A 116887-nucleotide genomic window follows, 5' to 3' on the forward strand; every position below is an offset into this window, starting at 1 on the left:
ATTGTTATTATTCTTAACGTTACATATATAGAAGGAAATATTTTGTATATTAAGATACGCAATTATAAAGCAAATTAACTTATGCAGGAACAGTTTAAGTGAAGCAAACATGGTTGCCAACATTGTAACATTTAATTAAATTTTAACTTGGACACATTCGCCTTTGTATATATACTGAAATATATCAGACTTAAGTAGTGATGGCTGCTAAGCAATTATTGCTCTATGGTCGTGTGGTAGAACCCTGGCTTTGCAACAGTTTATTATAGTTTAGTCTGTACTCAGTTTCCGCACTCAGATACCCATTTGACTCGTTGTAAAGTGCCTAAGTAAGCGAGCTCCTTCCAGTAGCTCAAAAGTTTTCTGGGCACTTCATAGAGCAACCTCACTGCTCCGAAGATTTCTGTTCTGACTATGTAGGTGACTGATTACTCTGAGCTCGAACAGCTTCTGCGCAAGGGACTATCTTTCGCGCCGAGGACAAAGAGATGTCCATGCGTCGGGTTGTGTCTCTCCCTGAAATATGGTGAGGGCGCCGATGGCTGGCCATTCGTGATACTTGTGAACGGGTGCTACTTGTGGTGACTGGTCGTACTTGAATTCGTGTATGCGGTGAAGTTAGTTATTTTTGACTATGTATTTGCATGTTGTTCCCACGAGAATGTAAGTGCGTGCGCCTATTTCACCATGCCTCCTGCTGATGTCATGTGGAAACTGGTGTGATGGTTGCAGCTCCTTACAAACATTGTGTAATACAAAAAAAATTGTTCATTAAAAACAGTGGCGGAGAGTTTATTTCCAGATTATCTCTTCCGTTCTACTTCGCCCTTGATTTGAGAACTGGCAGTAAATGTAAAATTAGAAGCATTTAATGTATACTTCTTTTTTATTGACGTTCATAAGTGTACATTGTGTTAACTATATGAATAAATGATTTTTGACTTTGACGTTTATTAAAAAGACAGTGGGAAGTAATTGTCCCTATCATTATTTTCAGACTATTTCTGTTCAGGCTTCGAAGTCGATTTACTTGCTGGTAATGCCATTTTGGACTGTCTGCGTTTTGCGACCAACGGTGAGGTTGGAGTTCTGTAAACCTTTGGCGAATCCAGGATCGCACTTGCGAGAAGGGTAAGCAAGCGAAGGGTATTGGCCCGTCGGCACCGTTTCGGATCCTCTGTTTGCAAGCTCGGCATCATCATTGCCGAACAGACTATCTAAAGGAATTGATTCATCGATAAAAGAAATTTCAAAGATTGGACCCTAAACGCTGGCTGTATAATTCATACTTTTATAAGTATATTGCACTTACGTAAACGAGATAGTTACCCGAAATTAACTTAACGGCCCCGTTACTAGAACAGAGTGATTAGGATATAGTTATTAAAATATATTCTAATTAAGAAAACCAAAGTCCTTTAAGGTTTTTTTAAAATATTAATTATGTAATTACAATAGACAAATCTAATTCATACAAAAATGCTCTTTATCGTCTGATACATATATATATTTAGGCACTTTCCATTTGTTTTAGTGTGACTTAGTATAGGCTATAAATATAGCATCTTATTAATATAAGAATGAATTGTATTTATGACTCGTATATAGACGGTTTCTACGCGGACCTCAAATCTGAGGTATGTTTACTGTTAAAAGTCTCATGTGTTTCCAGTATAATACTGTATCTTAACAATAACTTGAGTTATGTAACCTAATGTAAGTAAATTTACATTTCTATTATAGTGGTATAAATTCTCAAATGTTAGTTTTGGTTTGTAATAAGTAAGTCGTTTAGTTTTTCTTACACTTATAAATTATCATTCTCGTTTCCGATGTAAAGGTCGACATCACTTATACTAATAGGTAACTGATGTGTACATATATATACTTTTATGAAACTTTAAATAAATTAAGATTCAGTTATTTGTTAGTCCAGCGCAACACAACCCCTATTTTCTGTTAGTTATAAGCACTTGTTTTAAAGATAAGACAGTTGAAATTAGCTTCGAATAAAATGATTCATATAATTGAATTCACCTTTCACTTAATTCTTGTCACAACCTTAAAACTAAAGAATAATACTGAATTTACCAACGTAACTGAAGGTAGAATCCACAAAAACTAGTGCCGTTCAAACCAAAGATTCAATAATATCGAGAAGATCTTTTAAATAAAATAAACCAACACAGATCCTCTGTGATCCCAAACGAGGCTACCGCTCGGTCAATGTTTGCTCAAGAACGAACTAATTTCTGGACTAAAACTGAACTTTGAGACTGAATTCCTAGTATAAAGTTGCTCTGTTAATCCAAGAGCAAATTTTTGGCGCTAATGAATTTGCTTTTTTCGGCTTCTTTTATTAATAAGGAGGTGCTTAACGAAGACTTCATTAATATGTTAGCTTGAATTTAATTGAATATTTTTATTAAAATAGTAATCATAAAGTTTCATCCTTTATTATGTCTTTCTGAACTGGTAACATTACAATTTAAATGTGATAAAAAAACGTTTTTAAGATATCTGAAAGGCATACAAGATAGATTATATAAATAATTCGTATACATATTCCACTGTATATGTATATAGAAAATAATATTGAGCAGTGTTAGCCTAGTGGCTTCAGAGTGCGACTCTCATCCCTGAGGTCGAACCCCGGCTGTGGATTTTCTTTCTATGAGCGCATTTAACATTAGCTCGATCGGTGAAGGAAAACATTGTGAGGAAACCGGCTTGCCTTAGACCCAAAAAAGTCGACGGCGTGCGTCAGGCACAGAATCAGATCACCTACTTGCCTATTAAATTAACCAACGATCATGAAACAGATACAGAAATCCGAGACCCAGGGGCGCTACAACCTTTTTAGGTTGTAGCGCCATTGATTTATTTTTATTTTATACATATAAAAGTATTTGTTGAAATGCCTACTAACTGTAAATAGTCGTTTTATGTTTATTTAATATTGATCGTTTATAGCAAATTAGGTTAGACTTAAATTAATAAGACTAATAAGTCTTAAGTTAGGCACGTAATAAACAATATTTTACACACATGTAAAAAAAATATTTAAATAAACTTTCCTTTTCAACAACTGATACATATTGGGATTTCTGCCCCAATGCTTGTACGTAACTTGTGTTGTAAATTTTTAAAATATTGTTTTGGAGATCTAGTTTACCATATCTAAACATGGCAATTAGCCACCATAATAAAACTCAAAGTCAAAGTCAAAAATCATTTATTCATCTAGATAACACAATGCACACTTATGAACGTCAAAAAAAGAAATATACATTTAATGCTTCTAATATTAAATTTACTGCCAGTTCTCAAATCAAGGGCGTAGAACGGAAGAGGAGAACTGGCAGTAATCTCTGCGCCACTCTTTTTATTATTAATAATTGTTTTATCCAAGATCAACGGCGTCACACAGTCTGATAATTATTATGAACTTATTAACTGAATACTTGATCAAAGTACTTTTATTGCTGATCGTTCTCGTTCATGACGGCTCATTTCGAATCGGCAGAAAACTTAACAACCCAATATTCAAATTTTATCACTTGTCCTCGGTTTTACGATTACAGTAGCTAAATTTTTACGACATTTTAATGTTTATGGACGAAGCGGTTACCGCATTAAGAAATAGTATATTATTATACTTAAATAATTCTTTTCCATATTATATAAATAGGCTTTTTAAAATTAATCTTTAGGTTTTTTATATGATTAATATAAACTATTTTTGAGGATTATAAGGGTATTTCATTTAGAAAACAAATCAATAGAAGAGGATCTATTAAACGCCCGTCACGTCTGTTAAGCCAAATGGAAAAGAACGCGTCAGTCAGCGCGCAACACTCCTTTAACACGGCCGTTCTTCTTCAGCTTCTTGGCTTTTCTGCTAGATTATCCTATTTTCGCTTCAATTTTTCTCTACGGGAAGATCATCAGAGCCTTGGTTCTCATCAGTATCGTACTTAGAACTAAGCTGTAAAGTTAATCTAAATAAATAAATCTGAAAAACGCACTCTAGCGATTTAAACTCATAAAGTTATTTATCATGTGTATCAAATAGAATATATACATATATATATATTTATTTTAATTGCATTGCACAGGATTTCAAAAATAAACCTATATTATTACCATGCTAACCAGAACAATAATCACCATTATAGACACGAGTTTGAACTTCTAAATGGTTCTACTAGAATCTAAAGATATTCAAACGTTTATTTACATTTTACATCATTGGAGTTGTGATTCAAAGTGGGAATAATGAGAAAAAATCCCCAACGACTCTTAATAGGGTTCACTGAACTAAAAATAGTAAGGATATTCTTTTTAACTGTCGTCTGTCACCATTTGAAACATCGAATGACTGGCTCAGAGCACAATATACTTTTTAGTTATAAAAAGAAAATTGTTCAGTTCTGTAAACAAAAGAAAATATTTTATGAATAACAAAGTAATCTACCGGTTACAATTCTTAATGGATCTGGGCTTTCGAATTTCTGTGAAACCTTTTTATTGATAGTTGATCTTATAAGGTCGTTGGAGGGTTTTGGGTCAATGCATTCTTTAGAATTTTCATGAGTTGTCGTAAAACCCGGGGTACGAACTATCCTATATATAATGTTCTCTATGGTATAAGACCACTATGTCAATGCTGAAAGTCGCTCTCACCGCTCCACTAACACTTCCTCCACTCTTAATGGAATTTCATAAATATTTATTTATTTATATCTTAATAAATGTTTGTATTAATTTCTGCTATTATTTAAGTACATCATTTTACAATTATTTTTTTGTATAATATACCCCTATTGATTTAGGCAGTAATTATTTCAATTAGTAATTATTTCTATATGTCATGTGTAAATTCGATGTCCGGTACCTTAAATACTAAATACGTCCTTACAACACTGCCTTTAAGTAATCATGAAACTATTTTAGGAAACTATTAACCATTTAAGTTTAAAAAATTATATTTAAATAAAACAGACACTCATTGTCTATTTTATTGCGAGACGTGTTAACATCAAAATCCACATCACCATATCAGATCAATCTCCCCTTTAATAGAAATATTTATGAATCCAGTCAAGCTTTAAAGGATCGTATGCAAATTTTTTCTAACCGTTATGTCGAAGGGTGTTCCCGAAAAGTAATAATGCAATAAAAACGATTTACTGCATCCTTCCCCTTGCATTACTAAGGTGTAGACGTACTAGAATGTTTTTAGCAAAAATATTGTTCATTAATGATGATCTTGTGGCGATTAATCCCTTTACTCTTTATTTAAATACGAAAAACGGTTTTAATATAAATTCAAATTCAAAATCATTTATATTTATAGGTAACACAATGTAGACTTATGAACGTATTTTTTTTTACATTTACTGCCAGTTCTCAAATCAAGGGTGTAGAACGGAAGAAAAGAACTGGCAATAAACTCTTTCGCCACTCTTTTTAATCGCTAAGTTTTTTGTTTTTACACAACGTTTGTAAGGAGCTGCAAACATTACACCATGTTCCACGTGACATCTTAAGATTTTAATATTAAAATAAAATAAATGAAAAACAATGATTTGTCTTCTATCAGCAGGAGACATAGTGAAATAGGAGCATGCACTTACGTTCTCGAGGGAACAACACGCAAATACGTACACATAAAGATACACCGGAATATACAATAATTATATTTATATTCCAGTGTATCTTTATGGTTTGTATATGAAGAGAAGCGTTAGCAGAAAGCGAATGGAGAAAGAAAGCCACAGATATTTGAAAAAATATAGAGGCGGCCTTTACCCGTAAAGGCCTCCGATCACCGCTATTGAAGGAAGATAGTGATTTAGAATAATCTAAGCTGTATATTCTACTTATGTAATTGGAAATTAAACGGACTTTCATTATTCATTTTATTTATAATTAGGTATGAAGTTGGTGTGTATTTAAAACAATCTAATTATGGTAAGGTTCAAGAGCTACTTTTTTGATAACCCGATATGAATGAGAAGTTATTAAAATAACTGAATATTATTTATGTGTAAAATAAACCATATCCACATAGGTTTTTTTTTATAAAATATGATAATAGAAAGCACTAGTGCATACACGGCATTACATCTCGCAATATATTTGAAAGTTGTCGTCACAAATGCCGATGGCCCCGGGATTAAAAGCCACCAGCTAAAGGGCTTCGGGAATTCTCAAAGTGATTTCACCCTCTACGCTTTAAGTACCTAGTATATTTATTTGAAGGCATTTGTGGTACAATTAGCACTATTCAAAGCAAGTCTTTATAAAAATAATGAAGGAATTAAACTACCGTTTAATACAACTCTTGCTCTTCGACAAGTGACTTGTTCTTTTCATTGGGTAACATTGTGTTACATTATTATAATATACTAGCTTAATATACGAACTTAATGTAATCTTACTTACCGACGTGGAACATTTTGCTATTTTGTTCGGTTTTCCGGAATGCTTTTTTTTTTCCTTTTTCTGTAAATATTACTCTATATAAACCTTAGATTGTATGTATTTTTGTATGATGTATCATAAAAAAATTAAAATAAATATTTTTGTCTTAAAAATATAAAAAATAAAATAAAATAAATAAAACCTAAAATCCGATTCTCAGACTTACTGAATATGCATTAAAAAAAACATAAGAATCGCTCGAGCCGTTTCGGAGGAGTATGGGAACGAATACTGTGACACGATATAAATAAAAGGTGTTAATTGTTTAAGTTTTTTCATAATAGTGAATTAGTAGTACTAGGTAAACATAAATATATTTTTTTATATAAAGCAAACATATAAATTATGTATGTATATTAATATATATATATATATAAGGCAAACGGGCAGGAGGCTCATCTGATAATAAGTGATACCATCACCCATGGACACACATTGCCAGAAGGCTCGCAAGTGCGTTGACAGCCTTTCAAGAATTGGTACGCTCTTTTTTTGAAGGACCTAAAGTCGAATTGGTTCGGAAATACTTCAGATTGTTGTAATAAAAATGAGAATTAATTGTTTAAAGGTAGTGTTGATGTAGTGGAAAAACGTGCGACCTGAGGTCGAGTGTTCGAGTCACGGCTTATTTAATTACCACTTGCTCCTGCGGCGAAACTCATGAAGTAACTGGCATGACTCAAACTTAAAATCGATGTTTTCTGTCAGATACAGAAAACTGAGCATTTACTAGTCTATAAAATAAAAATGATCAAAGAAGCGGATGCAATCTGAGTCTAAGGTCCAAGCTGTTTTACTGTATTATTATTATTGGTAACTATTTTACTGCATTATTAATATTATTATTGGTAACTGTTTTACTGTATTATTATTATTATCGGTAACTGATTTACTGCATTATTAATATTATTGGTAACTAAAGCTCAGGAAAGATTAAGTATACACCTGGTACACTGTTGCAGACGGGCCTAAGCCAAGTCAACACAAATTTTAGTATGGGTTATTATCTAAAAATTTGCGATTTATTCTTGCTGTATTAACTACTTTTTGAATGATGATGTAACGTAAATGGATATCGGGAGGTCTAACAATTTCATAGATTCATGTAGAAATCTCATAAAATCACAATAGAAAAAAAAATCTCATAAAATCATGTTTATGAGATTTTTTTCTGTTATAATTATTAGATTGTTACGTTCAAAATAATAAATTCCCTCACAAAATTGTGATTTCAATAGCCAATGTAACAATTATTATTACGCTTATGAGGCTGACAAGCAAATGCGTTTAAGAATAAACAATGATGAATGAAACAAGCCACAATTTATGCCCAATTAGGAATATGGAATTGCGGGGACTGCAATGATAATAAAAAATGCGTAAAAAAAGAATCTGTATCATTTACTTACCGAAAGTTTTCAAATATAACCCCTGACACGTCAGATCTTCAAATAGTCGGTAAGTGATTCCGATGATCTTTCTGAGACACAATATATGGAAATTTATTCATATGATGCACTATACGCCGAATCGTTTCGCCGTATACCTGAAATCCTGGGCCACTCGAAAATAATGACACAAAATAGGATTTCCGTGCACTGACGAAACTGAAAATATGAAATACTCATGCATCGCCTGCAGCGTCCACTTTTAATATTGCGAGAGAAAATTTAAGAAATTTTCAGGCATTTTTCGCTAAGACGAACGAGTTTATAGAGTGGGCAAAGTAGATGTTTAATATTATATGAATTGAAAATACTTACAGCGTTCTGTTTAATCTATGTTCTTTACAGAACCTTAATTAAATTAGTGATTAGTAATTAATATTTATTATAATCATATATAGACGCAGTTTTGTTTTTTAATGGGTGTGGTTCGTGTACGATACTTTCGTAATATATTTGAATCATTCGCCAAAAATGTATTGTCTACCAACAGTAGGTTTGCGACATTATTAACTACTATTAGTAGTATATTCGGATTTAATATAACCATTTTCGGATAAATTTTTGCCATCTTCACTGATGCTATCTAAAATGGTTTTCATTATGTTGCCCACCCACATTGAGTAAGATGTGGGTGTTCTGTAGGTTCCATTTTTAAATTTAGATCTATCAATACCTTGTTTTATGAATAATGTAAATGGCATTATAAATTTCTCTTCATTTTTAATCATCATAATACTGTTGTGCCTAATTTGAATAACCGTTCAAATGCAACTGTAACATGTGAATATTTTATTATATTTATTATTTAAAGCCAAGCGGCGAGCGTGCAGGACTCAAAACGAGATGTAAACCACAAACAATGTGTTATATCGAATACACTACTTTAACAACCCAAAAAAATATATAAATGCTATATTATGAATAACAATTAAATCGCAATGTTATCATTATACGAATTATTGTGAATTAACTTCGAAAATTATTTATTGTCATAAGAAAAATTGTCGTTATTTTGCTTCTCAATCAATCTTTAGTTAAATCGTTTCGTCTGTATTAAAGTTCTTTTTTGTATACATAATAACATATTTTTAAAATAAGTCTTGACAGACAAGGCAGCCTGCAATTATCTTGCTGAAACTTATTATATATTTTACTTAAATCTAAAATGAGAAATTTAGTATTCGACGGTGCGGTATTGCCAATTTTAGTTTTAGTATTGAGCTATGAAAGCAGACTGGAGAAAATACTTCACAACGAGCAGCCTTTGTGTCTGCTAACAAAATGTTTTTGTCGTTAAGCTACGCGATTATACTGGGAACGTTTACCATTTTTGGTATTAATCACTGGTATATTAAGGAAACAAAAGCTTTGAAAGGTATATGCTTTAGAAAATCATCACAAAAGAGATTTGGAAATGTACTATAAAAACTAATTTATCATCATTTAAGTGATTTGAGTTTATGTGATGATCTTGTAACAAATACAGAAAACAATCTCACATATTTAATAATTATTACACAAAATCTATATCAATAGCCATTAATAATGATGTCACAACTAAATAGTATTTAAAGAAAACACTTTTTTAACGGATTGAAGCTATGTATTATTATATATAATTTTAAATATTTTTTCCGACGTTTCGTGCGGTTTACAGCGTGCGTGGTCACGGTGACTGAAAAAGGTGTGAATGTCAAAAAGTATCATAGCTGTAGAGAAAGTTAATTTATTATATTAACTGTATTTATTTCTTGCGAAACGTCGGAAATGTAAAATTATGAGTTTATAATAATACATAGCTTCAATCCGTTAAAAAAACTGTTTTCTTTAAATGTGTAAAAGTTATATTTATAAAAGACAAAACTAGATAGAAGCAGTAGGTACAAGTGCAGTGCTTGATAGATACTCCAAATAATTTCTTAATTACTTAAAGTATATTATTATTATGCATCTAAAATATATTACAAAAAAAGTTACCATCACATAATGTTTGATTTTATCTTCATAACAGCTGTTCATATTAATCAAACTAATTTATAATTTTGTGTAAATGTCTCAAATTGTATTCTTATGAAAGATGTGCTTTAGAGCAGCTGTGCATGAATTTGGGTCTACGGCGTAGCATGTGCTACGATGCGGCAAGCTGAATTCAAGTAGACTACTGTGAGTCGTATTTAATATGTACGCATATTATTAATCTTCTTTAAGACATTTTCATACAATAAAGATAATTAAATTCTTACATTTTTACTAAAGTACTCGTGTATCTCTTCATCACAGCGTTACCAAATTAAAGAAGGTGATTAAGGTTATACTAGTTAGTTTTTATAAATACAGAGATACTGAAGTATTTCCGAACCAATTAAATTTTGAGTCCTTCAAAAAAGTGTTCTTAGTGAGGCCGGCAATGTACTTGCGAGCCTTCTGGCAATGTGTGTGTACATGTGCGTCGACGTCACGCTTGCCCATTGACATTCAAAAAAACAAATGAATTTTGAAATAAATAATTCAAACTAGTTACTATCAATAGTTTAACATAAGTTTGAAAAACCCCCAGTTTAGTATACATTTTGTAAAATGTTGTTAATAATAATAATTTATTTGTCTGTATTCAGTTATATTGACGATTAGAAGACATATTCTTATTTTATCAAGTACTAAACGATCCCTCGCTTAGCTTAGCGTCATTGAAAGGCTAACCCATAAACTAGGTCACGCGGCTGGCTGAGGGTGACCAGCGACGACATTTCGGGATAAGTTTTTAGAATTAAGCCAACAATAACTTTTCCGATTTATCGTGTAGGGATTAGTACTGTAAGGATAATGTGTTTTTCTTAATGAATAAATACGATTAAATCCTGTAGATAACGTCATATTGTTTACTCAGGAGATATTTCAAGAATTTACAATTTAAAACTTTGTTATAATTATGCATAAGTTAAGTATATAAGCGATTGTAATATTTTATTTTGTTAATGAATAATATAGATATGAATAGATAAACCTTGTTAATATCTTATGTCCCCAAGTGGCAAACATACAAAAACACTGTCTTTATGTTGGATCTGAAGATTTTAAGCTTATTTAGAGATGCCGGGCCACTATGTGGAACCAGCTATCCAACATAGGATTTCCGACTAAAAACAAAACCGTACCAATTCTTAAAAGGGCGGCAATGCACTTGCGAGCCATTTGGAAAAGTGAGTCTTCGGAGGCGTACATAACATCAGCATCCTGCCCGTTTGCCTCCTATTACATAACAAAATCCTTTGATAATATAGAGATAAATAGATTACTTGGAAAAGTCCTATGTCCCCCAAGTGGAGCAGAACCGGCCCGATCGATCCCTCTTTTGAAGTCGACAAAAAATAAATGTCGAACAGTTATTAGAAACACGATTGCGATACGGTTATTACTAATGTAACATTCGATACGAAAACATTTATAAAGGATATATATATAAAGCCTAACTGCATGCATCCTACTTGAACTAGGTTGAATTATATATTCGCGTAGGAAGCTGGCGTGACCACGTCGTTTATCTTTGGCAATGGCTTTACTGGGAAATATTCTATAAGTTTACACACTTTACACATAATAAAGTGAAAATAAATATTTGAATTTGTACACATTCATGAATAGTTTTATATTGCGTTCGTTCACGTTTACTTTGGTCTGTAAAAGCTCGAATAGTCGCGTAAAAATTCAGCCGCCTTTTTTACATTCGAGCTGTTATATTTTTACGTACATTCCATACATTTTTTTACATTACAATTTGATAACTTTTGCTTTATGCATGCCTTTTTTGTGGCTTTTTTATATCTTTTCTTTAAAACTTAGGAGCTTTCTTTGTGTATTGATTATTTAGTTCTACTATAGGTCAGTTTTCCAATGATATAGTCCTTCACCATATAATGTAGTGTTCATAGCGAAACTAATAAACGTTTTCCTTGTCCTATAAAAAAATAAGCAAATTTACACGATATTCTCTTATATATGGTATAATAATTGTTTGATAGAATCATCATCTTTCTCGTATACTAAAATCTCAGTTTTGTATCGGTCAGCCTTGACATACAACGGTCAATATAATGACTATACTGAATGCCTTGACTTGTTTAAGCTATCGCGGAATATTGTTAAATTAAATATTAAGAATATCCATAGCACAAAATCACCTGCATCATGAGCATACTCCACATCCACACCTTCACGTACACACCCTCACTTTACACCATCATACATCACAGCCATCATACAGCAGCATTAGGTTTTACGTAGTGTTAATGTATACAATGTTTCAACCTTTTTGTAAATATTACGGCATACATCTTTGGCTATATTTTTAGTGTAATTATTTGTTCGTATATATAATTTTATTCGCTGTAGGATTACGAAATAAACATTGATATTTATTTCTATACTTTATAGTTATTTAGCTTTTCGAAATATATTCAATGCTATGAAACCTAAGGCTTATCTTACCATTAAAAATTTAAAGCAAGCGTAAATCTGTTACAAAGTCACGGACTTAATTTTACTAAACGCAACCCTTTTGCTTTTATTGCCTTGAAGTTAAGTACTTAAAATGTCTTGCTAGATTTTCTCTTTAAAATTTTCCACTCAAAGCGTTAAATAATCCTCAATCTGCTTAAGGTTTTAAGAAATTCGCCGAACAATGCATGGAACATATTGGTTCGTTTTCATAGATCAGCATTAAATAAATAATATTACTCGACCGCTACTCAACTCTGAAGTCGTGCGCTCAAACCTCGTGTGTGTCAGTAATTACTCATTCTAAGAGAACTTTATACTTATTCGTACGAAGATGTTGTGTGAAAAACTACATATCAGATGTCGAATCTGTTATATTTATTTGTTAAAGGGCCTTGATTCCTTTTAGAAAATTTGTTATTTATAGCGTTTTAATGTAGACTTTAAATTATATTATTTCACACACGTTTAATGTTCACATCCATCACCACACATGTTTTAGTTTTATTTTATTTATTACTTTGGTTTAGTAACAGTAAGTAATCATGTCTTTGTATATTTTCTGTTCGCGATGAAAGGCTGGTGACCACAGGACTTTTACAATCCTATTATAGGTGCCAGGCTCTCACAAAGATAGTCTATACCTGTAGCATGTAAACCCGCTAAATGCAATATTGTGAAGACGAATATTCATAAGTATTATTTTACAAATGTCATTAATGCTTAGCCAAGGATTAAGAACACGATCTCAGTTTCGTCAGACCCAATAAGCCAACACAGCATTGTTCATATACACATTTCACAGTATATTTAGTACATTAATTTCTATTAAAGGGAAACGTAAGCTTTGTCAAAAATCCTAATAACTGTAGATGATGGGAGCGAAATATTTGTATTTATTTTTACTTATATGTATGATCTTCTTAACGAATACAAAAGTAATACATACTTTTACGATTTACCTTGTACAAACATAAAAATAGATAAATAAACGTAAGTTGATTTAAAACTGTTTTTATTTAGTATTATACTAGCGTATATAAAATACCTTATATTAAGGTTTAAGTGAACAATGTAAACATTTTATATACAATAATTACATTTGCTCCATATTCATACATTAACCAATCACATTTCTTAATAATTATTAATATATGTAGCAAAACTAGGAATTAATCACAAATCGATTTATATATTTAGATTAAGAAAGATCAGAAAATCTTAGCGTTTTATGTCTTTTTTGTTTACAAGTGCACCCGGTAATGTAAATCGTTGACTGTGTTTAATAGAAGATTAAAATTATTTGTGTATATTGTTACTAACTAACTGTTTACGTTCTAATAAAAATACTAAACTGAGTTTCGGTCTTATGAATACATATTGAAAATTAATTAAATCAAAGTCTAATTACGTCAGCAATGGCTACACGTCGGCCTAAAGTTTTAGGTTCCAAACCAAGAATCCAATAGAGGCGGAGAAAATCTAAAGGAAAAAGTTAACAAATCTATAGAAACGACTTTCAACAGCGAATTTGAAAGATAAATTTGAAATCGAAGTCTATTGAAAGCCGGCTGAGAAGCGAATATTTCCTGTAAGTGATCGATTCAGCAGACAAATTAAATTATGATGTATGTTCGAGACGACGTTGAATTCAATCTACTGGAGAGTGTATGTGTGAATGTTGAATATTAGAAAGTGTTAAATTTAAATTCAAGATTGGTTTTATTGCAATAAAATATTTATTTAGTAATTTTCCTTTTTAAGCAGATATATTTGTATTGTATCTTTACTAAGAGATGCTCATTTGTTAATTCATTCATCAAATTAATCTTTTTAGGATAACTATATATGCTGTAGTTAAGTTATACATAATGTCATATATAATAAGTTTATAGAGTTCATTTGTTACTTACATTAGTATCGCAAGGTACAGAAAGAGGTATTTGTTCCATTCTTATTGGTAATTTGACTTGAATATCATTTTCAACTACTTCCATGAATTTAGATCACCTCTAATGGTTAGCAATTAATTTACAAATATTTGATTAGCACGTGATAATTTCTCAAAGGTACTATTTAAAGAAAATAAAGCTGCTTAAGACATTAGCTAGTATTGTTTTTATACGAACGTCGGTAAGAGCAAATTTACGTTGTAACTTGTAAACTATGTTAGTTTTGCCGGTAATGTTTATAACCTCTGACATTTTAGGTCTACAGGATGAATATCTCGGTAATAAACCTCTCTATACATTATGCACATATGACATTTTTTTTCAATTCATGAAAACATTAAGACCAGTTTTTCCCAACGAGGTCAATCGAAATCAGCTGGATATAACACAACGTGGTGTTGTGTTAGTTAAGACTGAAGCTGCCAAATTGGAGCCCAATATAAAATCTCTGTACAGCAAGCATCAAGCGCAAGGATCTCACTAAATTTGAAATTTTCATTCTGTTTTGAAAATTTACTTATTGTTTCGTTAACAATTTCCTCGTAAATTCTTTCTAAAGCCTATGATATAAAATGCCTTAAATGAACAATACAATTTTTTTATATAAAAGTTATGTAAGTTACATAGGGAGAACATAAGAATTTTAGGTAGGCTAAGGCACAAAAAAGTTAAGAAACACTGATTTAGACTATTTGAAAACAGTTTCTTATATTATCCGATCCTAAATGTATTAACGTAATAACTTTTTCCTTCGTGTATTGATTGGTCTTGTGTTACCAAAATAATTAAAATGTATATAACGATTAATTATAATCCTATGACATGTCAAAAATCAATGTAATTACTACAATTTTCAATCAGTTTACATAATATAATCAGTTTTGATACACATTCGGAAATATAAAGATTGTCTACTTGGGTGGATACATACGAGTACTTGACATCCACATATTAACCTAGGATCTTCATACAAGCGTCAATACCGCGAACTAAATAAAATCGATAGTTTGTTCTCTGTTGAGATCTTTTCCTCTATTTTACAAACCATGGACCCAATTTCCATAGAACATTGACAAGTGTTTTTAAGTATATATCTGAATATTTTATGTTAATTATGAATTAGTAGTCAACAGAGACCGGCTATTTTTTTGAGTTTTTTACATGAAAAAAAATTACTGTCACATTTTCCGGATACGCGTCACATTTTTCCGTTACGCGCCATCCTTTTCTCGTCCCTACTACGGTTGATTCGAAGAGATTCGCAGCCATTAATAACAAAAATATATAATAACGATAACAATGCTAGTAATAATTCTATTACAATTAATGAAATTCTGTAATAATCTTAGTTGTAATAAGGTTAAATGAAATAATTGTATTATTTGTATTCATGTCTATGATAATAAAAGCCTTTTGTTAAACTTTTCGAAAAATAAGGTCATAAAGAAGTTTCACTTCTTACGTGTGCACACTAGTACGCGCACACATTTTTGTTCTTAAGATAATCGTCAATATCATTAGACTGGTTAATAACATATAAAAACGTATAATTTATTAATACTTCATAAGTTCATAAATCACCATTTTATAAGAGAATTACTACGACTCGCCACCGCGATTTTCAACGATGTCAAAAGTATGATCATATAAAAGGCAAAAAAATGAAATTAATAATGAATTAATAGTACGATAAATTATCTAATAATGAATAAAATCATTTTAAAGTTTTATTAAAGGTCAGAATAACGAATACGTCCGGTAAAGTCAAACTAAGGGTTGACCGGATATCCTGCCAAAACGTTTTTGGTATGCCAAACCGTAAACCCAATTTAATTTTGTATTTTCTTCATTAAAAATTAAGCCGTTCAAAATATGGGTTTATAACAGTTTTTAGCAAAATTTAAATGAAATATTGTATTTTTGTATAAAATAAGACATCAAAAATACGTCTCTAGTAAATAAATAATGACATTTCCTGTCATAGACAACTCGTGTTGGTGATAAATTTAATAAAATAAAATCTAAAATAAGTTCGAACCTGTTCATACAATTACTATATTAATTAGAGGCAATTGTTAAAAAAAATCTTTACTATAAAGTTTCACAGAAATTATATTTGATTTAAACATTTTGCATAAACAATTTCGGCATTGAATTAGTCGTCATTTGTCACAAATTAAATTTTCGTTGGAATGGCCATTGTTTAGTATTTATTACTTTTAATTGCTTTCAAATTAAACGCATACAGATACCTATTATATTTTCATAAATGATTTTAAATGGAAAACGGAGATTAATTAAACAACCGTTATTTCTTGCTTTGTTTTTTTCTCGGCAACTTATCAATAGAATGTGGTATATCTTCTGCCCATTAAGGAAATTTTTGAGCATATGCTTAGTCTGGACAAAGGACTTCTCAGTCGTATTTTCTTAATTGCTGAATGTCAAGGCACCTTCTGCTTTGCTCCACTCTGTACGGTCGGCGATTCCCCTCAGCGCAGCTCTTTTAGGGAGACCCGTAAGAATTGTGACTTGGTTCCACCGGCGAGTTGGTGATCCGTGGTCTATTGTGTTCCACCTTCCCGACGACAACCAGCTTGTCCAGATTATTTGATTCGCCGAAGGCGATATAACCAAACTAAGCACCCTTACGTCATGTAATACTCGTAAAATGTTACAAATTTTTGAATTTATTGAAGATTCTCACCACCATTTCCCAATCCTTCGAAATAGATTGCGATGGCGAAATAGACTTGACAAGGCTACGCCCCAGAAGAAGACATTGATGATGATATTTTTATACAAAGCGACCATTTCAGCGACGATTTTCAAACAATTTATTTTCAGAGAAACGATCCTAAGATCTTCACACCGAAGCAATAAGCAAACGTAATAAAGTAAGACACAGCAAACCTAAAGTAACTTATATTATCTCAGAAAACACATTTCTCATGATCATAATAGCGAACAATAATAATTTGTAAAATGACGTGTTATCGTCAGTATCCCACAGGTTATTCTTGTTTCGCGTGTAAATAAGCAATTACTTAGAAGCCTATAACTTGCACACTTTGTATAAGTTTCTTTTACCCTCATAACGAGTTTCTTATGAGAGTCCCAATGGTGTATGTATGGTGTATGGCTTGTAAATACGTTCATATAACTTGATTTCCCTTATGTCTTTATACTACATATATAATATTACGTAATACTAGTTTTGATAGTCTTAAATAAAGATAGGTGAGCGAGATGTTTAACGCCATTTTAAATTAGTTTTCTGTCTTAAATTAGACAATAAATATTTGTAATATACATTTGATTTAAATTATACTTGCTTAATAAACAAAAGAGTTATGCGGAAAGCAATTGCTATTTCGTATATATTGTTTACATAATAGGAGAATACTGGTGATAATTTCTTAATATTATTTCTAAGTATTATAGCGACGAATGAATGACGTACACCTTCTGCATTTGATAGATCTCGAGTATATTATCGGTTTAAGACACCCAACGTGTCTTATACGTATGCAGTAGGAATATTGGTACTTTAATAGTAGTAGAAAAGTAGTAGAAATATTGGCGATTAAAAAGAGTGGCGGAGAGTTTATTGCCAGTTCTTAAGTGTACATTGTATTACCTATATAAATAAATGATTTTTGACTTTGATATAATAAAATTGCTCTTTGTACTGGTATAACACTGTATTATTTCATAGGAGAAATATATTTGACGGTTACAGATCGTTTCTCTCGCCTAACCTTCATAAATTTCAGCTTTGTTTTCCTCTACCAAAGCAACGCAAGGACGTAATTAGGTCATCAGTTCCCCTGCAAATTTCGGCCAACTTCTTTGAGTGTTCTTGACGACTTTATCTCACCCTCGCAATTGTTTGTGGAGGAGAAAAAATTAACTTATCAAGTACGTTTTTTATTCAAAGCTTTTACGCGCATTGTTTTCAATGAATTGAAAATGTTTAAACAATGCGAATCCTAGTTTTCTATTGACTTCAACTGGGAATGAAATGGTTTTGTAAAAGTTTTTTTTTAAATTAACTTCAGAATAGATGCATGCAACTTGAGCATAGAACGATAGCACAAAATTTAAAATCTTATATCCGCCTCCAAAATGCACTAATATGATTAAAATAAACATGTAAGAGCGAGTTTAAATATTTGACATAAAAAAACAAAGTTAATATATAACCAATTACTGATAAGATTACTCAGAAGTGGCTTCAGAACGAGCAGGGGCAGTTCGGTCTATGAGGCCTGCTAAAACCCAGGAAACTTATAAAGGGAAAGAGCTAGGCTGGCTAAATTAGCCAAGACTTAAAGCACAACGCACCAAATGTCTAAATGCATAAACTGAGGTCTACCAGTATAGTGAATACTATTTTACACCGAAGGAAAAATATAACCAGTTAATCAGGACGAGGATAGAAGAAAATAAATATACTTAGATAACACCAAGATCAATGATACCGCAAATAAGCGAACAAAAAAAATCTAAATTTTTATTCTATGTAAGCTCACAGAGTCGACCAATATTATGTCAGTGTTGAGATTGGCGAAATGCCAAGGCGTCGAATTTCACGGCTTCAACTTCGCCGTCAACTGAGGGCCTTTGTTATATAATGTAATTTTCACTTGAAGGATTTCCACCAAGTGATTGCTATTGTTTTAATACAAGTTTATTATCATCCCTTTTTTTATAACGGGACAAATAGACAGGAGGCTTATCTGAAGTTAGGCGATAGTGCCACCTATGCCACTGATACCAGAAGGCTCTCAAGTGCGTTACCAACCTTTCAAGAATTCTTCTTCTTATAGTGCCATCTCCTCTCCTTTCGGAGGCTGGCGATCATTATGGCTACTTTAATTTTGGTTGCCGCACTTCTGAACAATCGCTTGGTGCTTTGATTCTTCAACCAAGGCGTGCGTCTGTGGCTAGGTCTCGTTCTACCTGCCTCTTTGCCTTGTATGATTAGTTAGGAGCTCGTAATTTTTGGTGTATTTTTTAATTGGTACGCTCTTTTCTTGAAGGAACCTAAGTCGAAATGGTTAAATAATGATTCAGAGGGCACCTAGTACCGCATAGTCGTGGTGGCGGCAAAAACTACGCCTAGTTGAGTAAGCAGGTTATATGAGTGGAATTTCGTATTCTGCCTCGACGTCTGATGATGAAACTCAGCTGTATATATTAATCCCATCACTCTCTATGGTAAATGCGGTAGGATATACAGAGATATACAATCTTGACTTCATACAGGGATCAAACCGCTCGGAAAGTGATTTGTCGTCGACGATTCGAATCGCTCTCCGTTAAAAACGATCAAGAACTGGTACTGGGGAGCCTCCGGGGCCCGAATTTACGAATTATAGAGTTGCAGGTGGTCCAGAAGTTTAATGAACTCGAAATATTTGTTGTAGGTATTTTTTTTTTCAATCATATATGATATACTGGCGCTTAATTTACATTTCTCCATATAGACAGTCGCGCATACCGTGTCTTATGGACATCTTATCCTGGAAATCCTTTTTTATACAATGATGCTTTTATATGCTTTTTTAGGCGAAATTGTAAACTTTAGTTATTAGGAATAATACTTACTATAATATGAGTCAGTCATGTGACCGTTTTAGTTATCATACAAAAACTCCCTTATATTATATATATATATATATATATATATATATATATATATATATATATATATATAAAAAGTTAAAGATAATTATTGCGGTACTTCTGGATCTTGCTAATTTATTAATATTTACTCATTAGACTTCATGTTACTATTTGCACTAAACATTACTTGCAATTACCTGTGGAAGTGTCGTTTTCGTCAGCAATTAATATTATGGATATAATAAAACAAAATATAATTATGAAATATTCTTTATTATTATCAGTTCAATTATATTTACACCATTCAAACTATTAAAAGCATGGTATATGGGTAGTAAAAAAATTGTGAATTTTATACGTAACATAAAAATAATCTTATTATAATAGAAATTATAAAATAAGTCTCATAATACGGCTATTAATGTTAGGGTCCAATTATCGCCGTCATTTTTCTTAGAATCTTTCATCAGCAGTGATACCCTTACATAAATCCAATCATAGACATAAGATAAAGCGAAAATCCGACTAAAGAAATGGCAACATTATAGGGTCGTTTCTAAATAATATGAATAAACTTAAAACTATATACATTAGTTAGGGTCAGTTCATTATACAAATGCATTATGTTGGGAATATTATACTCGACTTAACATATGTAAATTTTAAAGCCCAAAGACAATTTTTATAAATGAACCGCTAATAGTCACGCCAAGTGTCAAGTAACTAGTAACAATAGATCTTTGTATAGTTAACGTGAGCAACGTTCCATGCAATCAACAAGGCTTTAACTTTTTACCGGCCTTAATATCGACAATACTATCAAACAATTCGTGGTAGTTGTACAATATTATTGAGATCCCTTTTATTCCCTTATCTTTATTAGCAATACAGACAACCGCAAATTTGCATATCTGTTATCTGTCACTGCCATTTCATAGGTTTTATTATATTCCATAGATCAGGTCATATGCCTTTAAGAGGATGTCCATGTCAACGCATACTACAGTATTCAATGTAAAATACAATAACACAGACCAAAAATATGTATTAGAACAGTCGTCAAGGACTGAAAACACACGAAATATGGATTTGATAATTGTATAATATTTATTGTAACAATGACATATTTACGAAGCAATGTTGTTAAATCGAGTATTTATTCCACCAGTCCCATTCAAATTTATATTATACAGTATACAACGCATGTGCGTTTGTGCCTCACTCAACGGGTGACTACTAAATGATACAAAAAAAATACACAAACATATACAGTATTGCGTTTTTACATTACATACTAGTTGGTGTTTGGAACCAATTTTTCCCCCTCCGGGAGCGGTTTTGTGAGTGTATAGGCACTTCGTAATTAGTACCTAACCTAGCTTCATTAATCTAATTGCTAATGACTGAAGCTAAAATGGGCATAAATTGGCCAAAGTATTGGAAATATGAACAACTTCTATTTGTCTTCCCCAGCGAAACAAAATTAAAAATGGATTACTACATAAATATCTCGACGTTTTGAATACTGCTAGCCGACGGCCAGGAGGTGTGTAAGATAAAGCACACGAATTTAAAATTTATGCTTCCTGATTTTAATACACAATTCTATAGTAAAAGTCATACGACATAGTGATTATGTGCAACGCAAGTTTTTCATATATCCAGACAATTTTAATAAAGAAATAAATTGAAAATCTGGAATAAATGCGTTAAAACTGCTTTGCAGTTGAGTACCGCTCCCTAACCCCAATGTAAACGTATCTAAAGCTCGTTACTACGCTACACTACGTTCCTACACCCGCGCAATCACAACTCAACTATATATTTTTCATTAACAGCACATTGCGGGTAGCACCGCAAGCGATAAACGCGAACCCGCAAAGTATAATTAAACACAATTTCTATTTGAAGTAAATCGTTTATCACCAAAGTTGTCTTGTATTAAAGTCCTACAACATCCTAAGCTCCAAATCTAAGTAAATATTTAATAAGATTTAATATTCACAATCACTAAAAGGGACCTAAGCTGAAAAAGAAATTTCATTCACGATTTTCAATTACGTCATTATCAACTTTGTAAGCTCCTTAAACTTATTGCTTCCAAGCGCGTATTCAAATGAAAATACCAGCGCTTTGATAAAAACAAATTAAATTATAAATATGAAATAGTGAACAAAATTTTCATGACCAATTAAAGAATATATGATAGATAGGTGGTGGTATATATTTATCTAAATATTTGACTACAGATTTAAGTTGTAACTGCGCCGGTAGCTAAGTCCTATAGTCGTGAGGGACCTATTCTTAGAGTAAATTTTGCTAGTAATGCGACGGCACTAGTACGAACCTATCCAGTTAATTTCCTATCAATACAGGACGGTCCCACACCTTGAGATCTGTCTATTTCGGTCACACCAAATAATTTTAATATCTAAAAAAAGACCTCAGTCTCGGCCTCCGAATTTCGGAACCTGTTTCATGATCATTTCAATCTAATAAGCAAGTAGATGATCAGCCTCCTCTGCGGACACACACCTTCGTCTTTTTGGGTCTAAGGTTTCCACACGATATTTTCCTTCAACGTTCAAGCGAATGTTAAATACGCACATACAAAGAAAGTGCATTGGTGCACAGCCGGTGATCGAACCTACGACCTCAGGAAGAGAGTCGCACGCTGAAACCACTAGCCCAACACGGCTTTAATAATTTTTTTATGTATACTTGAATTCTATTCCCACAAATTTTGTAGTTCAATATAAATAAATACACCTCATAGTCAAGGCATAACTTTCAGAGCCAAAAGTCTCATGTAACAGCGCTAGTCTCGACTCATAATCTTACCCTTACGAAAATTACGGATTATGTTTATTTGATGTGACCAACACTACATGTCATTCAATTCACATGGTATCACTGGCAGTCCATCGCTCGATAATAAATGAAGAAGGCCATTCAAAAGACGGTTAATAATGTGCACGATCGCACTATGCCTACCGGTTTTAAATTAAACGTTAGCCAAGACTACCCACATTTTTGTAAGTGCAAAATTTCCATTAACGAACTTCAAAAGTTTTAATGGAAAACATTTTTTTTATTAGCTCTATGGTTTTCCCCCATCCCCAAGACATAAATTGTGTAATTATTTTAAATCCGATAAGCAAAGTGTGACGATAGTTTGGAAGGAATGTGCATGTCCAATGAAAAAGGGTGCATCTAGCTCTCATAAGACTGCGTTACTTATCGCTTATAATATAAATAAACATCTTCAAAATTTCTCCCAAAATTATGAGCATATATCCAGCGTAAAAATTCTTTTAAAATAAATCGATCTCAATTATACAATACATGGCACACTGCTCTGCGGGCTTGCTAGCAGACTTCGCATATATCATCAATATATCAAAGAATCACTTCATCATTGTACGGTTATATTTAACAAAAACAAAGCGTAATCTGTTCTAAACTTTCGAATAAAGTCCTGAAAATACGAGTGAAATAGAACAACTATTTGCTATTTAATTCAAAATTAAAGAAAGACATCTCATAGGTACAAGTTTACGAAAAGTATATTAATTTTATGTGTTTGCAATTAAGTCTGTTAACAAGCCAGCTATTCAATATAATACAATCGACACCTAACGATTACCTTGTCACCATAGAGTAATTGAATCATATGGATGGATATTGAAGCTTAAAAAGCGTTGACACCATGACATCTTATAAATCGACATGTACCGCGGTATTTCCGATATAAATTCAATTAATTATAAGGCTTTCGCTAAGAAATTATATTGATGGTGAACGTTCACACAAGACATTATTTGTAATGAATTGGGTTAAATTAAGATTGAATGAGCAAAGACATATCGTGGTACAAATCGATAGATAGGTGTTATCAACAGAACCACATCCCTGAAACTGCTATTACATTGTTTCTGTAGTACAGTAGTTATAATCTTAATCGAATTTTAATTCTGGCAGACTGGTTGCAAATAGCAGAATCAAAGGATGACAATCGATGTCCGTCTTAATTGGGAGAATATCACTTTTTGGTCCTTCGACAAAATGTCAACCGGAAATGTTGCATTAAAACTATAGGAATTGGAACGTACTAACTAATGAACGTTATCGACACTAGATAAACGTAATGTCGACTGCCGAAACGCGATGTCGACAGAAGGAACAAAGATTCAACTAAAAGTTCGCTTCGGTGGGCTTTTATTCTTCTGGGTGGAGACTTACGCCTTCCACTGTGAATATTGACACCTCTGAAACAAAAATTATAGGTTTGTACGGTGGGCAAAAACAAGCGTTTAAAATAATAAGACGATGCAGTAAGCCCACTCATTTATATTAAAAGTGGACTTATACCATCTACTTAAATATAAGTTCGAATTTAAAATGTTTATCTTAAATTCAATAGAGATAAGTCTGTATATAATTGTATTAGATGTTCATAAAAAATGCACCTAAAGCTGACCTTAGTAGTAAAACCCTATACTGAACACAGTAAACATATGATCGGATATATTATGAAAATATTTGAATTACGACAATTCTCTTGCCAAAATTGCGTATGCATACATTTGGCAACGTATCCAAAATATGGGCTCGGCAACTAGGGCGTGCTTCAAACGAAACTGTTAAAAATGAGTTGCAAAAGTTGTCTTTTAAGCGTATGCCACATTGCAGAAAAACCGAGTGATTTTTTTAATATAGTAATTAAAAATTACATAAAATTTGGTTTGGTTTGAAAGTGACAGGTTGTTGAAATCTGATACATTAGTGTATTCAATTATAGAAACTGATATTATAAATAACTTCTGAAATAAAACTGACATACGACGATTGTATAAAGCGTAGAAAATTTAGAATTAAGGGGCCAAAGTAACGTGGATAAACGTCAGAGAAACGGTCTAGGGTAGAGTAAGTTGTTTACTCGAGAGGAGGCGCACATAAAATCCATATTACGTCTGTGACTCGAGTTTATCAGGATTAAAGGGAACAAATTGACCGCGAACATTACTTCAGCTGATGTTTTTTACGTTCTTTACAGTCGGAGCTTTCGTGTCTAGCTTTTTGCAAGGATTTACTTGCACATAATAAATGGTCATTTATTATTCAGTAGCTAACTTCCACCTTGGTATAAACTCATTAATGTACATAAATTATTTATACAAATAGAAGGTATCGACAATTTGATTAAAATAAAAGTGTAAATAATGTGACTGTAGTGCTTTACGGACTTCATGATATTATAAATGTCAATAACAATAGTTCTCAAAAATGGTAATATGGTTTACTATACCTACATAAGTTGTTAATAGTAAATCGTATTATATGATATAGTAGAATGAGGGTAGGGACAAAACGACACACACGGATGGTCATGGTCGTGTATTGGATACTTTTGAGTTATAAATTTTTCCTTGCGTTATATGAAATGTTGGATCTACACGTATCCATACTTTACGAGAGAAAATTTATGATTATAAGTCTTGTAAGGTTTTTGCACTCGATAGCACTTACACATACAGGTTTTATTCAGTCAGTCAGGCACAACACAATTTGCGCTCAAAAGGTAATGGAATCGATTGTTTTCCATTAGAAACAAAAAAATATTACTATCAATCCAGTCTACTAACCATCCGGCAAGTCGGAAAGACGTGAAGACAGTTCAGCGAAGTAATCATGTCTCATCGCCCTTGGAGCTGACAACCTTCGCGTCGGATCCGGCTGTAATAACGCCGCGGCTAATCTCTGCGCATCCCTTCCAGCGTCGCGCATGCGCGGAAAAGCCGATGCGAGAGGTCGAGCTGCGCACCAGCCCCAACGGGCAATGTGCGTGCGTAGGCCCGGTAGGCGTGTCACGCCTGACCAACTTTCCTCTGTTGGAGTTCCGAGAACCTATAACAAAATTTTATATATATTATTATTATATGTAAATTTTACAATCATCATTTCTTACATTGCTTTTGTCTAAGGTCTTTCTGAAGATATATCTGACAAATTTATTTACGTCACCAAATATACGTATATCTTACAAACAAATAAATCTATTTTGACGATAATTGGAACACAGCTGGTTTAAATGATCTAATATTGATTCTTGTTTTCGAGAAATAAGTGAACAAACATACTTACAAATACGAAATTTGCCACATGTGTTTGGAAGCTATATTAAATTCAATAATTAACTCCTTATTTGAAGTATGTCAAAAATAAGTTTCCCTGAGCTTTATGGAGCAGCTTATTCAAATTCGTTGTCAAAATTTTTGCCTCACCTTGAAAATCTTATCAAGTTGATCGTTGGTGTCCCGTACGCCAGGAAACGTGGGAACACCACAAAGCATCTCCACGAAAATACATCCCACACCCCACATGTCCAGAGAAGTTGAGTACTCCGTGCTGCCCAGCAGTACATCTAAAAAGTCACACATCATATAGATACTGACTAGTAAAATTTAGAACAATATGTATACAGAAAAAGTGCTGCAAAATAACTGTCATATCATTATCTTTTACAAAGAAATGTATTCCAAGAATCTACTTTTGACGTTGATATAAAATTGATATTTTTCTCATCTACCGTCCGTGCTGTTTTGTAATCATATATTCAACTTTGTCAGTTCTTGACAGCTCTTACGACTGGATTATTATACATTTTGTTCACTACGAATGCTTATCTATACATTTAATTTCGTCTTCTGTTTATTACCATATACGTCCAAAGGGCGATTACGAAGCACAATTTTATATGTAAAGAAATAATTATATTTCTTTTAGATTGTTACTATGTGTAAAAACAGACGTATTATTTCTGTTCAGACAGTTTATTTTATTGTAATGAATTTGTTCGTCTGTGGGAAAAGAACCTAGTTTGTACCTAGTCACTTGAACTTTCACAAAACTAATTACTGTTAGAGCGAACGAACGAAAGAAGATATTTTGTTTTGTCAGATTTCTGTATCTGTTTCAGGATTATTGGTTCATCTAAAATGCAAGTAGGTGATCTGCCTCTGTGAGGATGCACACCGTGGACTTTTTCGGTCAGAGTTTCCTCAGTGTTTTCCTTTGCCATTCAAGGGAGTTTTAAATGCGCACATAGACCAGTAAGTCCATTCTTGCACAATCCGGGATCAAACTTACGGTATGAGAGTCGCACGCTGAAGCCACTAGGCCTACATTTGCTTCGACCTATCGTGCTAAAAAAAAATAACCGTACGTACCTGGTGGTCTGTACCATAAGGTGACAACTTCGTGTGAGTAAGTGTGACTGGGCACTGACTTAGCCCGTGCAAGACCAAAATCGGCTAGCTTAAGCTCACCGTGCGAACTTATTAATAAGTTTTGAGGTTTCACGTCCCTGGGGAAGAAACATATTATGTCCAATCAAATACATGTATACCGGTATATTGATATTTATTTATTCATTTAAATAAACCGCCATCATATAAATGTTATTTTCTATAGTATAAGTTACAATATATCTATTCTAAAATGCATGACAATTACGGTAAACAAATACCAAAATAAATTTTTGAAGTGAAAATTCTTTATCGGCGTTGGAAATTTACCGTCACATTTTGGACTGGAACACGCGGAGGCCTGCAATATTTTTATTATAGGCACTTAACAACGCTTTTTGTATATTGATCAGCCCACTACATAATATATCAAGCTCTGGATAAGTAATATTTATTCTGTTATATTCTGATATTTGTTCAGGATCTAATTTGTTGGTTTATATTCTTTTGAATGCTTTACTATACAAAAAGATCTTTGGCACGTTTATTAACTGGTTAAGCTTTTTCCTTGTTTTGTTTTGGCAACTATTTTCTTAAGTGGTATTCTACCGTACCAACCATAGGTGCACAACAAATTACAAATCTAATTCAAATTTGAGCTGACCAGGAATAAAACCCCAAAACATCATATCAATTGCAATAATAAATAACAGATATTTATAAACTATACAAATTCTTATTATAAAGATAAAGTCTACAAATAACGTAAAACATTTATTATCGCGATCTCAGAAAGAGGCAACATAAAAAGAAGATAAAACCCCTTTCTAGTTTCGACAAGGTCGTCCTTTTTGGTCGTCTATTTAAGCTACACATCTTTTTATGTAATCATAGTTTTTAGTATTGAATTTCGCTTTAAATGAGGGTGTTTCGCAAGGCCGTCTATTTAGGCCACTCCTATTTTCATTGTACATAATTCTTAACGTCGATGAAAAGTATCATATATAAACATATTAAAATTGATGTAAACCAACCTGTGTAAGACCCTTCTCCTATGGCAATACGATAAGCCTCGAAGTAATTGGAACATATAGAGCCTAACATTATGACGATTGAGACCGCCGGGATGTCTCTCCATATATTGCGAGAGATCCGTATCCTGGTAAAAAATAAGAGGTTTGAAACATGTTTTAGTAAATCAACGATATGATTTATTCATATAAACATCAAACAGCACTTTGTTAATAAGGGTGTATGTTTTCACAGCTCCCGTAACTGTTTGCTTAGAGTAAAGATAACAACTGCTCCCACGGTCACGACTTAATTAGGCAACAGCAAGTATATACACATAAAACTTAAACTGGAATCCATTAATTCAATTCTCATTTAAACACTATATTACACTAGGTGTGACCCACAGTTTCACTAGAGGGAATTACGTCGTAGCACGATGTTATTATAGCCTATTTCGAGTACTATCCATACCAAAACAATTAAAATAAAAAAAATATTATGGATTTTACTTAAGCATTTGCTTCTGTAGGCATTTCATTACAGGAATTACTTGTAAACTAAAAATCTAGGACTAGACTAAGGGACTAGCTGCTCACGACACGGGGAATCCTACCACCACCTACTGTGGGAGCTAGTGCACTTTCTAATAACAACATTATTTTTTATATGTAACTGAGTTTTTTCTTCCTTTCTTCATATAGGCATTAATTCCCTAATTAGTTTTAAGTCCGAAATTATAAAGAAATTCTTTGAACTCACCACAAATTCGAAGACAAACGTGAGGGTCTCTCTGGTATGTACGATGTCGTGTAACGTAACGATATTAGCATGTTTCAGTTCCTTGAGTAGCGACGCTTCCCGTATTGCCGTGAACGGTGCGCCTTCTTCTTCTTGCAGCCTGATTTCTTTTAACGCCACAACTTGTTGTGTTAAACTGTAAATAATTTCTTTCATTAGCATAAAACATTTTAAATTGTATTGAGGAGCTCATATGGAATTTGACGTCTAGTAATGAATCAAGAATGTCAGGAACGTAGCACAATTGCTATACGATCGTTATCTACCCGTTCGAGAAAAGGTGTGAGTTTAACGATAGATAGAATTAATTAAGAACGTAAGACAGACAAGAGTGAAGCAATCGATTGTGAATGGTCAAGCAGAAATACTGATCGTATAGCGAGTCTATGATTTTATGTCTAAGCTTAAACAAATGGAATTTTTTCCATTCCAATTATCTACATAATATAGTCTTAAATGTCTATGCACCAAAGTTAACTGTTTTAAAAGCGATACTTTATCATACCTAGAATAACACTTGCTATAACTCACTATATAAAGCGATGAGCGTTGGCCTATTTCAGTGGCACTTATAAAGTGTTAAGCTAACTTCGTACGAGATATTAATTACTTCTTAAGTATGCAAACTAATTTCTGAGACAACTAAGTTTATTAAGAATAAAACGCTTTGGGGGCGAATGTCGATTGAATACGGTTAAAGCGGAGATGGAAAATTAATTGGCATTGTGAGCCCTTTACACAGCGAGTTTTCGATCTTATATTTCTTTATGGCGATAATACTGTCTAAGAGACGTTTAAATTATTCATATATAAACCTTAAATAGAGAGAACTTTTTTAATGACAGGGCCGGTCTTAGACAGTTGCAAATTCAGATTATATCATAAAGTTACTTTTTACCTTTTTGCATGTTATAAAAGTTATTTGACTGTACGTTAATAGGTTCAAGAACAGCTATTTTAGGCCCTTACATACGTAATTGACGTTTTGTCGTACTGGCTACTTTGACCTGAAATATCTATATCTCCTCTTTGGTTAGGAATTCCAAATTCAATTTTTTACAGCTATTTTATACGTGGACATTTGCCGGGGTCTTAATTTTCTTAAATAGATTTAATCGATAGCCTAGAGGCTGAAGATTACGACAGATGTGTATCGTAATCAATCCCGTTGATTTCATTTGTCTAATTATCGGGACATCGGGAGTGACTATACACGCCGTAAGTTGCTTCTGGGTGACAATGGATCCTTTGCGTAGCTTTAACAATACCAGCTGCATACACGGAACAGTATGAAGAAAGTATCAATTTATGATTCTCAATTGGCAGCAAGATTCTTAAGCACGTGATTAATAGAAAATTATAAAGTAGTTGTAGTTTAAGTGAGTAAGTAAAATTACACCAGCATGCATAATGAAACTTGCCAGCTTTCAATTACTGGAACATACATAGTACATGAATGCGGTGTTTCATTACTTATTTGCTCACGTTTGCGGTGTCGCTCGAAGTGAAGTATTGTGAGATTGTATTTATATGTCTGTTTATTATATTTATAGAACCACTTTCAGTCGTTCGGGAAGTTCAGGAACAGCTGCCCACTGAAGTATTTCCGATCCAAATCGACTCAGGGTCCTTCAAAAGCGTACCAATTCTTAAAACGCCGGCAACGCACTTGCGAGCCTTCTGGCAATGTAAGTGTCCATTGGAAAGAGAATAACGATATAACTGTAAAAATGTCTGTCTGTTGTCTGTTAGTGTCTGTTAGTCTAAACGCATTAGCAATAGAAGTAATTGTTTAATTTGTCATAAAAACATTTAGTTAACTTTTGTGAAAAAAAACCATTAACCTCTCCTGCCAGTTCACAAAGCAAGAGCGTACAACGAACGAGAAGAACTGGCAAGAAACTCCCATTTTTTTTGAAATCGCCAATTATCTAAAGAATAACAACCATTCCTTAAGCACAAATAAAAAAGTCAATAATTATTTGCTTGAATTTGTTTTAACGTCTCGCCCAGCTACAGGATTATCAGACTTTTTACAGTTCATTCAATTCTTTTTAAATTTCATTCCATCCTTTAAGTTCTAGAAGTCTCCACTGCACAAATTTTAAAAGTCAAATGGGATATTCAGGTTGGAAATCCTCTGTATTTGAGTTCGCGTTAAAATGTTGACGCGAAGTAGGCTAAGAGGCTGTTTTACATTTTGAGTGTGGCCCAAAGGCAACTTTTGCTGGATACACACGGAATGACTTATCAACTTTTTATGGCTTTAAAACAAAGGATCTTATGCCAATGAAAAAGGATTTTTTAATCATTTTAAACTGAGACAGCGTTTGACTTACGACTTGGCTTTTATTTACAAGTCAAGTACACTTATGAACGTTAAAAAAAGAAATATACATTAAAGGCTGCTAATTTTACATTTACTGTCAGTTCTTAAATCAAGGGCTCTCTCAAGATGTTCTCAAAAACAAATATATCCCATGTAAAATGACAATATCCGATACCAGACTATATCCACATAGACACGGTTTTCATTTCGATTTTTTAACATGACATGAAACACATCTTCCACATCATTTATAGTACAGCCTAAAAAAGACGTGTGTCTACTTATTTACACGCGTTAGATATTATAATTTGGCGTAACACTAACAATAGAAAAAAATGTAATACATTGAAAGTTTTATTATAACGCATTATGTAGTTAAATAAAGTTTATTTAAATATAACAAAAAAAATCTACATATTTAAAGAAATGGACATATTTTATTGTTAAATGTTGACTATGCTAACATCAGGGTGTCGGTTTTTTGATTTCGGTTTTTTCACACGGTGTGCGTGCGCATCTTCATCATCATTCATCATCATTTTTCCCTAACGCGACAAAAGAAGTATAACCACAATAAAAAAATCACTTAAATTTTCCTTTATATATAAAATATCCTTAAATAACAAGTTTCCAAATTGGTGAATTCAAAATTTCAAGCAAACAGTCGTGAATTTCAATTTAGCGAGACAAAGATAAATTACAATAGAAATACAATTAAAACTTTACAAACTTGGTAACTACACTTTAGAAAAGACTTTATTTCCCTTTCAAAGGGGAGATACAAATTCGCCTTGCCTTGGAAAGAAAGAAAAACAATAAAAACGTATCGTTGGGTCTCATCGCTTGATTGTGATAAATTGACAGCTCACCAATCCTAAGAACGCGCCACGATCTGTCGTCTAGATTCTATTTCATCTGTACTTTCTAACTCTAACACTGATCAACCAATGTTTTTGACTACTTATGTACAAAAAAAATGTTTCGAAATTAATTTCTTTATCGAGAAATTCGATAAATTAGTATTCTACGTTGGTATGCAAAATATAAAAAAACTTCCTCCAAATTCATAACCAAATATAATAGAATTTAAAACCATTTATTAATTTAGGTAACACAATGTACTCATATGAACGTCAAAAACAGAAATGTATATGAAATGCCTCGAATTTTACAATTACTTCCAGTTCTTAAATCAAGGGAACGTAAGAACGGAAGAGAAGAACTGGCAATAAACTCTCCGCCACTCTTTTTAATCACCAATCTATCATTTAAAATAATAATGCAGTATCGCAAAAGACTGCCGTGTTTAATAGTAGATTAAACTCTAATCATTTTATTTTACATACGCTCGATTGACACATCTCATAGAACTAAGAAATTCCGGTTTTCTATATACCTTCATGTATAGATATAAAGAAAAAAATATACAAAATCCTCAGCTTTATATAGCTTGCCGATTCCTATAATAATCCTTGTATACCAGTTCAAGTCTCAATAAAAAAAAGCAGGCTTACTTACTTGCTATACCCCTTGTACACTGTTGCATATGAACCTTCACCGAGTTGCTCCAGCTTTATATACGCCTCGGATTTCCCAAACGGAGAGTCACCCTGCAAAAAACATCATTTATCACATGAGTACTAAAGCCTAATCCTTGAATTTACGAGTCCGGCTTTGCATACATTCAACTGAAGGCCGTTCAGAATAGTCTATAAAACTAACCAATGGTTTACCAGTACATGTTTATGATTGGACTGTTGCATTGATTTTTATCGGCACGTGGTGTATTTAGTTTGACATACGATTTTTGTGTTAAAGACAATTTCTATTTAACCTTCATTGTAGAAAAGTTATAATAATTTAAATCCTAACAAATAGCGGTAAACAAACAAAACTTAAATTATAGAATGCTTTGTTTTGATGTTTAATTTCATTGTTACAAGAAAATTACTGAAAGCAACTCCCAATAGTGTTTTTTTTATGGGACTGGATGCAAACCACCCGTCACTATGAATAAAGTGATAATCGCTAAATATTTAGTACTAATAACCATATTAGAAGCCTATCTATGCGTCATAGTAGTTTGTGTCAAAAAATATTATAAATATTATATCAATCTAATTCAAATTATTTGAATTAAATACGTGGGAATCACCAGCCATCTAAGCAACACTGCCCAACATATTGTACCTATTCGAATACTTGTGTAATATTGCTTTTAAACACATACTGTACTAAAATATAATCTGTGTAACAGTAACGCCTGCATAAGACAGGTGACACACAGATGACTGAAGCTATTTCCCGCCGTTTCCGACAAGCGTATAACAAATATGGAGTAATTAATAATCCATTTCTACGGTTTATACGGGCTTTATAATCGTAATTAATAGATTGGGCTTTGCATATTTGATGAATGCATAATTAATGACATATATCAAAATAAGGGACATCATATGACGACTTTTGATATAATTCTATATCTAATGTAGACGACATTGAGAGACAAAATCAAATAAAAGCAAAAACGTGATTATTCCTCTATTCTAAATAACCGACCGATGGATGTTCATCGTTCATCATTCTTTAGGTAACCTCTCCAATTGTTAATAAAGCTGGGAGTAAAATTTACTACCCCGTAACACACACACATTACACACTTAAAATCTATCTTATTCCTTTTTTTATTATTATCATTTTGTGTGTTTCTATCATTTAAACCATGAATCCCGTATCAAAACGATATACATATTGATTTATGGGCGCCATAATTCGCGCTAAGTCTAGACCATGAATCATACCCTATAAAATTGAAACATTTACCTATAAAATTCATAACTTAATATAATCTTAAAATTGCCTCACGTAAAGACGTCATAATCTTAAATAGCTTCAAGTTTAAATCCAATTACATAACAAGGAACAAAGATACAAACAATAACTTGAATATAATTAAAACAGTTCAAATTTAACAAGCTCCAGAAGATTTAAGCAGCTAATTTATTAGAGTAGCTTGAAGAACCTCTGACCTACTTCGCGTATAATAAAATTGTTAGAGATATTTACCAAAAGTTATGGCATTAGTAGAAAACAATTTAATTATTATATTTTCAGATGGAATTTATTTATACTTTGTTACCATAATATACATGATTATACAAATAAAAAAACAAAAAGTAAGTAGGTTACATAAGTTATTAGGCAACAGCCGGCCATATCGCTAACAAGCGATTTCTTCCAGGCAACCTCAATATGGGACAATAAAAAAAGAAACACCTACAGAGGGTAAAGTACAAGAATTGCATAATTAATTAACAAAAAGAAGATTTTTAAATAAATTTAGAGACTGAGCTTGTCTGATTTAAAATTGGTAAGGAATTCCATAGCAGGATACTTTGCACAGTGAAGGAGGAATGAATGAATAGGAGTTTCAAGAATTAGATTGTCTAAGGAACGCAAATGAAAACTACCGCCAGAGAGGAACATAAAATTTTGCTTTAAGTAACTAGGAGTTTTAGGATTAAAGATGACATTAGAGAAGTTGTTAAATGTGATTCTTACGCCGTAATCGAATGGGAAGCCAATTAAGCTTTCTATTATATACGTTATTTCTCACTTTTAACATAAAATTATTTATTTTTAGTTACGACATGTAATTCTAACGATCGTCTACATAAAAATCTTCTTAAATATATCCTATCCTTCAGTTGAGGCTACATAAGTCTTATACTTTTATATTGCATTATGAATTGTGATTCCTACGGCTTTTAGTTTTTAAATTAAGTTCGGATCAGACAATAAAATTACATTTAATTATCTGAAGACGACGAACGTAATTTTTTTACGGTGACCAATTTTTTGCAAAAGAGATTAATATTGTATGTTATGTTGTACCCATACATAAATCGTAAAGTGGGTACCGAAAGTCTTACATTCATAATATAAAAGTAAAAAATAATTTTGACTACAAGTACCTAGCCAATACTTGACAATGCACATTTTTTGTTTGTATCTGTCATGCCATTTAAACCTACGTCGAATTAGTTCAGAGATACATCGGTGAGAATGTCCACATAGCGGCAAAGCCTGCCTTAAAAACTCTCAGTTGAACGACTATGAAGCGAGAGAAATTATATTCATTAATGTACCCAACATTATTTGTCTTAGGGATGGTGGGGTACAATAAATTGGAAACCAGACGGGACTTACAGAACATAATGAAAGTGTTGAGGGGTGTAATGTGCAACCCAAGTGTACTCCAAGAACTGGGTTTCTTATTACCTATGGTATATGTGCGACGGCTAACGCAAAGGTTATTTGCGATACCAAGGGCAAGAACCAGTTTGTTGCACAGATCCCAGTTATCCAGGACGTTGCGACTACTGAATACTGTCTCCGACACTATCGATATATTTATATGTTCGCAGAGTGAATTCACAGTAGCGATATTGTGTAAATTAGGTGTTTAATATTATAAACTTATTTCATTATATTTTAATTATTTAATGTTTCTCGACATTATCGTATTGGCATAGTATGTAAGGATAATGTATATCTTTCTGTAATAAATATGTCAAGACTGTAGCAAGTGGAGATCTGTGGTCTCTGCCTACTCCTTCGGGGAAAAGGGCGGAATGAATAAATAAATAACAAGACGCGGCATATTACAAATTATATTAAAGCCACGTAGAATGCTAACTGTATGTTATTTGTTTTAGGTAGTGTTAATAACACGGTTACAAAGTAATTAACAATGCTTTAACTTAAAACACAAACATCGTCCGATGTTATTTAGTGAGTTCCCCCTGCTTATGTATACGGCTAGATACTATAAAAACATAATAATACATATTTGAATTGGCTATTTTTAGTATTTTTTTAAAGTTCTCTAAAGACGCAAAATATCGTTAAAAACCAATTTATTATTTATTTTATTTTTGCTCTCAAACATTACACATGTGTGACAAAACGAGGACGATCAGAATCTTATGAAAAAATGTTATAGAAAGGATATACACATGTGAAAATAACACGAGAACTAAAGAAAAAACAACTACTTGTGCGATTTCAAAATTGTTTCGCCATTAATTTGCAACATTATCCCTACGACTATATTAATTTCCAAAATACTGCTTCTTATTTCTACTCGTATAAGAATAAGACAATCATTCTGATATCATGTATTACAAATATAGTTTACTTATTAGGATTAAAATTATGCTATGAACAGTCATATCGAATAGCAGATTAAGTGACGTAAAAGTAACATTTGAAGCAATTCCCACGGGAAACAAAACTGTGTCACCGTATGCCAAATGCCTATAAATGTATAGCTGTACTATCAGCAATATAATGGCCGTAGCTTGTTATTAAGCCCAATAATACAGGGTACGCTTCTCTAAACCAAAAATAGGTGTAATAATAATAAAATATTCAAAATCGTTTGAAATCCAACATAAATACAGTGTTCGATAGATTGGGGCTACGTGTAGCTAAAAGCAGGGGAGAAACCGACAGCAGGCTCGCTTCATGTTAATTGATACCACTGTCCATGCACACTTTTTAAGCCAGAGGGATTGATATATATATATATATATATATATATATATTTCATGACATATACATATATATATATATATATATATGTATATGTCATGAAATATCATGTCACTTACCCCAAAAGCACTAAATCGCTTGGTACGTCTATTTGAATGTTCATGCGGTCCTAGGAACGCTTCGGACTTGGGCCTGGGAGGTCGCTTCGGCCTCATGATCACCCTTGCCTCCTCCCTCGCCCCCTCGTCTAGTAACTTCGAGTCTGATGACACTGACAGCTGTCTTCTAACTCGATACTCTCCGTTGCCACTGCCACTCCAATCTGTGTAAAAAGACAAAAATTGTTTACCTATAGCCATTAACAACTCACTATTTTCTTTCTTAGTTTCCCTAAGTCGAATTGGTTCGGAAATAGTTAATGGTTAACTGGTTTCACATAGTGGTGGTTCGTGGGTAAAACTGCTTTAACTTAACTGTTGTGCCTAGACGTCGAGGTGATACGGGTGGAATTTTGCATTCTACCTCGATGTCTGATGATAAAAGCAGGTAATAAATACGACAACGATTAGCCTTTTGCGGCTTGATAAATGCCGTCGATTTCTAAGATAAAAACGCGCTTTTTTTCACGGTATACACGTTGTTTTTAAGTGGCTTTATTATTGAAAGAAAACAATTTTTTAACCGGATTAAAGCTATTTATATTATTAGCTTCTAGTGCTTTACAGTAAAGCACGCGAAGGTCGGAAAAAATTAAATTCAAAATTATGGAAATAATTATAAGTTTATAACAATATAATACAATCAAACAATCATCAATCAATCACAAATCAATGTGTAAAAGCTATCTTAACCAAAGACAATACTATGGCTTTATTATTATTATTTTACTCCATTACACGTAATTATTCAAATATGTATTGTTAAAATTCGTGTTCAAGGTTAACTTACTTAATGCCACAATGGCTACTTTAACTGCCTGAAAAATAAGTTATAAACTATATTTTATAATAATAATAACAATAATTGCAAAGTAGAAAGTTTTATTCTATAATTTCTTTAGTTTTTTATCATTGTAATGTTTCAATTGTGCATATCACATTTAAAGGGAAACGTTACAATGTAGTGTGGTTTTGTGTGTCGCGTTTTCGGTGTAACTGTTTGTTTGTGTGAGCCTTTTTAATATTATAATACATATTTCACACTTATACACGTACACAAAACACATACTTTAACTGTAAAACAATATGTAACGCTTAAATATTATTTGTATATCGTTCGTTCCCAAATCCTAACAATTCCCTACCCACTTAAATTAAAAATTATTATCAAATCTGTAATGTTATTTATAGAAAACTGTATATTGAAAGATCGCCCACGAATTAATTCACAACAAATAAAATGCGTCAAATCTCTCTCGAGGCTCTGAAAGGAGCTATTTCTCTCTTGACGTCAATATTTTCGCTCTAAGAGGCACTCTGGAAACGCGTTAACGTCACAAAGAGATATCGACGCGTAAACATGAAACGAATAAATCATAGACAGAGAACAAATCGATTATGGGGACAATCAATCAAGACCGATAAACCGTTTTCCAATCATGTTCGAATTTTGAAGTTCATAAACAAAAAAAATATGTCATAATTGTTTCGTGTGGCTATGGCGCTATACATTTTCGGCCTCAGATTTCAGAATCTGTTCTGTGATCATTTCTAATGGGCAAGTAGGTGATCAACCTGGCCGTCGACGTTCGGGCTAAGTCATACCAGTTTTCTCACAATGTTTTACTTTACAGTATGAGCGAGTGTTAAATGCGCACATAGACAGAAACTCCATTGGTGCCAAGGATCGAACCTATAGCAGATGAGTTTTGCACGTTGAAACCACTAGGCCAACACCCTCTATATTTAACCAAAATTAATATTGTATCTCAACGTTGCCTATGTAAGTTTACAACCCTTAGAATCTAAGTACATAATGTAATGATTTGGCGTCAAATAAAGTGATTTTGATTATATTTACATATATACTTCTTACATATACGACAGTTTACGTAATATATCTTATTTAAATAAGACGACATTGAAAGAAAGAAAAACTTTATTATACAAAATAACAGGATATTTAGGTAACATAAAGTGCCAGTGTGTGGGGCTCCACACTAGCATTCCGTGTCGTGGGCTGCTAGTCTCTTCCATTTGACATAGTGCTACACTTGACAATAAGAATATTTATTGTATCAACTTAGGACAGGGTGACAAGATGTTGGTTAAATTTTTTTAGTGAATATATAACTCACATTGAGTTTTGAAATGTTAGTAAAAAAAATATTTTTAAGAATGTAGTTAAAGATGATGTTTTTTCAGGTTGCCTATATGTAGGTTTGCGGTGTATGTTTCAAAAAACTCTGCAATCACAACATCTCAACGCTCATTTTATGAAAATACGTTTAAACAATTGCTTAATCTGCGCTGTCTTTTGTTTTTGTATTTATTATAATTGTTTTTTTTTAAGTAATTGAATGTCCACTACGGTGTGGCCCATTAAGCGCCAAAGTTAAACCCAAATTTAACCACAGAATCTCACAACGTAGGGACGTCAAAGAAAATACAGGGGTAATTCATTAAAGTTAGCGAAATTCTAATGTTTCAATAGCCATTATGCAATAGAAATCGTGAGTGGAAATTACATTTTAGCGTGTTGCACTTAAGTGGGTCACGAGGACAAGGGAGCGGTTGGTCCCGGAATTCCCGATACGAGACATGAATTCGGGAAGGGACCATTTTATTGCCTGTATTATAACTATTACCGAAGTGTTCAGGCGTAGTCCACTGCTGTATTGTGGTTTTGATCATAGTACTCCTTTTATGTACATTTTGGTAATTGCTGGTGGGATTCGTATTCGGTTAAAATAAGTGTATTTTTAAGTCATTTGTATTTTATTAGATACAGTCAAAATCGTTTACGACATCGTTTAAAACATACGGTTATATTGACCAAAACCAAATGTATCGGCTAAATTCTATTGTATTAGGTACTTAATAACAACGTCATCGGCTGTTACGACTATCGGCCAAATATGAGTAGTCCCTTCGATGTCGTTGTTGACTGTACATCATTATTGCTTCATAAATTATTGTGTATCCACTAGTTATTTTGTAGTAAAAGAATACACACGCAGGTTCTGAGTTACATTCTCGGCAAAATTATTTCGTCTAGGTAAGGAACACCTGATCGCGTAATGAAAAAGCTAAAAAAAGACTTGTTAGTCTTTTTGTGTCAGAAAGCGTTGAGACAGGCAACTATATAAAGTTTATTCTACTAAAAGTCGGCCAATACTATTTCATTTATAAATTTAATCAGAACTTTTTATAATAATTTGCGTATAAATGATTAATTATCGGCTGCACCTCACAGAGCAATCACGATTTTTTCAAAGCTTTCTAATGACATACATAAAATCTATTTATAAATATTTTAAATATAATATTCGTAGCAAAACCGAGGCTATTTAAAAAAGCGTTTGACCTCTCACAAGAGACACTCATTAAGAATCTTTAATCGCAAGCGGATTAAACTATGAAGTAGCTAATTACGAACATTTCAAGGCAGAAAAAATGCTCATTAAATCGCTTTTAACATTAATTCTTGTTTATACTCGAGCTTATACCTTGATTAGAGCTAGCAACTATTTCAAATAACTTTAAATTTGCGTTATAAAATGTTACTATGGCATATTTATTTTAAACAGGCACACTAATACACAACAACATACATACAGCCACATACAGAGAACACACGACATATTACACACGCAATACACGCATGTGCATCAATGATAAGTGTGCACAACATTTAAAAGGAAACAATGATAAATGAGAAATTATACAATCAAAATAAACAACAATAACCAAGATTAAGAAATATAAATATTTATAAAAATATGCCATTTAAAAATTGTAATCGGTGACCTAACAATGGCTTCATAAGCGCCTGACATGGATACTGTCATAAAATAAAATGTTGAAGGGGAAACATAAATGGAACCTGTCGCATATGTATTATGTAAAAGCAATACTTTCCCGTATGTCAGATAAAAAACATTTTCAACAAACGGAAGTCGTAGACAAACAACTACGTCATAGTTCACCAAACTCTGAAATCTGAATCTTACCCTAAGATATCGAATGGTTCTCTAATTCCTCAACCTTACTCTCAAGATATCGGAACAAAACTACTCGAGGTGATTGGACTGTGTACACCGCACCTAGCTGTACCAGAGCCTGATATAGCAGGACTTCGAATATACAAAAACATTTAACGTTTTATCACCATTGGTGGGGGCTTTATAAATTTCGGCTCGCCCTTGTTTCGCTTGACGTTTCCCTAATTAAAATGGACACCTGAAGGACCATTTGTCATCCCGACCTGTTTGGGGGATTAAAACACGCGTAATATTTGTTATCGTGACCAACTCGGGTACGATAATGGCGCTCAATTATGAAGCTTTGTTGTCAGGTGAAGACATTACATAAATACGAAAATATTTTAAAGGTAATCAATAATAGAAGTGACAAGAGCAGTATTAGCTTGGTAGCTTCAGTGTTCTCATCCCTAAGGTGGTAGGTTCTACCCCAGCTGTGCACCAATGGATTTCGTTGTTTTCCTTCACTCGTAAGGTAAAATACATTGTACGGATGCCGGTATCCGGCCCAAGGACTCAAAACCGTGTGTCAGTCACAAACGGAAAATCACCTACACGCCTATTAGATTAAAACGACAACGAAACAGATACAGAAATCTGAGACCCAAACCTAAAGCCCTACTGTGAACCAATCAATCAATTCATGTGCGCAATTACCATTTGGTCCTACGGTACAGACAAACATCGTAAGGAAACCAGCATGTCTATAATCTCCAAAAATCTAAATAAATAATAAAGAAACAAATCCATCTGAGCCCAAGTTCCATATATTGTAGCATCACTAATATTTTATAATATATTTTAAACATTACAGTAAAGAGACACTGCCACAGAGACCAAACTTTTTAAATTTGTTCTAATATTATTTTTTTATTATATTTATTATTACTATGTAGGTTAAGAAAATTGTAATTACTGTATATTTGATTGATATGATTACAAAAAAACGATATCTTATAAACAATATATTCTCTAAATATATTAGTCAAATGGCGTGCACGTACGGCTGCAATTTCCAAAATTCCCATCTAGCATGGCTAATTTCAGACTAAACTTGTAATGTAGATAGACGTGAACATTGTACGAGAAATTCATCATATTACACGAATATAACTTTGTGTTAGAAGTTAGATCACTTACCAAGTTGGTCTTGTCTCTTAGTTTCTGTTTAATTTATTTCTTCGCTAACTACTTGCCTCGGCTTTTGACTACATATTTTGACATATACAGACTTATTATAATATATTAGATGAACGTCGTACCACGTATATATATTTGTGTCAAGTTTTTTTTATAACAGACCAAAGAGATCGGACCTCATACATATATGATAACAAAGTCAACATTTCTTATTTCTAAAAACATAAAATCATAAAGTATGTTCTTTACTTATTATTTATGTTTCACACCGTTTTAACCTAAATATGAAAATTTTGTCGATGCATAAAAGGTACAAAAGTAACTTATTAATCTTTGTTATATGTGAAAAGTGAGCTTTCTTAAAAAATGGATTCAATATTTAAAACAATTAAGGCTTTTTCGAAACTGTAACTATATTAAAGAAGCGATTCAATGTAAAACATTTCGATACCAGACAACATTCAAATATTATGCGGATGAAGGTTCATAATTGGAAAAACCTCTGGGAACATATTAATTAAGACGTACTTGTTGTTTTATGGTCGGGTGTGACAGTTAAGTATCTAACAGATACTTATAGATAAAAAAATAAACCTGATAACATTTTTTGTGTAATAGGAGGTAAACTCTGTAATTTTAAAATAATAACTTTAAAATACACATTAAGTTAAATGTTTAACGCTAATAAATAATGTATACACACAGATAATGAATATAAATTATTTACGCATAAAGCCAAATAATAAAAGAAAAACTCTTGTAAAAAGGAACTCATTGACCAGTAATACGAATTAAATAAGAACATTACCTCTACTTCGTAATCTGACAATGTATAAACTACATTTGGTACAGAGTTTTTAAAAATTGGAGGATTTACTTAAATTAATTAGCCAGTGCGGCAAGACAAAGCGCTGTGGCGAAGATTCCTAAGCCAATAAGTATTTCATTAATAAGTGTAACCGTATTGCTAACAGCAAATACTATTTTCATTAAATAAATCTTTATTTTGAAGGAACACATAACAACCAACGCCTATGGACACTAATGGAAACGGCATACAGCTCTTGTGTGAAACAGCCGCCCATGAATATTGCCAGAAGTTTAGCTAGAGTTGGTACTTATCTTTATAGATCCTAAGATATGCTTGCAATGATTATAAAACAAAGGGGGGCACACACTTATATTTGTACCTTTACACCGCTATCTACGAATTCCCACTTAAAGATCTTGCAAATATAAACAACACAATTTACGGACACAAAAACACGGCTGAGGCCTCACCTTGGTAAACATACTTCCAAGAAAGTGATTATAGGGAATCAAGTTTTTTAAACGAACACGAAAACCTACAATCACAGAACTTATTGAAAAACACTGCAGAGAAAACTGCAAAGAACTTAAACGTACTTTCCACGAAATCGAATATTTAGAAGTTATACGACGAAAATCAATCGCGAAAGCATAACAAAGGGTTGCTTGTTACTTTCCTCGTACCGGGGTTATTTTTAAAAACGATAGAATCAATATTTCTTACTTTGTGTGTAGTAAAAAGGACCTTAATGTTGCGTCAATTAAGCAACAAATGTGGTTTTACAATGCACGACAACTAAACTATTAAAACCTAGCTTAATAATTTTAAAAAAATGTGTGCGTGTACACAGTACACACGTAAGAAGTGAAACTTCTTTATGACCTTATTTTTCAAAATACGATCTACTATATGCAACTTTACAGAAATTGGTTAAATAAAAATTAACAAAAGGCTTTTATTATCATTCGACATGAATACAAATAATACACTTATTTAATTTTGCCTTATTACTACTAAGATTATTACAGAATTGTAATAGAATTATTACTATTATTATTATCGTTATTATATATGTTTGTTATTAATGGCTTCGAATCTCTTCGAATCAACTGGTAGGGACAAGAAAAAGATGGCGCGTAACCAAAAAATGTGACAGTATTTCTTTTTACAACGCTGATAAAGAAGTTTCACTTCAAAAACAAAACTTAAAAAATATCTACAAGTGATTGTTAAATTTACTTTATAAAGTGAATAGAGAAATCTGTTAAAAAATGCTTACAATACCAGAACACGGTAAATCCAGATGGGAAAAAGTGTTTGTAGTACGAACGTCACAAAAGCTTTAAACTGGATAAACTCGGTTGTATCCTCGTTGTTAGTTATATTTAAATAACAAGAGTGTTGTTTCAACCTTCTGGGGCATCAGATATTTCGGATTGATAAGGCGAATTAATCAGGCTTATGTGCCTTCAAAATCGAAGAATAAAACTAGTATTGTCATGGAAAGGTCCAAAAAGTAGACGGCGGGGAGAACAATCCCAAAATGCCCTGGGAGGATGATCTTTCTAACGCCCATACTAGGCTCTAGGTGAATTATGTAAAGAAAAAATGACATTCCTTGGAAGTGCCTATACCTGGGAAGAGGTTTACTATTAGAATTGTTTTCTAGTATTGGAAATTGGCAATATTTTCAATGAAACTTCTAACCCCTTACATTTTTAATAGAAAAGACTAAAACGGTCAGCGAAGCACCTACCAATTGTCTTTGTTGACGTTTACGTAACAATTGTATGTAGGTAGGTGCCCACAGATACACCTATGAACTACATTATAAATTTAATTATTCAATACCTATAATATTAATATTTGTACTTTTTGTATAAATCGTAATAGTATTTTTAACTTATTTAAATTTTATTTTACGTGCCAACCTACTAGAATATGTTTCGCTGATACCAACCCGGCATTGTGCTTTTGCGTCATCGCTCTGTAGAAAATCCTTTCGAATTTTAATACAACATAAAAAATCCACCTACACATTGAACAAATGAAACTCGGATCAACAATTGTTTCCCCTGAAATCAAAACTTATCGTCGTTACAAATCATGACCGTTAACTATTTAAACTAAATGATCCTATAATATGCATACAACTTTATGTATTATATAAGGTGTATGATTAAGTGTCAAAACAAAAGCACCACCTGACGTATGAATCAGAGCTTTTAGCACGAACATTACGCAAAATCAAATAAAACAGTTACAACAGATATTTGTTTGACAATTGATGTTACATGGTGACTTATTTAGGCACTTCGCACTTATATATGTATCTACATATGTAGATAAGAAGAGTATATATATACTTACGGACTCGACAGACGTTGTCCTGTCTTAAGTATGAATATTCATTTCGAATTAGTATAATAAACTAAAAATGCTTATGATTTAATAATTATGATATACAACATTCTTCGTTTCTGGCGCGTATATAAAGTTTTGTTGGTATTCCGACATGGGAACAGGCGACATATAACTGGCCATGTGAAAAACATGGATTTTCAATATTAATGCCACAAACAATTAGCGACTGTAATTATTTTATATGTATTTTACTTGACAATATTTGCAGCACGCATTCTGTCAATGATATGTCAAACGCCATAAGGTTACATAAAAAAAGTTTGAATTGTAAAAGAGCTATGCACTGAAAAAAAAATTGTTATCGTAAAAGCGATGATTACTAAATATGGTGGTTAGGTATTCTTAGGTTTTTCTAAATTTTCCGCGCAATTTTCTTATTTTTTTCTTTCATAAGATCCTTCTCCTGATAATAACAAACACAACAAAAAAGAATTAGTGTAATCAGTCCAGCCGTTCAGGCGTCATGCCGCGACCAAGGGAAATAGGGATAATTTTTTATATATATCATACGATAATGACACATAAATCTGATGTGAGAGGCGTTAACGCCATCTCGTTATTCATTAAATTTCGTATAAGCATCTAGTTTTAATAATATCACTATTTATTATCAGTATTAAAATCTCTTACGAAATGTTATTCAAAACACGCACACGTATCACCAAATGTATCAAAAGAAAATAAAATTAATAAATGGGCGATACATAACGATAACATTCAAGAGTTTTTCGATAATACGAACAATTGTAATGGTGGAAGTAATTGGCAATTAATTTGCTTCGTCGGGGCGTTAAATTGTTCGCGAAAGTGCCTACTGGGCTTAATACTTTACGATCGCGTCTTGCGTCTACAGTTTGCATTCGAAGACATTTAGACATTTATCTACATGTATCAACTAAATGGGTGGTTATTTTAAATAAATATGTGAATGTGTAATATGAATTACGCAATGGTCGCAGGTGAACGAACATATCTTGGCGATTTAAAAGAGTGTATTGTTCTTCTCGTTCTATGCACTGAAAACTGACAGTCAATGTTTACAAGCGTCTTTAACTGACTGTTATAAGTGTATGTATAGTTACCTATATGAATGAATGATAATTATATATAAAATTATGATAAAATAACTTTGTTTGGACTCGGCAGCTAAACTCTATTAAAACTAGCCATTACTATTACTATCATAGCTGAATGGGACAGATATCCAGAGTGTACCAATTATTAAATGGCAGGCAACAAACTGGCGAGCCCTCTGGCATTGAGAATGTCCATGGGCGGTGGTATCACTTAACATCAGGTGAGCCTCCTCACCGTTTGCCCCGAGTACTATAAAGAAAAATCCGACACGACTGGTGTATCACTGTAGATCGTGGGATCTTCAGTTAAACACAAACCACAAGACCGATGACACACAGTTAATAATATAAACTATCCTCACATACATGTACTAACAATTTTAGAACTCGTTCAAACTGTAAGTTTTCGGATTACTCTCCGGGTTTTTTGGATTACAATATTTGACCCATCTGACATCACACAACGACGGTACCAGTTGATTTTTACAAATGTATTTCTTATTAAAAAGAATCGTATTAAAAAGAATTCGAGTTACCGTAGCCTTTGCCAATTCGTAGCATGCCGCAAGCTATGTTTTATTACTTTTCGAACACACATTTAGGAGCCCTTTTATATATAAAAAGGGACAAAAAGTTTTTCCGATCAATCTTTACATAAACACTTTTCACTAATCATATTTATTTAACATATGTTATCGTTTACAATAAAAACATACAAAATCATGCAACTTCTGTATATTTTATTTACTTAATTGTAGCCGCACCAAAAAAAAATCGACGGAGTCAGCAAACTTAATGAATTTTGCACTCACTCCAGTGTCACTCCACCGTACAAGATATTCACGATTGTTCCATTTGCCATGTACGAACACGAGTTACCTGCATAATTCGCCAATGTTTTGGGTTATATCTAAATATGACACTAATTATGATATTGACATTTTCCACCTCACCAAAGAAGATGTGAGGAAATATTAGAAGGGAAGACTTTGTTTAGCAGTAACAATCTAGTTTTTTCTTTGAAATATTAAGTATTCATTGCCGTTTGTTTACTGCAAAATTTCAGATTTCTTTCACATTTTTTTTATATTTTTGTCAATTAATGTACTTTCTGTTTAATATATATTGTTAATCTATGTAATCTGTTTTGGCTTTCTGTATTGTCTAAACATTATGTTTTATAATGTGTATTTTAGCTGTAACATTATTATATACTTATAAATAAATAAAATAAACAAGATTAAAATTAATAATACCACTATGGCCGTCGTAAAATTGTAAAAAACCACACTGTGTAACTCTACTAGCTACGCTTATATATCTCAACCCGAAGGTCGTGATAAACATAGTAAGAAAGGCGACATGTTTTGCACGCAACCTCATAATCCCCATATACATTCAGCGAAGTGTGTCAGTTAAGATAGCTGATCACTTATATAACTAAATTATTTACGATTAAGATGCGGGAATATGTTTTCATCATTCTCTGTTGTACATACAACCTAAAATAAGCTTCCCCAAAAAAGCACCTTCTTGGCCCAACACTTCTTCTCTTTCAGATTCCCTTTTATATCTAACCACTCTTTTAAAAATAAAATTTCACTAGCGGTTCAAAACTTTCTACATTTAGCAACATGTCATGCTGTCCTATGCTGAAACGGTAAGTATTCTTGTTGTGCAGCAGTAGTTGAACTATAAAATTTTAAGTATGTAGAAATTATTATGTAAAGAACTGTTAATATATCAAACAGAAGAGATTAGGTGCCCACGACACAGGGAATCCTAGTATGGCCCGACTTTTTCTTTTAACTACATATGCTTTAAGAAAACACTTTTTAAACGGATTGAATCTATGTATTATTATTAAAAACTTATGATTATTTACATAATTTTAAATTATTCCGGCGTTTCGCGTGCTTTACAGCGTGCGTGGTCACGGTGATTGAAGACAAAAGGAGTTGATGGTCAAAAGTATCACAGCTGCAGAGAAAGTTGTGTTTCTATATTTATTCGGGGTAATAAATATGTATATGTAAATAATTATAAGCTTTTAATAATAATACATAGCTTCAATCCGTTAAAAAGTGTTTTCTTAATGTGTAAAAGCTATTTTAACAAAAGACAATACTATGTACGTATCCGTTTTTAATGTAATAAAGTTTTTTCTTTCTTTTCTTTCAGTTATAATAACTTACCATAATGTGAATCTTTATCATTAGGTATATTTCCGTTTGGTTCTAATCGGTCGAGGCATTCTTCCGAGTATCCATTGTAGGGTAGTTTGCCACGCGCGCCGCTACCGCCAAACTGTCGATCTCTGCATTTGTCTTCGCCTTCCGATTCGTCCTTTGTTGCTGTAATAAGAGAAATTACTATATAACTGATTATCCGAAACAATATCTTGAATCATTCATCATGTTACAAAAAATACTTTAATTTTGGATTTACGCTTTTTAAGCTGAAGGGGTTAATTTTCAAATATATCAACCCGTCATTTACATTAAAAAATCATTAACAAACGTTAACTGATAACTGAAGATTCTAATACATAATTACAATAGGACAGAACAGGGAAAGGGCACTCAGAACGCCAAAATTTAATTAATACCCACTTCCAGTAGGCCTTTACGAGGGACAGAACATTACGTACAGGTTTGGCTATTCAACCGAGTTCATTATAATCGTTTCAGGATAATTTAGGATGGGTTCCCTTAAATAAATTCTTGATACTTAGTAAAATTTCTAATATTAAATATAAGGATTTTTTCCTTCGTAAGATTTCTATTCTTCGTAAGATATCTATCTAATAAAAATAAACTACCAAAATGAAAATACCAAATTCCAGGTGTGGTATTTGGTATTTTCACTTTTGATATTTATTGCAATTGCACCTTTATATCTAACTAATGTTTTCAATTACAAGTGCACGCTTTTCATATTATACATTTTATAGATATATTATGTGCGGTGTATATTTATTCCAATTTCCTCTTATATTAAAATATATCGTAGTATTTTACCTGATATAATCAACTGAAATGCAAATATTAAAATCTGTTCAATAGTTTTATTCCAAATCATATTTTAACCACTTTAATTCACATTCTCTATAAACACTATCACCACTTAAACCATACGTGTGTTCATAAAACGAATTACGATACAAAAATGCTCGCCGGATGACAAATTGATTGCTTCAATTTCCATTTCGATTTGTGCGCAGGCTTTCGTTTTGATACGTTAATTAATTGACTTATACGAATTTCAGCTGAAACATACAGATTCCATATTTGAGGTTATCTATTTGACTTCTGGCATTAGTTTTTGCATTTCTCCAGTAGCACTATTAGGCTTGGAGACATGGATAGATTTTGTGTCATCTTCTATAAAACCTGTTGCAGCTTCTAATGATGGACAAAATTCATTGAAGTAGACCGGCATTACTTCGACAAACTGTTTAGACTAGCTCATGATACCCAATTGTTGTTGTTGAACCGCCATCCTTGAATAATAATAATACTTATTATAAGGATCAATGAAACATGTGTCTGTCCCAAGGTCAAAGGTACCCACAATTACTTGTTACAATTACACATAAATGTATAACTTTATCATACGTATCATATCATAAGACAGTTCGATCATAACATTAAGACATATAACAAAAAAAATTGCAGACAATTAAGTCAAAGTAATTCGTACCAGAATAACTAAGTGACTGCGAGAACTATCCCGAATTTGCATAACGCGCCCAATTATTATTATTGTAGGGATCTATGGCGATAAAACATTTTTAATGCTTGTTAATATTTTACACTGCAAGTATACTATTAATAAGTATGGATAATCTCCTTTAGTTTGTTTGAGTCGTTCGAAAATCCGTACGTTATCATTACCGAAAAAGACGTTTATCATAAATTGTATACACTGTGTGTACTTTGATAGTCATAAAATATACCAACTTTATCGCAAGAAACGTTTTATGTGTATGTTTTTGATATGATAGACGGACCACCGAGCCTGGAGATGCCCAAAAACGGCAGTTACCGCAGCCCATGGACACCCATTGTAGCGTTGCCAACCTTGAGGACGAGGATATGGTATGGTCTTTTTAAGCAATTGGGGGTCGTATCTCCCAGTTAAGACGTCTCCACAGTTCAATAGAAAATGTCTTGTGATGTGGACCGTGGACGACTTGCTGAATCACCAAAGAAATGCGAATGCATTTTTGAGTTTTGCGTTAACACGACGTATACTACATTATAATATCTTTCTATAAAACAACAACACGAAATCACTTCAAGAACGGACGGGAAACTTTAATCGACTGCAAGAGTAAGTCAAGCGAGATGAGCGTTGATTGTTCGGGGATTAGGCGGGTTATGCATAATTTTCAAACACACTGAGCCGTGTTTATCTTGAGCCTTGGCTCTTATCTCGGGTTTATTATAATCTAATAAGATCACAATTGGTTTTATAAAGGTAATTATCAAGTTAATTATTAATGTAATTTCAAAAGTTTAAGCCCTCGCTAAGCACGTGTAAATTTATATATTTTTTCTAACTCAGTTTAATTTGAATACAAGCTTTGTTGCCTGCATTTAATCGTCGTAGTGTATTTTTTTTTAAATCCCACCCTTTTACCTGATACCAGCGTGTTCAACAAATAAACTCTTATTCTTTATAATAGTATAGGTGAAAATGATGAATTATCTTCCTATAATTTCTCTTGCAATGAGAAATAACAGTTTTGTTTTATTTCCAATCAACATAATATTTGTCAAGGTGTCATCTATTTTAACAATTTTCTGCTACATTTAAAGTATAATTTTAATGTTGTGTTCCAGAAACCAGTCTTCTGAAAACATGTTTCAATACATAAGGAGCCTCGATTGTTTGTAACTAAATGTTTAAAAAAGTTACGACATACTTAAGAATCAACAATAAAGCACTAATGGCTCGTCTTAAAGGGAATATGAATAGCCATAAATCTTACAAATTTAAAGACAATTCAGTTGCTAAGGCCACACGCCGGATACACTTTTGTTCACATCCAATTACCTAGACAATATTACACGGCCTTCAGCGTGCAGTAAATTACACCATTCATTATGCATATAGCTGCACACGTTGCCGAAAACGGTGGCCATCTGCTGGCTTACTTGGAAGATAATTTATGAGTTCATATTTCAAGATAATTCACTTTTTAACATACGAAGCCTGGAAACTTCGAGAAATTCACAAATGTTGAAAATACTGGAATGTTCGGTAATATTTTATTTAGCAACGCAATTTTTTTTTGCAACGAAGTGTTATCGTTGCAAAAATTTAATGCAATAGACATAATTAAATAAACAGGAGGCAACTGGCTTATCGCTTTCGAGCGGTCTATCATAAGTAAAAAGTGCAAAAAGAACAAAAAAGAAACACGATAATTTCAGATCAGTTCCAAAGAAAGTTAGGGATACGATAGGGATAGATAGTGTTTGCACAGAAGAAATTTAAAGGAAGATAGAGAAAGAGCTGGGGATGAGACTTTTTTTTTCTTTACTTACAGTGGTTGCCTGGAAGAGATCGCTCAAAAGCAATAGGCCGCCAGTTGCCCTCCTTTTCATTGATTTATGTTAAATTTTTATATTGTAATGTAACGAAGTGTTAATAAATAAATAAATAAAAATATATAATATTCAAAGTAAGTCGACCTTTGACAGAAGATAGATCGTACTTTTCTCTCTTAATAGTCATTAATTGTCACGTCATAAAGAGATTTTGACAAATATATCATATTAAAAAAAGCTTACTGACACATTACTAAAATGCAGACTCTTTCCCTCGATCCCAAACTCAGAATCTCTGATAAATCGAGCGGCTTATCTTTTGTTTCCCACACGAGCAAATGTTGAGCTTAACAAATTCCCGGCATTAACTCGAATCGATTGTGGCTTCCATCAATTACTTCGAACTCGCTTTAAAACTTCAACTTAACTCATATTAACTTTGATGTGAAATCTCCCAAACACTTTGTAACATATGCAAAACTTTGAATACTCCTAAATACGTCCACAAAGCACGTAATTCATTTAGAGAAGTCACCGCCAATTGAGAGCGGCTACCGGAATGTGTAAAGCCAGCAAAAACACTTAAATCATTAACACTATACATGTTTCAAAATTTTAATTACATTACGTCCTCCTATCTGTATTTCGCTCCTTTCAAATGTATATTCAAAGTAACTATTTCGTGTAGAAAATGTATTAATCCTGTAGATGGAATGTTAAATAATGAAATATAAATAAAAATAAATCAGTGGCGCTACAACCTTTTAAGGTTTGGGCCGCAGATTTCTGTATCTGTTTCATGACCACCTGCCATTCTAAAGGGCAAGTAGGCGATCAGCCTCCTGTGCCTGACACACGCCGTTGACTTTTCGTGTCTAAGGCAAGCCGGTTTCCATACGATGTTTTTCTTTACCGTTCGAGCGAATATTAAAAGCGCAAAAGGGAAGTACATCTATGCACAGCCGGGAATCGAACCTCCGACCTCAGAAATAAGAGTCGCACGCTGAAGCCACTAGGCCAACACTGCTCTGCTATGTTAAATCAAACATTATAGTAATATAGGCCTTACAACACAATGCATATCTTCACTTGAACGCAACACAGGTTTTGGAATATTCGTTGCAACTTACATCACCGATTCTGCTGATACTACATAAATATCAGATTACGCTATTGAAATAGCATTGTGTGAGAACGATAATTCGTCCAAACAATGCTACTGTTGAAACAACGACCAATTGGTTATTTTCCGGGTAGATTATGGATTAAGAGGTTGCTTACGACGTAGTCCAGATTTGCTACTGATATTGAAACTTAAACAAAATATACGCATAACCACCTCTTTTAAAACTCTATGTTCGTCAAAGAAATAACAAAAGTATATGTTTAATTTAAGACACGAGAATGAAAGTGCGTTCTCCTACTTCACCATGCCTCCTGCTGATAGACGATCGACGATCTTTGACAATCTGAGACAAATATTTGTTTTTAATTTATTTTATTATTATCTATTACTTAAGATGTCATGTGGAACATAGTGTAAAGGTTGCAGCTCCTTACGAACGTTGTGTAAAACAAAACAAAAATTTGGCCATTAAAAAGAGAGGCGGAGAGCTTATTGCCAGTTCTTTACTTCCGTTCTACGCCCTTGACTTGAGAACTGACAGTAAATATAAAATTCGAAGCATTTTATGTATATTTCTTTTTTTTTGACGTTCCTAAGTGTGGCGGTCATTTTTTTAATAGGTTATAAAGACATGTCGTAGATTTTTGACTTAATCAGTGGTCCCTTATATTTGGCTATAATTATTCCAAATGCTTTATTTTGTATATACTATTTACAGACATTAAAGTAACATACAAAAATAAAAGGCCACTCTAAAACGTTACACGTAGGTTACATAACGTATGTTTGTTGAGGGTAGTTGGGCTATCCTCAACAAAGATAAAAAATTCTTCTGTTTAAATTTAATAGTTTCTCAAGGTCTTTTATAGCTTAATTCAATAAAAAAATAATAGATTAAGCTTCAAAAAGACATTTGGCCTTCCTTTAGATCACGAGTCGATGCGGGCGGTCCTTTCATACAAGAACAATAGAAATCGGAAAACTCTTTCAAAGCTTTAACTCAATTAGACCGTAACCTTTTATACAGTTTGCAAAACTTAAAGAACTTGTATAATCTAATATCATTTCATTTATAAAAGAACTTGTTGCAAGGGAGATTTTAGAAGACGCAATGACAAAATAGCTGCGCTTTGGACGGAACATTTCCTTTAAACAAAGAAGAAATTGGTTGAGACTCCGGTATTTTATTTATGGCGCTGAGTCCTGGACTATACGAACAACTGAAAGGAGGAAAAAAGATGCTCTAGAAATGTGGTATTGGAAGCGGAATCAACGGAACAGAAACTACAAGTCTTACCATCACCCCGGCTCAGAGGTTTGCCGAAGACAAGGGAGAGTGAAGGAAGTTGATCAACGCCAATCAAAAATGAAGAGCGGGACTGAAGAAGATGTGATAAAATATATTTACGAGGGACATTAGGTGAATCAAGAGTATAAAATCTTATTTAAAGGGAAACATGGCACAATTCTCTTCCGCATCGAACAACTTGGAATTAGTGGTGTGCATTGTTTCCGTGACACTTTGTTCCCTTCTGTGTTCCGGCGGATGTTATCATGGATCAATCTCTATAGTCTACGTTCCGTTGACAACCGATAGCTGCTCCCTCATTTATATTTGCTGGTATTTCCAACTAATAATAGTTCATTTATAGGCGTTTATAAACTTTAATACTACACTATACTGGTTTTAAAATGAATCTTAATATTCAATCTAACATAAAATACTAAATACATTAATGAAACCTAAAGTAATTCGCTGCTATGCTAAACGTTATTAATTGTATTAAAAAATATGTACTAATATTATTTGTTCGTAGCTTGATAATTATACTTTTTAATTGGTATTGTTAAACTTCAATATAAAAAACAGACATGGACACATGCATACTTCTATGTCTGTAGTATATATTATGGATGTAGATTTTCAATAAGGCGCTAATAGAGAAGATTGGAGTATGCCAAAGAGCTATGGAGCGTTCAATTGAAAGTTAAAGACCGTGCGATACGAAGCCTTACAAACATAAAAGACGTCGTAACACATACAGAAGAGTTTTAGTGAAAAGGGGCCGGTCACATTGCCCGCATTTGTGATGGCAGATGGGTGACGAAGACCCATACTTGGAATGGCCTAGTGGGAAGAAGAAAGTGGACACCCACGCGAAATTTGGGAATATGGAATAAAAGGGATAGTGAATAGAAAGAGACAAATGGAAGAATTTGTAGAAGGCCTTCACTCCGTCGGAGTTTGGGTACTAGTGTAAAACATAAATGACATGAACTTAGTGTAGTGTAGTAGGCAAATAAAGGCTATTCTTATTTTATTATTTAAAAAAATAGTGACGCTACTAACTCTTAGTCTTCTTTCTGTACACACGCTGTCAACTATGTGTCTAAAACATGCCGGTTCCATATTCCACCTCATGATATGAGCGAGCGTTAATGCATTTATAGAAAAATTCATTGGTACACAGCCGCGCACAAACCTACGACCTCAGTGATGAGAGTCGCACATTGAAGCCGCTAGGCCAACACTGTTTAACATTTAGCAGTACAACAATACACCCATATTAAAATAGGGAACAAATATCCATAGCTTATGTACAAAATAGGTCACGACAGAAAATACCAAAGCAAGTTGACTTTCATAATCACGTAACTCACGTTAGAACACGATCCTGTGACCAATTGTACAGGTATTTTATTACGCACTTGTTATTCAATTAACGTATGTATTCCAACACAATATGAGCGATAATTGCTTGTCTGTATTAACACCAGCAATTTATATTCCGAGGTGTGGTTTAGCCACCCCACGTGAGTCATAGACTTGGATATGACCTGAGGTCAGAATAAAAGGAAAACGTTAGTCGCAATACAGTTTTTTTCTTCGCTTTATAATTTCACTTCCACAAATGATATTAACCTCTAATAATAATAATAATTTATTTATTTTTCTACCATGTAACATTTGAAACAATCAATATAATAACAGTTTAGGAGGAATTGGGAGACTGGTTCCCAAGCTTACCTGTGATATCGATAACCAGGCTTCCATTCCACAACAAAGTCTTATGACTGACAAAATGGTTAACTAGATTACTACAGAAATAAAGATAACTGACAAAAACGTCAATCTTCTAATTTAAAAGCTAGTGTACTGAATAGCATATAAAATAACCCTACATTTACGGGGGGTTTTAGGAGCTAAGGACCTGGTAATCTTCTTTACAATATTAAAAAATAAACAACGACATTTCATCCTCTAACAAGACCTAACGTCCTTAAAATGCTTAAATCATTAAAGAACCATCTCTTTAACTTTAGCTTTCTATAAAACCCGCCTCATAATCGCTCCATTTGTTTAGAAGCGACGATGCCACTTAGGCAAGGCTTTATTTTATAGAACAGAGGGCAAACGGCTGGAGGCTCCTGATGTTAAGTGATACCGCCGGCCATGGACACTCAACGCGAAAGGCGAGTGCGTTGCCGGCCTATAAAGAATTGGATTGACATATTTAGTCAAACTGAACTTTGCCTTGGTTTTACTAAACCAACGTGCAAACAAATTATGTAAAACGCAATACAATACTTATTTTTTAATATTTATTACACAATGGTGTCATGTTGCGGAAATGTACCCCACAACAACCTTGCGATTGCGGTAATAACTTGATATTCACATTATACATCGGGTTGACTCAACGCGGTATTGCATGCAGTCTGTCTATAGTTTATTATTTATGTATTTTATTTATTTATTTATAAGAACCCCCAAGCCTAGGCCATCCTAAATTATCAAGAAGTTAATGAAATTCAAAAACAAACAACAAACATCAGATATTAGGAAAAACAAAATAACATAATAGAAAATACCAGAAATTACCTAACTAGTATATATATAGTATATATAATGGTACTAACAAATATTATACATAACAGTTAACTCAAAGGACAATGAAAAGTGATTCGTTAACTAAATTGAAACACCAGTTTCCAGAAAGTATTTGAATAAAAACCTAATACATAAACGTATTTAATTAGTTTGTTCAAAAAATTTAAACGTATAATTGCTTGCATTACAGTCAACACGCAGACGAAATCCCGAGCAATAAATTCATAAAACCGTGTAACAAAAATCTAATAAAAAATTATAATCCAAATAATATTTGTATAAATCAAAATACAATATAGAATTGTTTTATCTCATTATTTCACGGTAACAGGATTGAGATATGAGGGCCCATACAAGGTTACATACATATTAGAAATTTATTTACTTATTCACAAAAATACGTAAATATAAACTATTATATACATAAGATACTAATACATTGCTACTGTGAACGTCATATGCGATTATATAGATAGATAGATGTGGATATTATTTTTGAGATAAAATTGTCTGTTAACCAGGCCTTATAGAACTGAAATATTTACTAAATTCACTTTACCATTTAAAAACTAAGATCATAGACAATATTTTTTTATATAGCAAACGGACAGGAGTTCACCTTAATTATACAAAATCTACTTACACACACAACTTTATCTTACGATATAATTTTTTGACTCAGTTTTGTCTAGTAAATTATGCGTCAACATTACCTCATAGACGTCATCTACCCACTCAAACGCATCTTAATGAGGCTGTATGCGGGCGGATTGTTCATTCATTAATACAGAATAATTAAAACACCTTACGTCTATGTGACTCATTTGGTGTGTTTATACTGACTAGGAAGTCTGGAAATCGAAAAAACAAACTTAGTAATTGATAAAGTATGTATGTAACATTATTTTATAAACATAAGGTATGAGCCAAGTTATTTCGAATAAATTCAATATTATTCGAATTTCAAACATGGAACGTTCGGTACACATATGCAACCAAAAATTCTCGCCGATAAACAATAATACCTAAAGTTTTTTTCAGTCTTGCAACATAATGTCAGTGTCTTATCAACAGCGGATGTCGAACGGGAAAGTTATTGTCATAAAAATAACACACTATTTAACACAATCATTACTGCTCCGTTCAAAGATAATTATGGACCTTAGGCCATGAGTTCAATACGCAGTAATATAAAAACCTATTTAAATATTTTTTTAAATACAAATAACTCTTACTTACATCCAGAGTCTAAACATCAAAATCTAATACGTTTTCGACATACAGGAATATAGGCTCAGCATCACAAGACACTTTCTTTTGAGGACTGACTCCCGGTGGAGGGCCTTTCCTAAGAGATAGGACCTACAATTGTTTAAAGAGTATACTGTTTCCTCAAATGGGTGTCTATGTCTATACTACAAAAAAAAAAGACTAAGCACAACCCTTATTGTGCAAGTAACAAATAAAACGTCTGAAACTGTAAATCTAACTATATTTTCGTTAATACAAAATTTAAATTACATCAACACGGGGCTTGGTTAATAATTAAAACAAAAACATGCCACTGTATGGGACTGAGTCATTCGGTGACGTCTTTTACAAGTAAATATTTAATATTTTGAAGTCTTCATGACCTACATTCGAAACAGGGTCACGTAAAGACGTATTTGCTGATGCATTTAAAGTATAATATATTAAAGTTACAGGAATTATTTAGACTAGCTTTAGATCTAATAATGTTTTTCGCTCACTACCCCTTTGTGGAACCACTTAAGTAATACATTGATGTTAACATTACAGTTCAGTACATCAGAAGGAACAAGCTATTATGAAAGTGTATCATGCGAGAGAGGTATGTCTGCACCGTACCAAGTGGCGAACCGTGGTCTTCGCCACGTATAAATGAATAATGAAGTTGCAACTTCCGTGTTCTTTTATATGCACTATTATATCTATTTTTTATAGTAGGTAAAGGGCGCAAACGGGCTCATGTTGAGTGATACCGCCGCAAATGGACACTCAATGACAAAGGGCTCGCTATTGCGGTACCGGCATTTATAAATTGGTACGCTCTTTTCTTGAAGGACCCTAGGTCATATTGGTATGAAAATACTACAGTGGGCAGCTGGTTCCACATTGTGGTGGTGCGCGGCAAAATCTCAAACCTCTCAGCGAGTGATTGGTCGTCGACGACCACAGACCTACACCACATTTATGTAGATTACTTAAATCTATCACGTCTACCAACGAATTAGATAAAGATTCATAAGCTTCATAAATTGAGCATGACATGTGACATTAACCATTCTCATCACGTTGAACGGAATACTAAAGCTGAACGCCATCAAAAACGCCACAAAAAATTATCGGTCTTCCATCAGCACGACCATGGGTTGAATATTTAAACGGCTGTTGAAGGCTTTATATTACGGACGTTTCTATAAATTATAAATATCCGGTATAATAACTTTAATTGTTTTGCGGGTAGAATCTATAGGCGGTATTAATACAGTCAAAACCGTGTACAACGACATCGTTAAGAAAAACATATGGTTATATTAACCAAAATCAAAGGTCTCGGCTAAATTCTATTATTGTATTTGGTACTTAATAACATCGTCACCGGCTGTTACGACTACGGGTTTTAACGACCAAATATCAGTAGTCCCTTCGATGTCATTATTTTGACGGTACTAGAAATTTTTGAGTCGCGAAAACATTTTATCCGACGCTAGAATGTAATGTGTGAATCTATGTTAATGTTTGAGCTATACGTTTTAATTTGTGGTAAGAAAGTTCAAAATGAAAGACTTTCTTCAAGGTCGTCGGTCTAACGGAACGGTAACCGAAGCGGAAAGGTCAAACTTGAAGCAGGCCGGCCTATAAATAGTCTCGACTGTCTTTTTTAGAACACTAAGTCGTGTGAGCCACATTCAAATACAAATTTTGTAGTAGTCTTACCTTTTCGAAACTCATAAAGAATTTTAAAACAGTAAGTATGGCGTTTCTTGCCCAAAGGAAACTATCTATTGGGATTGTAAACTTTAAATTGACTTTTAAACGGTCCTTTTTAATAGGCCTAATTGACATAAATGATTTGACTATGACTTCATAACCTACATGGGGATTTACGCATCCGTACCAAAGGGATGCGTTTGTGGGACTTCCTAACTTTACATTCAATGTATATAAAATAAGCAATCACCAGCTACCACTTGACCGTTAAATAAGGTTTTTAAGAAAAGAGCGTATCAATACTTAAAAGGCCGGCAACGCACTTGCTTCCTCTGGCAATATCAGTCTATGGGCGGCGGTATCACTTATCATCCACCCCGTTTGCGCCCAGTTGCATTAAAAAAAGGCGAGAAGAGAAGACAGTGTTGTTAAGATTTTAATATAGTGTTTGTAAAATAAAACCCAAGAGTCAAGCCATTATTATGAAATGAAACATATCATCTGTACGTTTGAACTAATTGGAAATAATTAACTTACGCTCATCTTTTAAAACAAGACACTCATTTTATTTATAGATTTATACTTTGTTACCATAATATACAAATTAAAAAACCAAAAATAAGTAGGTTACATAAGTTATTAGGCAACAGGCGGCCTTATCGCTAACAATCGATTACTTCCAGGCAACCTCAATATGGGACAATAAAATAAAGAAACACCTACAGAGGGTAAAGTACCAGAAGTGCATAATTAATTAACAAAAAAAAAACTTAAAATAACATGCAACTATAACTAAAATTAAATAAAATAAAATCCAAATAAAAAATATAAATAATAATTTATATATAAACAGACATGTAAAAGCGTTGCCGAAGGTTAATTGACTCACAATTAATATATATAAGTAGTAGCAAATTAGCGTGGCAGAAGAAAAACTATCAAAAAGAACATTTTTAAATAAATTAAGAGAATGAGCCCCCCTGATATCAATAGGTGAATTCCATAGTAGGATACTTTGCACAGTGAAGGAGAAGTGATAGAAATCAGTTTTATGTATAGGAGTTTCAATAATTAGATTGTCTAGGGAACGCAAATCAAAACTACCGCCAGAGAGGAACATAAAATGTTTCTTTAAGTAACTAGGAGTTTTAATAGGGTATAATCAAATTTAATATACATTATTAATTTTCACCCGGGCACAGATGAGATGGTCGCTAGTTATATATAACCGAAACTATTTGCATGTGTAGATTACAAACCAAGGTCAAAGTTGGCTGACCACAACGATTTCGATTTAGACCCTCGTCAAGCTTTGAGAACTTCAAAACTCCTTTGATATCAACCGAATAATGTTGGGAGCGATAAAGTTTTTGCCTTTCTTGTGTCTCTATAGATAATCCCGTTGGTCAATTGCGATTCACAACCCGAAGGCGTTTCGTTCGAGGAAAATAACTCAACATTAGTTCACCGATTAATGTCTTGTGTCTTGGTCACAAACATTGAGGAAACATAATCAACAAGAATATGACAGAATCATTAGTTACTGTGTTAAACACTACGTCATCATGTTTACACTTCAACATTAAAATCAAAAAAGCGTCAAAGTACAATATTTCTAAGGATAAGGGAACAATGGTTTACCTCCTGTGGTCAGGAGTCAGGGACATTCATTAACCCGTAGCAAACAATTCAGGGCAGGCCGTACGAAGACTTTAAACAAACAGTTGGCTGGTGCTCGTGACTCATTCGTCGTGTATCGGACCAATGTTTTCCGTATTGACTAACTAATATATGAAGCTAATAATACCGAATTACGCTAGTTATACAAATTAAAATTGTTGAACCACCATGGCTGCACTCGACAAAGTGGATTTATGTAAATAACGTAATAAATCCCCGTTTATATCAGTGATGATAGGTTTATTTAAAGATGTACTATTGGTATAAACCCAATACTTAATTGCATGATTTCAAAAACTGATAAGGGCCTGCGGTCATTTAGTTGGTAAAAGAGGATAAATATTGCAAGAGTTCAACAGTTATAAGTTATATTGTCAAGACCATGCCATGCTTTCAACTAAGCGTTTTTAAGGCAGTTTCTGCGCACCACCACTATGTGGAACCAGCTTTCTACTGAAGTATTTCCGAACCCAATAGACTTAGGGACAGAACAGAGCATACAAGTTCTTAACGCACTCGAGGTCTCTGGCATTGAGAGTGTCCATAGGCAGAGGTATCACTAAATACCAGTTGAGCCTCCTGCCCGTTTCCCTCTGTTCAATAAAAAAAATATTATTTCATTTTCACATCCTACAAAACAATATCACAAATAAATTTTATTTTCATACATCAAGCAAAAAGTAGCGACCTATGGGTCGATGAAGTCGAAAATAAGGAAGCAATCGAAATCTGTCTACTGCGAAGCCTGCATTTGAAATTAAATATATTATTAAACACTTCTAAAGACGATTTATGTAAGGAACAAATGGCGCTTGAGGATTTGCCAAACGATAACTAAACATTAAAAAGTTCAATGACATTATGCGTTCGCGTGAATAATATCGCTCCCATTAGCCCATTATAAACGAATGATTTATTACGATCGGACTCGTAAATTATATAAGACAGATAAATTTAAGAGCGCATAATAAGATATGAAGCAATAAACGTTGATAAACATCGTAAATGCACCAGTCATACACTTCTTACATAAACTGACAGGCGAGAATAAGAATATCTTACCTTTTGACAGTCAACAGATAACACAACTTTAACTTTAATTATAAGTTTGTAATAATACAAATAGCTTTAATCCGGTTAAAAAATTCTTATTTTTTTCACTTTTTAGTTGCTAAAATTAGTAAAAACTGCGCAGCTGTGTACGTTCTTTTGTCGCTTCATTATCCTAGCCCGCAATAAACTCGCCTGTCGGCCTCATGCATACGAACTTTCTAAGAAATTTGTCCTTTCGTTTACAAATTGAGATTGCTTGCACGTATCAGAATCTAGCTTTTATGTCATTAAAAATATATACTATAAACTTTAATCGGCGAAAGATCGCACAGTGATTCATCAGGAAGGTGGGTGTATCAAGTGGAGTGATTCCACAAAAATATGACTACCCCACTAAGAGAATATTAACGATAAAATAAACATCTTTAAAACAAAATGTTAAAACAGTAAAGTAATTGTTGTAAAGAATAATATCAAAATAGTACATCTGTCCATAATTAGCTGAACTAAACTCTGAATGTCAAGTGCTTTCATGTTATATTTTCTCTATTAAATAAGTCGAGTTTTAATTATAGTAAAAAAATCAATATGCTTCAGTACAAAATCACAGAAACTTCCCATCAAAGGATATTTTTAAAAAGCACTTGAGCTAAACAAACGAAAATACGTCGAGTGCTTTGAACTCAATGTTAAAAACATTACAACAAACTTGCGTAATGGGCATACAATTGAGGCAATAAAGACATTGTTGAGTGGTCCAGTCATCAAAATTGAAGGAGCGTGTCACTTGGGAATTTGAATAGACTAAAACTGAATCAGTATTGAGTTTGCAATGTCATAAACATCTTTTCTTTGTCTTCTTCATCACAAGATTTTTTAGCTATTTTAGGCAAAGTTAGCGGCAGCCGTTCTGTTATACATTTGCAGCGCTGGCAGGATTTCGCGTGCATTTCCGGCATTTGTGATGTGGCTTAATTTGAAATATTTATTTTAGCTTGCTCCAAGACACACACAGACGTTATTCAGCAGGAAAAAAATAGTTGGTCCTCTATGTTGGAAGTTATTACGTGAGAGAAAGAAAAAATAAATATTTTCTGCATTAGACTTTATTCCTCGGCGATAGACAATAGTGGGGTCGACAAAGATCCGACAATCGTTTATAGCTTTCAATATGAAACAATGCCCTGGCAGTTGTTGAATGAGCGTATAGTTTCTTTTCCAATTACGATTTTGTCGTATAGGGTTCATTAAACTACATAAAATTGTGAACCTTCTTGTCCCCGTCATACATGAGTCCTACTGCACTCTTTACACAATCTGTCTCTATTAATCATAGCGTAAACACAATATGTCAGAAAGAGACAAATGAGGACTTTACATAAACAGTGTCATACTGATTTAGTTTCTGTAAATAAGGTTTTAATGTGGGCTTTGTTTATAAGAGTATATTTACTTATGTTAGCGTAAAATTAGGATCAATACCGTCTATATAGCTGCCATACAGCGACATATATCATGTTTTTTTTTTATATAATAGAAATAGCATCCCTACCAAACTCGAAACCGCAGACACGAACTAGAATAATTATTTCATAAGCTATATGTTACAGATATCCGATATACGAATATCGTATGAACGAGATCAAATGCTTTCACGTTTAGGGCAAATACTGCGGAACTGTTAGATATATAGTAGACCAGTAATCGTATCTGGATTCAAGTTAACACTTTTTGTTTAATCTTTGAAGTATGTAAATGCTTAGGTCTTGGTCTTGCTGCTGACTCTTTAATCTATTTTATTCTATAAGTATGAATAGGATTCTGTGTCTGACAGGTCGGCGATTTAAGAGTCTAAGCTGGCTTTCTCACAATGTTTACCTTCACCGTACGAGCAATTTTATTTTATTTTCGCTCTCAAACATCACACGTGTCACAAGGAGGATAATCAGATACTTACGAAAATATGTTATAGAATGCATACACGTGTGTAAATGACATAAAAACTAAAGAAAGCTCAGCGCTCACCAGTGTGTCCCGCAATATCGCAGGACACAACACCAGAAGGAACTCTTTGTATTGAAGAAGTCGCATTGGTCCGCCAAGCATCCGCGAATGTACAGGTAAGGTAGGGTAAGGTAGGGTGGACTCAATTTCCGCAATTAGTCGGTCCGTTGTGCGTAAAAGCCCTGGCTAATTTAGCCATCCTAACTCCTTCCAGAAGCACAGAAGTCTCCCGGGCGCTTCACAGGCTTCGCGGAGCGATCTCACTGTTCCGAGGATTTTTGTACGTTGATTAGCCACAGCCTCGCATTCCAGGACTACGTGGGTGACTGATTCCTCTGCGCTTAAACAGCCTCTGCACAAGGGGCTGTCTGTCGCGCCTAGGACGAAAAGATGTTTATTAAGGTGACAATGGCCCGTGATTGTCCCTATCATTGTTTTGAGATTGGTTCTGTTCAGGTTTAGAAGTCGCTTAGTGAGTTGCGGCTTCACAGCCGGCAGAGCCATTTTGGACTGTTTGCAATCTACACTTCGCGACCATCGTTGATTCTGGAGTTCAGCGGATCTCTGGCGAATCCAGGTTCGAACTAGCGAAAGGGCAAGGGGAGGAGCGGATGCGGGTCAGCAGGCATCATACCAGAGCCTCTTCTCGCAAGCTCGACGGCAGCATCATTGCCGAGAGAGCCACTGTGTCCTTTTATCCACTCTAAGGTAACTCTATTTGTTAGAGCTATTGCCTCCAGTGCTTCGTGACACTCCAGTATTAATTTACTGTTTGTGTTTTCGATACCGATCGTCATCAGCACGGATGCACTGTCGGATATGAGCTTAATGCAAAAGTCAATAACTCCCATCCGCTGTACGGCTCTGGCTGCTTCGGTTAGAGCGACACATTCACATTGGAAAATTGTGCTTTGTGTGCCCAGAGGTAGGTGTATGTTAATGTTGAGATCAATGGAGAAAATACCAGCGCCTGAGCCACAATCTGTTTTTGAACCATCAGTGTATATACGTAGCTCATTCAGGGGCGACTGATCCTGCTCCTCTTCACTCAGTTGTATAAGATATTTCTTGTTGAATATTAGTTAGTTAGTGATTCTGTCACATGGAGCAGCTATAAGAGGTTGGTACTCTATTGCCCCGTTGAGAATCACTGTGTGTGAACTGTAGTGGTTTTTTCCCCATAGATCCAATACCATAAGCCTGATGGCCGCTAGGGCTGCCTCCTGCTGTATGTGTAGGTCCATAGGTAAGATTTGCAGGGCTATCTCCATTGCTGCGGTCGGAGTTGTTCTCATACAAGGCAAGCCTTTGGAAGCGTCCCAGTTTCGTGATCGCCGTTTGAAGTTCAGATCTTGGCCACCAAACCAGGGCTCCATAGGCCAGCATTGGCCTGACTATGGCAGTGTATAGCCATAATGTTATTTTAGGCGATAAGCCCCATTTCACGCCTAGCATCTTTTTGCATTGACAGAAGGCGATCGTTGCTTTGTTTAGTTTGTGTTCTAGGTGTTTGTTCCAGAGCAGTTTACTGTCCAGAATCACACCTAAGTACTTATTTCATTTTTGAGTTTGAGTTCAGTGTTGAAGAGATTTGGAAGCCTATGTGGTTCCAGAACCCTCCGCTTTGTAAAGAGTATTAACTCTGTTTTTGATGGGTTGACAGATAGCTCGTGCTTGTTGCACCATCTCTCAATTACTTTGAAAGCCCTTCCCATGAGATCACATAAGGTGCTTTCAAAGCTCCCCGATATTAAGATTGTGTTGTGGAATTAACAGTGAACTGTATAGCTCGTTGTTTTAGCATGTTGTTTATCCACCCTATCAGGGTTGATGATACTCCACATGTAACAAGTGCTCTGTTTATGCTCGTGAAGTTTGTTTTGTCAAAAGCGCCTTCGATGTCAATGAATGCACCATGACTGTTTTAACTTCAGGGAGTCGCCAATGCGAGACAACGTTGTGGAGTGATCAATCCGTTGATTTGCCTGGGCTGTAGGCATGTTGATTTGGATGCAGGAATTTGGATAGCGATACCTGGCTACGTATTACCAGATCTCCTAGCCTCTCCATTGTTTTTAAGAGGAATGAAGTGAGGATTATGGGTCTGAAGGACTTCGCCTGGGTATAATCCCCTCTGCCTGGTTTTGGTATGAATATTATTTTCACTTCCCTCCATTTCAAAGGTATGTAACGGTGGGCTATACATGCTCGGAAGATTGAGACAAGATAGTCCACCAAAAGGTTCCCATCCATCTTAGTAGGCCTGGGAAGATGCCATCCAAGCCAGCCGCTTTGAATGGTAGGAAGGAGTTGATTGCCTATGTTACTTTTTCATTTGTAATTATTTTGAGAGCTACATTCCAGTCTGAGCCGGTGGTGGCTCTTTCTGAATAAGGTTGTCATGCCTGGTCATTGGCAATTATACAGCCCGGAAAATGTGTTTCAATCAGTAGTTCACATGTTTCTGTATCGGTTTTTGTAAATGACCGCGAGTGTACAAGGTAAATACATAATCATGTAGGCATAATAATAGCAAATAATGTACACGGCAAGGTTTCTAAGACGTCTACCCAGTAATTTAACATCTTTTTTTCTTTCCATATTTTTTTGTAATTTTTTTTAATGATTTATTGTTTAAAATGTATGTATAAAAAATATGTGCGTGTACGACCTTATTTTACGAAAAATGATCTACCTACTAAAGACTTTTATTATCATTGACATGAATACAAATAATGCAATTATTTCATTTTACCTTATTTCTACTAAGATTATTACATATTTCATTAATTGTAATAGAATTACCGGCACAAGCTATCCCTACTCCGCTGGAGAAAGTACTCTTCGAATCAATCGTGGTAGGGACAAGAAAAAGATGGCGCGTAACGGAAAACGTGACGCGTAACCGAAAAACGTGACGATATTTTTTTCCCAACGCCGATAAAGAAGTTTCACTTCAAAAATTACAACATACAAAAGACTTTTACTAACTGCAGTAATATGACCAAAGACAACAGAAATATGTCATACACAAGCTAATCTTGCAGCATGTATTACACATTATGCGATAGTATGAGTCGAGTCTTCCATATATGGTCTGCAGTAGGCTGATTCATAAAGGTCACTCCCACGCACGAATTGAACGAAAGTAATTTATTATGTAATAATTTTCATTCTTTTTACTGAAATTAATTACCGCTAATTAAATTCAATGACACCAATAAGGACAAATTAATTAAATAATAATATAAATAGTTTTTTATATATTATTATTTTGTTGTTTTATATTATACTCCACTGTAGGTGTTTTTATGAGACTTTTTAGCGAATGCTAAGCTCTTTCCTTGAAGGCCCCAAAGTTGTATCAGTTTGTAAATACATCTACATTTAGATGGTCCAACAAAAAGGTAGTACGCGGCAGTAAGTGCCTTAAAAGGAGCTATGTTGTGGAACACATTACGTACCTTCCCTCTTCATATATATTACTCGATTTGAAGATATCAGAAGTATATGAATTTTATCACGGATTCTTACTACGACGCAGTGGCGCAAATATTATTGGTTTTCCAATAAACTTCCACGCTCCGGAAATTATCCATCCCCTACCCACTTCTTCGGTGGTAAGTAGTCTTTATGGGTTAACTGATAGAGGAGCTTAAATCATCGTTTTTATTTACGATGTTATTTTAAATTAAAAAATGTATAAGTTGCCTCATTGTTGTAATTTCACATAAACGCTACACGCTTGTTATACGTAATGAACGATTAGAGACGGTACTTGAGAACTTTAACAACATAAACAAGCATTAAACAGTATAAGTCGTGTAGTGTTTAAGATGTATTAAAATCCTACTTTTGGAAAAACTTTTGGCGGTTTTAACGTTTTAGCATGAGCAAAGGACTAGTTAGATATGATTATAGATGCTTATTCACGATTTATACTTTCTGTTGTGGACTCTGGTATAATGACCAGCGCTGTGGAACACGTCTGCTCCACAGCATCATGGTAAGCCAGTGTCTGTTACTACCACGCACACATTACACACTTAAAATATGCCTTATGTTGTTTTTCTATCCATATATTTTTTGTTATTATTATTTTGTGTGTTATGACACTTATCAATATTATATTTTATTAAACACGTATTTTCGTACTCTAGTGGCAATTATGAAATTCCAATAAAAAATTTTAAGTGCAGAGCTTACTGGCTTCAGCAAGAGAATGTCACTAACCTACTTGCCTATTATGAAACAAATGATCACGAAACATAAAGTACTCTCAAGCTAGTAGATTGTAGCGTGTAAAAGAAAAATCAATGGCACTACAACTTTTTTAGGTCTGGGCCTCAGATTTCTGTATCTGTTTCCTGATCATTTGTTAATCTAATAGGCAAGTAGGTGATCAGCCTTCTGTGCCTGACGCACGCCGTCGACTTTTTGGGTCTACAGCAAGCCGGTTTCCTCACGATGTTTTCCTTCACCGTTCGAACTAATATTAAATGCCCACATAGAAAGTCCATTGGTGCACCGCCGGGGATCGAACATACGACCTCAGGGATGAAAGTCGCACGTTGGAGCCATTAGGCCAACACTGCTCAAGATTGTAGCGTAAAGTGTACAAAATAATTACGCCGGGAAGATCTTCGAGTGTCCATCACTACGCGACATAGTTTGAAGTTCAATAGCCGAGCTAAAAAGAGAACTTAAAAATACCCTAAGTCTCCAGAGAAACATTCGAATAAACACTACACACAACTGATACTGTAAACAAAATAAATTAAACACATCATCAACAAACAACTCTTATTTACGTTCGTTGACGGTCTCTGAACGTCTTGTGTTTATTTATATTTTATTAAATCAAACGACAAATAATTATTAACTTTGAGATTATATATACATATATATATGACAAAAAATATAGCATCTCTGTAACCTGTACCATAAATTTGACAATGTTAAATACGTCTATCAAATAATAGTGTGAAAAAATTTACTGTTTTATTTATAACGCAGTCTCACTCCTGTCCAGCAACACCGAAGGCAAAAGATCACATGGACATTCGCCAACGAGATGGACTAATCAAGTCAAAGACTTGTCATCCTCAAAATTATACACAGTTGTAAAAGAAGCGCAGAATTGGCCAAGTGGCTGCGACTCTCATCCCTGAGGTCGTAGTTTCGATCCCCGGCTGTGCACCAATGGACTTTCTATGTGCGCATTTAATATTAGTTCGAACGGTGAAGGAAAACATCATGAGGAAACCGGCTTGCTGTAGACCCAAAAAGTCGACGGCGTGTGTCAGGCACAGAACGCTGATCACCTACTTGCCTATTAGATTAACAAATGATCAGGAAACAGATACAGAAATCTGAGGCCCAGACCTAAAAAAGTTGTAGCGCCAATGATTTATTATTTTTATTTACGTATCGAAATTGCTGGAGGGAAATTGTTAGAGCCAGAGCACAATACTCAGAGATGCTTTGACGACACAGACAGGGAGATGAGCCATCTATGTGTTAAATCCAAGACATATTTTACGTCTTTAGTCAGACTTGGTGTCAAGTTTCATTATTGATTAACCTAAGATATTGTAATAGATCCCAAATCGTTACTTTACTGTTAGCGCTGTATAAATGTGTCGATGATGGACGCCTGCAACTAATAAAAAAAGTTACGATGACAGATGGTATAAAGACAAAATACGGTTCATACAAAAAGCTAAAAAAAATAACAGTAAACATTACAAATCGAATGACAGATAGGCTATCTTATGCCTACACTTGTATAACACATAGGCAATTAAAATGTCAAGAGTAAAAAAATGCTATCAGAAAATGACAACTCACATTAAACACAAATGCCAGGTATGTAGGTGCCGCTCTATATGGCTTTCCTGTCTAGTCTGTGGGACCGTAATATATTTCAATAGAAAAAACTACTTCCTGCGATTTAGTCATACCAATCCGTTACCCATGTTTGACTGATAAGGGTTAGAGGCCAATAGTCCATGACTTTTGATCGGTGATTCATCCGTCTCAATGTTCCCAATGTTTATTTTACGATAATAGTATTACAATAGCTGATAAGCTCAATGACAAATTACGACCTAATTACCTTTACAAAACATTAGCGGCATCCTCGAACATTACACAGTTTGTAATTTTGTTTTAATTACATATAGGCTATGATTCTTCAGTATCCCTGGCATAAAAAGGGCGAAAGAATTTTTATATAAAACCAATTCGTTTTAAATTTATTCGTAACAAATGTCTAAAAAAACCTTAATATATTATTAGTAACAAGATAATGCAAATCACGGTATTCATATCAAGTAGCTAAGATACGACACTTGTTGTTTCACGCTTGTTCATAGCAGACTGAATCGAGAACAAAGAGCTTCCACACTATCGACAAACGTTACAAGTTCGAACACTCTTAAGAAATATTAGGAATAATATTTTAATTGAGGCTTTTCTCAATAAATGGACTATCCAAAACGGACATCTTCAATTTGAATCGAAGCAGGTTGCAGATAAGCGAATTCTACCAAATAAAAACTTAGTTTTATAGATATTGCCAGATCGGGATGAGTGCCATCATTTGGCATTAATAAATATGGACATGTACGATTGGAAAAGCACCTTTATGTATTTATTACCAAACAATAATAAAATATGAATGTAAACAAAAACTTCCCGTTCTAGAATTGTCTGACTTTGTTTTAAAATTGATTAATTTAACAATCATTTTAAAATATTATTTACACTTTATATTACAGTATATGTATTTTCACTAATAAGCTGTTATGCCTTTAAAAAGTTCAATTTGTTTGCATACATAAACCATAGCGTGGTAACTAAAGCTGTTAAACTCCAAAAATCATCCAAAGAGCCTGCCACTTAGGAGTTTCTTATTCTCCGTGAAACAAAGAAAACTTTGTGTATCTCTTTTCGAAGGTGGCTCTTAGCTCTAAGACAAAGTCTCACTTTGGGCAAGTAAATATTCTAAACCTCGCATACAATAAAGAACTGTAAAAACTTACCATCTTCTAGAAGCATCTTTGCCAAATTATATATAAAACAAAGTCACTTCCCAGCACTGAACTAAAACAATGATTTTCACTCGACTGACTGGCGTGAATGAAATTCGGCGCCAGGTTATGCGGTCGTAAATATGACTTTTTTGATTTACAGCCACCATCCATCTTTCTCTATCTTGATGAACAATGTACATCTATCTCCCTCGCATGTTCCGTATATTTACGGTGTGCGTATTACGTGATAAGAAGACATTTATCTCGTGACGCTTTCAGCTTTTTGAGGTTATCCGTTATGAACAAGATGCTATTGTTAGTGAGATTACTGACAGCTTTTAATTTGATAATTAATTAGATATGTATGGCACGCGCACATCGGCTGCTGCGTTGCTAGGCGGTATCTTAAAGACTGGTGTCCTTAACTCTTAACAATGAACTATACTGAAGTTGATAATGGGCCCATTTTTTGTTTTTTGTATCAAGTTAGCTAATGCTAAGCAATGAAGCAATTTAATAGTAATGACCAGGCCTGAGCACTTTAAGATGTTGTCATTGAAGATACGTAGTTAATTGATATATTGCAGGTAGATTGCCCCAAAACTCTAACTAAATTTAAATTGCGTGTACATACATCAACATTCCATTTGTCCAGTCCCGCCTTTCAAAAGAACGCGTTCGACCAAAATCGATTCCATTCACCGATATCCAGATCGAGCATTCTGATAAACGAGCTATCTCTGGATATCTCACACTTTGAAATATTTTTTTTTATAATTTAGAAATACATTTCTTTTTTCTTCAAAATCCAAAAATTCTTTATTTGTTTAGCTGTGTACAATAGAATTCAGATGGAGGCCTCCCGAGTATGTCAGAGACTTGTGACAGGAAAGCCTCGCTCTTCTTTAAATTAACAAAGATAACCAACACATATGGTTTTAAAACGATGGTACTGTAAAATAATAAATATATGAACATATGATGATGACTGTGTAATTGTGTGTGTGTGTGAGCGTGAAAGACGAAACAAATCTAAGTGAAATAGTGCAGGAAAAGACGGATTAAGGAAAAATATCTTCGTGTTTGTTCTGTTTGCCTATAAGTGCTTGTCACATTAAATCTTATATTTATTTTTTCTTTTATACGCATATGAGTGTACCGAGCGTTGGATAGATTTTGTAAATAAATACATACATAAAAAAATATTTATATCATAAAATAACAAATAGCATTAGGGAATTGTAAAGAAAAAATATTAAGAATTAGTACAGAAGGGGAAACTTTTTATTTTATAAGTGTTTGACTTCTGCCAATTAAGTTCATTATTGGTTTCATCACTGAAAAGACTTTAGTTACAAAGGGAACGGGATTACTGTGAAAAGGAAACGTCAGCAAGTCACGTTGGATATCAAATAATGTCCATGTTCACGCCGAGCAATTAGTATATTTTCCTTTAGTTTTTCCCTGGTTTGTCGCCCTGTCACGGTGGATACCATAAAACAATTTTTTGGTTTAATGTAGTCTGCAAGCTTACCGACTTCAATAGCTAAATATTAACTTTATCCGTAACTGTTTAATATACCACTGGGGCTGATAAAGTATCATAATATCTGATAGTAAAAAGTGATATACATTATATCAAGACATAAAGTAAATACTTTAAAAGTTTTACACTGTAACTAAGAGGTAATGATAAAGGCGCTTAAATCTACGCAGCGAGTCTTTAGGGAAAATGGCTCAATAGATTTCGGGAGGCATTCCAGAGACGGGGAACGCTTAAATAAACAGCTTTAAGCTTTAACCGCTTCCTGTGACGGATGCGGAAATTAACCCGAATATGTTACATTTTTTACATACAGTATACATTGCATGTTTCACATTTGAATCAAAATATTAAAAAAAAGCTCAAACAGGCCGGAAAAAGTTATTTTTACTGTGTACTTGCAAAATAAAATAAATTAAACATTACCAACATTTGAACCCACATATCGATAGGGTGTAAATATAGTGTATAGTGTAAGTGTTTCATACGAAGGTCGCAAAATGTTAGAAAATAATTAATTTTATTGTGCTGTACATATTTAAAAATAACTTTTCCGGTGTGTACAGGCTGCCATGGGCTTTTATTAATATTTTGTATATATTAAATATCAATGGAACTCAAGGATAGGTGGTGGTGAATCAAATGGTGAAGAATGGTGATATCATTCACCATTTAAATAAGTCAAGTAGATTTTTAAATATTAGCATCGATAGTTTTTTTTATAGAACAAAGGTCAAACAGACAAGGAGGCTCATCTGACGTTAAGCGATACCGCCGCCCATGGACACTGAATGCCAGAGGACTCGCGAGTGCTTTGTCGGCCTTTTAAGGATTGGTAAGCTATTTTCTTGAAGGACCTCAAGTCGAATTGTGTCGGAAATACTTTGGTGGACATCCCGTTCCAAATAGTGGCGGTGCGCAGCAAGAACTACCTTAATAAACGCCTAGTTGTGGAACAACGGATATCGATGTTATACGGGTATAAACACAGACGAAAAAAAATATAATCATAAATTTCCATATCTAATTAGGAACAAAATTGGGTTTTTCAATGTTTACTTTACTTAATTAAATACATTAATGATATTTGCATAGCATACGTTATGTATTTCTACACAACAAATGAAAAATACTGTAAAATGTACGGCTGCAAATCTTGCTATAAATATATTAGCAATAAACAAGGCTTCTTAGAGCAACGATAATATTTTGTGACGTTATTTGTCTTTAAATAGTATTATTCCATTTTAAATGTAGCATTATTACGCTATGCTTTTATGAGGCCTATTATTTTCTAGGAGAATCGGGAAAGAAATTCGTTCCTGAAATTAACACACACAACAATCACATAGAAATTGCCAGGGAGTTCGCTAGTTGCCGATGAACTGGAGCGCTCTTTTCTTGAAAACACTAACTCTCTTTCTCTAACTCGGAAATACTTCAATAGGAAGCTGATCCCACATATTGATTGAATCAATGCGATGCGATACTTTCAGGCTTCAAAACTGGTCCAGCCTGTTCCCCAGGCATCCCAAGACGAAACGAGAAATACTTCCCAAATTTTTGATATCCTGTCCCATCGGACATGAATTTCCTAGTTACTTCTTCATAGATTCTATAAACCAATGCAAATAGCTTCTCCAGGAACCAAAAAGTATTATACCCAGGGTAAGTATGATAACCACATACTCATTATGGATATCATATAAATTGAGAGATTTTACTTGAAGGCGTGTTGTGTATCTGGGTTATAGCTGAACCGCATTTGCGTATCCTTGATTAGATATTGATTGTTACCAATATACCGATAAAGTGAAATTCTGTACTGACATGAATATATGTAGGAATATTCCACTGAATAATTAACTGCCTTGTTATGTCGCTTTTTCTTTGTATATATTTGATACGCCAACAGTTATTTGTGTGCTAAATAACTATTACTAACAAATACTGTCCAGGCAAGTTTGGTTAGTGCTCTTGAACCAAATGTGTTATAAAACCTTTAGACAAGCTTTAAACAATTGAAGATTTTTCACGAGTGTAAAATGATCTTTTCATAGTACGGATTCAGTTACTAAAAACAGTAAAGCTCAATTATTTGAATACTAATTAATCTTATTGATCTTATAATGTGCAGGTTTCATCTGCACCGCTTCGATGGCTGCAAGTCTTCCAGAGTCCGCTTCTCTAGGCATATCCTTTTGCGATCCGATGAGCCTGGGGTACGACCTCCAAACTTTATAAATAAAGGCAACTACCAACCTGGGTGTCCATGAACTGCGACTGGGACGAATTGTTTTTAATTTGATTGATTTTTGTTATTATTAACTATTCAACTAGCGTAAATTAAACTGGTTCTAAATTAAAAGCCGTACATAATATTATTTTTTGTATTCGCTATGACTTAATCGTGAAATTATTACAATATTAAACGATTCCTTATTTCCTTTAATGTTCATACTAATGGTTTCATTAATTTTCATAATTTCCAAGCTTTTATTACGTCAGCCGTTCATCCCCTAATTGGGTTAATGTACAATTACAACCTCCAATTAACCATTTGGTAAGCCAATTTCACTGTCTTTCGATTCAAATATTAGGGCTTTTTAGCTTCTACATTGTACGGAATATTCCAACTATTATTTCCGTTTATAATGCCCATATTTGATATGACACGTCGTCTTGTTTGTCAAATATGTGAAACAACAAAAAATATGTTATGTCTATTATTTATTATTATTATTGTTTAAGTCCTTAAGTTAAGTTAAGGACTTAATTTTTGTTTAAATATTATATTAGTACCCTGTAGGTAACCATGGTAACGACGTTGTCTACATATAAAAAAGAATCCATGAAAATAAATGATGTGCTCACTTCAGTGTAGCCTTTATAAAAGTCCAACGTCTTAACAATAATGAACGTTGTTTAAATCAAACTAATAGCAAACGTCATATTTGCTGATATAAAATTACAAAAGCTTTACAGATTTAGAATTTATATTAAAAAGGCTGTGTTGCACTTGACAGTGGGCAACTTTTTAATTTACAAATTCACACAATGGCAGGTCCAATATTCCAAAGTTTCGATAAAGCTAAAGATACTTACACAATCTACCGAAGCTTAGGGACAAGCGCTTTCTGAGCTTTTGCATTTTGCTCATAGCGCCTCCCCTTTTTTCTCGCATTGTCACGCCTGTGAAAAAAGAGAAAGAAAATTTATATTATGTTTACTAACACATTAAAAATTATAATAACAATGGTGGAGTATCAAACAATTTAATCAAATAAATAAATAAATTATGGAAATTTGGATATGGGGGAGTGTGTTTTTCGAAACTTATATTACGACACTTACAATTGACATGAAAAATCGAATGAATAAGAAATTCCATACATCAAATCTTAATACTTGGGACAGGAGGCAGACGTACAAGACTTTGACTTTCAAGTGCTAACGATGTCCATGGATACCAATAACACCGGGGCTTGCTGATACGTTGCTGGCCTTTGAAGAGTACGCCTTGGTGTGATGGTTGCAGCTCCTTACAAACGTTGTGTAATACAAAAAATACTTGGCGATTAAAAAGAGTGACGGAGAGTTTAGTAGTAGAGCCAGTTCTTCTCTTCCGTTCTACTCCCTTGATGTACTGGCAGTAAATGTAAAATTAGAAGCATTTAATGTATATTTCTTTTTTATTGACGTTCATGATTGACCTATATGATTACATGATTTTTGACTTTGACTTTTGACTCAAGGCTTTAATTCGTTACGGTTCGAAAATAGTGACAGCTGGTGCCACAAAGAGGTGTTGCGCGTGAGGAAGTGCTATTAAAAGCACTGTGTTGTGAAATGACAGCTGTCGAAGTGAAATAAAAAAAATATGGAAAAAAAATGTCAATGTATTAATTGAACCATTATGTAATTGACATTGCATAGTTTTTCACGCATTCTTCCATTGCAATCTATAAATAGCAACCGTTTCATAACCAACCCGTTAACCTCATCATTACATGTAGCAAATCAGCCGTTTGATTATAACACTTTAGTACACGCAATAAATTAAAATTGTTACCGTTTTCTTGATATAATTATTTCAAGTTACGTTTAATCTAGTGATTGTCAACTCGTCTGCTGTCATGTCATTTTTAATATTAATAAAAAAATTATAATAATTTATATATTTTTTATTATTTAATTTATTTATATTATAATAATTTAATAATAATATTTTTTTTAAAACTGTTAGGATACATACAATGATGACAGCCCCATAGTAAAAACAAAACCTGACTTGGTTTTGTTTTTTACTATGGGGATGTCTGTTTCCTAATAGACTCAAAATAACTTTATTCATATAGGTAAACAAGTACATTTACGAAAAGAAGAGATGTTAAATTAATTTAAAATTTACATTTACCAGTTCGCAAGTCAAGGGCGTAGAACGGGCAAGAAGAACTGGCAAGAGACTTTCCACTACTCTTTTTAATAGCTAAGTTTCAAGTCATACTAATTGCTTGAACTGGAGCAAATCAATCCCAAGGATTAGGATCATTTAAATATTCGTCAAATTTATTAAAAGCTTTATTGATTAATTTACGTTTAACGAGAGATCTGAATTTATTCTGTGATAATTCTCTAATTCTGCTTGGGAGTTTGTTGATAAACAAATAAAATTTCCATATAAGGACTGATTCATCTTCTGGAGCCTGGTTGGTCGTACGCTTATTAGTGTTGTTTCGAGTATTATACTGGTGAAAGTCACCATTTGCTTTAAAATCGTTTATATTTTTTTATACATACAACAATGCATCGAGAATATATTGACCAGATAGTATCATAATATTTTATTTCTTCAACTTATTCCGTACCTACTCCCTTGGGAAAACACAACAAATACCCCCAACAACCCGCCAGTAGTACAGCCTTCTATACTACACAAATAAAATCTTTGACGGATATTAACGCGAATTTATTAATAATAGAAATAATAACGGTTCAAATGCTTTTCCGTAATTGCATCTCAGACTCAGTCAATCTTCAGTTTGAGTTAAATAAATAACTAGCAGACCCGACAGACGTTGTGCTATGAACTATGAATCTTGATTTCGAATTGGTATAATTAACTAAAAAAATATTTCAGAAACAAAGTGTTTATTATTCTAATGCTTTACGACGTTATACAACGTTCTTTGTTTGTTTTTTTGGCCGCATTCTGTTAATGTTATGTCAAACGCCATACGGTTACATCAAAAAAGTTTGAATTGTAAAAGCTCTTAACACTAAAAACAATTTGCTATGGTTACAAAAGTCATGATTACTTGATATGGTGGTTAAGTATTCTTAAATTTTATAATTTTGCGCGCAATTTTCTTATTTTTTTCTTTCATAAGAACCTTCTCCTGACAATAACAAACACGACGAAAAAAGAATTAGCAAAATCGGTCCAGCCGTTCACGCGTGATGCCGGTACCAAGGGAAATAGGGATTCATTTTTATATATATAGGTATAATCAATTCTTTGCGTTACATATTTTCGAGCGCATATCTGTTGAGTCTCAAACTACAGCAAAGTCGATTGCTTAATGGAATTTTCTTTTTTGCTAGTGTGCCATAGAAAATAATTTAGATAGAAAGAAATATCAATATCAGATAAAAAACAATATATTAGTTGTACCGCGTGCTTGCGAACCCGGTAATTCGGACATATAATGTTAGATAGCCACATAAAAGTATTTGTCAATTCGATCATGTTCCTGACCGCAAATCAAAATTATAGGCAATTCTCTTAAAGTACTTAATAAAAAAATGGATTATAACTATCCTAATGGCGAATCATCGGAACTGTTTAAAATTCTAAATAAATAATCAAAACTAAACATATTCAGTTACTAGACAGGAACAAAGTGTAAACAATACCGTACCATAAAAACGAAATGTGATCACCTCCTAGTAATACTCAACTACACTCGCTTGCAAGAGAAAATTCTAATATCAATTAAGGTGGTGCACTTCTCTAGATGATTATAGGGAAAATTAAAGTACGGAAATGCTATCTACGAAGTTAGACTTCCTTCTATACAGTTTCCATTTATACGACTCTTTCTGAATGGTAGTTGCAAGAAAACTTGCATTTATAATATTATTATGACACTAATTGAATGCGGAAGGATGTTGTTATCATATATACCATAATACCCTCTATGTATGTCGACCTATTTGTAAAATTAAATATAATATGTTGGTGACAAAAAGTCTGATGCAGTACATATGTCCATCAGACTTTTTGTGACAGTATTAAATAGTAAAATATTTATACATATAATTGTACTGTACGTGTTTATGTCACCGAAGTCCTCTTAAACAGCTGGACCGATTTCAATGAATTGTTTTGTATGCGTTTGGGTTATGTATATAAATCTTCTGAGCATGCATGCATTTGTTTACATGTAAGACGTGTGTACAGCACAACGTCTGTCGGATTCGCTGCTATATAAGATAAATATCTGTTTAAATCCTTTCAGTGGTAAACTTTTATGACGATATCACTCAAGTCAGATACTGTTAATGATCCTAGAAATAGAAGAAATTATAAATTGTATTCTTCAAGCGATTTGAATATTGTTATATTTGTCAAACTGAAGATGAACAACTCTTGGTCCCTTATAGCGTTTTAAACAAATTGTAATTGTTATTTGTAACGCTTCTCTAATTATATTCCTATATATTTTACATTGTGTAATTTAATGCAGGTTGTTTAAGCCAATAGATGAAACATTCTTTGGTGCATAACTGCATACGTAAGGAATAGTGTATTCAAGTGTGTGGGCAGCTAAATCAACATCTTTGTCTCTGCATTGTTTTGTTTACGTTAAAACCACTGCTTACATATATGTACAACAGATATGGGTTCTTTTCTAAGGGGCCGTTCAAGCTTTACGTAAGCAAATGTAATAAATATAAAACTGTATGTATCTCCCCCCTTCCTCGTGTCAGCAAAAATAAGCAAAGCTCTCAAAAATAATAGTACATAAACGTATTAATGTTTTGTAGGAATCCTCGAAAATGCATTTCGTTTTCAAGCACAGACAATGTGTGGGTAATATGTGTGACGTAATAATAAGAAAATCATAGACAACAACCTTCCCTTCTCCCCCCCCCCCCAGTATTTACGTAATAATTCTTGAACGGCCCGTAACTCCCTTGTGTATTAATTTTTATTATTCACCATGGCATAGTGCCGACATTTCTGTGTTTATCTCACTGAACATCGTAACATAATTTTATTTTTACGGCCTCATTCGGGATATTAACCCAAACATAACAAGATAGCAGATCGCTATCAATACATAGTATCAATAGTATACATTTCTTTACTATCACTGTGATAAAATACCTAATAAATTACACTGATAATAGTGTATTTTTAGAAATTATCAAAAAACAAATTAAACACTCTTTTGAATGCCTATTACATGTAAAGAGCGTTATACCTTTTCCATTGTGTGATCTGCACATCTAGACTACCTTATTTAATAGATGATTTTCTCTTCTTACAGTGGTGGCCTGGAAGAGATCGCTCAAAAAGCGATGAGGCCGCCAGTCGACCTCCTTTTAATTTAATCATGTTCAATTTTTATATTGTAATGCAACGAAGTTTGAATAAATATCTCAATGCAAGAATGAGCTTATTGATTGAGGTCTTAATATTTAAATCTGATAATTCATCGGTCACCGCTCATCAACGACCTTAATTAAATCTTGAATCAAGGTTTTGTCGTTCACGTATAGTATGTCCCTAGCAATTTTGTAAAGTGCATTGGCATATGCCGATAAACAAAACGCTACATTTGAGCAAACTTAAAACAGTATAATATTCGAAAAAGTAGTACTAGGTACTTGGCAAATTTCTTGAAAGATATCGAATTTTAGAGAAACCATTACAAGAGAGTAATGTTCTATGTCTGCAAAATGATTATTATTATGGAATATAAGATACAGGTGTCACTTATTGCACATCATTAAATTTGTCTCGGCAAAGAAGACAGAGGGTGTAGGCCAGGAGAAAAAGCCGCCGTAAAAAGCTCTTGGTAAAACATAAATTACACTTACGATATCTTACATTAGTTCCGTAGACCAGCTCGGACCTTCGAAAAGTTCCTGACCTTCCTGGCTCAACTACCATATTAAAGTAGTTTTCGTTACAAACACAAAAAAAACAAGACTATGTATACTAATAATACTGTCTTTTGCTATACAATGTAAAAGTTAAATCCACGGCGTAACCACGTAGAATACAAATGATAAAACTAATCAAGTTGGTTAAATAAACTCGTATAAGTTTGTCTAAAAGCCGGGAGGTGAGTCGGGACCACAGTATTCCGGTTTGTCAGAGCTGTCCGATCGAATTGCACCAGTACAAACCGAATTATCCATTTGGGATTACTCGCAAATGGGATTGAATACGTATCGATGCTAGCATCCTTATCAAATCAATATTGTGTATCTGTTAATACTATCTACCTACCTCGTGCTTGAGAAATATAATCCATGAACAATGATATATATATATATATATATATATATCATTATTTACCAATTAGTAAATGGGTATATATATATATATATACCCATTTACTAATTTATTGTATACATAATCTGAAATATAATCGAAATTTATAACAGTGTGGTGGAACAGTTTGTCCACTAGGACGTCGAACAGATTTAAATAATTAGCTTATATACTAAGGCCAATGACTTATAAGAACACATATATGACTTATAATGACACATAAGAATATTATCAATAACTTGCGCAAAACATCATGGCGCAATTTATAGAGATAGATAATTTTTACATTATAAGAGGTTCAATTCTTATACGATTAAACTAAAGTTAGGAAACAAAACATTAAAATCCAACGGACCAAAGCACTGAGACGCAACAGTACGGGTGTAAGGTGTTATGAAGGATAAGTTACTATTCTGAAAATTATCCAGAACTTAAGATTGACTTACAGACCAAGCTATTATATGCTCGGAAACAAATTAAATAATACCATTTCAGTTTTTTAAAGACACTTTAAAATAACAGACATTTAAAATGATTTAAAGATAAAATAACCTTGCTTGTATCCATGACCTAAGATTACATACATACAGATGCACATATACATTGTGTATGTTGGCAGACAACTCAAGCGGAATATTTTCCGTCGAATTCAATTCGTAAAATAGTTTTATAGTTAAAATAATCCAGCGCTCCAACCTTTATTTTTATGAGGTGAAAATGCGCTTACGCAGGCCTGCGCCAAGGATATCGAACTTGACGCGGGGATTGTGGGGCTGGAACTACACTCAAATCCCTCTGCTATTCAGAGGGGTAATGAGCCCCAACCCATTAAAACACCTCAGCCCTTCACACGCCCTTAAGATGGGCCCTCGGGGTTCAACGCTCCAACCCTAAATGGGTCTTGATCTCAGACTGCATCCGTTTCTTCGACCATTTATTGTGATATTATTTATCAGTCTCTTCTCTGATCACTGATCAGCCAGAGCAGATTCTGTGTCTGATAGATGTCATCACATGCCAAGACATTCCCTTAACAGTAGGCGCAAGTGCTAATAATGCGTACATAGAAAGAAAATTCTATTGACACACCACGCCAACAGTCTAGAGTAAAATATGTGATAATATAATTTAACTGAAAAATATTACAGCGCTTCTGGTAGTCACAATGACATATATACATAAGACTAAATATAACAAATGAAGTCCACATTGTAGGTTCAGGATGCTGGTATTATGTCAAGGCCGGCCTGTAAAGGCTCGAAACATTCGGAACTAAAACAAAAACAGAGAGTATTGTAAATAATACTGGAATGTTGTTGCGATAGTTTCTATAATTCACTGTTTGACCAAAGCAAATTTTCTTAGCTTTCAGAACGACCTACAAAAATATACGTTCCTTTGTGTTGACACAAGAGAGGTGTTATATGTCGTTAGTTTGAATTCTACAATACACATACATAATCCTACTACATACACAAATATTATTTAATGCATAATAAAGATAAGATTCGACAAAATAAATAACAGATTAGAGTAGATGTTACAATAAAAATAAAGAATCTAAATGGGAAATGGAGGGCACATGGCACGAGGAACAGAAAAGTGGAGCAAAATATTTTTTTTTTTATAAAATAGGGGGCAAACGGGCAGGAGGCTCACCTGATGTTAAGTGATACCGCCGCCCATGGACACTCTCAATGCCAGAGGGCTCGCGAGTGCGTTGCCGGCCTTTTAAGAATTTGTACGCTCTTTTCTTGAAGGACCCTAAGTCGAATTGGTTCGGAAATACTTCAGTGGGCAGCTGGTTCCACATAGCGGTGGTGCGCGGCAAAAATTGCCTTGAGAAACGCTCAGTCGTGGAACGTCGGACGTCGAGGTGATACGGGTGGAATTTTGTATTTTGCCTCGACGTCCGATGCTGAAACTCAGCTGCAGGTATTAATCCGAACAACTCCTCTGAACACTCTCCATGGTAAATGCGGTAGAAGATGCAGAGTGACCCCACATCTCTACGCAACGCCAAAGGATCGAGCCGCTCGGAGAGGGATTGGTCATCGACGATTCGAACCGCTCGTCGTTGGATACGGTCAAGTGGAAGGAGCTGGTACTGGGGAGCCCCCGCCCAGAGGTGAGAACAGTATTCCATGTGTACCGTCTCGCCTTGCTGAGCACACCAAGCTTTTTGGAGGCTAATTTAGCCTTTCCCTCCAAATGACCGTGAAACTGAACGTCGTTCGATATGTCAACGCCAAGTATTCCGATGCTGGCTGTGGCTTCAAGAAGAGTGTTTTCGAAAAGAGGAGTAGCGACAAAGGGTATTTTCATTTTAAAAGAGTTTCGACTTCAGACACAAGTTTGTTCCGGTACTCATCGACAACTGCCCGAGAAATACCTGCCCGGCCAGTGTAAAGAGTATCCCCAGTGCTGTCGTCCGCATAGCAATGAATGTTGCTAAGTTGCAACATGTCATTGATATGCAGAAGAAACAGGGTCGGGGACAGAACACAGCCTTGTGGGACCCCAGCATTCACGGGTTTAAGGTCGGAACATGCTCCGTCGACGACGACCTTGATGCTCCGATCGGCTAGAAAGCTGGAGATCCAGTCGCATAATTTCTCAGGAAGCCCGTAGGCTGGTAGCTTCGAGAGCAGTGCTTTGTGCCACACCCGATCGAAGGCTTTCGCTATGTCCAAACTAACCGCTAGTGCCTCCCCCTTGGACTCAATTGCCTCTGCCCATCTATGAGTAAGGTATACTAGAAGGTCACCAGCTGAACGACCACGACGAAAGCCGTACTGATAATCGCTAATCAGCTGGTAGCCCTCTAGATAACTCAAGAGCTGGCCATTAATAATGGATTCCATTATTTTGGAGAACAAGGAGGTTATTGCGATTGGGCGATAGTAGGATGGATCAGTGCGATCGCCTTTTTTAGGGATCGGATGTATCGAAGCGGTCTTCCAGCACTTCGGGACAGTGCCGAGCGAGTACAGGTACCGGAAAAGGCGCGTCAGGACCGGAGCCAACTCAGGAGCACATGTACGCAGCACAATTGGAGGGATACCATCCGGCCCGCTCGACTTATGAATGTCCAAGGAAGATAGTGCTCTGCGAACAGCACGTTGCTGGAATGTGATTTCCGGCATTGAGTTATCACACCGCGAAATCGCCGGTGGTGATCTCCCCCGGTCATCCAAAGTCGAGTTGGACGCAAAGAGACAGCCCAAGAGGTCGGCCTTCTCCTTCGCAGTGTGGGCGAGCGACTCATCCTCTCTGTGCAGCGGTGGTATCGATGGCTGAGCAAAATATGACTAAACTGGTGCCCAATTACAATAAACGTAAAAGAGGAAAACAACTTAGAAGGTGGATATACCAAATTAAAGAAACAGCCAGTGGTATATAGCAGAGAAATAGCACAGTGCAGAGAGTCACGGCGGGATTTGGGGGAGGCCTTTGCCAAAAAATGCACACAGATACCTAAAAGAAGATAAAAATGTAAATGTGTAAAACATCTGTTTAAGTATCTGAATTAAAATGATATTATTATTAATGCCAAACGCGAATATATAATCTAAAAAAAATCAATGGCGCTACAACCTTTTTAGGTATGGGCATCAAATTTCTGCATCTGTTTCATGATCATTTGTTAATCGAATAGGCAAGTGGGTGATCAGCCTTCTGTGCCTGACGAACGCCACTTTTTTGACCTCGAGCTAATAATAAATGCGCACATAGAAAGAAAGTCCATTGGTGCACAGCCGGGGATCTAACCTACGATCTCAGGGATGAGAGTCGCATGCTGAAGCCACTAGGCCAACACTGCTCTAACTTAATCTAAACAACTCGATATTTCCAGGAATCATGGTCACTGATAAAAATAAATTTTATTAGATACGTTCTATAGTCAGCAAATGTTTGAGATTTTCTATTATAAAATATTTTAGCTGTTAAACTAAAACGTTCATAATGTTTTTATAAATATCGTTTTAGGAGTTTAATACAATTAGAATTTAGACATATATCTTCACGAAAACCAAATTGTTTAAGGCCATTTCCACATGTTTTACAAAATGTTTCGCCTTTGTGAGCCCGTACAAATTTCAATCATATTAATAGGAATATAGCGTCTCGTTTACTTTGATTTTGTATAAACACAAGTAAGTGCAAACATTAGTCCTGTCAACGCTATCTAATCAGTGGCACCCAAATGGTTATGCATAGCATATCAAACATTTGTTAATTTATAGAATTTGTGTCCAATACGACATATGTACAGAAACATTGTGAACGCCTATAAAAATATAATTGTCTTGTTTTAGACAAAGCGAAACGTAAGCCTCTTGACTTGACTTGGTACAGATACCGGCAAACTTCTTGAGCATTAAACAAGGGAGTGGGGGAAAGTTTGCGCATCGTACACAGCGTCGGACAGAAACGTCAACTGATTTACCAATCACGCGATAGACACGACACTCTCCCGCCGCGTCGCCCCCCTCGCCTCATTGATACCTAAAATCCCTTCTGCGCAGGCATTTGTTCAAGATGTTTGCCGGTATCTGTAGCGTGATTAAACAAATGTCACGATGAAAATTACGTTTTGTAAAGTTACCACGACAAATTTAGTAAGCATTTGTAGAAACGTGCTTATTTATTAATATTGTGTAGTTATCGATGAATATAGATAATACACGATCGTCCATGTACTGACTGACGATTAGCTAACCTTTACGGTAATTATTACAAAGTTTTGTTGAAAACATTTTTTTATAAGAAAATACTTAATTTAAACAAATTAACAATTATTTATTTTTAATTTAAAATACTTAGTCACTACGTCCCGATATGTAGGTACCCTCCATTACATATAAAAAACGAAGAACAATTAAAAAATATGTACTTTCAAGATCATCAAAACAAGACAATTAGATCGGAGAAAAATCAGAGAAGAAATAAAAGGGAATTGGAAAAATATGGAGGAGGATTTTACCCTAAAAGGGGAAATACAATACAAGACCGCAAAAAAAAGAACTTAAACTAACACAACTAAGAAATGTTAACTGACCAATTTTTGTATGAAAAAGCTATAAACCTCTAATAAGTCCCGATATTTGCCGTGTTTAACAGCGAACTTTCTAGATATATCTAAAAGTATGAAATAATTCAATAAAAAAAATCTGTTAGTCTGTAAGAAATTGCTTTTAGCCGTAAGACTATCCTTTTACATTCTTTACGATCTTTACGATCTTAGATTCTTTGCTGTTTTGTATAAATAAAATGTTATTATTATTAAGTAAGGTTAGGCTTTAAAAAGGTAATAATTGATAGATAACCTCTTTAATATATTTATTTAGAAAATAAACGTTAAATCATTAATAAATCTAAACATCATAAATCAAAACAGCACGCTAATGAACATCTAAGAACACGGAGTTACTGAAGGATTACGATGTAAACCATAAAATCAGTTCGCTCCAGCCAAGATTACTCATAAATCCGCCATTAAATACCTAAAGCCATAAAATCTGCTGTTCCTTAAATATATTAAATAGAACATTTAATTACAGATCTTGCGGGCGAGAATGAAACTTGTATCGCAGTTGCGGTCAACCGCATTTCTAGCCCAATCAGAGATACGCGACACGTCGTACTATTAAACCAATCAGAATCAAACGAAACGCGCCATTAGTCCGTGAGGTGGGCGTGAATTGTATGGAGAGAATCCTGGATTCTCTCTACAAGTATTACTCCCGTATGTCAAAATCTAATACAATTTTATTGATGGGAAGTCAGACTCATTTGTAATTGTTTGCCTTAAACCATTTTCTGTTTTGAAAAGACCAACGATTTCTTCACGTGTCTTAGTATTTTATATAGCCACTAAGTGTTTTCAGAACAGGTGACAAATCCGGCTACTACTGAGAATTACTTTCGTATCAGTTATGACTAGTTAAACGAAGCTTAATAATAATTATGAAGAAATAATAATGACATCACTTTCAGAAGATAAAATCCAATTATATTTTTGTTAATTATATACCACACAGTAAAATATTCACTGTACACACTTGATATGGAGAGATAACAATTTCATCATAGCGTTTAAGTTTGACAATTGCAAACACAACCAATAACAATGCGATAGGCATTTATTTTCGTATTTTCTCCAAATCCAATTTCAAGTTTTATAGAACTTACCGAATTCGAAACTCGTTTCATATTTTTAAAGTTTTCACGCAGAACTCCTTCAACGAGGAATTATTATTTGATAAACAATAAATTTATGTAACGACACATCCTTATAAAACTAAATAATAGTTTCTCAGGTAACTGGATGGAATTGATTGTTGAAAACTCGAAAAAAAAATTCTAAGTAAAGAAATAACCAAAGATTTTTACGCAATAAATTGTTTTATACATATTTGTCTATATAAAGTACTACGCACGTACCGCATAAATAATATTACAGATTTATAAATACGATGACAACATATCTTGGGACGAACAAAAATCACAGTTCCGCATGCCAGGTTTGTGCGTTGAACCCGGTCCCACCCACGCATCACTCGCAATACGAATGACACAATTACAGCTGAATAACCGCTGATACAGAAATAAAAACCGTTAAATTTATCGCTTTGCGAGTAAAATTCTTTATCAGCGTTTTCATTCGCCCAATCCGATGATCATCCCAGTAGTATCAAGCCTATAAGTGAAAGAAGACAGAAGGCGCTTCTGGATTATTTTGTTATTTATATATACCCATAGACACTCATTTTCCCAGAGGGCTCGCAAGTGCGTTTCCGACCTTTTAAGAATAGGTACGCTTTTTTCTTGAAGGACCCTAAGTCTCTTAAGTGTTATTATTTTATAGGCATAGGCTTGGGAGATACGCCCCTTAATTATAATAGGTCGGAAAAAAGTTTCTTCGCATTTTTTAAGAAAATTTGAATATAATTTATTTACATATAACTAAAGTATGTAGGTACTATTTTTTTCGAATTTTTTTTGCCATCTTGTAAATCTGAAGTTGCAAGATCAGGACTATACGGCGGATGCATTAACACCTCCCAGCCAAGATCTCTTAATTTTTGCTGAGTGGCTAAAGATGTGTGAGGTCTAGGGTTATGATGAAAAACCAACCCCCTGTTAATTAAATTCGGCTGCTTTCTTATGGTTGGCATCTTTCATCATTTTCATCTCTTTAATCATTACAATACTTCATTATTTATTTTCAAAATATTAAAATAAATATATATCTGTCTGTATCTGTAAAACCGTATTCATAAACGCTTTTAGGCATTACGTTTATAAATAAAAGACACAATGGATATAAGATTCGATTAATCAATATGCAAAGAGCCATCCACTCGAAGCCGTGCTCTCAAGTGTATAAACGCATTGAGGCCATGACTCCGAGGTATTAATTGGTGTTATTATGAGCAAGGTGGATTTGAGGAATTTGTGGCATAGTAGAGTAATAATAATCCAGTGGCGCTACAACTTTACTTTACGTTTCTATGATCATTTGCATAGACAAAGAAGAGGCATTATATGCCTGACATATATTGTCGATATGTTTCTAAGACCCGACTCTTTCCTTAGTTTGTCTTCGCCGTACAATTGCACAGATAACAATCCCTTGGTGCACTGCTGAGATATGACCACAAAACCTCAGGGAACACACAAGCCTTCCAACGCTGCTCTTGAGCATGTATGAGCATTAAAATTACTAGTAATTTCAATACATATTTTACACGACTAGTAAAAGAAATTACATAAATCAGGAAATACTGTGGGTATTTAATTAATAAACATGTATACCTCCTCGTTCGGTTACAGTAAAAATAGTGACAATTTAACGTTTTTTTCTCTGGTAAAAAAGCGAATTTCTTATAATATTTTTATATGTTTTAACTACAAACGTTTTTTTTAATATTGTGTGTGTTTAAAACAGCCCCACAAACGTAGCGTTATGCAAATAATATATTCGAGTGTATTAACCAAGATTACTTATGACGATTTGTAACAAACTATGTATTAGTAATAATACTCATTGAAATTAACTTAATATTATAATCATTAAATAATAGAAATCGAATATAGTATGACAAATCTATAGTTGTTGTATTTGTATTATGTATTGTTATTTATAAATGATTTGCTATTAATATGTATTTCCGATTAAACGTTTTGAGTGACTACACTTCATAGATGGTTATATGATTCAATACTCAGCAAATAAAAAGCTGTAAGATTGAATAACTGTATTTATCATCTGTTAGACTACGTAAATGAACCTAAGTTAGTTATAACTCATATTTCTTAATCTAATAGGCAAGTAGGTGATCAGCCTCCTGTGACATGCCGTCGACGTCGGTCTGAGGCAAGCCGGTATCCTTACGATGTTTTCCTTCACCGTTCGAGCGAATGTAAAATGCGCACATACAAAGTCCATTGGTGCACAGCTGGAGATCGAATCTCCGACCATAGGGATCCGAGTCGCACGCTGAAGTCACTAGCCCAACACATCGCTCTTAGAATTATATAGACAGTCATTATTCAAACAAATATTCAAACGTTCAAAACTAAAGGTTCAGTTTTCCAATCCCACTTGTTTTGTTACCTAGAAAAGGGGAGATTTGAAACTCTCCTAATCTGCCTGATCGCGTGTCTGATAAGTAGTAGTAGTCTACTGTTTTATATTAAAAATAAAATCTTCTTAGAATTTTTTATTTTTTATTATATACATACTTTCACTTATATCTTTCCATATGCTTACGAGTAGAGTATTTGTGGCCCAATTAAAAATTCGTTCCCACAAACGATTAATCAACCACAATCATGCGTATACAAATACAAAACAAAGCTTTAACCTTTACAAATATATAAAATCTATTCACACAAAGCCTACCCGTTAGACCGATTCAAACGTGCGAAAGTCGTTCGTCGACCTTGCACTGCGCCCGCGCACCTCACGACTCCCCGCATACCTTATAACTAGATACAGAAACTGGTGCATCGACATTGCATTGTCTAAGCATTCATTTAACTTACAAATTTTATTTAACAACAATTGTTCTTTATATTCAGTTGCTGATATTTTATAATTTCAACTATTAAAGTATATAAAGAAACGTTAAGATGATTTAGTCATTGATTTATTGACTACATAACTGATAAAATGACAGTGTGTTTAAGATTTTGTATAGATGAAAAAGATGATAAATTAAAAAAAAAACATTTAAATATTTAAAATGCAAACCAAAATATGCAATTGTGAGTGTCCTTTGACAACAGATTAGAGCCCTACAAAGCCTATTAAAGTTTGTGTACTGTAAATATGATGAATCCTTGTAAATAAAACTTGGCGACTACAAAGAGTGAGACCACTAATTAAGAAGAACTAGCAACTGGAACTGGATTGGGAACTGGTAGTATTTTTTTATTATTGGCATTCAAGTAAAACCGATATTATTCTTCGTATAACATATTCATTAACATTAAACCGAATCAAATTCATGTTATATTAGCTGAAAGTTCTTAATATCGGAATATCAGTTCATGAACAGCTCTCAAAGCATAATGATGAGCTATCGGTAAATTATTGAACCATAATTTAAATCCATGTGCAATCAACTGTTATTCAAGTGATACTAATATTCGAATTGCGTTATAACCCCAATCAACACGTCATTCTCAACTTTATGGTTGTGCGTTCAGACCCCACTATTTTTATCTATATTTCTAACACTAGCTCGTATGGTGAGTAATAAACATAGCTAAGAAACCAGCTAAGACCCGAGCAGCGTATACCAGGCACAAAGGTTACTTTTTTTACAGAACAGGGGCCAACCGGGCAGGAGGCTCACCTATCAAGACATTAGCTCACTCTGCTTTCCTCGGGTCGTCCCTTCCATTGTGTTGTCTTTAATGTCGATTTGTTGTACAGGTATTGCGTTACATCATAAAATGATTATCGTACTAAAATATTACCTAATTCCAACAATATCTCATATATACAAGTTGAACTGATAACCCTTTGAAGTTTTAAAAATAGATTCATCTGTATAAACTGAGTTTCTAGCTAATTCTCGTTGGCAATACACCCTGAGGACAGGTCAAGATATGACTGTAAAGTCATTAAATATTTAAATATTCTAAAGCGTACATTATGTTACTATGAATATATTATGTAACGTAATTCCAAACTCGTCAATATATCTACATCTTAATCTACATTAGCAAACAAAGTTAAGTGGCATCGCTGATCGACCATATTACAAAATGTGCATCGCCTGGCAACTGGATTTCAACATAATATCATTAAAAGTGTACTTGAAATATATTGCATTAGTTGCCAAGGTGTAGCCGAATCAGTTTATTTATATTATAATAAAAGAACCTTACAGTCTCTCTAGTACGTATGTGTGAACTTAACTTTGGCTCTAGACATGGTAACTCCGCGGTTTATATTAGATATATTTCATATCTAGACAAAACATTTAAAGGCTGGACTCTTCGCTTTCAGCAGGGCGTCTATTTGATGAAAATTTAGTCTGCCGTAGTCAGGATACTGGCAGAGCATTTTACGCTTTTAAAAAATATTTCCTAAAATATCCAGAACTCTTTCGAAAAACCTATATAGCTATTATGTGTGCTCCGAGAACTCCAATTTTGTGCTAACTTTACAGATATCCCTAGTGCGTGGGTCAGCGAATTTATTATATTATCAGGTATCATCAGCGAGAGCCTACATAAAGCCGATCAGATCAGACTACTGTCAGCCTGACATGTGATGGTTTTGTAGTTTAAATAATAAATTTATTTTAACTAATAATATTAATAATTTAAGAAGGTATTGGGTTTCCAAGCTAGGCAAAAACCTGTGATATGGATAACCAGGCTTCCATTACGAAGTCACACTGAATCACAACAAAAAAGTACATACATGAGCAATCAATAAATTCTTCAAATAACACTATAAAGTTGTATGTGAGTCCTCTGTGCCTGACACATGCGAATTGAGTATGAGACCAATCCTCCTGACAATTTTTTAAATTGTCGATCGTTGGAGTTAATAAATGCCTGCCTGACCACTGGTTTTACATCATTCTAATCCCTATTTTATAAAATCTTTCTTTAGGATCGTAATTCTATAACCATAGACATAACTTGGAAAATGCTTGAATTGTTGCCAACATTCCAACCTCCAACCGCAGTGTATCAAAATTCACGAGTTCTTGAATATTTGGGTTATTTTTATTGATAGTTCCAAGTTTATTATTTATTTGTCTATAACTAAGTGTTTAAATAAAACATATTATAAATCAACCTCAAGTAAATATAACAGAAAGAACAAATCTCCGTCTTAAATATGAAAACACGATATAACGACCCGATAGCCTGAATCAGCCTTAGGCAAAAAGTAGGCCAATTATAACATAATCCATCATCCCAGCCGCTTTGACCTTTTTCATTAACGTTGTATATTTTTTAAATATTTTACAAATTTTCTCGAGAAGTAGATTAATTATTTTTATTATAAATACACACATATGTACATTATTATAAGCTCTAATTAAAATGTCTGTAAACTTTGTTCAGTTTCCAATAGACACGATTGCAAGAACAACTTATTGATCGATCTTAAAATGCTGTAAGACACTGTAAGAATTATCTGCCGTACACAATTACTTTTTTTGCTACGTATTCGATATATGTCTATATATATATATATATCGCTTTAATAAAATGAGCGAACGATGATACGCAATTGTACCAATTTATAACAAGTTTAAATCAAAAATATCATACAGTAACGTGATGTAAGTATATATTATATGGGTGTGTTTTGTTCTCACCAGTGAGTGATATTTTCCCTGCTGATTTAGCGTTTATAAAGGTGATCAACAATAAACGTAGTATCAATGGTTTCAGTTCCTTACGTTTTCCTTGTAAATCATAAAACATGGCAAGAGTTTGACGGAGAGTTTCTTGCTAGTTCTCGTCCGCTCTACGCGGCGCTTGTTTTGATGACTTTTTTAACATTCATACTTTTATATAGTTACAAAAACGAATTAATTTTGATTTGATTTGAATGTAATTTTTAACATTCGCAACGCAATGACTCACCGAAGAATCGCTTGACAGATCACGTGGTCTCTTTAAATCTTGAAAAGTAACCAAGTAAAAAGTCTTCGTTTTCATGTAGCACGGCATGCAGCACCACCAGCGAGTATCCCCAGCAAGCGAATGTTTAGTTTGTATCATTTTTTTTATTTGGCTCTACCAAAATATTGCATGTTACTATGGAATACACACCTTTTTTCTAGATAAATATTAAATTATTTTCAGCATCAGCATTTTATTATTATTATTAAGCCTTTATAGCTGACACTTATTTAAGTTAGTTAATCTAATACATTAGATGTGCCGGTTTTGGTGATCAGCTGCTTTTATTTCAGCCATTATTTTCTAATGTTAGTTCTTCTTGTTATATTTATATCGTCTGCCCATCACTTGCTCAGCACTTCTCTTTTCCTGTTTCCATCTCGTGGTTTCCATTCTGATATAATTTTCGTCCATTTCAACCTGCTAACTCTCTTCATGGGCCCGGTCCAGCGCCAATTCAATTGCCTTATTTTCTTTATAATGTCCTCTACTTTGGTCGTTGGTCTTATCTCAGTTGCCCTTTTTTCGATGTCTCAGTGTTACACCTACCGTGCTTTTTTCCATTCCTTTTTGGCACGTTCTCAATTTTAAAAGATTATTAAGCATTTACACAGCCTAAACACTTTTATATTCATTGCCTTATCACATCAGTTATATGACAATTATCAGAGCACAAATGGTAATGTAATAAAAGTCTTATGATACTTTCCACTATCTTTTTCATTTTATTCCTCAAACTCTTCAAATTGTATGAAATTAATTAATTGCTAAATATAACTAATTTAAACACAGAACACATCTAAATAAACACTTTTTAGTATAACTGAAAGCACCTTTACTATTGTGAATAACCAAATACAAAAATAGATATATGAACGTAGGGACATATTCCTACACCATACACTTCCTACTATCAATACAGTGTTGAACTCAATAGTCTTGGATCCCAAAATAACTTCTATAACAAAAACTAACTCGTCCCTATATGAGTTCCCCAAACACTCAAAAGCTTGCTCGTTAGCCACTCGTGTGACTGGTTAGCATTCATTAATAAGTGCCTTAAAAAGACACTAAGAGCAAAACAGCTCCATCCGGCATAACTATACTCGTTATTTTGTACTTCCAACGTATTACTGGATGCAATCATGGATTTTCATATGAACATAAGACGAAGTTTAGCGTTCGACTGTGAGCTTCCGTAAAAGACCAAATTGTAACAATCGAAAAATTTATAACTTATCTGTGAAGCTTGCTCTACAAAAATATAGTTTAAACTCAGTTAAGTTCATAAACATAGTGACATACACCCAGGTCTGCACAATTAAAAAAATCTTAAAACCAAAACTTCCTTGGTATAACCACAATATACATTTTTTCATATGTGTATGTTAACTCAATTTCCGCACTTAGTCGCTCATTTGGTCCGTTGTGAGCGAGTCTTGGCAAATTAAGCTAGCCCAGCCAGAATCTCAGCAGTTTCCTGGGCATTTCGCAGGTCTAACGAAGTAACCACGATTGTATAATAGAAAAAAAATTGAGAAATTAATGATTCTGTTAAGCCTCACAACCAAATGGCCTGGATCAATGGTTATTTAATAAAAATCCGCATTTAGGTCGCAATTTATCGTGTTATCAATCATTGAACAACTCCTTTGTTTCTATGATTACCTCAATAACAAAATTAATCATTAGTATGAATGCGATAGTAGGCTTGATATACTGAAGGCCTAGAATTAATTTAATATCGGTACAACTTTATACATTCATTAACAATCTCAAACAACCTGTCGTATGCTGAAACAGAAAGTATTCTTATTGCAACAATAGTTTTATAAAGTGTTAGGTAGAATTATGTCAAGTTCCGTTAATATGTCAATAGGAAGAGACTGGCTGCCCACGACACAGGAAATCCTAGTGTGAGGGCTAGTGCACTTAACTTTTTAACTAAGCATACTTATTATTATGTATAATACAGTTTTCTCTGTCTTTTCTATTAGTAATACTGGTTGCTGAGATCCGCATTTCAGCGATAAGGCCGCCGGTTGTGCAAATAATCGTTATATTCTAGAGCTTGGAATGGGAAGAAATTTTATCCCTTGCTCCATCTATCACAATTAATTTGGATAGACGGCTTGAAGGCAGAATATTAATATACAGAATGAATATTACATAGTTTAAGCATATATAGATGATAACAATGTGTGGGCACTAATGCCGCAATAAGATAGTGAGACATTTTTCCAAAATTCTAAGGAACAGCATAATTTCCACTAAAACGTAGACAAAGAACTGAGTAATGCGCTAATGAGCTAATTACTTTGACTAATTAAAGCATTTAAGACGATAATATTTATGATCTTGTGAAAAATCGACGACATCTATTTAAAAGTCTTAATAACATAACAATTAGTGCTTATGTAATCACGCATTTGGCTATACGCCTATTATATATACCAATGGCGCTACAATATTATTTATATGTTCCGTAGTTATTTCTACAGGCATTTAAACATTCAACCATTCTACACTAGAAATATTTAGTCAATATTATTTTACGGAAGGGTAAATTCCAAATTCAAAAACTCATCGCAATAAATTTCGAATCACGAACACTTGCTGACACAAATAAAACGCCAAGTGCAGAGCTCAGTTGTGGGTAAAATAATTGTGATGCGTTTATTCAAAAGGCGACCAATCGAGGGCAAGGTAAGGAACAATAAAGACCATTGGCGCGGAGCATAACAAAGGCAGATAAAAAAAAACATTCCCGAAGAACAGAATTAATGTCTTTGAAACGCGCTAGGAATATTAATGTGAACGTTTTAACGTCAACAATTTGCATTTTTGTAAGCAATTACTCAAATTCGAGTGCTCATTCAATAAAGACTGGAAAATCAAATGGGGCACGGATGTTTGTTTTGTTATTTTTTTTCATCTGTTATTTGACACTCACATTGCTAGGAGGCTGGTTAGTACGATGCCGCATTTTAACAATTGGTACACTCTTTTCTTGAAGGACCCTAAGTGGAATTGGTTCGGAAATACTTCAGTGGTTATTTTGTAAAGGATAAGTTGGTCTTCAGCCTTCTGAACCGGTACATAACGCAACTGTGATTCTTTTTCTCTGGGAATCAAGGGCAATCAATAAAGAACAACCTTCTGTAACTAATACAGCCGTTCGAGTTTTTGGGTCTTGGTATACCGGTTTCCTCACGATGTTTTCCTTCAACATACGAGCGAGTGTTAAGTGCGTACATAGACAGAAAGTCCATTGGTGCACAGCTGGGGTCGAACCTACGACCTCAGGAAGGAAAATTGCACGCTGAAAGGCCAACACTGCTCTTTACGCCTAGTACCTACTCTTATATCAGTAAGTGCCCTAAGGATTTTTTTCTATCGAATTTTCATTGCCAATTTTAAAGGCAAAAAGGGATTTAAACATTCAAAGATTTCACACAAGAAATATTTAGTCAATATTGACTTACGGAAGGCTAAATTCCAAATACAAGAACTCATCGCAATAAATTTCGAATCACGAACACTTGCTTGCTTGAAACAAGGACATCAATAAAGATACCCTTATTTCTAAAGAAACACTAACATTATGAAACATTACTACACAGCTCATAAAATGTCTAAATCTTTGGATACAAAACCTTAATCTATGCATGAACATGACAAAAGCCACAACACAAGAGCCAAGTTGAACTGAAAGGTCCACTAAAACCCGCTTAAGAAAAGGCGAAGTGAAAAGGCTGTAAGGAACACGACGTCAGCACAATACATCGCGAGTGGAATGACACGACCTCGAACCTGTGACCGTGCACACAATGCGACCCATTGTGATGTTAATGCAACCTTTGATATGCACAACGGCGCATACGATCTCTATTAATAGAACAATGTTTTTTGCAATGGGATTATGATTCAAAGACTTTAGTTCAAATTAAGGCTTTGTCTATCAATTGCAGTTGGAAGGAATCAATTGGTCTCTAGTACGCAGTGCCCCGTTTACTTGCAGGCTGTTACATAATCAAAATATAGCCTTGTTATTCATAAATGTGAGTAGCTTTTGAATTATCCTTTAATAATTATATTTATATAAAATTAGAATATACGATATGTTTAATTAGAATATTTAGAATATGTCGTTTGTAAAGTTAAATATTAGTCTGAAAACAAATTTAGGCAGAGATCGCAAAACTAAAACGTGAACGCCGTCAGTTATTGAAGTAAAACAGTTTAGAAAGCAATAACAAATACAGGGTATGTAAATCAACATTATGCTAATAATGCTATAAATTATAAAAAAAGACAAGAAATTATTTCAAATGACTAATGAGAATGAAGAAAGCGAATCAAGTAATTCACGGCAATATTCCGTGTCTGTTATTACATATTCATTTATAACTTTGTTATTTCCAATAGAGAAAACAAAATAATGTTTTTAATACTAAAATTATATGTCCAAGTTTCACTAAAAAATTTAGTTGTTTCGTAGAAAAATTCAAAGTTAAATTACTCTTTCCTTACTTATAATAAATAAACGTGAAAAACTAAGAGCACTAAGCACTAAGAAATGCTTATAATATAATGAAATATACCTATTAAAAAATTATGACCTAAGCTATCAGTAACATACGAATACAGCCGTATTTGTGATCTTGAAAATTACATATAATTGCAGAATAATACTTCCTCCACTTATCTCGTCAATACACGGTGAATCCATTTTAAGCATCACTGCCGTATAGGACATGCGTTTAATCGTTTCCGTGAAAAAAAATTCTCTTGTAATTATTTAATGACATAGACAAAAGTAATTCTAAAGTATTCCTAGTTTTTACGTTAATAAACTCGTCAAGCAAATTCTAGAATTCTTATTTCGATTTCATTTACTTCGCGTTATCTTTGGAACACCGTGCGACAATTTTGCCAAAATCGGATAACCTTTTGATACATTATAGTAACCGTTGTATGGGCTTAAAATTATAAGAGATTAAAAAGGGTGGCGGGGAGTTTCTTGCCAGTTCTTCTTGCCCTTGACTTACGAATCATCAATTTAGCATGTTTTCTGTTGACGATCATAAGTGTAGGTACTTGTTTCTATATGAATAAAGTTATTTACACCTAACTCAGGTCAAACCATGACCATGTTTGCTGTAAAGCATGCGACGACATTTACACAAAATATTTTAATATAATCATGTACTTTAAAATTTGACCAAATTTTTTTTTCGTCGAATAATTTCCTTTGAGTTAAAAAGTAGAGTGTTATAGATAAGCAAATATTTATCATGTCTAGGTCTAATACGTAAAAGCAATCAATAAAAAATAACTAGGTTAGCGATATATTAAATGAATCACATCCGTACAACGACCTCCTAAATACCTGCGCCTGCGACTGTCGAACATCTGGGATATCTACCCCTTCCGTTTACCGATTCATATTATTATAGTTACGTACTAAATGATAGTTTCAGATAGTAGAAGATATTTTAAATATAGGAAAATTACGTGACGTCAACAGTTTTAGAAATAAAATATAAATCTATATCTCTAGTCTAGTCTTATAAATAAATAAAAATCTTTTCAATGCGACAAAATTTGCTTGTGTGTGTGACAGTCAGGCCTGTATTTAAAGTTAATGACAAATCAAGTTATGTTGGGGCCTGGATTGTAGGGGTTACATTCTGGTGCTTTTCTCGCTCAACGATTGCAATACAGCGAGGAAATGCTACCAGCATAGGTACACTGCCACAGAGACAAAACTTCTTAAATTTGTTTTAATTTATTTATCAATTTTTAATTATTATTATTATTACTATGTAGGTTGTGCCTACCTGATTAATACAAATGTATTGATGTTTTAATATAGATTAGTATTGTACCAACATTCGTATTAAATAGTCGTGGCTTGAAGATCCATTACAATACTCAGTACCTTATAAAGACACGATTACCAAATAGGTTCATTTTACATAGAATATTGTAAAAACTGTATATTTGTGTATTGGCAATAAATATTATAAATCTAGTTTTGAGATCTGAATCGTCAAACCATAAGAATTTACAATAATCAAAATTCAACATTAATAATTCAGATACGTATTGGCCATAAACTAGATAAGTTAGGGGAAGCTGTTTTAACCAATAAATAAACTAATTAATTTCTTACACGTTTATAAATCACCGAGAGAAAAATATTACAAGCAACCCGCTCTGATGAAACTCAGTGATTTCCGATTCGAATGCACCTGCCAGCCAACATCCCGCATTTAAAATTCGAACAGATGTTGTGATGAACAAAAAATATTTACCTACTTGGGTACAAGCTGTTAACTTTAGAGCGACGTCTTTATTGAGATGTTTTAAAAATATTGTCAAGTAGATTCGAAAAAATACTTATATACAACATTAATTTTATTTATGCTCTCAAACATCACATGAAGACACACAAACGTTTATATACATGAAAATATCTGAAGGCATAATTAACCAGATCCACGCAACTTCCTAACAATCGAGTAACTGGCAATATAAAACACATTATGTCATGATTATAATTATTGCACTTTAAATAAGCGGAAATCGTTGATATAATACTAACAAAGACGAGGAAACGACACTGAGAATTCTGTCTTTTCCTGATAATCTCGAGTAATAAATTCGAGCCAAATGTTTCTGCTAGATTTTTTAATTTTGATGAAAACATTTATAAACGGCTATTAAAGCTAAAATCAATAAATTTGTTAGACTTTGAGTTCTGTTAGTTATTTGATAAAAAGGCATATTTATAAAACATATTTTAATGCTCTATTGTACGACGATTGGGTCCATACAAATTACAATCAGTACGTAAATTATGCATACGGGTTCCGATCGAGCGTTGAACATAATTTACTACACTATAGTTACCGCACGAAGAAATGTTTGTTGAAATTTTAACCGAGACAATACGTTAATACATAAAATTGATTTTGTTTCTTACTTCGTTATGGCATGCAACGGGCGGGCTTATCATATATACCACCTTCCAGGCAACCCTAGTAAGGATAAAAACTGGAAAAAAATACATCTACATAATTCAGCTGTCAAAGATTTATTCACGATGAAATGTAGATGACAATGGACTGGAAGAATTACGTTTCTAAGTATGAAAAGTTAATTCCAAATTTAAAATCTAGACCTGAAGCCTGTTAAATACTAACACAGAATCCTACTTTTTAAGATATTCATTATAAATAAAAAAATATACACAAACAAAAAATAACAGATTTGTTAGTCGCGATGTACATCTAATTGCAATAAAATTCAATTCGAGATCCTTCAATATCTAAAGATAGCATACGCAAATAAAAACATAACAAATTTGTTACTCAGTTCCGCTTATTTTATATTTTATATTTTAACCTGAACAATTCCCGAATAGTATTAAGATCGAAGAATCTAGCAGAACCTAGGCATAAAAAATCACAAATTGTAATCACCTTCAGAGATCGTAGGCAGGACGTTGACGAAGTTAACAATCCCGACGCCCGTTAGCTGACTCATTCACAAAAATCAATTCACCACTTCCAAGAAACACTTTAACAATATTCGCTTTTTAAGCTTCAACACTCGGCCCACATAGATTTCCGATTTTAACACAACATTTCTTAAAAAAAAACTGTAGAATGTATAAAACCGTTAGGATACACTTGTGGTCACCGGCCACTCATAAGCTATAACATGAGCGCGACCTAGATTTTTTTTTTTAATCAACTGCGCGCGCGCCGCCTTCTCTCGACGAAGCGCAGAGGCAGACTGGCCAGTGAACCAGTAATGAGTACATACCATTACAAAGCCGCCTGGCACTTTATCTAGCTTGGTGAATTAGCAATGCTGTTACTTGACTGGTTAACATAAACTTGTTTATAAAAATTGGGCCCGTGATAGAAAAACAGTACATGCTTCGATGCCTCCATAATGCAGTTTCACTGCATTGAAAATATGCTGAAAAATATATTAGGTTTAAACGTTAAAAATATATTAGGTCCTTACATATGAAATTGGCGTTTTGTATGGGAGGAACAAAAAGTAGAATATTTTTAAATATAATATATTTAATTAATCAATGTATGAACCACTGTTTTCTATGCATTTTTGCCATCTCATAGGTAGTTCATTGATCCCTTTACTAAAAAAACCAGTCGGACGGGAATCAATAAAATCTGTGAAGGCGATTTGGACTGCCCCATCAGAGTAAAACTTTTTCTCTTGCAAGAAGTTGTCCAAATTTCGAAAAAAATGGTAATATGTTAGAGCAAGGTCCGGGGAGTACGGAGGATGTCTTAGACATTCCAATTGAAGCTCTTCTAATTTGGTAGCCGTCTGTTGTGCAGTGTGTGGTCTCGCGTTGTCGTGAAGTAGCAGTGGCGTGGAGCGATTGACCAGCCTAGGTTGTTTAGCCGCTAGCTTTTCCATCATGGTTTGCAATTGCTGACAATAGACATCAGCCGTAATAGTCTGGCCAGATTTGAGAAAACTGCAATGAACAATACCGGCACTAGTCCACCAAACGCTTACAAGTAATTTTTTTGGGGTTAATTTTCGCTTGGGGCAGGATTTGGCTGGCTGGCCAGGATCCAACCATTGCGCTGAGTGCTTCCGATTATTGTAAAGAATCCATTTTTCATCACAGGTAATGATTCGGTTTAAAATACCTTCATTATTGTGCCGGTTCAGTAATGTAACGCAGCAGTCGACGCGCGGTTGCCGGTTTGCTTCAGTCACTTCGTGAGGTACCCACCTTTCAAGCTTTTTAATCTTCCCAATTTGCTTCAAGTGAATTAAAACAGTTTTATCACTAACACCGCAGCCTGCAGCTAACTCGGACGTGGTTTGCGATGGATCCGCTTCCACAATAGCCTTCAATACTTCATTATCAACTTGGGTCTCAGGCCGTCCACGGGGTTTGTTCTGCAGGTCGAACATGAACATGACCGCCATACACATCATTCACCCTTCGAGTCGTTTCCGCAGCACTAGTGCCACGGCGGAACTCGTACTCGTAAATAATGCGATACTTTAAGTTTTCCATTTTGTAAAATGAGTGACGCAAACAGAAAAAAACAATACATGAGTAAATAGCTGTACAAATTTGAATTTGAAATTCCTAACCAAAGAGGAGGTATTTGAGGTCAAAGTGGCCAGTACGACTAAACGTCAATTTCATATGAAAGGACCTAATATTATGATCAAAGAATCTCTATTTTTTAAGAGTAAAAAAAAGAAATTAAGTTTATAATTTTTACCATAAATGTACCTACTATATTTACAATTTTCGATATTATGATTAAAAACATATTTTTTTTTACAAAAAAAAATTCTCCTTTTTTTAAAGAGATTATGTCATGACATTATCTTTATCTATTAAGCTGTATATATGTATATGATTGTAAGGTGAGTACAATCATATACATATATACAGCTGTGATAGTGAGTAGTAGAGTGATATATATATATATATATATATACACGTGTGTGTACATATATATCCCTATATAATATATAGGGAGAAGTTAAATTGTTTATAATCAATTATGTTATGGTAATTTGTTCCTGAATAGCAAACCATTAGGGTAACAGTGTGAAATCGAACTTCGATAAAGCCTCTTACTCACAAAGAATATATTCTAAATCTGCCTCAAGACAATAGATTTCCATGACTTTATGGTTAGCATATATAATAAAACTCGAGTGTTTTAGGTTGGTCACAGAAGGCTCACCACTTACTTAGCTAAGAAAAACCAATAAAAAACAAATGCAGATATGAGTCTGTCCACTAAACGCATGAAATATTTAAATACAAAAGACGTGTATATGAAGCACACGATACACACACCATAAGCTTGAAGAATAAATTTAAGTCATACTAATTAAATCTAACGCTGTAATTCTAATATTATATATAAAATCAAACCCTATAGAACCACCGTACAAACTCAAGCATACACTTCATCCAATAATAATAACACGAGAGCGATAAAACGCGGGCGAGCTTATGAACGTACTATGTTTATGTACATAGTTTTTATATCTCTACAAACAATTTTTTTATTAGACATTGTAGTTGATAAAGTTATGTTACAATATGCCAAGTGAAGCACGGCGTAATAGTTGCAGTTCCTCAAAATAATGAACGCCAAATTTAGGCGATTTCCTTGGCGGAGAGATTCTTCCCATTCCTTCTCGACCGCTACACTCTTAATTTGGGAACTGATAGCAGGTAAGATCTTCTTTTTTTTTAAATATTGATAATAAATGTGACGACACCATTGTTTTTGTGCCATCAGAATGCGAATTGGCAGAAATATTCCATAGGGTTTAAAAGCATACGGGTTGGACTCGCCATCAATAAGTCTAAAACCAAGGTGATGCTCGACAGAACTGGCCAACTCTCTAGGACTGTCTGATTTGATAATACTCAAGAAATTTAATATATATCTTTGATCACTACTGTTTAATCAGAAAGTCTCAAATCTAATTAAGATGAGAATTGTGGGCGTTTCTTAAGGAAATGTTTGCCGCGCACCACCGCTATGTGGGACCAGCTGCCCACTGAAGTATTTCCGGGCCAATTTGACTTAGGCTTAGAAAAGAGCGTACCAATTCTTAAAAAGCCGGCAGCGCGCTTGCGAGCCTCCTGCCCGTTTGCCTCCAGTAACATAAAACAGGAAAGCAGGCACCGTACAGTGATGCAACCATCAGCAATCAAGAGAACCACTCCAATTAATATGTTATGTCACTGCAATAATGACAGTACACAGTTTTGACGTGTTTCATTAATTAAGACGGTACCGATAATTCAATTCTTCATTCAGAGTTTAATTCTTTCCTAATGCAGAAAAAAATGCAACTGAGAAGAGAAGTATACAACACGAGTAAATTAATTTTGATTTCACAAATGAATAAAAAACAAACTCGTCAGCTCGAACTAAACCCGCACTATTTGATATATTCAATTTGTTCACACTATCACAAAATCAATAACACTGATAAACGGATGCATATGGTGATAAAAAATCAGTCCCCTAAGGCCAGCCACTTGACCATGTATTTTTAAATAACATATTGGATTAGTACATATATTTTAAAAGTACTGCGCTGCTTTTGCTTACAGTTTTGTTCTTAATAAAGTTCTTTTACATCATTTATTACAAACAAACTCAGTCTGTGTCTCTGTTCAGTTTATATAACGACGTGTTACTAGGACGTCGGTTTGTTAATACTTATGTGGTCATATTCTAAAATATTTTTATGAAACACTCGGTCCTAAACTACCACCTATAAGGTAGTTAAAATCTAGTGAATAACAAGGAAACTCAAAAACACGAACCACAAACAACTCATTATTACTGACCACATGTTATAACTATCCAGGATAAAATTGCATTGTCTCACGTAAACAACACACGGGCTTATCATAATTTTTGAGCATGGTTTACTGTATTAAAAGAAAAATTGAGATGAGACAATAACACTTCTAACCTAGAGGAGTGTTGGCTTTAAGCGGATAAGGCTCTGCTGTTACTGCACCTTGCCTAAGGTGATTGCTGGTGCCTTGGGGTTTTAGTGTGCACAATCGCGAGTCCCACATGACACTGCCACACAAAGCAGTGGCGCCGCGGTATGCGCAATGCATTTCCCCAAGCAAAAAAAAGTGGCTTAAGCGTGCAGCTCTCAATCCTGAGATCGTAGCTTCGATCCGGTAGTCCAATCGTGAAGAAAACGGCATATCTTAGACCCAAAACGTCAAAAGGCTACCTACTTGCCTATTAGAAAAAAACAGATATAGAAATCTTAGGCCCGAACCGAAAGATCGCCACTGGAACTCTTTTAATAAACTTTTAGAGATTTTGAGAATGTTTTACGTTGCACACATAAACGTACTAAATTCCTCATACTAAAAGTCGTTATATAAGAACCGCGGCAACTAAAATCCTTGGAGTTACCATTAATATAGTAGTATGTGTATAATTAATACGTATAATGTAAAAAGTCAAAACAATCACACACACATGAAATTTTTGCATTAAAAGTGAAAAATTTGAAAGCATCCCGCCCCAGGGACCGTACATTTATTTTCAATCACTTATAATGCGTACAAACCTTATATTGAGAGTACATAGGAATACATTAGCTATTATTACATCCGCACGTTCGCTTATTATTCAGTATAAACAAGTAACCTATATCTCGAATGTGTGTCATCATATATCACGACATTCAAACAATTCTCGTCATCATTAAACTTTCATGAGGAGTACCGAATCGAAATCAATAAATACATATTAATAATATCCTAAAACTGGGTAGAAATGGCGTCAAAGAGAAATGAAAAAGCGAAGAAAATTGTAGCCCGTGGTGCTTGGAAGTAATAGTGGTTGGCTGGAAGTGATCGCTCCAAAGGCTGCCATTGCTATTTATTTATATATAAATATAAATAATAAATATAAGTAAATCAATGCTATGTAGCTAATATAGCTTCAATCCGGTAAAAAAGTGTTTTCTTTTAATGTGTAAATGCTACGTTAACAAAAGACAATACTATAAATAAATATATTCAATATTGTTTTGGGAACCTATTACTAATATCTAAAAATATTTTCTATTATATTCCTGTCTTTCACGTGAATGCAAATTAATTCTAATATTATTATTACAGCAAATTATTAAAAAAAAAATTCTGTCTGGTCGGGGCCTCAGATTTGTGCATCTGTCTCGTGATCTTTCCAATAGTCGGCAATCAGCCTTCTTTGCCCGACACAACACTGATACAATTCCGATAATACAATATTATATCATCAGATATCATCAATAATTATCTGTATGCATTACAGTATCTTCGGCATTCCAATCACAAACCGATAAATTGCATTCCGTTTGATTAACACGTAATTCACGATTAATTAAATTTGATTACGTTTTCATTACGTCGTAGTTATAAATGAAAAAGTGTGCTTATATAACTGTATTATACCAACCTTTTATTGAGTATGATAAGCCAAAAAGGAAAAAAAAATATAATTAAATATACGACAAACATAAAAGAATAAAAATAACTCACTTTTCTTATTCGTATCAAATCTATCCTCGTGTCCGTTGCAATCGTCATCGTACTCGTAAACCTTGAAGTTCTCGAAGGAATACAGTTTGACGGCTTTTATTGGCTATTCACTGGACAACAGCAATGTAACAACTTTCTTACTGTTCGACGAGACTTAGTTTCTCAGTAAACAAAGGTCCATAAACACTAGTCTCGCTCTAATATGAATACAATTCAATCCAAAACAGGAAGCTGGATTACGCACGTCGCATTGTTCGCTCAAACAATGGTCGTCGATAGATGTGAATCGTTCGAAATTTAAATTCGCAAGTTTCGTCCGCGATCGTCACGGGCTCAGTAGGTGACCGGCTACCGTGGGGGGCACGTGTCGTATGGCCGGGATTGCAGTCTCCGCCGCCGCGCCGGCGCCCGGAATTGTGTCAGACAGTCCCGGAGCACCCCGGCCTTTCATTACACCTCCACGCTCGACGCATCAATACATTCGTTACTGTATGCCTCGGTTTATAATTGTTGCTTAGACAGTACTTATGAATATTATAATTCACAGCGGTGGATTGTAATAAGGAAGGTACGAAGTAATTACAGGCCACGCAATTAAAATAATATCGCGTTTAGTATAAATTCGTTCTTTCAGGCGCATAAAACTGTATAATAGAATGTTATGCATTTTAACATTTACAATTTAAACTGTCCGTTACGTTCATTTCGAACACAACTTATAAATAAATATAATCGATAAAGTCAAGAAGCATGCTTACATTTCACTATTAAACACACGGAAAGGAAAATTATGAAAAATGCGGTGCAGCCACCGAATGAAAATTGTATCTTTTATCGAGTTCACCTATGGCATTAGAGAGCGCTTCAGGTCACTTACCTGGCCAATATCGTAGACGTGCACGCTCCAACAGATTACGTCACTTCCCATTTACTAGCAGAACTTAAATTTCATACTGGGAAAATCTTTTATTTGCTAAGATCTAAAAATATAATTATATTGAGCCCGATGGAATTAAGACATTAGATATATATAATCTATAGAAGCGATATTGTAAACGAAACAATTTATGCACTTTTTACATTATATTTTAACATTCAAATTCTTTGAAATCGATCGTGATTTGCTCGGTATCCGCTTCAAATCTATTCTTATCCGTACATTTCGCAGACAAATAATAGGAAAGAATAAGTATTATATTAAGGTACCGCTAAGCTTTATGTTCTTCAAAAAAAAACATTGGACATAAATAAATATAAGATTTCCTTATAATAATATAGTAAGTCTGGGCAGGTAGTGTTTTATCTTTAGGCAGCCGAATGTGCTAACGGTGTCGAAAAAACGCAAAAATGTAAGCATTCGTGCGAGGTGAACCGTGGATATAACACGTTTGGAAAGTTTAATATAAAAAGAATTGTTAAAAAACGTCCGTATGTTAACAGTATATTACCTGGTACCTGTAATTTGTAACAAATGCCAAATACGTGTAAATATCCTATATCAATAGACCTAAATCTTTGACTTGCAAAAACACTAACTCGTCTGAAAAGATACTGAAATAACAACTATAAACAGTATCAAGCTTCATACATTGACACGATCCCATAACAATTATTTACATAGTTTTAAATATGTTACGATTATATTATAATACACATTAGACTTAACTATTTCCTTATACTTTGTTACATACGTAAGATTTATAGAAAAAACAAATAACATAATACATAAAAATTATAATACATGCAACGGGCGGCCTAATCGCTAATAAGCGATCTCTTCCATGCAACCCTAGTATTAGGAAAAAAACTAAACAAATAAATATGATGGGTAAAGTGCACGCATAACCAAATCTTATAAAAACCAATATTAATCTAAAATAATACAAAAAAATATTTATAAATAAACTAAAAATTTAAAAGCTAATCTCACGGATTCATGAATTGCGATGACTACAAGAAATGAAGATGATTAAGAAATACAAGAATTACACGTCACGATTGAGTAGAGTAGGATATGGTGAAGAAATGTTTATGGAGAAGAGTTTTTATAGATGCTAGGAGAGGTAGCCAATCATATGGAGTCGGGCAGCCTTTTCCACAACTTAATAGCGGAGATCCTAAACAAATTGCCTAAGAAGGATGAGCTGAGAGATGGAATTTACAAAAAGCATATATTAGAGGATAACGTAATATATAGTTATAAGGACCTGAGAATTTGAATTCGTTCGTTGATGAGATAAGAGTTTTGGGATTGAAAAGAAATGAGTATAGAAGTTTAAGGATATGAGCGTCAAGTCTGAGTGAAATAAGTAGCCACCCAAACTGCCTGCGGAATTTAGACACATAGCCATATTTCTTAAGACGTATGCAGAAATTCTGCAGGCGATCGATATTGTCACTTTATTCTTTCTTTTGAAGCTAAAATAAATATTGTTCCATAGCCAATATAGCTAATCTTAGCTAATCAACTACCGCATGGATTATTTTTTTTTTTTTGTTGGCTGTGAAAAAGACTATTAATATTAAACATACGACCGAACTGACGAGAGTGAAGCCGCTAGACACAGCTTATTTAAATATATATATACGCTATTTATAAAAACATTTTAAAATGCCACTGAAAATCCGGGTTATAATGTAGATAATCATGAGATTTCTCGTTCAACGTATCGAGGCGGCAACGATAAATCTCCCGCAATGACGACTTATCGCTTTCTGCAATCTGAAGTTTCATATCAAAGAAATGTATCCATTTTGACTTTTAACTGAGTATCTTGTTAAACCAGTACAATGGTATTTATCAACATAAATAATAAGAGTGATTGTATTGTTGCATATCACTATTAGATATAGTATATTAGATGGTACTTATCATAGAGTTAGGTTGATTGTAATTAGTTTAAATAATCTTAAAACATAAATTTCATGTCTTATGTATCATGATATCATCATTAATGTCAAAAATAGTTTTATTCAATTTCATGGGTTACTATTGCAGATAGACATATATCAATTAAATTTAAAAACTTCAGCGGTGTGTTCATTTCCATACATCCTTTAAATTCAAACATAATAAAGTCAGCATTTTATAAAATTTTAGGCACCTTTATTTTTTGTATGTTTTTTTTTTGTTAAACATACTTTTTTTACCCATAAAATATATTAGACACTATTAAAAGACTTTACTATTAAAAGTGCAATAATTTACTTATCAATAACTAATTTTTAAAGAAAATTAGATGCAATCAGTAGCTTAAAGAGATATTTTTAAGCTAATTTAATCAACAAATTTGAGTATGGCTGTAAGGCTAATTACTTAATCATAATGTTCCAAAACTTCTTAAGTACATAACCCATCTAGCCTTTTAAAAATATATTTATTGTTTTTGAATTTCAATAGACTTTTAAGATTTAAATAGTTCATCAGTAATCATAACATTATCCAAAATTATAACAATAAATACTTGTTAAACATATATTTTAAAATGAGATAATATAAATTTATACATATTTCATACCAAGTCTCTTAAATTGTTTTAAATCCATTCTGTCTATTTAAAACTATGTAAAGTTCAATTATACTAACAAATTACTTTTAAGAGTGCTGAAAACTGTTGTTAATCTAGATATACAAAATAATGTTCAACAAAAAGAGAGATCTATATTCATATTTTAATAAACCTATAAACATAACTAGAAATAGAACCTGTTTGACCTGAACAAAGATAAATTTATCCTATGTGTAGATATACATTCCCATGCTGAATCTTTAGTAGAGGGGATCGTACTTGGTACCATTAGTGGTTAGTTTCAATGCTTTTATACACAGCACTAACAATTTTTGAAAAGTATTAATTACCATTGATCTATCTTGGTGATATAATGATTTACTAGTTCTACATTATGAAATTTGATATGTTAAGTAGTTTCAGAGTTTTTGCATAAATATAAATCTGACAATCACAAACTTGCCTTCTTTGACATTCTTTGAAGACTGTGAAGACGAAACTCCGGGTATTTTATCACTAGCACAATTCATTGTATTCACGTCCATTGAACAACACTCACAAGTTCTACTCATGGATCACTATAAGGCATAATATTTGCAAATTTTATTTTATTTATAACTATTGTTTAACAAGAACTATAACAGTACAACGCGGCGGCCATTCAACGTTCCGATTGTAAATAAAACGCCTTCGACAATTGACAGCGGTTGACAACTGGCACCTAAATAATTGTCAAACAAAAATTCATTTTATGATTTAAAGTTAACACTGCTTTCATTATCATTACCACAAACACTCTTTGCTGAATTATATTAATTATTAATATTCCCCATATCATAATATTCAGTTATCCATATATCATATCCAACGCTGAATATAATAAATCGAAAAAACATTGTATTTTTACACAAAGTCAAAACATCAACTGTCACTATCAATCGTATTGTATGTATGACTTAATCCAGCTTTCAAAAATTGTAAGAACTAAGAATACCAATTAGATAATAGAAAAGCTATATTTTAATGTTTTTTGTTACAATTATTAAAGTGTTCTCTCTTTTATTCTAAATATGATGCAACATCAATACTGGGTGACGAAGAAGACTGTTTTAAAAAAACTAGGTACTAAAGAAGATGAATGTATTGTTGCTTCCGATGCTGAACTCGACGCTAAGTTAGAATTATTTCAATCAATATCAGACAGTTGTTTGCAATTGCAACGTATACTAGATCAGTATCAGGAGCGCTTATGTGTGTTAGCGCAGGAGGAAAATTCACTTGGAAAATTTCTTCGTGATGCTGGAAAAAGCAATGATGCCGCCGGGAAACACATGATTTCAGCTGGAAAAGCGATATCCTACACAGGACAGCAACGTGTAGCTGTGAGAAGTCCGCTCTTAAGATTATATCATGAAGTGGAAACATTTAGAATTCGTGCTGTCAAAGATATGAGGGTGACAGTATCTGCTATGGAAAAAGCGCGTATTGAATATCGTGCTGCTCTTAGTTGGATGAAATCCAGCAGTGCGCAGCTGGATCCTGATACCGGTCGCGGTCTTGAAAACTTTCGGAAAGCTCAGCGCCAAGTAAAAGAGAGCAAAAAAGTATTTGATAAGCTTACCTTGGATGTTTTACAAAAGGTATAATAACTAATATTAAGTATGTAGTAATTATAAGCCCAATATGAAATATAATTTTCTGAAGATCATTTTAGCATTTATAATATTTTGGTACTATAATTAGTAACACATACATTATTGGTTAATGTTGATAAATATTTTATTTATCTAAATGTATCCAAATAATTTACATTTGAAATAACTCCAGTACCACATATTATTGAGCTATCCTCCATGACTTAGTTTTTAACATCAGGTGAGCCTGAAGCTTGGTTGCCCCCTGTATTATAAAATTTATATATACTCTAAGATCCTAGGCCTGGCTATTGGTGAAGCAATAATTGTTTCATTTCGGTAGGCACAGAAAGCGCTATAATAATAACATGTCTGTCCCTTATAGGATTATGTGTTATACTATGGAAACTTAGAACTTGGTAGGTATTTGTGGGTAGTGATACTAAAGTCAAATAAATAATTATATGTCTTATTACAGATAGATTTATTAGCTGCAGCCCGATGCAATATGTTCTCTCATGTTCTATCAAACTATCAAAATTCTTTTCTGAGTGTCTCTACGAAAGTTGCACAAACTTTAAGTGGCACCATTGAAAGTATGAGCTCGTCACCCCAATATGAATTTTGCATCTTGAAAACCCTATCGGAGAATGCCAATAATGGAGAGACACAGGATAAAGATCAACTACTTTTCTTTCAAGTTTGTATATTGTGGATTTTTGATATTGCATTTCAAGTAAACCTCCATTTAGCTTGATTTATATTTGAAATATTTTTTTTACATTCAGTGTGAATTTTCTCTGCATGTTTATAATTTCACATTACTTATTTGTTTTAAGAAACAGTTATATTTACAGGATGAGTACAAAGACAAAAATCTTGATGAATCAGTGAATTCTGAAAAGTTAAACAACAATGACAATGAGAATCAACCATCCACAGCCATAGTTGCAGATACATCTGATAGTCTTATTAGTACAGAAATTGACACACAGGATAATAATGTTAAAATAAGTGCAGACTTAGCAGGCTTGCAGTTAGGTGGGGGTGACATGCCTGCAAATTTTGCATTTATGCCTTCACAACTTCTCCAAGTAAGTTTAAATTTTTTATAACATTATAAGTGCCATTTTCTGTCTGAATTAATTTCTTAATAAGAAAGTATTGATACACAAGGTAAGAGTAGAGACTTTACAAATATAATTTACTTTTATTTTTATTTCAGGACTTTGCGGGTTTTATGGAAACACCACTTCAACCACAAAGCTCTCAAAATGAAAAAGATAAGGATTCTGTGTGTCAAAAAATTGCAAAGCCTCTACCGGTACCTAAAAAAGAAGACAAAGCGGCATGGTTTAAGCTGTTTGCAGAATTAGATCCTCTAGCAAATCCAGATAACATTCCTGGAACTAATAATAATCTAAGTCATGCAGCTTAAGTATTTGTCTTAAACCTACTTATTTCTCTTAATATTAAAAAGAACATATTTTTCAATAGTATAGTTAGGAAGTTAATTTTAGTATTATTTTTGACAATGTATTAATTTGACCGCAGTAGTAAAATATATGCCGTCTCCAAGTTAGTATTCTATAAAGAAGACCTACAAAATTTTGTTTTAGTTCTAATTTAATAAGTCATGCTAAGATATACATATATCACAAGTAAAGTTAGCGGTTATAAATATTTTGCTTTTTTAATATTTACGTGTTCCCAAATAGTGCTAAGATCTGTAAAAATCTCAAAGTACAAATATGTGTAATGAAATTTTGATATGTCGCTTACTTTATACTGCAACACTCATTTGTATTGATCACAAAAATCAGAAAATATTTAAAAATAATTATTATATTTTCGTATCCTATCAATTCTTTTACTATATACTATACATTTGCATGTATAATTCATGAAATCTTGTATTATTTTTATTCCATCAAATACAATTGTAGATAACATATATGATTGTATCATGTATTAACCTTATTTTACATATAACTTACTGATAACTGTTGTTAAGGACTAAAGACACTAAGCAAACATGCACTTAATTTTAATCAAAACAGTTTATTGTATTAAGAGTACAAATAAAATTGGGTAATATGTTTAGGAAGGCCTTATCCCTAGCAAGCAGTTTCATTCAACCCTGGTAGAGAAAATACTGAAGGGAGATTGCAAAAAGTGCATAACTAAAGAAAATATTGCAACTGTATAGAAGTATAAAATTTATGTTTTCAAACATTCCATTATAGGCTTTTACACTACTTATTAAACAGCATTTTTTAATATAACAATGCAAATTATTTTAGTGCTATGTTATTTTTATTGGATAATATTTAGACTTGTGGAACTGGGTTTTATGTACTACTTAGTACTACTGACTAGTCACTGTTAAAACCAAAGATATATGTAGTTTTGTGATGTATTTTATTAGAAGCTATGTTTACTATTATTACTATAATTGATTTATTTTGTGTTCTCTTTATAATCCATATTATGTAATGTGTATTAAATGTTATGTACCTACTGAATTGTATTTTTTTTTTTAATTTTACTATTAGTGAAATTATCATGCTAAGTACATAATTTGCTTAGGCTTAGGGTTGGCTTAAGTATTACGACACACAATTTTTGGAGATTCTTGACCCCCCCATGAAACGCGCCGTAACGTTTCGTGACCGACCCCAGTGACTCTACTACTACCTAAAACTTACCATTATGTGGTGTAAAGTACGAGAAAGTGGAAAATAATATTAACAATAACGCATAATTCAATCCACGCCCCGCATCGTAACGTTTTACAACAGGAAAAAAATTCGATACGTAATACTTGTACGCTCCCTTAGTGCTTAACGTACATGGTGTATAACTTGGTGGTCCTGTGTTAAAATCTAGCAGATGCAATAGTTGACTAACAAAAACAAAAGATCGATTGTCTACTTGCCTATAAAACATTTAATTAAACGGAAAACGATTTTTTTAAGAAGTAGCATCTCGTCAACTCATGATAAATAATTACTAGATAATATTAATCAAAGAATGGTTCCTATACATGTTATTATAATAAGAGGACGTAATATATAATGTATGATTTCAATAGATTTAAATGTTGATAATAAAATATGTATTGACGAAAATCTCGCTATCCTATGATTTTTGTATACAAAATATAAAACGCGGGTTTAAAACGTTACGTTTCTATAGAAAACAAGGTCTCTATGGGATTAGGCCTGGGTCCTGGGCCAATGAATTTGAAGGTTTTCATAAAAAAGATGTTGACTGTTGATAAAAACCTTGACGTTTACCTAAAAAACTCATTTACGCTGTTGAGCCGCTACTATCGTTCAATTCAATTCAATTCAAATCTATAAACAATTATGGCTTTTATTTGTGCCTACTGGGCCAGTGTCGTGTAGATGGAGAAGTGATCGGTGAAAATAATAACTAAGTTAATTTTGAATATGCACCTAAAAAGAAATTATGAAATTCGATTGTTAGTTTTAGACAATACAAATATGAGTAACAACATTATTAAATACTATTTCTTATTTATGAATAATTTATATATACATAAAAAATTACTATATGGACTAAACACAAACATTTAATACTTAAAGGATGGTGGACTTCAGGGGGAATTACTATTGTTAGTAGACTCATAAGAGTCCCTATTTGTTGGATGATGTCAATCTTTTCTGACTGTTTTACTATAATTCGGTCCAAAGAGCTCGGCTGAGGTTGTATATTCACTATATTTTTATTCCAGATACAAGTGTTTGCGGAGCTGGTATGTAGGGATTGTTTCTATCCTGGTTGTTTGAGAATTGCAGTCTACTACACCTGAAGGGTTTTTATGGAGAAAAGTCTCGTATTTCAGCTTCAAATGCATTGGTTGGCTTCTTACTTACAGGGATTAGCTTTTTATCGTTTTTCTAGTAATCTAGTAATCTATAGTTTTATGTCCTAGTGCGCAATTAGCGCATAAGGACGCATACAATTATTGTTAGTGTGACCATATTCTTGGTACCAGGTACATTGGGCAATTTCAGTAGATTTTCTTGGGTCTTCTTTTGTGACTCTAGTGTGGTAAATATATTGAGTTTATTAATAATGGGTTCTACGTTTACAAAGAACATATTTAAGGATTCCTATATTTTCTACATATGGCATACTTTACGGCGTACCCTGTTATCCGTTTTTTTCAATTTCTTCTAATTTAGCTGATGATGGGGTGGTATAAGGCAGGTTTTTATTTAAATCCTGTAGCATTTGTTCTGCTTCTGTGTGTAAGTATAAGACCATTGCTGCGGATAAGTTCTATCAAGTTATAATAAATTTCATTTAAATACGCCATAACACTTAGATGAATTATATGATTAACAACTTTATATGAGTAGCTTTCATGGGTTGTTCTTATGTTATATTATGTTAATTTTGATAT

General features: G+C 33.7%; 2 protein-coding genes across 6 annotated transcripts; one reads left to right on the top strand and one right to left on the bottom strand.

Annotated features, from left to right (window-relative positions):
- Nucleotides 1-20304: 20304 nt before the first annotated feature.
- LOC123714921 (cyclin-dependent kinase 14) lies at nt 20305-111478 on the bottom strand. Of its 5 annotated transcripts, none has more exons than XM_045669585.1 (11): nt 111282-111478; nt 76564-76650; nt 48806-48964; nt 37078-37280; nt 32921-33012; nt 29035-29209; nt 28296-28420; nt 27244-27380; nt 26299-26438; nt 25660-25921; nt 20305-24282 (listed from the first exon to the last, which is right to left on the bottom strand). In XM_045669585.1, the coding sequence occupies exons 1-11, from the start codon at nt 111388-111390 to the stop codon at nt 24233-24235; spliced, it is 1539 nt and encodes a 512-aa protein (XP_045525541.1). In that variant the 5' UTR covers nt 111391-111478; the 3' UTR covers nt 20305-24232. The 5 variants fall into 5 exon arrangements, with proteins under 5 accessions (XP_045525541.1, XP_045525544.1, XP_045525542.1 ...); XM_045669588.1 differs by lacking the exon at nt 111282-111478 and adding an exon at nt 107310-107635; XM_045669586.1 differs by lacking the exon at nt 111282-111478 and adding an exon at nt 101689-101980.
- A 309-nt stretch (nt 111479-111787) lies between these two features.
- Nucleotides 111788-114977, top strand: LOC123715652 (islet cell autoantigen 1). The gene is made up of 4 exons (XM_045670863.1): nt 111788-112458; nt 112931-113152; nt 113310-113546; nt 113678-114977. The coding sequence occupies exons 1-4, from the start codon at nt 111889-111891 to the stop codon at nt 113888-113890; spliced, it is 1242 nt and encodes a 413-aa protein (XP_045526819.1). The 5' UTR covers nt 111788-111888; the 3' UTR covers nt 113891-114977.
- The last annotated feature ends 1910 nt before the right edge of the window (nt 114978-116887 follow it).

Source organism: Pieris brassicae, chromosome 10 (genome assembly GCF_905147105.1).
Source record: "Pieris brassicae chromosome 10, ilPieBrab1.1, whole genome shotgun sequence".
Classification (NCBI taxonomy): Eukaryota; Metazoa; Arthropoda; class Insecta; order Lepidoptera; family Pieridae; genus Pieris; species Pieris brassicae.

Coding starts and splice junctions, on each gene's coding strand:
- LOC123714921 (XM_045669585.1), bottom strand. CDS start 111,390: ATGAGTAGAACTTGTGAGTGTTGTTCAATGGACGTGAATACAATGAAT. Junction 48,965..76,563: donor CCTAAGCTTCGGTAGATTGT/GTAAGTATCTTT, acceptor CTCTTATTACAG/CAACAAAGGACGAATCGGAA. Junction 29,210..32,920: donor GTGTACAAGGGGTATAGCAA/GTAAGTAAGCCT, acceptor AATTATTTACAG/TTTAACACAACAAGTTGTGG.
- LOC123715652 (XM_045670863.1), top strand. CDS start 111,889: ATGATGCAACATCAATACTGGGTGACGAAGAAGACTGTTTTAAAAAAA. Junction 113,153..113,309: donor ATCAACTACTTTTCTTTCAA/GTTTGTATATTG, acceptor TTATATTTACAG/GATGAGTACAAAGACAAAAA. Junction 113,547..113,677: donor TGCCTTCACAACTTCTCCAA/GTAAGTTTAAAT, acceptor TTTTTATTTCAG/GACTTTGCGGGTTTTATGGA.